Source organism: Schistocerca nitens, chromosome 2, assembly GCF_023898315.1.
Source record: "Schistocerca nitens isolate TAMUIC-IGC-003100 chromosome 2, iqSchNite1.1, whole genome shotgun sequence".
Taxonomy (NCBI): domain Eukaryota; kingdom Metazoa; phylum Arthropoda; class Insecta; order Orthoptera; family Acrididae; genus Schistocerca; species Schistocerca nitens.
This window is the reverse complement of record NC_064615.1, coordinates 156,214,626-156,358,804: the sequence shown is the minus strand read 5'-3', so window position 1 is coordinate 156,358,804 and position 144,179 is coordinate 156,214,626.

The following is a 144,179-nucleotide window of genomic DNA, read 5'->3' as shown; positions in this document are numbered from 1 at the left end:
CGCAGGCATGGTATCCGAGCTGATGGTCCATGCTACTGCAAGCGTCATCGAACTGTTCGTGCAGATGGTTGTTGTCTTGCAAACGTCCCCATCTGTTGACTCAGGGATCGAGACGTGGCTGCACGATCCCTTACAGCCATGCGGATAAGATGCCTGTCATCTCGTCTGCCAGTGATACGAGGCCGTTGGGATCCTGCACCCACCGATTCCATATTCTGCTAACAGTCATTGGATCTCGACCAACGCGAGCAGCAATATCGCAATACGATCAACCGCAATCGCGATAGGTTACAATCTGAACTTTATCAAAGTCGGAAACGTAATGGTACGCCTTTCTCCTCCTTACACGAGGCATCACAACAACGTTTCATCAGCTAACGTCGGTCAACTGCTGTTTGTGTATGAGAAATCGGTAGGAAACTTTCCTCATGTCAGCACGTTGTAGGTGTCGCCACCGGCGCCAACCTTGTGTGAATGCTCTGAAGAGCTAATACTTTGCATATCACAGTATCTTCTTCCTGTCGGTTAAATTTCGCATCTGTAGCACGTCATCTTCGTGGTGTAGCAATTTTAATGGCCAGTAGTGTATAGCGCTAGGATTTCATGGTGAATCTGTGTGCTATTTTGTCGTTTTGACCATAAGAATTGTTTTTTTCCCGCGTTCACTACTTTGGAGTACCTTTCCAGCTGCTGAGTCATTTCACTCCCATAATACGAAGCACCTGTATCCACAGCAGGACTATGTCTGCAGGATAGACGGGACATTTGCTGTCTTCTGAGAATGGGCCACTCTTGTTGCGAAACGCTCTTAGCGTGAGACGACATGTGTAAATTACTTTCCATTCGAAAGATAAAATGGAATACTGTAAAGCTGACAAATGAATAACATAGTTAGCCTTTTACAGCTGAACTGTGGTACAACACAAATAGCGTTGTGTGACGGAAAACTAAACTAGGGTTCCGAGACAGTGTGATGAACCACACCTACAGTCAAGCGCAGGATTAACAACTGTTATTCTGGTATACGTTGATGTCGGTTCCAGAAGTTTCCTATTATGGTTTCCGAAAATATCAACGTAGTTTATATTTATAGCCGGGATGCAATACACCAACAATTGAACACTCGGAATTGAGCCGTAGTTGGCGCCACGATAGTAGGAGGAGGTCGGTGGAACAGGCAACAATACTCAGGCGTCTTCCAGGCGTCAGTTAATGGACTGACAACGATGAAGTGTATTCGATAGACAATCAGGTATTGCTTCTACATCTACGTGTTCAATTCATAAATGGCGGAGGGTTCATCGAACCACACTTAAGCGACTTCTTTACCGTTCCGCTCTAGAAAGTGCGAGGATAAAACGAACGTTCAGATCTTTCCGTGCCACCTCCGATTTCTCTTATTCTGTTATGACGATCGTTTCCCCCAATGTAGGTGGGCGCCAACAAAACATTTTCCCACTCTAAGGAGAAACTTGGTGGTTCAAATGTCATGAAAAGTTCCTGCCACCATGAGGAACGCCTTTGTTTCAGTGACTGCCACCCAATTCGTGTAACATATCCGTGGCACTCTCTCCACTGTTTTGCGGTAATTCAAAACGAGCTGCCTTTCTTTGAACTTTTTCGATGTTCTCTGTCAATCCTATCTGATGCAGGTCCCACACTGTACGAAAATACTCCAGAAGAGGATGGGCAAGCGTAGTGTACGCAGTCTCTTTAATAACCCTGTTACACTTTCTAAGTTTTCTGTTAATAAATCGTAGTCTTTGGTTTGCTATTCACATAACATGATCTACGTGATCGTTTCAATTTAAGTTATTCGTAATTGTAAGTATATATTGAGTTTACAGCCTTTAGATTTGTGTGATTTATCGTGTAACTGAAGTTCCGTGGCTCCTTTTTAGTGCTCAAGTGGATGACTTTAGACTTTTCTTGATTCAAAGTCAGCTGCCACTTCTTGACTTTTGCATCTTTTATAAAACATTTTCATTACATTTTGATCATTTGACGACATTATATAACGCTAAATGACACCATCATCTGCAAACACTCTAAGACTGCTGAATTGTCTCTTAAACCGTTTATGTAGATCAGGAACAAAAGTGGCCCCATAACACTTACTTGAGGAACGCCAGATATTGCTTCTGTTTTACTCAATGACTTCCGGTGGTTACTATCAACTGTGACCGCTCTGACGGAAAATCACGATCCAGTCACACAACCGAGACGATACTCCACAGGGACGCAATTTAATTGGAAATCGCTTGTGAGAGACGCTGTCAAAAGCTTTCTGGAAATCTAAAACTATGGAATCATAAACGAATACATATATTTTGTTGTTGTTACATGTTTTTATATCTTGTCTAATTCTATATATGCAGATGGGGATTGATACTTTACCCAAAATAATGATGAAACCAGTGCACATGTGTACTGGAACCAGGTGAAAGTGACCATCGAAGTTCTTTCTCAGAATTAAGCTGCCGTTGTTAATGATTTTATAGACTATGTTACATAATTTTCAATATTCTTAAGAATTCTGAAATTACGTTATAAATAGTGATTTTATTAACATTGAGCTGTACTTTTATACAGTTTCTGGTTGTTAAGTATGGTATTTTAACAGTTGTTAAACTGTTTTTAAATTCTTAGGAGGCTGAGTAATATTTCCTGTGATATTTGTTTCTTAATCCGGTTAATGGGTTTGACCTTGTCTCTAAGCTGTTAGTTACGTGAGTTCAATCTAAATTTTGAGACTGAAACTGTGATTTGTTTTATATTGTAAAGCTCGTTATTTAAATAAAAGTATTACTTACTTTAATTTGTAACGCAACTCTGTTGCTCCCCTCCCTCCATCCTACTTTCCAGTACTGTACATTACTGAATGCGTTAACTTCCACAGCGAACTACATACAAGTGGAGGTCGTTTTCAGGATGGCAAAGTTCTTACTTAGCTTGAAAAGTGACAGCAGAGTGTTTTGACTTCGTCAGAAGCCGAAACCTGCCTGATGCCATAAAAAAAAAATGGTTCAAATGGCTCTGAGCACTATGTGACTTAACTGCTGAGATTATCAGTCTCCCAGAACTTAGAACTACTTAAACCTAAGTAACCTAAGGACATCACACACATCCATGCCAGAGGCAGGATTCGACCCTGCGACCGTAGCGGTCGCGCGGTACCAGACTGTAGCGCCTAGAACCGCTCGGACTGCTTCCATCGATGGAACATCCGTGAAAGGGAAGTCTTCAGAAGAGGATGTCCTAGACATACACAACGATAGTGCACTTAAAGTTCGCAGGTGATGATCAACAGTTACAATAAATATTCTTATACTGAAGATGCGCATCAATCAGGAGACGACCCATCAAATTTCTGGAACAATATCAAGGTTAGCAAGGATAGCGAGGGCAGATCAGAGCAAGAGATATCACACACTAGATTTATTGTCTCAAGCATCCATGCTGTTCACAAAAATTACATACTGAAGAGTGGAAAAGAAAACTGAGGACCAGGTAGGTTACGATCAGTTTGGTTCTGGGACATGTAAATGCATTAGAGTGACAGTTCTGATACTGCACTTGATAAGGTCTTCAACAGGGTAAAATGGTGCAACACATTCAAAATATATTCAGTATGTTCAGGGTGTAAGGATATCAATGACAAAATTTGCTCATGACTTGCTGTTCTCTGTGATAGTGAGGAAGAACTGCAGGACCTGTTAAATCGAAAGAAGAATCTAAGGAACGGGCACCATGGATGTGGAAGGAACCGAAAAAAGACGAAAATAATGTGGAGTAGCACAAATGAGATTAGTGATAAATTTCACATCGAAACTGGGGACCCTGAGGTAGAAGAAGTGTAGGAAGACTGCTGCTTTGGATACAAAACAGCGATTTATCGGCAATGCGAAGAGGACCTAAAGAGCAGATTAGCACTGGGACAAAAAATTCTACTAGTATCAAACATCGGCGTTACTAGGGTCTACATGGAAAAAGTTTCTGTGAATGTACGTCTGGAGTACAGCATTGTATGGAAACAGAACATGGTCTTGAAACGTTATAAACAGTAGGCCATCCGTACAAGGCATCAAAAGCAGCGGGTTTGGTTCAGCACAATGTTGCTGGCAGTTTGCCGTGAAGCATATGGGTCAAGTAGTCAGGTACGTAATGCGAACACTGGGCAGTGCCTCGAGTCGATGCAAGAAGCCACCAAAGAGGGAGGGGGGGCGTTGGGGTGTCAGCAGGCAGGTGGGTGGACGCAACTTGGGATTCCAATAAAGGTCTGCAAATTGTACCAGTGCGTGATCCTGACTACCGAACCATATGGTGAGGGTCTCACTGCGCTAAAACTAAAGGCTTCGAATGGTGACTGTCTTTGTTGTGATCTTCAGTCCAATGACTGGTTTGATGAAGCCCTCCATGCTACTCTGTCCTGTGCAAGCCTCTTCTTCTACGATTAACCTACATCCTTCTGAATCTGCTTAGTGTATTCATCTCTTGGTCTCCCTCTACGATTTTTACCCTTCACTCGTCCCTCCAATAATAAATTGGTGATCCCTTAATGCCTCAGAACGTGTCCTATCAACCGATCCCTTCTTCTAGTCAAGTGTTGTCACAAATTCCTCTTCTCCCCAATTCTATTCAATACCTCCTCATTAGTTATATGATCTACCCAATAACCTGCAGCATTCTTTTGTAGCACCACATTTCAAAAGCTTCTATTCTCTTCTTCTATAAACTGTTTATCGTCCATGTCTCACTTCCATACGTGGCTACACTCCATACAAACACTTTCAGAAAAGATTTCCTGACACTTAAATCTATACTCGATGTTAAAAAATTTCCCTTCTTCTGGAATGATTTTCTTTGCATCGCCAGTCTACATTTTTATCCACTGTACTTAGACCGTCATCAGTTATTTTGCTGCCCAAATAGCAAAACTCATCTACTACTTTAAATGTCTCATTTCCTAATCTGATTACCTCAGCATCACCCGATTTAATTAAACTGTATTCCATTATCCTTGTTTTGCTTTTGTTGATGTCCAACTTACATCCTCCTTTCAAGACACTGTCCAGAAGTTCAGCTGCTCTACCATGTCCTTTGCTGTCTCTGACAGAATTACAATACCATCAGCAAACCTCAATGTTTTTATTTCTTCTTCCTGAGTTTTAATTCCTACTCCAAATTTTTCTTTTGTTTCCTTTACTGCTTGCTTAATATTCGGATTGAATAACACAGGGATAGGCTACAAGCCTGTCTCATTCCCTTCCAAACCACTGCTTCCATTTCGTGCCCTTCTACTCTTATAACTGCCATCTGGTTTCTGTACTAATTTTAAACAGCCTTTCGCTTCCTGTATTTTACCCCTGCCACAATTACAATTTTAAAGAGAGTGTTACAGTCAACATTGCCAAAAGCTTTTATAAGTCTACAAATGCTATAAGTGTAGGTTTGTCTTTCCTTAACATCTCTTCTAAGATAAGTCGTAGGGTCAGTATTGCCTCTTGTGTCGTTACAGTTCTACGGAATCCAAACTGATCTTTCCCAGAGTCGTCTTCTACTAGTTTTTCTATTCGTCTGTACAGAATTCTTGGTAGTATTTTGCATGCGCGACTTATTAAAATGATAGTTCGGTAATTCTCACACCTCTCAGCACCTGCCTTCTTTGGAATTGGAACCAAAAACGCAAATGCCTCTTCCAGACATGCAGTAGAAAATCAATAGAAAATCTGAATCATTAGAAATAGCTAAAAGAGACGAATTCAATAAATTTATTGCCATATTTATACAATAAATATTAACAAAGTTATCAAAATTTGTGTATAAAGTCTTTTATAATAACAGTAATAAAATTAAAGACACACTACATACGCGTATGTAACGTCGCAGATATTTACACGGCTGCAGTTTTGCAGTAAGTTTTATTTCGTTAGGTGAAGCCGTATTGGAGACTGGCAATGAAGTCCCCAGCCCCGGCCGTTGTGTAGTCGGCTGCTGGCGTCATAATGCCATTTGTCACGGTGTGCGGACCGTGAGAACTGCGCTGTGTGGAGCGAACTAAGATCACTTATTCATCTCACCTAAGAAACTAAATAACTGTGATAAATATGATCTGTTTGCTTTCAAATTTTATAATTCGGTAGAACAGTGTGTCAAGTTTTCATGCGGATAACTTTAATAGTTTTGGAAATATAAAAAACCTATTAAAAAGGTACTATACTGACACTTAGTGAAGTAAATTCGGATAGGAATCATGACAGTTTAAGTTTCTTTGTTATTTGAAAACAATGACAGCACTCTCAGTGCACACAAGTTATGTTTAAGGAATTTTGATTCTAAACTTGTAATAATTTTGCTTTCGTAATGGAAATAATAGTTTAAGAGTTGATATTTATATTTTGTGTTAGGGTGGGAGTAGATGAGAGTGAATGTGAGTGTGTATGTTGACATACGTCAAATTTCAATTTTATAATGTATTTCACCATCGGTAACTAGCAAGTGTTACGTAACCAGAATGTCCTGAAAACGGTCAATCCGCCTAACTGGTGGATGACGTATGTCTAGGAGCGTTTGCTTTTGTAATATGGCAGCCAGAAAGATAGTAAGAGGATATTTAGTTTTAAAGTACATTTCAAACATAGTTTTCTTTTGATTTTCGTTTCATTTGGTTTTGTGGAACATCTTGTGAAAGATTGCAATATGAAATGACATAGATGCATCTGCGCATGCTGATTGGAGTAAAGCGGTTTGCGCGCGAAATTGATCATGAAAGGCTAATCTGATTGGATGATCATTTTGATCAACCAATGACAGAAAAGTCTTTCCCGCATAATTGTGTGAGTTACATGTCCTGTGACCGACAGCACTGAGTGAGTCGTGGAGTCGCTGAAGGACGAGAAGGTCATGTTAAATGTGTCCGAAAAAATTATCTGAAAGATAAAGAAATGACGGTTAAATCGCGCTCGGTTTATATCGCCGTGCTAGCAGAGGCAATTACGGACATTTCAGTGAAGTTTTGAGAGGTTTTGGAATGTTAGTTACAGAAAAAACCGCATGTGAAACTGTCGGCCTTTGTGTATAATTCTGCGTGGCGTGTTCCGTATGCATGTACAGTCGTGGACAAAACGAGCGAGACCCCTCGCCTTTTCGTTATGCTGATCCGCACGGCTTTAAAGTCTTCTACACAGCATAACAGGCAAGGCGACGAAGTGCTACCAACATACTATGCACAGGCGTGAAATTGAAAAACTATCTGAACTTTTTTAGGCTGTTTTCAATCATTTGTAAGACTATATTAATGCTGATTAGTGTGTTAAATACAACACGTAAATATAAGACAGAACTGAAAGAAGAAACGCTAATTGGTATGAACTGTACAAAACAAATGCATTTCAACTTATCGAGATAACATAACTGTTTTAGTAAGACAAAGAACCCCAGATCGTTACGAATTAGCAAAATATTATCCGCATTCGGCCGCGAAACGGTCTGTGTCAACGTTCAGACCAGTCATACTGGTTTACCGTTGCTGACCTACCATGGAACTGTGCAAATCTAGCAATGCGTGAAGATTCATAACGAAATTCAGTTAAAAATCATTAAGTGCCACAATTAAGTCAATTCCATTATTGACAGAAGCGGAAAAAGTAGGCAGTAACATGTATGAAATTTTACAAGAGTGTCATATTGACATCTACAGGGCGCCAGTACAGAATAAAGGTAGCGATAAAAGGTATTGGGGGCGCGAGACTTTCTTAAAATTGCTTTACTGATATTCTATATGCCTCCATCGAGATTAGAACCTGAAACAAACCAGACCTTCCTTCAACTACGCTAGCAGACAACCCAGGTAAACAGCGCTCTATTATTAACCCAGACATGAATAAGCCGGCAATTTCGCAAAGAAAATGGCAAAATCATCTGCAGTTTCTGTTGCATAGAGCTTTCTGGACTCAAAAAAATGAATTTTCTTCCTTTATGTCACCGCTTATGTGACAATCATTCGGGATGTTTTTCGAAATAACAAAATACTGTTATGAGAGAGTAAATTTAGTAGGATAATTCTGCACCACCCCAGGAAATAAACGGCTACATAGCTTCCAACGGTATTATACACTGTTTCGAATTCTCCACTAGACTCGCCACAGCCAGAAATCGTTGATTAGCCGAACTGTTTCATAAGTTAGCTAGCAATGGGAATGTTCGCACTTCTAAAACGCGGTGGCATTAATACTGGGATGTGAATTACCACGTGTATAGGCAAATGGATACTATTTGCATTCCTGTAAACGTGATTTGGATCGAAAGCGTAGCTACGATTAATATACTGATGTATCGACTGCAACTAGCACATTACGGATAAAGAGTAGGGGGTGTTATTTATGCGGCCTTCATCTTCAGTAGCTGTCGTAGCTCTTTTCGTTGATAGGATTTCGTCACCTAAACCGGTAAAAACGGAACCCTACTAGTTTCACTTTCTTGACCGTCTATCGGTTTAACCAACCCTTAAAACCCGTTTACCTCCAGAACGCGTAGACATAATAAGCGGAAATGTATCGCACTTATTGCGATACCCAGGCCCTTGGTGGTGTAAAAAAGTGAGTTTCTATGTCAACGCAATCTAAAGATACGGCCGTTTATGTAAAGAAAATTTACGTGAAAGGTCAAAAAATGGCTCCAAGAACTATGCGACCAAACTGCTTATATCATCAGCCCCTAGACCTCAAACTACTTAAACCAACCTAACCTAACACACATAGATGCCCGGGGAAGGATTCGAACGGACGGCGCAAGCAGCCCTGCGATCCGCGGTATGACGCCGTTGAAAGCACGGGCTAACCCGCGCCGGCAAGCTGTTAATATCATGTGATGTTGCTAACAAGTTATTTAATTCTGGTGAATGATTTTTTGCGCAGTTCATTTAAGATACAATAACTAAAACATATTTCATGTTACTGAAGATGAAGGAAGCCTAATTCATTTCCCTCTCTTTATTGATGGTCTAGTAGCCGGCACAGTAACTCAGCGTGTTCGGTCAGAGGGTTAGATACCCTCTGTAATAAAAAAATTGAGTTAATGGATCAACGACGAACTGAAACGGGTGTCTTGCGACGTCCGCACCGAGCAGATTCAACGAACAAAAACGAGACAAAAAAAAAAAGAAGTGGTAATCTTCGTGCATTCTAAACTTATGGTCGCCTGTTCGCGTCCAACTGTTTTCTTTTCTTTTTTTTAACCACATTTCGGTCTAAAGTTATGAGTCTGATTGAGCATCGAAGATAATTCGCTTAACATTCTACCCAGCAGCAATAACAAGTATTCCAAAAACAACTCCGCAGGACAGCTCGTGGCTGCGTCGCGATCATAACAGCTTACGTTCGAGCGTTTCCTCGCGCTGCAGCGGCTACCGGCCACCGGCCAGACGCCACCCGCCGCCTGAAATCCGGCGCCGCCCATGTGAACGCGGCGCCACGCTGTCAGCGTATGTATCAACTGTCATTTTCGAATTTGAAGTTCTAGTTATCATCTTGCAGCTAAGCACTGGATTTTGCATACTTGAAAATCATGAACTACAGTTAAGCATTGTAAAATTGAGTCGCAAGTGGAAAAAGGTGTAACATCTGCAACACAACGTTTACGTTTGGTATAACAGAGGGGTGAATGCAGAGGAGGCAGCTAGAAAGATTTGAATTGTGTTTGGAGCGAGTGCTTTTGGGAAAAATACGCCAGAAAAAGATATTCGTGTTTCAACAAAGATCGTTCTGCCATGAATGATTTTCCACATTAAGGAAGTTTCGCCTACTGATATATGTGATAGATTACCATTTTACCATCATGCGACATTTGCATCCAACAGGCAAAGTTCAGAAGTCTGGTGTAGGAGTACTGCATGCTCTAATTCGAAACAACAAAAATCAACGGAGTGACTATTATTGAACGTCATCAGGTCACTCATCGAGCATTCCTATGCAGTACTGTTACTGGTGACGCGTTATGATGCCTTTATCGTTAACTTCCTAAGAAGAAATGAAGTCTGATTCCCACCAAAAGTCGTAAACTCGAGGAAAGAGTAGTGTGAACATAATATTTTACATCTGATAAATGCAAAAGTGTGTTTTGGGCTACGAATTCTGCCCCCAGGGTGTGTGCAACACAGCTGGAATTTGTTGCCAACAACTAAGACACCTTTTGGTCGCAGTGTAAGGAAATCGAGCAACAAAACTACATCACCTGTGCTACTGCATGACAACGCACTATGTTGCTTTGAGAAACAAAACTATCCAGGAGATTGATAGGAAACCAAAATCCAGACACGTCTGAGTGAAAATCACCGCTACTCTGATCACCGTCTGTTAGCTCAATGAGCTTGGCTGAAAATATTTGCTTTCAATGGCTTCAACACTCTCTGGTCCTATCCGGTCCTGGTATCACCCAAGCAAAACCAATGAAACACAAGCAAACATGACCTATGCAAGCAAAGTCAACTTTACTCCAGGTGGTACACAACCCGGCTGTCGACAGGCGGCAGTTGGATTTTCGGATTCTGGGGAGTCCAGGTTAGCACGGCAGAGAATATCGAAGATCTCTGGTAAATTTCCCTACAAGCAATTAACATGCATTTAAAAGTAAACATCAATACATTGATCCAAACACGAAAACTAAATAATCCCACAAAAGAAATCGACCGGCAAAAAATTCTCATCCTTGCTCTTCAAGAACCACGACTAACTGACAATGAAATCTTGCATTAGGGAAACCATTGCATCTTCAAGGGTAAAATACAACAAAAGGTAGCGAAAGGCGTACCAATCTTCGGCATTGCATTTCTCGAACACAGATGTATCATCAACTCTGTCAAAGAAATCACACCCATCAACAATCAAAAGGTTCAAATGGCTCTGAGCACTATGGGACTTAACAGCGGAGGTCATCAGTCCCCTAGGACTTAGAACTACTTAAACCTAACTAACGTAAGGACATCGCACACATCCATGCCCCAGGCTGGATTCGAACCTGCGACCGTAGCAGTCACGAGGTTTCGGCTGAAGCGCCTAGAACCGCTCGGCCACCACGGCCGGCCCATCAACAAGCGACTTATGACTATGCTCATTCAGAGCCCCAGTAAAAAATATACACTCATCAATGCACGTGTCCCCACCAACATCAAAAATAACAAAAACACCGAAAACGTCGAAAAATTCTGGAACACACTCGAAAATACTAAGAGGAAAACTCACCAAGATGACGTGAAAATACTAATCGGAGACTTCAACTCTCTATTTGGGACAGAAAAAGCCTGTAGAAAAATCATTCGTACAAATTCAACACACCGAAACGCTTAGACCAAAGGCACGCGTCTGACTGACATTTGCCAACAATTCAACCACAAAAGGATGTCTTCCCACTTTAGGAAAAAACCAGTTCCTAGGTAACATGCTTAGCTACCAGGTGCAAGCTGCTTTCGTTCGCTTTTCGAGACTCGCTGAAAGCCAGATTTTTAATTCTTTTGTAGCACAGCTACAAGCAGGCAGATAAAAACTCAATAAGGGAATCGTAAGACAACGCTCGAGCAAAATTCGTCTTGCTACTTTCAGTAACCCTTAGTGTCAGAGCGAAAACCTTACGGTACATTCCCAAATCATGATGCCACTTTTGTTTTCTGCCGACATATTTTTTGTTGTTATGAATACATGATTTTATCTATGAAATGTCACATTTTCATAATACTTACGGATGGAACAGGAAATGAAATAAATACAGATCTTTTCGAAGTCAAAAGTCGGTAATATACTACTAATTCGTGTTAAAATAGGCTCAATCGTCTCACAGACACTTAATGCTTTATTAAGATAGACTGCCGTCGTGATGTTTCTGTAGTATGCTGAATTTAATTTATATTAGTACAGTGAATATTTTAATTGAAATTTCCATTAGTTTACTAAACGCAACAGTAATTATCGAAGAGAAATTAATCATCAGCAGAATTTTCTTTCACGATATCTAAAACGATCTGACAATGCTAAAGTTATTTACAAATTCTACGCCTGTTGAAACCTACTGGTTCCAACGATGTCATTTAACCAGAGTAGTTTTAAAAGCATTTTCGTCTAGAAATGAATTGCCTTGACGGTTGATCGATCAAGAGCGGGAAAGGTAAAATTTTACAAATATATGACGAGAGGGACAAGTGCTTGAGTGAGAGAGGTCTTCCCTATCAATACAATTGCCTGAGAGACGACTTTCCTGTCAATCTCCTGGATAGTTTTGTTTCTCAAAGCAACATAGTGCGTTGTCATGCAGTAGCACAGGTGATGTAGTTTTGTTGCTCGATTTCCTTACACTGCGACCAAAAGGTGTCTTAGTTGTTGGCAACAAATTCCAGCTGTGTTGCACACACCCTGGGGGCAGAATTCGTAGCCCAAAACACACTTTTGCATTTATCAGATGTAAAATATTATGTTCACACTACTCTTTCCTCGAGTTTACGACTTTTGGTGGGAATCAGACTTCATTTCTTCTTAGGAAGTTAACGATAAAGGCATCATAACGCGTCACCAGTAACAGTACTGCATAGGAATGCTCGATGAGTGACCTGATGACGTTCAATAATAGTCACTCCGTTGATTTTTGTTGTTTCGAATTAGAGCATGCAGTACTCCTACACCAGACTTCTGAACTTTGCCTGTTGGATGCAAATGTCGCATGATGGTAAAATGGATTTCAGGCGGCGGGTGGCGTCCGGCCGGTGGCCGGTAGCCGCTGCAGCGCGAGGAAACGCTCGAACGTAAGCTGTTATGATCGCGACGCAGCCACGAGCTGTCCTGCGGAGTTATTTCTGGAATACTTGTTATTGCTGCTGGGTAGAAAGTTAAGCGAATTATCTTCGATGCTCAATCAGTCTCATAAATTTAGACCGAAATGTGGTTAAAAAAAAAAGAAAAGAAAACAGTTGAACGCGAACAGGCGACCATAAGTTTAGAATGCACGAAGATTACCACTTCTTTTTTTTTTGTCACGTTTTTGTTCGTTGAATCTGCTCGGTGCGGACGTCGCAAGACACCCGTTTCAGTTCGTCGTTGATCCATTAACTCAATTTTTTTTATTACAGAGGGTATCTAACCCTCTGACCGAACACGCTGAGTTACCATGCCGGCTACTAGACCACAGGCTCACGCAATCCGAGAACATCTCGGAAGTGGACAACACTTCCTCCTAACACTTCCGCATATAACAGTGTTGCCAGATTGTGCAGATGGCCGGGGCGGTCAGTTTTATTGGCCACGTTAAGTGAATGACTAGGACTTAGTCTCTGTGGCGGCCGGCCGGCGGGCAGTTTTTATGTCTAAGACCGTACACTTGAGATATTTCGTTTCCCATGAAATGATGGCAGACGATGCTGTGGCGTCTTCGAATCACGAGCTTTGTCAGTGCAAGATATCTCAGCACAGCTGAGCGAACGTTTTCTTCCTGCTGCCTGTCTAATGGACAATGGCAATACTGTAGAATACTTTTGACAACAATGTGACCATCGATTTATCTTCGTGAGTGGTTCATAATTATGTTAGTAAATTCACTCGATATTTTTATGTCCTTTAAATTACATTTGCTGCATGATTCGCATTGAAGACGTAGGGAATGTATGTTATTTGGTCCAGGAAACACGTTCCAACAGAAATTGATGCTTATATTGACATTTATGTTTCGAATTAGTCGTCTTATCCATCACATGGATAACTAGGATGCTCCGTTTTGCTACAGTTGTTTCATAGCTAATAAGGGAACCTCCCCATCGCACCCTCCTCAGATTTATTTATAAGTTGGCACAGTGGATAGGCCTTAAAAAACTGAACACAGATCAATCGAGAAAACAGGAAGAAGTTGTGTTGAACTATGAAAAAAATAAGCAAAATATACAAACTGAGTAGTCCATGCACAAGATAAGCAACATCAAAGAGGGTGTGAGCTCGGGGGCGCCGTGGTCGCCTGGTTAGCGTGAGCAGCTGCCGTACTAGAGGTCATTGTTTCAAATCTTCCCTCGAGTGAGTCGTTAAATTTTTTATTTTCAGACAATCATCACCACACGTACTGTTTATCAACAAATGTAGGAAGTAATCATACAAATGTTCGACAATCGTTCGATCCCTTAAGGAACTTTCCGATGCCTTACAGCTCGGAAAATATTCATTGACATTGTTATTGAAGTCGCGAGCTATAGTTGCTGGATTCATACTGCCCACGGAATGCATCTCACGTATTTAATGCGCTCTCGTCCAAAGTATCGAACAGTCAACTGCCAGCCAGGGAGCCTCGTTAGCAGGAATACTCTCTCTTCCGTGCGCTGTAGTCGACTGCCGTCATGTGTTTCGATGTTTGTTTAGGTGTAGCGTCATCATACTATAGCGCAGTTACCTCGCATCGAACGGACGGACGGACAGATAATAATTGCCTGAAAATAAAAAATTAAACTTTTCACTCGAGGGAAGACTTGAACTAAGGACCTCTCGTTCCGCAGCTGCTCACGCTAACCACGGGATCACGGCGCTCCTGAGCTCACTTTATCCTTGTGTTGCCTGTCTTGCGCATGGACTAATCAGTTTGTATATTTTGCTTATTGTTTTCATAGTTCCACACAACTTCTTCCTGTTTTCTCGACTGATCTGTGTTCGGATTTTCAAGGCCTATCCACTGTGCCAACTTATATCTAAATCTGAGGGGGGTGCGATGTGAATGTTCCCTTGTTAGTGGTACTGTGTGTTGGTGGCGTTGCCAGTTTACATACTGTGCGTGTAACACACAATAAATGCGTTGGATGCCTCCTGTGATCAGTTTACTTGAAAAACGTTTGTTGTCATCGTAATTTATTTAACTGGCTCTCCGACTTCCAATTTGACAATTTGTGGAAAAATGGTTTACCTACACTCCTGGAAATTGAAATAAGAACACCGTGAATTCATTGTCCCAGGAAGGGGAAACTTTATTGACACATTCCTGGGGTCAGATACATCACATGATCACACTGACAGAACCACAGACACATAGACACAGGCAACAGAGCATGCACAATGTCGGCACTAGTACAGTGTATATCCACCTTTCGCAGCAATGCAGGCTGCTATTCTCCCATGGAGACGATCGTAGAGATGCTGGATGTAGTCCTGTGGAACGGCTTGCCATGCCATTTCCACCTGGCGCCTCAGTTGGACCAGCGTTCGTGCTGGACGTGCAGACCTCGTGAGACGACGCTTCATCCAGTCCCAAACATGCTCAATGGGGGACAGATCCGGAGATCTTGCTGGCCAGGGTAGTTGACTTACACCTTCTAGAGCACGTTGGGTGGCACGGGATACATGCGGACGTGCATTGTCCTGTTGGAACAGCAAGTTCCCTTGCCGGTCTAGGAATGGTAGAACGATGGGTTCGATGACGGTTTGGATGTACCGTGCACTATTCAGTGTCCCCTCGACGATCACCAGTGGTGTACGGCCAGTGTAGGAGATCGCTCCCCACACCATGATGCCGGGTGTTGGCCCTGTGTGCCTCGGTCGTATGCAGTCCTGATTGTGGCGCTCACCTGCACGGCGCCAAACACGCATACGACCATCATTGGCACCAAGGCAGAAGCGACTCTCATCGCTGACGACGACACGTCTCCATTCGTCCCTCCATTCACGCCTGTCGCGACACCACTGGAGGCGGGCTGCACGATGTTGGGGCGTGAGCGGAAGACGGCCTAACGGTGTGCGGGACCGTAGCCCAGCTTCATGGAGACGGTTGCGAATGGTCCTCGCCGATACCCCAGGAGCAACAGTGTCCCTAATTTGCTGGGAAGTGGCAGTGCGGTCCCCTACGGCACTGCGTAGGATCCTGCGGTCTTGGCGTGCATCCGTGCGTCGCTGCGGTCCGGTCCCAGGTCGACGGGCACGTGCACCTTCCGCCGACCACTGGCGACAACATCGATGTACTGTGGAGACCTCACGCCCCACGTGTTGAGCAATTCGGCGGTACGTCCACCCGGCCTCCCGCATGCCCACTATACGCCCTCGCTCAAAGTCCGTCAACTGCACATACGGTTCACGTCCACGCTGTCGCGGTATGCTACCAGTGTTAAAGACTGCGATGGAGCTCCGTATGCCACGGCAAACTGGCTGACACTGACGGCGGCGGTGCACAAATGCTGCGCAGCTAGCGCCATTCGACGGCCAACACCGCGGTTCCTGGTGTGTCCGCTGTGCCGTGCGTGTGATCATTGCTTTTACAGCCCTCTCGCAGTGTCCGGAGCAAGTATGGTGGGTCCGACACACCGGTGTCAATGTGTTCTTTTTTCCATTTCCAGGAGTGTAGTTTCAAACATTGTCTGACAGAAAACGTAGGCATGAAGGAGTCAGTAAAAGCAATTTCTCGCTATTAAAGCAAACTTTTGAATGCACTGGATACTTGAATTCTCTGTATTGATTCTGAGAGTTTTGTTATTTCTCTTGTTATTTACTGTCTCAATGTCATCCGCGAGAATAAAATTAAAGGCAGTTGGATTAGGTTCCTGATCTATAAATTATGATTTAATATTCTGCGCTGCTAAATAAATTTTCAAGGTTATATTCTTTACGTAAAATAGAGTATCGGTTTCAGTCCTAGGATTGACGATAAACTTCAAAAATACAATTACAGAATAGTGGCATATCGATTATGGCTCCTCACAATCAACAATAGTTGTTACCCATAGTTTCGTATTTGCTATTTTACCGTCGTTACCCTTTAGAGACCAACCTGATCTTTCCACAATGCCATTTTTGACTTGCTTCTTAATATGTCCTATAACTACAGATTTGTTGAAATTATTAACTGTTAAATAAGCTATTCCACAAATTAAAAACTTCCAGTTATTCTTCATATCTTGAAACTTACTACCGTTGACTTTCACCGAAGAAAAGATACATAATAATAAAATGAAATCAAAGATTACAATGTCAAAGCATAGTGTGAATGGTTAATGTGGTGTCACCGCCAGACACCACACTTGCTAGGTGGTAGCTTAAATCGGCCGCGGTCCATTAGTACATGTCGGACCCGCGTGTCGCCACTGTGTGATCGTAGACCGAGCGCCACCACACGGCAGGTCTAGAGAGACGTACTAGCACTCGCCCAGTTGTACGACGACTTTGCTAGCGACTACACTGACGAAGCCTTTCTCTCATTTGCCGAGAGACAGTTAGAATAGCCTTCAGCTAAGTTAATGGCTACGACCTAGCAAGGCGCCATTTGTACCATTGCATGTATCTCAAGATACCCTCACTTGTATCATCAAGAATGCTGTATACCAAAGGACGATATAAAAGTTAAGTGTTCTAGTAGCTACGTTCTTTTCTTTATCACATTCATTACGAATCCTGTTCCAGACTTCGCGCCAGTCGGCGTGTGTGTACGTGTGCCCTTTCGGCTACCCGTCTCTGTGGACTGGCTGCCTTGTCAGTCCACTACAGTTAAAATGAAATGAACTAAAAGTCATCTTCTTGTCTAAAACACGTTACTCTTCCAGAGAGCTTCGGCACCTCTCAAAATTTTTTACACCTCTGATGTTTAGCCACATGTGGACAAATAGTGGGGCTCATGATGCAGCACTGTTTAGCCGTCACAAAATAAAGCCTCAAAAATCAGTGAATAAAAGTATTCTTCTACTGTTGCTCCGAATCGCATATACCAAGCGCCCTCTGCTGCGACAACGACTCACAGTCTATTGGGTATTTGATTTTTCTCTGCTTTTTCGGGCCTCCTTACCTCTCCTTCTAGCCCAACCTTTGTTCTCCAATTACACCTTCATCGGCGAGCTTCTCCTCAATATTTTTCATTTGTGCTGAATTGTTTTGTACCCTTCTTGCATATACACGTGTGTCATGTATTTTTTAAAGACTGCATGAATATATAAGGTGAGTATTTCTTCTCTTATCAAATTAAATATTAAATATCTTGCTGTGAATTAATTTGTTTGTCCACATTCCACTTACTGCGTTTCCTTGAAATTATATAAAATACACGTCTGAAAAAAAAAAAACTTGAAACAGCTGTTGCAGCTGACTGGTGAAGAGCTGAAAAAAAAAAAAAAACACCTCCGCTGATGCTGCTGAACTCGCCAGGTGTCATAGGCTGATTGTCCGGAAACTTTGCTCAGTGAAGGAGAGGACAAAATAAGAGAACATGTGTTTCGACTTATCTGCAGACACTCGACCGTTTCCGAGAAAACGACGGTCAAAGTTATCAACGCGCTGTTGCTGTAGTGTAGATACCTTCTGCAGCCGAGAACGCAATTGAAGCGGTGGCTCAGTGGCTACCGTCGTTCCTGCTTAACTTTGATTCCCGTGTTCGAGACCATGTTGGGTATTTTTATTATTGTTTTTTCCTGCCTCTCTATCAGAATTATCTACGAATGTTTTTTTTTCTAATTTATGTTGAAATAATGTTGTCATTATTCGCCAATTAACTTTATGTGTAATTAATGAATTAAAAACATAATAAACGAATGAGACAAGCTGATCTAAAATCATCTGGTCTGCCTCATGTATTGTTATATCCAAATGGTTTATAAATGTTAATCTCCATTCAGATCCGATGATGGCATACGTTGAAACCGGTTATCCAGTAAACAGTATTTAAGCGATCTTGGCTTCTGAATTATTTGTACAACAGAGTGATCGCCCCACTACGCACTAAGTGTTCCCTTTTTTAACTTATTTCTGTACACAGTAAATTGACTGACGAATAACGACAACATTGTTTCAACATAAATTGGAATAGACATTCGTAGGTAATTCAGAGAGTGAGAGGGGGGGGGGGGGGGGAAGAAAAAACCTGGTTTCAAACTCGCAGCGCAAAGTTCCGAAGTCGCTATGGTAGCCGCAGAGCCACGGCTTCAGTTGAATCCTTACCCGCTAAGAGGTATCTACACTGTAGCAACAGCACATTGAAAACTTTGACCGTCGTTTTCTCAGAAGCGGTAGAGTGTAAGCAGATAAGCCGAGACACGTGTTCGCTTATTTTGTCCCCTCTTTCACTGAGCGACGTTTCAGCAAGATCGGGGTATGACACTTGGCGTGTCCCCTCGTAAGTGGCGTGCGTTGGGATTCAGTAGACAGAATGTGTTCACTTTCCTCGACTACTCATTGACATGTTGGGAAACTTTCTTTCTTGCAGTGGCACATTGCATTATGAGGGCTGGTTTTCCTGATAACGATTTACTAATGGATTTTGCTCCTAATTTACGTTACTGTGTAGTAGATCTACTGCAACTACTTAAACCGGAAATGTTTGTTTATTTGGATACTCCGCTTCTTAGTTGCTACATTTCGCTGTAATATTTTCCTTTGTTTCAAAACGGCAAGTAAAGATGACCACTGCAACTTGGTAACATCAGTAACAATTTAATACTTTGAAACAGTTATATGTGGTGTACGAAGAGTGTATTCTGTTGAATGAGGAATACATTAAACGCGAAAGCTGCGTCCAATAACAATAATTAACTTTCGGTTACATGACAAAACACAAGTCGAAGCACTGTCAGTTCATCTCAGTACCCAGTAAAACTTAAACTGGAACGATAGAAAACATACTTTTGTGGGGAAGGCAAACGAATGACTGCGTTTTATTAGCCGCACACTAAGAATACGCAACATGCCAACTGAAAACACTGCCTACACTACGTTTGTCCGTCCACTGCTATAATATCCTTGACAGACGGGATTGACTGTGCACGCAAAAACGTCCAAGGAACGGTAGCACGATTTGTAATTTCACGAAATAGGGGAGAGAGGGTCCCAGATTTAATAATCGAGTTGGGGTAACATTCATGAAAACAAAAGCGTTTTTCGTTGCCACGAGATCTTTATACGAAATTTCAATCACCAACATCTGTTCTGAATGCCAAAACATTATTTCCTCGGGACCTTACGCAGGAAGAAACCATAGTAATAATGTAATTCAAGGCTCACAAGAAAAGATTTAAGTGGTCCTTTTTCCCGCACACTGTTAATGAGTGGGACGGTAGAGAAATAGTCCGAACCTACTGCCAAGCACGGCCGTGCGCTTGTAGACGCTACAGTCTGGACCCGAGCAACCGCTACGGTCACAGGTTCGAATCCTGCCTCGGGCATGGATGTGTGTGATGTTCTTAGGTTAGTTAGGTTTAATTAGTTCTAAGTTCTAGGCGACTGATGACCTCATAAGTTAAGTCGCATAGTGCTCAGAGCCAGTTTTGAACCAACCACGTAAGTCTGGATTGCAAAGAAGTCCTGTTGATGTAGTCATGTAGATGTAACAACGAAATTATGTTATCTCATTCTGGAAACGAAATTATGTTGTAATTGCGACATGTGACTTTCATTTGATTTGAACATCGAAGTTGTTTGCTGTTTATTTACTTTTTGTTCATTAGTTTCAGCCATATACGAACATCAATTGATATTGAAATAAAGTGTCATGCATGGACCAATAACAATAAATTCTTGCCTACTTGTTATGGTACTGCAGTATCTGCCAGCGTCTTCAGAAGTGGATATCGCATACGACGTTCCTAGGGTGTTTATAAATGGATGTTGCAGACGATTTAGAACAAAGTTTGAATGTAGCTTCGTAAATGTTCCGTGATCAAACGATCTGAGTTGCTGGCGAATACAGTTTATCCTCACTAGACAATATATATTATCATTACACATGAGATGAATAGGGTTTCGCCGGGTGCGGTGGCCGAGCGGTTCCAGGCGCTTCGGTCACGAACCGCACGGCTGCTTCAGTCGCAGGTTGGAATCCTACCTCGGGCATGGATGTCTGTGATGTCCTTAGGCTAGCTAGGTTTAAATAATTCTAGGTCTAGGGGCTGATGACATAAGTAGTTTGGTTGCATAGTTCTTGAAGCCATTTTTTAACCTTTCGAGTAAATTTTCTTTACATAAACGGCCGTATCTTTAGATTGCGTTGACATAGAAGCTCACTTTTTTACACCACCAAGGGACCGGGTACCGCAAGAAGTGCGATACATTTCCGCTTATTATGTCTACCCGTTCTGGAGGTAAACGGGTTTTAAGGGTTGGGTAGACCGATAGACGGTCAAGAAAGTGAAACTAGTAGGGTTCCGTTTTTATCGGTTTAGGTGACGAAACTCTAACAACGAAAACAGCTACGACAGCTACTGAAGATGAAGGCCGCATAAATAACACCCCCTACTCTTTATCCGAAATGTGCTAGTTGCAGTCGATACATCAGCATATTAATCGTAGCTACGCTTTCGATCCAAATCACGTTTACAGGAATGCAAATAGAATCCATTTGCCTATACATGTGGTAATTCACGTCCCAGTATTAATGCCACCGCGTTTTAGAAGTGCGAACATTCCCATTGCTAGCTAGCTTAAGAAACACTTCGGCTAATGAACGTTTTCTGGCTGTGGCGAGTCTAGTGGAGAATTCGAAACTGTGTATAATACCGTTGGCAGCTATGTAGCCGTTTATTTCCTGGGGTGGTGCAGAATTATCCTACTAAATTTACTCTCTCATAACATTGCAAAATTTGCACAGTATCATGGTAGGTCAGCAACGGTAATCCAGTATGACTGGTCTGAACGTTGACACAGACCGTTTCGCGGCCGAATGCGGATAATATTTTGCTAATTCGTAACGATCTTGGGTTCTTTGTCTTACTAAAACAGTTATGTTATCTCGATAAGTTGAAATGCATTTTTTTTGGTACAGTTCATACCAATTAGCGTTTCTTCTTTCAGTTCTGTCTTATATTTACGTGTTGTATTTAACACACTAATCAGCATTAATATACTTACAAATGATTGAAAACAGCCTAAAAAAGTTCAGATAGTTTGTCAGTTTCACGCCTGTGCATAGTATGTTGGTAACACTTCGTCGCCTTGCCTGTTATGCTGTGTAGAAGACTTTAAAGCCGTGCGGATCAGCATAACGAAAAGGCGAGGGGTCTCGCTCGTTTTGTCCACGACTGTACATAACATTTTGGCGAACATCTTCATACGAAGAATCCACGGAAAAGGATCGAATGTGAACTCGTTTTGTAACAGCGTGTTGCCTGTGTGCATCTCGTAATATTTCGGGTTGGACTTAGCACATTTCTGGCTGTCTTACGTGTCATAAACAAGCTGCACGATTAGTAATAGATGTACTACCAACGTAAATGTGGCTTGGTGACACCATAAATGAAAAGGACCGTCATAATACATCAGTATCTACAAACAAACACTTTCAATGAAGGGAAGAAGCACCCACTTTGCCCGTTATTAAATAGAGATTTACAGGTTTGTCTTGTTACTTGAGTTACGCGGACTTTGTAATCGTAATTATGGACGGTGGTTTTCTTCAGCGCTGCTTTTCTCATCATCTACATAGTACCCACGAATGCAGAGCAACGGGTGGTGAATGGACGCTATACTGAGGTAGGTGAACATCAATAATTAAATCGCAACACAGCGCACCAACCCCGCCCCGCCGCACGTGAAACACAACATTGGACAGTCTTGAAGTTAGCTTTAAGTTGACCATATTTATTTTATTGGTGAAGAGATATACTAATTGTTGTAGGTAATTTAATATCTGCAAAAATAGTGCCAAAACAAAAAAAAATTCTTCGCACATACATTTTCATCGTCGGCATGAATGATTTGTCCTACTATATCAGTTCGTTAATGCTTGTTTGGTAAGAATTTTGACAGATTAATGTTTGTAAGATGGTTGACGATCGCAGCAGACAGCGGCAAACGGTAGTAAAGATAGGAGTTCGACTAGCTCTTGCCATTATTCTGCTTTACCGTGTATGAAAAATGTAAATCATAGTTGATTATTCTGTGATGTTTAACTTTTAATAAAACAATATCTGCCTTCAAATTATTTAAAGATGTATATTAAATATGTGTGAAATATATAAAGCGTGTCAAATTGTATTCATCAGAACGGTGGTCTATCCCGAGAGGCTCACTTGACTGTAGTGATTGGCCACGTTCGGGAGTTCTTAAATAAGTGACCACAACAGGGTTCATGATGCCTTGACATTCATGTCACTGCAAGTAGCGTTCTTTGGCAAGCCAAGTTTCATTTTTAATCGAATCACAGTATTACTTCGATGTGCACCTATTTGGGGCTTAAGAGTTTTCCTGTGTAATAGTTTTGATAGCGAACGCTCTACTTGCTTCGCTTGATCAGTTATTTCATCTGTTGTTGCTTCACCGTGCTTAAAAATTTGCCGGTGCAAGGGTACGACTCGAAGCAACTTTGTGGCAGATCTGAATAAATTGGTAGTGATTTAACCTGAGGGGTCATTCCTTTCTTATATACTTTAATTAATTCGTATTTACTTATGTAAAATTTTTCACTAATTGTTTACTAAGTATGTCGTATGAATCGTCTATGCTTCTAAAAGCCCTTGAAGTAACAGTGCATCACCGAACCCCTATTTTGCACGCGAGTCATGTACATACTGAGGTCGTGTACTGGCCCTAAGGTAGTTACAAATTGATCGCGACTGGCGATTAATTTCGCAATCCTTATCAGTTATCAAAACCCCCAGCGAAATTGCAGACAGTGGGAGAAACCGGAAAGGAAGAGAATCGAAGCGTTTCAGATATGGTGCAGTATGTTGAAAATTAAGTAGACAGGTAAGATAACGAATAAGGACGTTCTCCGACTAATCAACGAGGAGCGGCACATGTGGAAATCATAGCCAAGATCAAGGGGCAGGATGACAGGAAATGTATTAAGACAGCAGGGAGTAACTTCCGTGGTACTAGAGGGAGCTGTACGGGGTAAAAATCGTAGAGGAAGACAGAGAATGGAATGCGTCCAGCAAATAATTGAGGATGTAGGATGCAAGTGCTACTCTGGAGTGAAAAGTTTAGAGCAAGAGACGAATTCATGGCAGGCACCATCAAACCAATGAAAAGGCTGAGGGCACTGTAAATATTCATTCAGCTGTAACGCAAGCCTTTGTATTATATTACAACCATTTACTGTGTTACTCGATTATCTTTTGATTTCTGTTCACACATAAGCAGTATTTGGTTATGTAAAAACGATCTCGACGAACTTTGTTGAAAAAATGGTTCAAATGCCTCTGAGCACTATGGGACTTAACATCTGTGGTCATCAGTCCCCTAGAACTTAGAACTACTTAAACCTAACTAACCTAAGGACATCACACACATCCATGCCCGAGGCAGGATTCGAACCTGCGACCGCAGTAGTCGCGCGGTTTCGGACTGAGCGCCTGAACCGCTAGACCACCGCGGCCGGCGAACTTTGATGAGTTGTTGGGTACATTGACGAACATATTGTGGACGGAAATTCATGCCGGTATACGTCACCTAAGAACACCACAGAGTGCCAATGCCGGCTGCTAGGCCACGCCTTCAGCAGTAGAAATGATATTCCGGAAACGCATCTTATCTTCCTTGGCATCGAATGCGTCCACTCGTGTCAAAAAAAATGCTGCAGAGACCGCTTACCGCAATAGCGGCAGAGATATCAATCTCTGCTGTATCGTCAGTGCTGTGTAGCGTCGCTGGATGACGTTTCTCGACAGAAGTTCCTGTTCTCAATTTATTCCTCAACACGCCTTTCACAAGACTCCGAAATTTGTCAGTGTCGTTTCGTCACACTTTGTATACTTACACTGTACATGCCCTAAACTATCAATATTTCCAGTTATTACACAGATCTCGGATACTGCCCAGATTATAAGTCTGAAACGCAAGTGAGTTATTTTTTATCACAAAATTCAAAACATTTCCCTCGCTTTGTGTGGCTTTCTTTTGTTTTGTTTCTGTTACTGAAGGATAGTATTCACTGCTACTGTGACACGAAAAATTTGGTACAAGACAGAAATTCGTGGCAACCCACAGGCCACGTCGAACTGTTCAGAGCCGGCCTCTGTGACCAAGCGGTTCTAGGAGATTCAGTCCAGAACCGCGCTGTTGCTACGGTCGCAGGTTAGACGCCTGCCTCGGACATGGTTGTTTGTGATGTCCTTAGGTTAGTTAGGTTTAAGTAGTTCTACGTCTAGGGGACTGATGACCTCAGCTGTTAAGTCCCATAGTGCTTAGAGCCATTTGAACCATTTTTTGAACTATTCAGAGTGCTGACGAAGATAAAGGCAAGAAAATCACGCTTACTCTTTGTGTAATTTTGTTTATGCACTGAAGGAAAACGCTAATGAAAATGATACAGACACACAAATTATGTCATCCCTTAAAGAATAATAACCAGTTGTAAGTAGGCTGTTTATGTTTTCTTATTGGCAACGTTACGTAGCGCTCTGTTTCTTTTTATTCTTTTTTTTAAAAAAAAAGGATAAAAAGAAATAGAGCGCTACGTAACGTTGCCAATAAGAAAACATAAACCGCCTACTTACACAGTATATAAAGATGGTATCCTACACACTAAAATTTAATTTCAGTCCTATGCTAAAGAAGAAAGTTTTGCTCCTTATATTCAGATGCCCTAAAATGACGTTGCTTCAAGACGATGATGCCACTGGGCTGCTAACTCGATAAATTTTGTCACCATTTTTATATTCTTTACCTGTTGGTTATCAAAAGGAATAAATAGTCTCTATCAACAATACCACAGCTTTAAGCATCCTTACTTCGTTTTGTTCCTTATTCTTGCTTTACCCATTTATTTATCTTAAACTTCAGATGTGGTTACTTCCGTACTGCTACCATGCCTTTCTGATAATACACTGCCAGCCATTAAAATAGCAACACCATGAAGCGGCATGGAATGAGAAGTATGTTGGCATGACGTTTGCTTGGATACGCAAATGGTAAGCACTTCATCGCAACCAAATGAAGTAGGGTGGAGTAGCATCATGTACTTTCTGTATACGTATAAGGAAAAATCACGCAGCGAGTTTCTCATTCAGAAACCGCTTTTTGTGATATCATTTTACGCCTCATAAAGAGCGATTTCAATGCGGTGCCCGTAGCAACATAAGTCGCGTGACATTATCTGTGTGCCTGTCCAGTAACGCCCATTTAATAAGTTAAAAACTGCTGTCTGTTCTCCACGATTGGGTTGGTGAACTGGCGATTTTTTAGCAAATTTAAAGAATGCTTATACAATAGTCAAGTATGTAAGAGGCACACATTTAGCATTATTTCAAACCACATACTTTATAGATCAGTAAATACGGTTGCTTTGATGTATGTTCGCAGCAGTACTGGTGTATTAGCGTAGCATAGAAACAAGAAGCCCCCTAGTCTGGTTAAGTTTTATATTCCCTCACAAAGACTTCAAGTACTAAAAAAAAATATTCAAAAATAACTTTACAAGTGCATATTTATTACTTATTCTATGACAAAAAAGGTTGCATGTAATTTATGTATAATTTACTTACAAATGATGGTCTTGAATACATTATGGTACACATAGTCCAACACTGCAGTCTTCGTACCACCATCTGCTATCCGTACTTATCTGTTTGCTAGTCTCTTCCTGTCAGAGCCAACTTTACGCTAACACTTGGCTTTACTTTGTTGACAGTGGGTGGTATGTTTTCTGGAAAACTGCAACCGAAACTTCTGTCTAGGCTAGTGGATGATGTTGGTTCCAATGATAGATTGTCTCCTCTGCCAGCTACCATCTCTATGGGAAGTTTTTTTTCTAATTTTGAAGGAGAGATACCTTTTGCTTGTGGCATCCTTGTCCAGAATAAAACCACCCGCTGGAGACACTAGGAGAACGTGAAAGAAAAGTTTTTCCCACAATTTCACCGTTATGCTTGTGAATGGGTAGTAGCTGTAAACCTGATCGAAATGTTCTACGCCAATCTTGTTCTTGGTATAATCTATGAAAATGTTTGGCTTTATTGTTCTTGTAAAACCTCCTTTGAAACACACAGAAAGCTCTTTTGTGATTGCCTCATGTTATGTGGAGACGCAGTATATGCCATGTTTACTTTTTTATTTGAACAAAAAAAAATCATTTCGCTTCAGCTTCCTTGTTGGTCGGCCGTTTCTGTTCTCCATGACAGTTCTGACAGCTAGTGTGTGATGTTCCTGTGGTATCACGTATCGGTGCCACACCACAGCACATCGAGGTTGGCAATGGAATTGCAACGCCAATCGTGATCTTGCAGGATCCAGCAGACCCAATGGAGCACACCTGCTGAGCTACGCCTGCAGCAGCTCTGGATTACGAGCACCCTCTGCCACTATGATATATGATATGATGCTTCAGTACAGAGAGACTGTTCCCTGCTGACATTCCGATAGTTTGTTTCTTGCTGCATTATTTGTAATTAGTTTTCGCTCGCTTGACGAAGTACACGTAAAGTAAATCTTCTGTTTTCTGTGTTAACTTGTTCGCTAATGATTTCTGATCCTGTCTAGCTACCCTACGATGACAGTTGCCGCACCTCTCCGAAGCACGCCTCTCCTTACCATTGGGTATGAAGGCGTATACAACAGTTCGTACAACATGTTGAGAAAACACACACGTGTAAATAGACTGCTGATGCATCCAATGGACACAATATGGACTGGTATGGCTGTTCTAACGCTGGTAGTCGTGTAGTATGCGCGAAAATACATTTTGGCGGATGGAAAATCTGCAACCATGCAGGATACGAGGGTCGTCCAAACCGCCGATACATGTGCACCCGTGTGGCTTAAGGGCATCGTGCCAAATGTGTTAACATAACAAAATGTTACATGGCTTTCCAGTGCTGTGTCTGTAGTCGCAAGCCGCCTTGGTATCTACAGCCGCACAACTACAGACGCGCCATTGGAAAGGCATATAAGAGTTAAGTTACACGACAGGCACATTGATAATGCCATGTGCCACGTGTCATTACAGCTTCGGGATCACAATGGAAGGAGAAAACAGAAAGAGAGAAAATTGACAGCGACACCCGAATTGAGACTGTGGCTTTTAGTTTCGCGATATACATGCTTGCGTTCGTCGGCACCACAGAAGTATCATGCGACTACGGAATGGATGGATTCAGGAAGGCTGTATTCAACGTTCTGCAGTATTTGAAGAGCCGTATGCGACCAGCGTCCTATGGGTCGGACATACTGTTGCCTCGACAGTGCAGGATTGTATAGTCACGTCACGCATCTCCAGTTGGAAAATGGATTTGTTTGCACAAAGATACGAGGACGATGGACAAAACCACGAAAACACCAAAAATATAACCCATTACCATGTCTACTTTGGTGTAGGAAAACTGTTGGTGTTCAAAACAGCTTCCAGCCGTCTCGAAACGAATAAATAGAGGTCCTGTACGGTTTTCAAGGGAATCGTATACCATTATTCCTGCAAAATAGTGGCACTTTCGGACCAGAGTAGACCAGTAAGGCACAATAACATTGGTAATTGAGGTGCTCAGGGGAGAGGCGAAAGTTCATCCTTGTACTCACAAAGCCAGTTACGGACGATGCGAGCTGGATGACCAGTGGCCCTGTCTTCTTGGAACACAGCGTCACCATTATGGGACGAACATTGTACGAAGAGATGGACCTGATCAGACAAAACGGTCACATAATGCTTGGCAATATGCGACCTTGTAGAGTAACCGTGGGACCAATGAAATACTACGATGTGGTTGCCTGAATCATCACCGAACCATAGCCATGTTTCATTTTCGCGAGTTAGACACGGCCAGAAGCTGGAAATAGTATGAAATGAGACTCATCCGACCAAAAGACTTTCCTCCAATTTCTTCATAGCCAAGGTGTTATGGCTTCGGCAAAACGTTCTTCTTTTTTCTAGCTTGTGTATCACTGATGGCTGGTTTTGGGATACCAGCCTGCCGTGCAATTCCCTGTTTATGGGGCCCCCTTGGTGTTGTTTTGATGCTGACAGGGATCTAGAGTGTGACATTCAGTTTTGCATTGACTTTTGTAACTACCGTCCTCTTAAAAAAATAGTTCAAATGGCTCTGAGCACTATGGGACTTAACATCTGAGGTCATCAGTCCCCTAGAACTTAGAACTACTTAAACCTAACTAACATAAGGACATCACACACATCCATGCCCGAGGCAGCATTCGAACCTGCGACCGTAGCGGTCGCGCGGTTCCAGACTGAAGCGCCTAGAACCACTCGGCCACCGTGGCCGGCTATCGTCCTCTTATTTTCGTCACAACGCTCTTCAGTAAACGTTTGCTACGATCATTCAACGCACACAAGGACGAGTGAGGCAATTCTGACGTTACGGCTAATAATGGAAGCAAGGCTAAAGAAAAATCAAGACACTTTCATAGGATTTGTCGACCTGGAAAAAGCGTTCGACAATATAAAATGGTGCAAGCTATTCGAGATTCTGAAAAAAGTAGGGGTAAGCTATAGGGAGAGACGGGGCATATACAATATGTACAACAACCAGGAGGGAATTATAACAGTGGACGATCAAGAACGAAGTGCTCGTATTAAGAAGGGTGTAAGACAAGGCTGTAGCCTTTCGCCCCTACTCTTCAATCTGTACATCGAGGAAGCAATGATGGAAATAAAAGAAAGGTTCTGCTACATAGGCAGTAAAATAACCAATGACGGACGGAGCAAGGAGGACATCAAAAGCAGACTCGCTATGGCAAAAAAGGCATTTCTGGCCAAGAGGAGTCTACTAATATCAAATACCGGCCTTACTTTGAGGAAGAAATTTCTGAGGATGTACGTCTGGAATACAGCATTGTACGGTAGTGAAACATGAACCGTGGGAAAACCGGAAGAGAATAGAATCGAAGCTTTTGAGATGTGGTGCTATAGACGAATGTTGAAAATTAGATGGACTGATAAGGTAAGGAATGAGGAGGTTCTACGCAGAATCGGAGAGGAAAGGAATATGTGGAAAACACTGATAAGGAGAAGGGACAAGATGATAGGACATCTGCTAAGACATGAGGGAATGACTTCCATGGTACTAGAGGGAGCTATAGAGGGCAAAAACTGTAGAGGAAGACAGAGATTGGAATACGTCAAGCAAATAGTTGAGGACGTAGGTTGCAAGTGCTACTCTGAGATGAAGAGGTTAGCACAGGAAAGGAATTCGTGGCGGGCCGCATCAAACCAGTCAGTAGACTGATGAAAAAAAAAAAAAAGCTTACAGAGTGCATAAAAGACATATGTCAGACTCTTTAGGGATTTATTTTTGACCTCAAAACATTGAGAAAGTTCGTATGTACATGGGCCCAAATATTTTTCATCAGGGACATATGAAAGCAATCGTCTATAGTGACTTCTTGTTGTTTAATCTGTTCTATATATTTAAACCACAGTTTACGTATGTGTATATGCCTGGGATCTCCTCTGAAACGCCTTGGTCCTACTGGATTTCAACCAAATTTTTCACAGAAACACATGGCCCCTCGTGTATCATCACTCTAAGGTTTGTAACGTCCTAGCTCCAATAAGGGCGGAGATACGGACAAAAAAGGGTTTTTTCCAGCTCCTATCATATAGGATGCCCTGCATGTTGTGAAGGAATAGTATGGGCCTGCTTCTTCACACTGTATTGGAGGGCTACATGTGACCATGAGTTGGATGCAGATGGGTTGAGATCGATAGAAGAGGGATAGACCGAGCGAGGGGGAAGTTGAAATGGAAATAGAGAGGTGGAAGACGGCATATTCAGAGGAAGGGTGGGGGAAGATATGGTAAGAGAGACAGGGTAGAGGAAATCGACAAAGGGAAGAGAGCAGGAGATGAAAAGACAGAGTGGATGAGATACAGGTGGGCGGGGTGGACAGACGAGGGAGGAGGAGATGAACACAGAGAGGGGGAGGAGGAGGTGAGGTCAATACATGTGTCTAACACATATATGGAGAGGCTGCGGGGGATAGGCTAGTTTACCTCAAATGCGCCGTTTTACTCGCTTTCTTGTTTACTTTTGGCAAGGCTTTTGTTCTGTCTGATTGTCGTTTGTTCTGTTTTAGATTAACTTCTATTACAACAAATCTAAGCAATGTATTCGGTGTGTGAAACGATGTGTATGCACTATATGTACTGCTAGCAGATAGGAATGAGGATGCAGCATGTTAACAGTACAATGAACGTTACCCTGGGAGGCAGTTATCTTATGCACGAGCATTTGTGTGACTATACCACCGCTTGCTCATTTGAGAAGACAGTTGGTGGGAAACCACATGATCTAATGCCTGAGCTTTAAGGACGGTTCTTCTTATTGTGGATAGAACTCCATCGACTAGTATAAGGAGGACTGCGAGAAGGGAAAGCGCTAATCACATGACAATCTGGAACATTCTGCATGATATTCTTATGTAACCATACCACCTTCAATGGGAGCAGGGACTGAGTGAGGCACAGCATGTACCTCATTACCTGATGAGGATGGCTTTTCACGTGATGGGATCATTTTTCCTAACAATCACTTCTGGGCTTATGAAACCTCTTATTAAATGAGACCAGGTAGACATCAACAGATATTCAGCCTCGATATATGAGATGGAATCATTCAGAATCGTCTCTTTGGCCCCTACTTCTTTCTGCAACGTCTCAATGAAGTAATGTATATACAGTTTCACTGAGAGGAGTTGTTTGATGTACCTTTAGAAGTCATCCAACACGATAGTGCTTCACCACACTTTACGTGACTAGTTCGCCAGTCTCGATAACCAGTTTCCAAACATGGATAGGTTGACGGAGAGCCAAGCTACAACCTGCCGGATTGCCAGATTTGAATCCAGTCCATTTTTTTTTTTCCTTTGGTGTCATTGAAAATCCGTGGTATATTCATCTCCAGTGCCCAGTGTCGATAAAGTAAGCGAATGCGTCCAAAGCGGATTTCACCAAATACGGAACACACCAGGAGTTTTACATAACGTTTATGTAAGTGTTAAATGCAGTCTCAGGGGATGTACGTAAACAGTAAGTCATTTCGAGCAATTATTGTAAATGTAAATGTGTTAGGTAAATGTGCCGTTTTTGTGACAGGAATAATGAATCCTTTAAGAGCCTATACATATAAATGCATGTGGTAAATTTATCATTTTTATGTTGTGAATTATAAATTTTTCATGCCTTCCTAGCGAAGGATTTTCGAATCCATGTTCGTATGAACTTTTGTAATTTTTTGACGTTCACAGCAGGCCTAAGTCACAGTTTATAAGTCAGTTGCATACACCTGGCATATGAGCAACAATTGAATTTCGCTACATACCATTTTTCCTGGTGTTGCAATTTTAATGGCCAAGTCACATCAGCAGAAATATCCTTAAGATTGTGTTAATAAGACTCGTATCATTTTATTATCAATGTTCAGCACTGCATTTAAGACGTGCAGCTAACGTAATTTGCACATTGCAATATGAACGGAATGCAACGTCTCTAAAGATACATTTTGGATGTTAGAGAGAGATTCAGAGTCTTAATCTAACGAGATAACACAAGCACTCCATCTTCAGGCCTCAAGTGGCTCATCGGGACCATCCGACCGCCGTATCTTCCTCAGCTGAAGATGCGGATAGGAGGGGTGTGTGGTCAGCACGCCACTCTCCCGGTCGTTATGATGGTTTCCTTTGACCGGAGCCGCTACTATTCGGTCGAGTAGCTCCTCAATTGGCATCACGAGGCTGAGTGAACCCCGAAAAATGCCAACAGCGCATGGTGGCCCAGATGGTCACCCATCCAAGTGCCGGCCACGCCCGACAGAGCTTAACTTCGGTGATTTGACGGTAACCGATGTATCCACTACGGCAAGGCCGTTGCCTGAGGTAACACAAACGTATAAATAAATAAATTTGTTTGCATCTATTTCGAAATAAAAGGTGGAAATTTTTACAGACTAGTATTCACATTTAAACTAGCAGATCTTGAATATGTTACAGTAGTTTGGTGAGACGGAGGATCGCGACAGCTCAACACAAAGTCAGTGTCATATTTCAGTCATCTCCGAATTAGCTGAGTTCCTAGAGCGAGGGAGAAGACAGGACTGATGTTGAAGGGATGGCACGGGGTGTCAGGGGAATCACACTGTGAGGACTGTCAGTGCTCATCAGCGGAGGCTTCTCCATTACCGAGATTAAATGCCGAGGCTGGGTGTCGCCGGAACACAGTGCTGTTACGAGAACACAGCGAAGAGGTGGGCGGCGGGAACCGTCGCTTACACATGCGTCAGCCGGTAGGAAGCAAGGCAGCTACGTTCAGATGTGTTGTTAAATACGTGGACCACATCAGTGAGACCGGATTATTTTTTAATTTCATGGCATCTGAGAGGAAACTCTTGCAGCTCATTTTATGCATTACGCCACGAGAAATTGCACTCGAAGGGAAAAAAAAATGAGAGACGCACCACACAGGAATTGTTCGAATGGGACGGAAAGCGGTAGATTTATTGCGCATGTAAAGAAAATTAAATTATTACAGTTACAGAAAAATTGAATGATTTATCCAAGAGAAAGAGCTTCTTAAATTGAACAAGTCAGTAACACGTTGGTCCAGCTCTGCCCCTTATGCAAGCAGTTACGCAACTTGATACTTATTAACACAGCTCTTGGATGTAATTGCGAGGGGTATCGTGCCAAATTCTATCCAACTGGCGCATTATATCATCAAAATCCCCAGCTGATTCGATGGCCTTGTCCCAAATGCTCGAAACGTTCTCAATTGGTGAGAGATTCGGTGATCTGGCAGGCTTAGAACAAGCAACAAATCTCCTAAGGAGACTGCTCAAACAACACTTCTCTGTTCCCTTCTAGTCAATTTCTGCGCACTATCGATCCTTACCAGCTAAATTTTACATGTAACATTTAACATGTCCGAACAAGTTCAGCTCGTTTTACATTATCCTGAAATACGGGAGAGAGTGCTACATTTGTGAGTCCCTAGCTGATGTGGTAATCATTACACTGATGTGAGACAGGTCATGCGATACCTCCTAATACTATGTCGGACATCATTTTGGCCGGTGTAATTCAGGAAATCGACATGGCGTGGACTCAACAAGTAATTGGAAGCCCCCTGCAGAAATACTGAGCCGTGTTGCCTCTTTAGCCGTCCACAATTGCACAAGTGTTGCTGGTGCAGAATACTGTGTACGAATTGACCTCTCGATTGTGTACTAGAAATATTGGACGGGATTCATGTAGGGCGATCTGTGTGGCCAAATCATTCGCTTGAATTTGCCAAAACGCTCTTTAAACCAATCCGAACAATTGGGGCATGGTGACATGTCGCATTGTCATCCATAAGAATGCCATAGTTGTTTGGGAGCATGAAGTCCACTAAAGCCTACAAATACTCTCCAAGTAGCCAGACATAACCATTTCCACTCAATGATCGATTCAATCGCATGTAAACACAGCCCACACCATTACGGATCCACCATCAGCTTGCACAGTGCTTTAACGTGCGTCCATGGCTTCATGGTATCTGCACCACACATGCATTCTTCATCAGCTCATCTGACCAGGCCACGGTTTTCCAGTTGTCAGGACTAACCGAAACGGTCACGAATCCAGGCGAGGCGCTGCAGGCAATATGCTGTTAGCAAAGGTACTCGCGTCCGTCACCCGCTGCCATAATACACTGAAGCGAAATTTCGCCGCACTGTCCCGACATGCGTACGTCGTACGTCTCACATGATATCTGCCGTTATTTCACGCACTCTTGCTTGTCTTTTAGCACCGACAACTCTATGCAAAAGCCGCTGCTCTCGATCTTTAAGTGAAGGTCATCGCCACTCTGTGGTGAGCGGTAATGCCTGAAATTCTCGGAACACTATTGACAACCTGAATCTCAGAATATATGCACGTCGGAAACGTCACATAAATCACCCGAGAGCAAATGCAGCTGCGCCAAAGCACTGTCCCTTTTATACCTTGTGTACGCGATACTACCGCCATCTGCACACGTGCATATCGATATTCTATGACTTTTGTTACCTCAGTATAAAACAAAGGTGGTTAGCGTTGCGGCGAGATCTTTTTATAAAATTTCAATAATGAACTTCCTCCTCCGAATTCAAAAATATTGTGTTGACTCTCACCTACGTAGAGAGAAATGACCGTAGTAATAAAAGAAAAATAACAGTCCAAAATTGGTTCTGTGAGCCCTCTGCCAAACACCGGGATGTGAACTGCACATTAGTCATGAAGATGTCTTGTGAGGCATGGCCGTCTAACACCTGTCGCCTACTCGCGGTTTCGCCGTCCTTCAACCACTTACCATAAACGCCCACAACCGTAGCACGCAAACAGCCGACCACCTTCACCATTTCTGATATGCACGTTCCCAGGCGTTGGGTACCAACAACCCCCCCCTTTTTTCAAAGTCGCATATGCCAGTGTATTTCTCCATCTGCGGCCCTTATCATTGCAAGAATGACTCCTCATTCGTCTCTGCTGTGCTCATATACTTCCCTTAACGCGTCACGTGCGTTCATCGGTACCAGGCGCCATTCACTCCCACAGTGGTTTGTAGTCGTAATGTTGGAGGACATCAAAGTATAGAAAACGAGGTGGACACCTTAGACGGGGGCTGGAGAGGCCGACGGCATTAGACGGCATGCACGGGAGATCCACGAAGCTACTCAACATTTTTAACGACTTCTGCAGAAGTTGGGAAATTTGTTCGCCACCTGGCTGTTCACTCCCACCCAGTACCATACTGAGTCACCAACGACCACAGAACATCTCAGGCACATATCACGAAAGTGAATATTTAACAGCTGCATATAACTTGGTTACTTCCTAAGAGCTTGGAAGCATACCCATACCAGAGTGATACCCATATAAATGCCAGAAAAAGACTTGAGCCAACCATCCAACTACTGGCCCATTAGACTCTTATCTTCAACGTCGTAAATTTTTGAACGACTTATTCTATGCAGAATTCGGCCACTCATCTTTGATCAGGACGTGATAAGTCCATACCAGTTTGCCTTCCAGCTCAGACTTTCATCGGAGCACAAACTATTACGAATATCTGAATATATAGCATGTAACATCAATGTTTGCAACCATACATCCTCCATATTTCTGGACATAAGACGGCATATGACTGCGTCTGGTGAGACGAGTTAATTACCAAACTTCAAAAACTTAATGTCCTCCCAGACAATATGATACATGAACAATTCCTCTCTTTAATAACGAGACGACTATTAAAAAAAAATATCCTTAAAGATGATATACATCATTTGTAAAGTTCAAAAAATGGCTCTAAGCACTATTGGACTTAACATCTGAGGTCATCAGTCCCCTAGGCTTACAACTACGTTAACCTAACTAACCTAAGGACATCAACATATCCATGCCCGAGGCAGGATTCGAACCTGCGACCGTAGCAGCCGCGTGGTTCCAGACTGAAGCGCCTAGAACCACTCGGCCACCGTGGCCGGCTTGTAAGGTTCAATTTATATATATATATATATATATATATATATATATATATATATATATACAGATCATCAAACCGAAGAAAGACAATTTACTTTTAGAATTAAAAATCTAGAGTACTGGGACCATAATCTAGGGGCCATAAGCTTAAAATATCCACATTCTTACAAATAAAGGTCAAGCAATATTCATGCATATGACAAAGTGAAATTCTGATGGAACTTGATTACGTGAAAACGGGAGAAACCAGCCCAGAGTGAATATAATGCGAACGGCAGTCGCCCTCACGTACCTAACATAAAATACACATTCACAACACCAGGTTTTCTAAAACAGAGAACATAACCTATAACGCCACAGCACAGCAACTTTTTTCAAAGACCTTAAATAAAACCTAGTACGGTGCTTGCGCCAGTACTGTTAATTGATATTAAATTTTCTTGAAAAAGGAAAAGGATAAAGGGTTCAACCCTTACAAGAGACCTGAAATAATTTAAAAGAATGTACCTAAAATTATACAAGAAGGGTTGCAGGAACGTAGTTTAAAGCTTTATAGGAACTATGGTGCAATAGAAACCAACTTACGTAGGATCACAAAGTCTTTGAAACTGATGTAAGTAGTGAGAATCTGTTTCAAAAACTAGACATTAAACAGAAAATCAAACATTTAATATAATAGTTATTACAGGAAAGAAACTTTTAAACAAAATTAATCACGCTGGACTTAACACAGTTTTTTCAGATTATTAAAAAATAAGTAAAAAAATAAAATGAAAAAGACAATTACCACGAGAGACGCCGCTGATATGTTCCTGGAACGGGTAAGCATCACACCTTTAGTTCTATGACATTTCAATGGCAGATGCTCACCATGAATAATTGAGCCACGAAGTCTAGCTTAAATGACTTCAGAAAATTGGTTCTCTACGTCAAGAAGCCATGGCGACATCAAAAGACAGGATCAGTCTCCCCTGTGCCACATCTATGTGCAGGCTGACACAGATACACAACAGCACGACGACAAAGCTGATGTAGCTCGACAGAATAGAATGCTTACTTCCCCACAGCACCACGAGCTCAGCCATGCACTCAAAACCGGCAGGCGATCACGCTTCTCACTGTGAAGATCACACTGCAGCACGTCAGTGCAAGTTCCCTAGCAGAACAGATAACATATTTCATGACATAGGACTTGTCCACAGTGTCTCTTGTTAGCACCAAGCAATCTGCCGGCAAAGCTCCATCAGACGCCCGTCCGAACACCGAATGCCACGAGACGGTCCACGTCTCCTATCTTCAAGCGTGCGCGCGCTATCCCGGCCACCTAACGGCGCGGCAGACACAGCTCGCAAGCAGTAAACTCGCTGAAATCGACGCTGATCGTTTCACTACTCAACTTTCTCCACGACAGAAAGGTAATGGTGGAGAGTGATGGCCAACATGCAAGCATGACACACCTAACAGAAGGCATTCCAAAGGGGTCGGTCGCGTCGCCACTGTTATTTTTCATATATGTCAATGACCTCTCTTTCCTTCCGCAGGTCGTACTAGCCCAATTTGCCGACGATACGGCATAAGCATCACCACCGTCGTAGGATGCATCCCAGTGACAATAAAGATACAGTAACCACTATCGTTGTATGGACTAAGGACCACTGAGCACAAAGCCCAACTCAAGAGCAAATAAAGACGACACTAACGGAACGCTGGGTAGCACAAAACTGCATTACACTAAACGCCGAAAATACGAAAGCAGTAATGTTCAGCCGCTGGCGCCCCTATCTCCGAGACAGATTGATTTCTCAACAAGCGACCTTAAACTGTGCCCATCTTGTTAAATACCTCGGAGTTAATAGAGACGAAACTACTCTTCAAACAACATGTCGGGGAGACGCGGGCGGAACTACTGCAACTCTTGCGCCAATTATATCCAGCGCTCACCAGCACGCAACCAATCTACGATACTGCAGCGGTCCTAGCCGGACTACTACATGTATGCTCAACGTGAGGCACTGTCGACACCTCAGATGCGAAACCTTTCCAGAGCAGGTGCTTTCGCGTCATTCTCTATGCACGGCAGAGTCCTAGACCTTCACAGGAAACTCGACATACCAACCATAACGGTACAGATCCAAGCGTCAAACAGAAGACTTCTCGACAAAGTTGAAGCATTTCGCCCCACATCAAGGCAGTTTGAATACGGTGGCTCTGTGGCACCAGCAAGGCGACACAGGATAATGGTGCGTCGTGCTGTTGTGGAGCACCGTCAATAACTGACAATAAAGGCAAAGTAAGGTCTAAGGATCACTGAGCCCAAGGCCCTACTCAAGAGCAAATAAAGATGACCCTGCTTCGTTCCCTTTCACACCCCAAAAGGGCATACAGTCGGTAGAGCTTTGGACATAGCATACACAACCACTACGAAATAAAGTGCATAACAAATCACTGATCCTGGGGGAACGTAGATAAATTAAAAACTGAAATACACAGTACTGATGTTATACAAGAATATTTACCTTACATTTTGTTGTGAACGGCTCTCTAAGCCAACGTCAGGGAACTAAGAGTGAATAGAGTGTCTATGCTACATCAGCGATAACTTCCAGCTCCCCAAAAACTGTCATATTCAAATACATGGGACATTTAAACATTACGCACATATACGAAAAATACAACACTGAGGTGCTTCAGTTTGACATGGAACAAAACAAGAATATTTTGTTATGACATGCTGGATATTTTATACATGCACAAAATTAAAATATTAGTAAAGTAAAAAAATGGCTGACCTAAACGTATTATACTGCACTGAACTGCATACTAGTTATAATCCATGTAGATAAACTGATTTTGAAATGCGAAGACGTTATGTACCAATAAACGTAATATTGCATTACACTGCACTCAAAGATTTAAAGTATATTAGTATAAAGAGCCAAACAGTACAACAAGTGAGTACTGGCACAGGTTACAAGGTACAGACGAACGGCGGTTAGTGGATGTGAAGATCTGGGAGAGACGAGGACAGAGGGGAGGAAGGAAACAATGAAATGAGGTAATTTAGAAAGTGGGGATTTAGACACACTTACAGAATCCAGGATAAGCACGTCATCTTAAGGTGAGAACAATAGTAGTTGGCTGCACCTAAGTGACATATCCTTGGAAGCACGAGGTGAGTTTAGTAAGTAATGCAACACATTTTGTTCTTCTACCAATTTCGGTTGAAAAAATGCGGATTTTGCTGCGCGACGTAAGGAGCATTTCCGCTGCAGCCCTTATAGTTTCATCAAGTTAGATGGCGTCTGTAATGAAGGTGAGTCCCAAGCAAAGGGCTGCCGTAGAGCTTCTTTTGGTGGAAAACAAAAGCGTCGCTGATATTCATATGCGGATGTAGAATGTCTACGGAGACCGGGAATGAACAAAAGCTCGGTGAGTCGGTAGGCAAGGCGTCTGTCTTTATCGCAACAAGGTCGCACAGACCTGTCCGATCCCCCGTGTGTCGGCTGGCCCGCACAAAGCTGTGATTCCTGCATTGTTAGAAGGTGCGGACACTCTCACTTGAGGTGTTCGATTGGTAAAATCAAACATCTCGCTGCACATCTTGACATCTCTGTTGCTAACGCTGACACACTCGGCCACCAGTTGTGGTACTCGAAGGTGCTTGTCTGCTGGGTTCCTCACTGCGTAACAGAAGACAATAAAAATCAACGAAAGACCATCTGTGAGGAATTCCTTGAGCTTTACGTGGCTCAGCGTGACGATTTTTTGTTTAAATTGTCACAGGCGATGAAACATGAATTCAGCACTTCGAACCGGAAAAGAAACGCCAATCCATGGACTGGAGTCACACCACTTCTCCTCCAAGGAAAAAGTTCAAAGCCGAAAGCTCAGCCAGTAAATCCATGGCGAAGTTCTTGGACTCTGAAGGAGTTCTGCTGTTTGATGTCCTCCCTCACTGTGCAACCATCAACTCTGAAATGGATTGTGCTACCCTGAAGAAACTGAAGAAGCCATCGCGTTCGTCACCACAAAAGTGTAAACCAACTTCTCCTTCTCCACGACAACGCAAAGCCTCACACAATTCTAAGCATCCGAGAGGCACTCACAAAACTTCATTGGACTGTTCTTCCTCATCCACCCTGCGGCCCGGACGTCGCACCCTCCGACTTAACATCTGTTTGGGCCAATGAAGGATTCACTCTGCGGGTAGCAGTACGTAGATGATCAGGAGGTTAGTGATGCAGAAAGACGTTGCCTCCGAAGTCGATTAGTAGAGTGGTACCATGCGTGCATACATAGGTCCTCCCACTAAGGCGACGTAAAGCCACCGCAGTGAACGGTGATTATGTTGAAAAGTAGTGTTTGTAGCCAAAAGAGTGAGGAGTAATATGGTGCAATGGAATCTGCAATAAAACCAACCTGCTTTCAGAAAAAAAGTGTTGCATTACTTATTGAACTCCCCTCGTTTTAGTCCTTCTGCATCTAGAAGCTCTCGCTGGTGTAGTGTGGACTGTCTATTCAGTTTTAAGTTGTCGGGTGATGGCGTAGAAACCCGAAAACCGATTTATAGCTAAATGTTAAATGTTACGGTGGAACATCAAGATTATACATTTCTGTCTGTAAGCCGTCCGCATTTTTCGGACCTTACATGAGCTTCATAATTACGATACAGAATAAAATCCCCGGAAAATGGTATTGTTAGCAGGAAGCAATTGCAATAATCTCTTGTGCCGAATAACAAAACAATATCTACCCTTATAACGACAGGGGCACGCGTAAATGAGATAAAGTGAACGTAGTTTGAAGGCGGACTGTGCACTTGGCTAATGGCATTGGGAAACCGCAATTAACATTAACAAAAGAAGGCCCAGCTGCAGAGCAGAAAGAAATAAAGCCGGCCGGGGTGGCCGAGTGGTTCTGGGCGTTACAGTCTGGAAGCGCGCGACCGCTACGGTCGCAGGTTCGAATCCTGCCTCGGGCATGGATGTGTGTGATGTCCTTAGGTTAGTTATGTTTAAGTAGTTCTAAGTTCTAGGGGACATGATGACCTCAGAAGTTAAGTCCTATGGTGCTCAGAGCCATTTGAACCATTTGAAAGAAAGAAGGGGAGAATAATATAACATCTTTTAAATAAACAAATCTGAGACCGTGGGTAAGTGGCTAGACAGCATTAACAAGGTGAGAACTAAATTAACAGAGCTCTCTCGTCTCGCAGCGGGACACACCTATGAGTGGAAAAATAGCGAAGACGTTGAGACCTTTACATCTGCGAAGTGAGCGCGTTATGCTTCACGTATCGTGGCGACGGATGTAAAGCGTTAGTTCATATTCCTGCTGGAATTTTTGGAGGCATAGCATTGTGCACGTCGCTCCATCCTTTAGCGAGTGTGCAATAGCCACTATTTCGACTAGAGAAAATTTAACGTTCTACGGAACGCAGGAAAGTTGAGACTGGGTGATTGAGTCAAGGCCAGAGTGGTGAATTAGCGTTTCAGATCCAGCATGGAGACAACGGCGCAGCAGTTCCCGATTGGTAATGTACCAATTAGGCGACATTAAATGTTGAGTCGAGAGTTTGCTCACTCCAACCAGCGTATGCTTTGAATACAGAATTTCAACAGTTGAATACTGACATACCCTCCACGGAGTACATGAGAGTTTGATTAGTTTAAAAGATAAAATTTCATTCTCCACCAACTTAGTCCATTGAACAGCTACGACAACGTAGATGTAAATTTCACTGATGAAGATTTAATTGTTTTGCTAGTTATAACATTCTCATATATGGAGATAAAGACTTAATAATCACATATTCAATGTCTAAATGTTAATTATTTTGTTGAGAGTTGAAAGTAATTGAACTTGCTTATTATGTATCACTTGAACCCTGAAAACAGTGATAAATGTAGAATGAAAAAGGGAGAGGTTGTGTTCTCTTTCTCTAAAAAAGTCCCAAAATCTCATTTATATCAATTTGTGCATTCTTATTATGTCACAGCAGAATTTCTAATTAATTTGAGATGATCCGCACCTAAGATTAGCGGTACTCTAGGGCCAAAATTAACAGCTATGTAGAATGTCTGTTTACCAACCTGGGCTCGAGAAGACATTAAGATACTTTCTCAACTTGCGTGCAATCACAAAATAGCTTTACCCACCAGCACTTCACGCAAAATGACAACGCATTGCAAGTTTTGAAAAAATGAATACATGCCAGAATGAGATTTTCACTCTGCAGTGGAGTGTGCGTAGTTATGAAACTTCCTGGCAGATTAAAACTGTGTGCCGGACCGAGACTCGAACTGGGGACTTTTGCCCTTCGCAAAAGGGCTACCCTAGCACGACCCGCTGCCTGTCCCCACAGCTTTACTTCTGTCAGTAACCCGTCTCCTACCTTCCAAACTTTACAGAAGCTCTCCTGCGAACCTTGCATAACTAGCACTCCTGAAAGAAAGGATATTTCGGAGACATGGCTTAGCCACAGCCTATGGGATGTTTCCAGAATGAGATTTTCACTCTGCAGCGGAGTGTGCTCTGATATGAAACTTTCTGGCAGATTAAAACTGTGTGCCGGACCGAGACTCGAACTCGGGACCTTTGCCTTTCGTGGGCACTGGCAGAAGTTGAAACGTCCCCTTTTAACAATTTTACAAGACTGTGCTTTAACCTGACACACAATATTTTTTAGCGTAACGCAATCTGACTTTCAACACACAATATTTTGTTAGCGCAACGCAATCTGACTTTCAAAATCTCTAGAAGAGAATGGCCCTGACTAACATTAAACTATCTCTTTCACAAATCACTTACCTCACAAAAATCTTCGCTGCTCAAGCTACTGCAATACAGCGAGCGCCACTACTGCCAGCTAAATAAAAGATTCAAACTATGGAAGGCACTAACTACTGATAGGGATAGTTAGCAAATGAAAGATATTAATAGAGAACAAACAATGTATTTACCTTGATATCATGACAAATTACAAAACTGCGCCATCTCTCTCCCCACATCCACCACTGCTGGCGGCACACCTCCAACTGCCCAACGCTACGCGCTGTTCACAGCCAGCTGCCTAACACTACAATGGTTGAGTATTACAACAATGCAAAGCAGCCACAGACTGCACACGGCACAGCCGGTGACTTTCATACAGAGGTGGCGTTACTAATAAAAAAACCTAAACAGCCTACTTACATAGCCCCCATGCTCCCCACAAAAAATTTTACAAATTTTGTTGGGCACTGGCCAATACATATTTGTTAAAATTTTTTTTCACAATTACAATAACAAAGAAATCAAATGCACACACTTATTGATACAATGTTGGTCAAAAGCTAAAATTTTCTCACAGTCCATAAAGACAGTCCTGATCATTCATCACATTGCAGTGTTTTTCTCAAAGTCTGAGCAGTAAAAGAAAATGCACACGGAAGTAGTGGATTTCCATGCAGTCTTGAAGAAGTATCGTTGTCCTTCCAACGGAAAGACAGTGCTGACTCTCGACATGCTGACAGGTAATGGGCCACAAGAGAGCAAACCCACAGCAGAGTCAGTCGAAGTTTTGAAGAGTATTGGTGGGTAGGTCATCACAGAGCAGACCCACTGTAGTCCTGGTAGAGATTACGGTACTGGTGGGCCACCAGAGGTGCAGACCCACTGCAGTCCTTGTAGAAATAATGGTATTGGTGAGTCATCAAAGGTGCAGACCCACTGCAGTCCTTGTAGAGATAATGGTACTGGTGAGTCAGCAAAGACGCAGACCCACTGTAGTCCTTGTAGAGACGGCCAGCAGCCATCTGTTGCGACTGTGCAGGTGCACAATCACCATCGAAGAGTCTTGCGGATAATGTAGCAAGTCCATAACCACCACTTGTGCACTCACAAAGTTTTTGGAATTGTCCTCAGAACCAGCAATGCTGTTATCCAGTCCCTTGCTGAATTATTAACACACGTGCAAACACTAACAGTCCCTACTTCTCACATATTGTCCATATACTATGACCAATAGAAACGTGTGCAGTGAAATGTAACTTACAAGTTACTTAATTTGATGACCTGGTGTCAATTACAATTTTATAACATAAGAACACAATAACAAAGGTACAAAACACATCATTCAAGAACATAACAATACAAATAACAGTTGCGGTAATAGGGGCTTTACAAAAGAATAGAAATAAACATATACATCAGTGTTACAGGAATTATGACATAATTTCATACATAAAAGATCAGAATAACTTTTGAAACATCAACTTCACACCTAAGCATTAACACAGAACAGATAAATGTCTAATCATCTTTACAAAGTAAATAACATATTATCAATGCAAATTTTATTTGAGGATCACAGTATTCCTCATCATAGTGAATGTAGCTTAGTATTAGAAGAAGAAAAAATTCTATGAAACTACACAAAGACAGGAAGAAAACAAATACACAAGGGTACACAAACACATAGTGGGATAACACAATGGAAAGGACAGGGTTCGTTTTCAGTGTAACTTTTGGTACTGCAGTCCAACCCAAAACTTCATTCCATAGATCTTTCGTCTTATTTCCACATTTGTTTCCACCAAAAAAATCCTATTCAAGCATGCTTTCTGTATATATATATATGTTCACATATTTCTTACCTCATTATTTATTTTCCATTATCTTACTTCATCATTTATTTCCAAGAAAATCCTACCTAAACCTGTTGTCCCTAAACCCTACTTTTTTTTGGTTCATATCCCATTTCAAAATACTGTTTTGGCCAAACCATTTTCTTATAGATTTTCAATGTATTTCTTCCAATTCATCATAGTTAGTTTCTTATATAGTCTACCCCCTCTTAAGCTAACTTAAATCTACTGAGCTCAGATATATATACCAAGGGACGAGGCAATGCAGCATCACATAAAACAATTAATATAAACAGCAATGAAAAAAAAACGCAGATTTGCGAAGCAAGCAGTATTAAGAAATTAGCAAAGCAATTGTAATATTACAACTAATCTAAGGCAATGTGCAGCAAACAATAAAAATATAAAAATAAATCATTAGTAAAACTGGCTTAACAGAATAATACAAAATCAAATTCAATAACACTATGCCTGGCAAACAGCAGCAACTTATACCTAAATATGACATAGCTCAAGCAGAAAAAATAGTACACTAAAGATAACAATGCAGATAAGGGAAATGTATAATCACATCTTAATGTCTAAGTAATTAAAGTGGTGCACCACAAAAACTAATTCTACAAAAAATTACTCAGTAGTTGAAAAGAAAATTATGTATGCAGTTCCTGGTACTAGTCCCTTCTTATTGTTCGTTCCATTCCAAGAGCTCCTTTTTCGAAGAATGTGGATTACAAAATTATTATTTAATAGATCTGCAGACAGAAAATATTTATATTAGTACATCTATAAAATTTTATTTTAACCAGTGCTGCAGTGCAGCTAGAAACTAGATATTAAACAAAATGGGCAAAGCAAGGCGTGAAACGTCATTCACTAGCCATATGGCATTTCTCTCAATTAGCACGACAATAGCCGTGAAATGTTGCGATGCTTTCTACAAAGGAACGTCAATAGCGATTATAATGGCCTCTTTTTTCTTCTACCTGTGCCGCTGGAAGGCTAATGGTTTTTTTTTGTTCGGGCGGCTGTCGCCCAGGTGTCTGACACAGCTGTGTGCCCACGACGTATTACGTATTACGTGCAGGTGGTCACTTAACTTTCGTATGGAAATATTTACGACAGCAGTTTCCGCTACAATGGCAGTCTTAAATAAAAATATTTCACAGGTCAAGAATTAGCGTTGCAAACCTGTAAAAACAAAATCCCATGAATATAACAGTGTCCAAAAAATTTTCGTCGGCATTGTGATACATTCACGCATTTACACACATTTCATAATTCTAAAAGTACGATTCTCGGTTTCCAACATACGTCTTCACAAGGCAGAGTTCCTAACCACTACTCATTACTCCTTACCTTATTACACATATACAAATTCGTCGACGCTTCTTCAATACTTCATCATTAGATACATAGCATAATCAAATTCTTCATATAACATTAGCTTACTAATCATAAACATACCTCAACAACATAATACACATCGTCGTCGTAAAAAAATAACATCATAACACCTCAGTCAAATCTCAAAATCGTCGTAGCTTCCTCCAATAGTTTCAAAACCTAAAAAAAATTCTCTGCTCATTTCAAAAGTGTCATCTGCCTCAAACGTACTTTAAAATCATGATTCCATACCAAACACATCATTCAAAGCTCACATTGTATCACAATGGTTCCGAAAAAATATGAACAGTTTACAAAGTACAGACAAAATACAATTTCATACGTATGAAGTTATTCAACTGTGTAATTACGTAAACATCTGTCACTGACGTAGTAAAAAAAATGTTTGTCTCTCTCAGTTAAATGATCTGATAGCTGTGTAATACTGTGTTGGAGAAATATGGTACCGATGTGTAAAGTTGTATAAGCAAATACCATATTAGCTAGGGTTCCTTGTGGTTGCCACACACATGGTACACAAAGTAAGCGTGTACCCCCCTGAGGATTAATGTAATTATACCCTCAGGTGTTACAGATTACAGCAATGGAATGAAATGTATCACGGAAAACCTTCTTTGTAATTAAAAAATCTTTAAAAGTAAGTGTTTTAAGTATAAGATTAATCACTCAAATGCGTGTACTGTAGCGCTAAACTGTGCGTCTTGTCGCAACATAATCTCTGTGGAAGTGTCGTAGTTATCGTCCTCCGAAAGCTAAGTTCTGCAGAAGTCAATGTACTTACCTCATGCTAAACAAAAGTGAAATGCTTTGCGTATAAATATCTTAGTTATTACGCTTATTGTTGTGATGAAGAAAGTACTGTACTGTAACGTATTGTTGTGCCACGAAAAAGGCTGTCTCATTGTTGCCATACCACAAAAGTTACTACTAAAACATGTTTTAATTTCTTGAATAATGCCGAAAAACTGTGCAGATATAAAACAGATACACCGCAAAAGCAACATTGTAAATTGTCACTCATTAGTAACGTCGAGATAAAATCCTGTAGCTGTCACATAAACTAACCACTGTGTCATCTAGTATCTCTCAGAAAGCACTTTAAATCCAGAATGTATTTTCAAATAAACCAAAATGTTGCATTAAAATCTCAAGTTAAAAAATCACATTATCTCTCAATAAACGGTGTTACATGTGAAATGTGGTGTAAACCTTTGCTCTTCCTAGTACGCAGAGTTTCAACTTTAACGCAATTATCAAGTGGTATACGTCGGTAACGAATACTGGAATTTTTCTCAAGGTTAGCGTCTGTGTTATTTTTCTCGGAGCCAGCGGGCGCACGCGGCTGCCTGCTGTGCGAGTCATTGTCTGTTTCTTTGCTGGCGCGCGTCGTTATTCGGATTAGGAGACCGAACTTCTACAAATTCGCCTTGCCGAGAGGGCCCAGATCTGTTTGAGTCCCGCCAGTTCTGATGCAATTCAGATCTGTCGTTACGATCACATCGTCTGTCGTCATGTCGGTAGTTTCTGTGGTTTCTTTCTTGTCGGTTAAGTGGTGGAGAATTTCTCCCTGAATCGTAACTGCGCGCTGGACCGTTGCGTCTAAAGTTATTCTGTCCCTCGTAATAATAATTGTTTTGGTTCCCATATTGTCTGTTTCTCTGATTGTCTCTGTGATAGTCATTACCGCGGAGAGGTGATCTTTCCCTGTAATTATTACTACTCTGCCAACTGTTGTTATACGGGTGGTGTCTGTTTCGGTCACGATTTGTGTTGTGAGAATAGCCTTGTCGCGTCCAGTTATTATTTCTTTCATCGCGGAATTGCGACGGATGTGATCTGTAATTGTTGTGCTCGTGCGTTCCGCGATTGTCAGTGTCAATTTCCAGTTCTTGTAAGAGTCCTTGAAATGCTTCAATGTCGTCTTTGCAACGTCCTTCCAAAATAATGTGTCGCAAATGTTCAGGCAGTTTGATTAAGCAAATGCGGATGAGTTCTGAGGGGCTGTATGGGTTTGACAGGTACTGATTCTTGTGCAACATGTCTTCAAAATATTTCACAAGACTGGAGAATTCAGATTGTTCGAAATGTTTCATCATTATGATGCCATGTTTTACTCGGTCTTGTGTGGTTTGAGACCAATATGCTGAGAGGAAGGCATGGTAAAATTCTCCTTCACTATGACAATCGTGAATGACCGAACGCATTCTTACAGCTGGTTCATTCTCTAAATAGCCACACATAAATTCTAATCTGTGTTCTAATGACCAGTTGGGGGGAAAACAATGAGAGAATTGATCGAGCCACGCTTGTGGATGAATGTCGTTGGCAGAATTCTTAAACGTTTTGAATTTACGTGTAGTAATGAACAGCTTATAGTCAAAGTCATCATGTCGCCGAGTCGCATATCGCTCATTGTTAGGTCGTGTCGGCCGTTCCATCTCAAAATTCGGTGCGCATTGCCAGTTTCTTTCATAACTTCCGAAATGCCCTGTGTTATTATTTTGTGGCTGTTCCGTATTTCTAAGTCCCTCTTCCCGTGTTGGGGCGCGAGTGTCCTCTGAAATACGTAATTCTTGTATTACCTGTGTCAGCTGATCTTGTACTTCGCGGATTTCTCTTTTGTACTGTGTATTGATTTGATTTTGATTTTGTTTGAATTTTCTAATTTGTTCATACTCTTCTGTGTCAGTGAAGGCTACAGGTCTTGTGCCATTCAGATCATCATCTACCTTTGTAGATAAGTTAGTGACCTGATCCGAAAGTTCGCCTACTTTCTCCGATAGTGAACACATTTCCTCAGTGTGTTTTTCTGAACCAAGTTTCAGAGTGTCCATTTGTGTTGAAATCGAATCTACTGTGTCCTTCAAGTTTTCCTGAGTTTTTGCAAGTTGCATAACCGAATCGGTAGATACAACTGAGTCAAATTTAGCTTGCAAGGTCTCATGATTTTCATGAACAGTAGTTTGCAGTTCTTTTATGGCTGCTTCGTGATTCTGTAGTGCATTTTCATGACGCGAAAAAATAGGTTGGAAATGCTCACAAATTTGTGTTTTTACGTCATTACAGACTTTTTGACATTTCGATTCAATGTGATGTAACTCATTAGTTAAATCCTCACGTGTTTGTTCAAGTGTGGTGTCTAACTTTTTGAGATTTTGTTCCACTGTGTCTAACTTTCGAAGATTTTGTTCCATTGTGTCTAACTTTTGAAGCTTTTGTTGTGTTTGTCCCATTTGTTGTATTAATTGTAATAACAATGCACTGGTGTCTGGAACATGTTCCTCAGTGCTTTTCGGCAGTGAATTTGCACCGGAAACATTCACATTTTGACAAGCAGAAAATGTGTCTTGACTTATTTGAGAAAACGGTGAGGATCCAAAACCTGAATCTACAGTATTTGCGAGATCGTGTCGCGTCATTTCGGATTCCTGAGCCGAGCTATTGCCGACCGATCGATCGATAATGCTTCCCTCTTCACTAATTGTTTCACTGTCCACGCCATTGTTTGAAACCCGCTCCATTTCCCTATGCGCAATTACCAAATTACTACTATTAACATTAGTTAATTCATTATTCTGCGGCGCTAACATATTGCTTTCGTCTTCACTGTCATTTCTCAATTTACTTTGGAGCCTAGTGTTACGTTTTTCACACGCCATTATTGTCACAGTATTTCACACGACAACACAGAAAAACTCAATTTGAAGAGCAAAAATAAGAGAACACATTAACATAACACTGAAAATAATATCTAGTTAATTGCAGCTGCGAAATACTTGGTGCAAATCTACATGCATACCACAACTGTTTTACTGTACAACAATGAAAAACTACAACTACAATGGAAATTCTCTCTACAATTACGCGCTAGCAATAAACAAAAGCTACACTAATTACACAAACTACAAGAAAAAAATCAGAAGATTCCAGTGAGGTATCCTGGCTAAGGGTCGACATATGAAACGTCCCCTTTTAACAATTTTTTACAACTGTGCTTAACCTGACACACAATATTTTTTAACGTAACGCAATCTGACTTTCAACACACAATATTTTGTTAGCGCAACGCAATCTGACTTTCAAAATCTCTAGAAGATAATGGCCCTGACTAACATTAAACTATCTCTTTCACAAATCACTTACCTCACAAAAATCTTCGCTGCTCAAGCTACTGCAATACAGCGAGCGCCACTACTGCCAGCTAAATAAAAGATTCAAACTATGGAAGGCACTAACTACTGATAGGGATAGTTAGCAAATGAAAGATATTAATAGAGAACAAACAATGTATTTACCTTGATATCATGACAAATTACAAAACTGCGCCATCTCTCTCCCCACATCCACCACTGCTGGCGGCACACCTCCAACTGCCCAACGCTACGCGCTGTTCACAGCCAGCTGCCTAACACTACAATGGTTGAGTATTACAACAATGCAAAGCAGCCACAGACTGCACACGGCACAGCCGGTGACTTTCATACAGAGGTGGCGTTACTAATAAAAAAACCTAAACAGCCTACTTACAAAGTAAAGCTGTGAGGACGGGGCGTCAGTCGTGCTTGGGTAGCTCAGTTGGTAGAGCACTTGCCCGCAAAAGGCAAAGGTCCCGAGTTCGAGTCTCGGTCTGGCACAGAGTTTTAAACTGCCAGCAAGTTCCAATGACTGCATGATTTGTCTCCTTTAGAACCACAGAAACGGCGTAAATAACCTGAACATACAGCCCTTCACGTGTGCATTTTCTACCGGAACTGCGATATGAGTTTAACGCTGAAATCGTTACACTGTCATAACCGTATTCACCCTTGACCTGCCTCACCGTACAGTACACAGCAGCAGCCTAGCTAGAAGCAGACGTCCCTGACGCCCGGCTCGCTGCCGTGCACAGGCGAGTCTCTGTGGGCGGCTGGTTTCTTATTTTCTTTCCGTAGCAGCGCCGGCGGTCTCTCAGGGCACAAGACGACCAGCCATACCAGTCCAGGCTAGGCGGCGCGCGGGGCGCTAATTTGAAGAAGTGCTCCGCGGGGACCTACTTAAATTAATTTCCATCCCGCTAGTGCACAGCGTAGATATTTCTCGCAATATATTTTTCTCTTCAGCTGAGTGCATCCCCAAGAGTAAGTAATTAAGGGATTAGTCAGAGCAAGTCTGGAAAGCATTTTTGTTTTCCCGTGCCCCGTTTCTGCCCGTCCTTTTCCCTCGGCTCTCTACGGCACCGCAGCTGTAACGTAATTAACCCTAGTGGTAGGCCGTAATTTTTTCTTGCGCCTTCATTAGCAATACTGAGGGAGGTGGCTGACATAGCGACACCAGCAAGAAGCAAGCAGCAAGAATTCGGTGGCAGTTCGTGGCAGCAAGATGTTCAGTGCCTGAACAGCACACTGAGGTTCTATCATCATCAACTGAGCTTGTGCTGTCGTTCATTTTCTTTATGTATTCGCGAGTCACGGAAAAAAATACGAAAATAATGTGAAAAAAGGCTTAATTTGAAGGAAACAAAAAGTTTGAGGGTAAGCTAGAAGACCAACGTGGCGATCGATCATTGAGGAAGTCGATAGATAAATGTTTTTAAGATCAACAATAACGAAAATCAGATTTTGCACTGACGAAATAAGAAGAAGGGTACATGCTAGGCCGCGCGGGATTAGTCGAGCGGTCTAAGGCGCTGCAGTCATGGAATGTGCGGATGGTCCCGGCGGAAGTTCGAGTCCTCCCTCGGACATTGTTTGTCCTTAGGATAATTTAGGTAAGCTTAGGGACTGATGACCTTAGTAGTTATGTCCCATAAGATTTCTCACACATTTGAACATTTGGTACATGCTAGGAAAAACAGTACAATAAAATTAAGCAAGTTGCCAAATTCAAGGAAACTGTCACTACTGACCAAAATACAGATGCCTGAACGTTGATCTTTCCCTTAATTTTAAATCATGGACAATGAACATTATTTTGGAATATGAATTTGGTGAAGGATTCTGAGGATTTGATGGAACAGAGTAAAACCTAAAAAAGTCCGGAAAAATATAAAATCTAAAATATCTTTGGACGCCAAAAGAGTGCAGATGGAATTAAGTACATTCGGAAGCGGAAGACTCACTAAAAAAAAAGATCGGTAGTACTCGGAAGAACAGGTGAAATAAATGGAGGATAATCAGGGTGAAAGTGGATAGACATAAAAGAAGACACTTGAGTAACTGAATGAACCTGGAAGAAGAAAAGATCGAAGCCATACCTAGGAATGCATGAAGGCACATCGTTTAGCTTGTCACCAGCAGTCAAAGACTACTTGAAGCGTCATAACAATAATAGAGGCGAAACAACAGCTACATACAAATCAAAACTTGCAAAATAATGCTGAGGCTTCGATCATAGATCTACATCAAGTGACTGCAGGCAGCTCTTTCTTTCAGTATGCCAGCATATTTCATATGAGAGCATTCACTGATCAGATCTTCTGGGATCCGTTTACGAGCTTTGCAATCACAGGCTCGAGAACTGTAGTGTCAAAGATTTGCTTTTGGAGAGTGTGCGCCTTGAGAAAAAAAACCTTTCTTATTTTTCTTTTTATTCCCCACCCATGTTTGCTGAAATTTCCGTATCATCAATGGGTTTTATGTTATTGTCTATGAAACAGGAACAAATAATGTTTTCCTCCAGGCGGACACTCTCTAAAATCAAATCTATTTGTAAGCAAACACGGACAGAAGAGCTTCAACCTCAAGATTATGCAGTGTCATCATGTGTACATTACGGTATTGCATGTGACATAACCTGTCCTTAATCAGTTGATTAACGTACACACACTTTCAATGAATTCGATCCCTGTACTTTGAGGGGGCGGCGAGATTTTAATTACTAATTGTGGGTCCACTCCTCATCTACAATTAGTTCCTCTCCTGTTGAAGCTGTAGTTCGCGTCTTACCATTCCGCCACCTGACCAAACATATTCTCTTTTTTCTTCAACTATAAAATTAACAAAATAGTCAATACTGAACAATAGAGGTCCCTATGTCTTTAGGAACATGGAAGAATCAAAATATTGGTATGTGAACTTGTACCGAAGTGCATAAATCTTACGAAGTGATAAATCTTACGGATTTATTGAGGTGGATTTTTTCTTAGTATGACAGATGCATTGTCAGACTGAGGGATAATATTGGCCTTGGATACACGTCTCCTCATGAGGCAATCGCTATTTTTTTCATAATAGTTTTGTGTGTGGCTAGTTTCTCGCTTGTGTGTTACAAATAATTTTTCCTGAATTAGTGAGCGATCGATAGCTATATCAATGTATTTTAGTACCAAAAAACTGTCTTGTTATGTGTATAAATTTTAATACCTGGCACATTTTTCTTTATACCATTAGTAAATTGTGTACTCGTGGGAGTGTTTTACCATTTGCAATGAATATATGAAACCTTTGCCTTAGACCATCTGTATTTTGAAAAAAGAGCTAAAGGAGCCTGAAATGAAGTACCAGAAGTATCCTCCAATCCTTCTGGCCAACCTGTGTGTGTATTCTGCAGGAACATGAAGAACAATATTACTCTCTTACGTGAGAAGCACGCAGAACAATACAGTTTCAAACAGAATTTAATGGGGAGATTACGCTACAAATGAACTACCACAATGATAAGTAGAATATATATACCATCTAAAACATAAAACAACTAAATACATACATACTAGGTGAAAAGTTCTAAAACTGCTTGACTAGATACAGATAAAACTGGTATCGTAAATATACACAGCAAACAAATCCCCGAGTTAGGAACCGCATGCATATTACTAAATTAAAGACCACCGCTGCGTTTTGCTGTCTGTATGTGAAAGCTAAACTCAGGAACTGCGGTAGCAGTTTTGGTACCATTTTCACTAATAGACTGATTAGAGGAAGGTTTATTACTGCTAATTAAGGAAGTCTATAATATATAATTTTATATCTGTCCCATATGTAATTGGTGTTTGGAGTGACATCTCTGCTACAGACAGTTTTCATACAGTTTATTTATACATCTGTCAATAAGCACTTGCATGTCTCAGACAACACGTAGTCTTTCTTCCGTCTGATAGAGTAGCTTTATCTTTGGTTGGAAACCACAAGACGTAAACTTTGACATTAGCTAGGCCCCGCATGCCTGGTGGACAAAGGGCACCCTCCATTTCTGCTAGCTGCCGAGAACACGCTCTGATTTCCCGCCTGGACGTGCCGAACAGTTTAATACTTGTCTCTAGATATTGAAATCAGCACAATGAAATAATATCATCTTGGACCATAGTGAAATATTTGCTAACTTGGGCGGGCTTAGCGTAACTAAATGTTACATTGTTGTGCACATTAATTCGCGTGAGGAACTCTGCAGTCAGGTTTCATGTGAGCAATGGTCGTTAGCTTGTTTTGTTTTACAGGTTGAGTAGAACACGTGGGAGTGAATATCCATTTTTTGTTCGTTCATCCGGGTCTTCAAGTTGTATATCCCCTTGCTTTTCCACGCATTAAATAGGACACTGTTCGAAATAATTGGGGGAACGGCTAGAGATTTTTTCTTTGAATGTAGGCAACAATTAAATAGTCCACCATCTATTGGCTGTGCTAAGATTTACTGTCAAGTGACTGTTAAGAAAGTTGTGAATACCGGTGTCCCAGTGTTTTCTAGTGAGATACGCAGATGGGAGTTGTCATTTGCGGACGTTATATCCAACCAAGAACATTCAATGCCACATGTTAATGCAGTGCAAGTTGCAAGGGCGGTCTGTTTGATCCACAGAGGATGCACTTCCGGTCGTGTTGCTGCATATGCCAATGTTTCTTCTTGTGTCATCCACAGGTTGTAGACACGCTACCTGGAGACGAATCAGTACACAAGGTGAGATGGAAAACGTAGCCGACGCATTACAAATCCATGTGAAGACTGATGACTGACCATGTCTGCGTTGCAACGTTGTACGGAAACCTCAAGAGCACTGCAAGACGATCTCAGAAGGGCGAATGCGGCCACTGTTTACGATCAGACTGTGATGAACAGGTTACGTGAAATGACCTTACGACTCAGATGGTCCTGATACAATACCCCACTTGAAGCGACAACATCTTGCAATTCGCCTTCAGTTCAGCTGTTCCCATGTTAGCTAGCAACTTCGTCATTGTCGAAACGTGTTGTTCACAGACGAGTCCAGATATCCCCTGGCCGTGTTCGTGAGCGGAGAGTTGAATGCTACCTGCCAAATAGTGTCCAGGCTAGCGACGTATTTCCAACATTCTGTGATATTGTGACGAGGCATCAGTGTCGGCAATCATACGGATCTTGTCGTTGTCCACGATTGCCTTACCGCCAGCTGATACATCGAAAAGATCCTGTTGGACCATGTGGTGGCCACTGAATTCCTTCTAATGCTATGGCGTATGTAGCGGGCGTCAGCAGGGAAGTCTTGCGGAAGAGTGGACACTGAAGTAATGGTGTGGCTGGCGGCGAGTCCGGACTTAAACCTCATCGTGAGACATGCTTGACAGATGAGTTCTTGCTCGTGCAGACCAACCACAGTCTCTCCAAGAACTCTCATGGGCTCTCATTGCAGAATGGGAACAGGTACCACAGGGTGACCTCCGCAAACTTATAACGAGCGTGCCACGTCGACGTCAAGGAGTTATGAAAGCTCACGGAGGACATACAACTTACTGAAGCTCCCATGTCCAGTGAAAAGCACCCAGGGGGAAGGGATGAATGTTTGTTTCCACTTCGTTTTCGACACTTGTTGGATATTTCAGTTCTTTTTATGTTCACCATCAAGGATGTAATGATGTTTCGTTGTGTACTTAATTTTTGAGAGATAGAGGTACAAACTGGTAACATACCCAGTCCTCAAATATTGCTCAGTCATCTTCCCCTTATTGTTTTGCGCAATGTATTATGGGCGTTAATGTGAATACATGATTATTTTCTGCCTTTTATAAACATGTGGTCATGTACGTCACCTGGTCTTTTGTAGAGAACTGGTGTGTAAATTGAGTCTTTGTATTCATTTTCAGCCAAACATACATGATGTGCAGATGCTTCCATTGACGACTAGGAACAGTGTATTGAACAACATCACGTCAGTGTTTACTCGATTTGCAGGCTAATAATTACAGCTATTACGACTAGTATGTTTTTAGGTCCGTTAGTACCTCCAGGTACGCGTGGTAGAAGCTAGTCATTAACGTCGATTTTATCCTGGGCAGCAGGTCAGATGTGGAGGCGTGGACGCAAAACAGATAATCTATACTGTAACGTGTAGTCCACTTCGTGGCACAGTTACGACCATTTACGAAACATCAGGTACTAAATTACGTGGTGTGCTTGAGGGAAGATTGTTAGAGGTAGAGGAAAAACAACTAAGCCACTGACGTGGTTGCATGTTTTCCGGGTGTTAGTGGTGTAGATACAGATTTCGTGTTCACTGGCGCATTGATATGTACCCACTTCAGTGTGTAAGTCGTTTTTCCTTTATGTCTAACATTCTTCCAACAATATACGCAACTCTGAAGAGTAATTTACCACTCATCTAATCTATATTGAAATCTCCACTTGGGACTACTTCAGAAGGTGGTTCACGAGAAAATTACATTCGGTTTCATTACACTAAAAAAAAAAAAAAAGAAAAAAAGGGAGAGAGAGAGTATTACTAAACGCTGTTTTCAGCTGCCAAGTTCAGTGCCTGCTACAGTGGGACGTGAAGCCACATGTTTGCATATTTAGCCACCACATTAGCTCATTTCAGTTTGTTAGAAGCTGTCGTGTAATGTAAAAGTCCATTAGCACTGCACGCCCTACTCCTACAAGGAGTGATTCTTTTAACAGATAGTTACGTTATTTGTTGCAACGCTAGTGGTATGAAGTTGGTTTAGCATATGTTAAATCCCCTTTGCGTTAGTGTGTTCCACTATGTGAACGTTCCCGGTCACGGCAGTATACAAGGCAAAAGTTAGTTATATCGTGTTGTTGTTCGCTTATGGACCAGTTTACATTTAAAGAGGAATGTTTCAGGACATTAAATCCAGCTCACAGTATTCATCTTCATCTAGACAATTATTCTGCACTTCCCAAATAAGCGCCTAGCAGAGGGTTCATCGAACCACCTTCATGCCATTTCTCTACCATTCCACTCACGAACTACGGCCGAGGGAAAAACGAGCACGTATATCTTTCTGTACCAGTTGTGATTACTCTTATTTTATTATGATGATAATTTCTCCCTATGTAAGTGGGTGCCAACAAAATATTTTCACAATCGGAGGAGAAAATCCGTGATAGCAGTTTCAAGAGAAGGTCCTACCGCATTGAAAAACGCGTTTGGTTTAATGATTGCCACCCCAATTCAGGTACTCTGTGCGAAGGACTCTCTCCCCTTTTCGTGATAATACAAAACCCTGCCTTTCTTTGAACTTTTTCGTTGATCTCGTTCAGTCTCATCTGATGCGCATCCCACACCGTACAGCAATACTCCAGAAGAGGGCGACAAGCGTGGAGTATGCAGGATCTTAATAAGAATTGTTTCACGTCATAACTATGCAGTTTCTAAGTTTCAGGTACTTACCGGTTTCAACCACAGACCGGATTTTAAATAATGTGATTGAGATGCTATCGAAAAGTGAACGTCTTTGCCTGCTGCACGTTAATTTTTTTATTTATATTGTACACCCAGACACTTCTCGCCTTAGTCACAAGACATTTTCAGTGGGTGCCCTGAAATATTGCAAGACTGCTTCGTTTACACACATTTACTCTTTCTCTCTCTCTCTCTCTCTCTCTCTCTCTCTCTCTCTCTCTCTCACACACACACACACACACACACACACACACACACACACACACACACACCGAGCGAGGTGGCGCAGTGGTTAGCACACTGGACTGGCATTCGGGAGGACGATGGTTCAATCCCGTCTCCAACCATCCTGATTTAGGTTTTCCGTGATTTCCCTAAATCGTTTCAGGCAAATGCCGGGTTGGTTCCTTTGAAAGGGCACGGCCGATTTCCTTCCCACTCCTTCCCTAACCCGAGCTTGCGCTGTCTCTAATGACCTCGTTGTCGACGGGACGTTAAACACACACACACACACACACACACACACACACACATAATTTTAAGACACGCCTTGAAGATGCCTTGTAACGAAGGCGAAACGCCTGTGAGTATACAAGATAAATAAAAGAACTTAACGTGCAGCATGCAAAAGATTTCTTTCTTTTGAACTGCTGTGATTTACGTAGTGCTACTGGGAAGATGACCAGCACAAGAAACTTGCTTTTCATTAATATTTGGTAATATGATTTGACCACACATGAGTTGCCCTAGACAGGGTCTGATTGTATGAGCTAGAGAGAGTCTGGTAATAGAAAAGTTTAGATGAATTAATAAGATTACAGTGGTTGTATGCGCTGATTTTATTACTTTTTTACAACATTAATTAATTAAATCTGGTACTGGCGAATTCAAATGATTTCTGGGTGAACCCGGGGACAGAGAAGCGCTTCACAGGTGTGGCACGCTGAAACAGCCCCGTGTGGGGCGAGAGAATTCGACCTTCGCAGAACTGGTAGAAAGGGATGGACACATAGAAGCTGCCCTCATATTGTGGTGGGGAAAGTCGCCTAAGGCACCTGGCCTATTGTGAAGTTTATCGCAGATATCCTCTGATAATGGTGAGCAGAAAATATTTGTTATGGGTGACGGAATTCTGCTGGCAGTTGGCAGGCATCTGGGCGATGGCAGTGCATTCAGCTGAGAAACATCTCCCGGCTGGCCAAAAAACATCGAAAAACAGCTTAGACTTATTACAGGCTCAGAAGAAACCGAAAAGTTGGCGACTAGCCTCGAGTACTATTTTCAGCTTTTCCTGGGGGCTGTGGTGCGAGGGAAGTTGCTGCTTGAGATGGCATCGACTGATGGAATTGATGTGACGTCAGGAGTATGTAACATGTAGCGTGACGTCAGTTTTTTAGAAAATTTGGGAGGAAATCGAGATTATTAGTTTTTTAAAGTTTCACATCTGCTGCAGAGAGGTTTTTAATTAAAGAAACAACTACTCCATTGGCGGACGAGAGTAAGTTACAGAGGATTGGTTGTCGAGAAGGGTGCAGTCAGTTTCTTACTGACTAGAAATTAGGACTTCGTCGGTGAACTTGGCACCGAACGCACTGGTACTCTGCAGACTTCACTTTCAACTTCAAAAGCAGACTTTTTTTGACTATCAGAATAGGTGCAATGTTCGAGTCCTCGGCAGAGCGGTTCTAGTGATGTACGTAATAGCAGCCAAACATGATGTCACCGATCTGCTCATACTGCACCGTCGATAATGGTGAGCATAACAAGCAGCTTCGGCATATTAGAGCGTTCGTGAACTAGAATTCCTGAGTCATGTTCGGATTCACTTCGCCAGGTTCGGCAGCGGATTCTCGGTTGGATCTTCGTTTCTCAAGTCAGAAAAACAATCAATGTTAACTGATGTGCAAGTCGAATCAAATTTCAAAACTCACATATATGACTATGAGCTAGTTCCGAACCCCAACGAGTAACTTTGCCTAACAGTAGTTCATTGATCAACTTCTCATAGTTAAATTCGTATTTCTCGTGATTTCATGACTTATTTAGATACTTGTTAATTTTCACGCCTTTTTGTCAAAAACTAAAGAGTTCATTTACATCATGCCTTTGATTAGAGTAAATGTTGTCTCCCTGACTTTTCAATAATCTCAGTCCTAAAATCTCTCAAAAATACACTTTGCTCTTTTCTGAAACGATTCTGTTCCGAGAACTGGATCCTTTCCAGAGTTTTATCTTGCTCGCCGCCTGACTTATTGAAAAATGCCCTGAGGAGTCCTTTCCTGAACTCTGTTCTGTATCACTCAGATGCCGGCCGGAGTGGCCGTACGGTTCTAGGCGCTACAGTCTGGAGCCGAGCGACCGCTACGGTCGCAGGTTCGAATCCTGCGTCGGGCATGGATGTGTGTGATGTCCTTAGGTTATTTAGGTTTAATTAGTTCTAAGTTCTAGGCGACTGATGACCTCAGAAGTTAAGTCGCATAGTGCTCAGAGTCATTTGAACAGAACATACAAGGTACACGACAGTTTGACATCTGTGTCGTTGTGACGCAAGTGCGTGTTAGGTAGCTACCTGTGTATTATATTCCACGGACCCTGATAGTGGCCAACAGAATAATCCTTTTCGCTCTTAACGCAAAACTTGACAGACATAATCATACGCTGGGCACGTACTACAAAATGTTGTAAAATAAATCTGTGTCGCTGGGTAGTAATTAATGCCATTCCCGTCCGGTATTAGTGACATAATTATAATCAGAAAGCATTGTAACCAGAATCACGGTAATGTTCCTAGAACAAAAAGGAAACTATCATCAAAAATTGAGCTTAGTCTTCTTTTTCTTCAGATACAATGTTGATTGATAAGATAGATGCGATTACAGAGAATTCGTTATAATACAACCGTATGTTTGCCTCATTGATTAAATGTCTAAGAACAACGAAACGACTTCCAGAGATAAGATATGTGCAAACAACAGTGGAATAAGGAACTGTTTGTCCGCAGCAGAAAAGAGAATGGATTTAAGGTATACAGTGCAGGAAAATTGAGGAGAAGAAATCAGAGTAATCTACATTGAGGTGATACAGAAAAAATTTTAAGGTAGATGGTCAGATAACACGCGAAATTAGAAGCACTAAGATTTGGCGAACGGTTTTTGTGAAAAATCCTTATTAAAATGGAGTTCTACTTTGCAGGTTATACGCTTACTTGTCTCTGAAATTAGCAGGAATGAAACTTTTGTGATAATACGTGAAAATGGGAGGGGATCATGGCACGAAACCAGCCACTTCAATGATGCTTTTATGAGAGTGATACGATGCTTTATGAACTGGAACGTATATTGAACACCGAGTCAACAGCGTGAGTGAAAAACGTTGATATACTAAGGCGCACAAAGAATTCAAAATGCGTTTGGAAAACTTTTCAAGTGGATCTCTTGGGAGAGACCTAACATATTAAGAGGATTGCTATTGATTAAAGTTTCGGTTTATTATGTACGAGAGTATTACGAAGACAAGAAGTTAAAACAGGATTCGGTGGAAAAGTTGTTATGGTCATCTCACGAAGTCTTTGAGAAGGAAGGAAGGGAAAAATGGAATTCTAGAGCTTTGCAACTCACTAACATGGAAACGCAAACGAAGTCCCATGCATTTTGACAGAGCAGAGGGGAACGAAGCGGGAGACCCGCACCGCCGAACTAGGCAAGGGCCTAATGGAGGTGGTTTGCCATTGCCTTCCTCCGACCATAATGGGGATGAATGATTATGATGAAAACAACACCCAGTCATCTTGGGGCAGGTGAAAATCCCAGACTCCGATGGGAATCGAACCAGAGACCCCGTGCTTGGAAGGCCAGAACGCTACCGCGAGACCATGAGCTGCGGACTTACATTTTAGTAAAGGAAGTACTAGACTGGACTGCGCAAATATGGGTAAAGGAATAGGCAGTGGTCCTACTGAAATATCCCGTCATGTACCTTCGGTAACACAGAGGCAGCAAGGGTTATTCGATTAGTTTAGACGCCCTACGGTCTCCATTGTCTGTAAAAGAATTAAGCCCGTTGGGAAAAAATAAAAGAAAAAGAAAACATTTTCATAGAAAGAACATTTTAATAGAAATGCCTGTTTATTTTGATAATACAGGGACAAGAACCATGGTAAATTACTGTTTTCTTACATTCACGAAAGTGGCTTAAGCATTTTAATTTTCAAGGAAATGCTATTTTTTAATGTACAGTACCTAAAAAATTATGTCCCCTTCCGAGGAAGTTTCAATGGTTATCAGCAATTTTAGGATTTTTACCATTTGGTTTTGGATAGATAAATGCAGAATGCAAAAAGCTGACATAGATTAATAATTGTTGGGTGACATTAAGTGCCACACACTTATAATGAACACTGCTATTTTTCTTTAACAGTAACAATCAGCACAATAATAAATACAGTAATTAATAAGTCTAAAGTAAATAAACGTTTTCCCTTGATCTCCTTACTTTCTTGTTAATAAACATCAAGCACAATATGGCACAATAATCGCCAAAAGTACTGGTTTTTTTTTCAGTATTGTTAGACTGTATATAGGTGTCATTAGTCAATACCGACAAGTCACTTATACTACATATTTTAAGACCTACAAGGACACAAAGCTCTCTCTCTCTCTCTCTCTCTCTCTCTCTCTCTCTCTCTCTCCCTCTCTCTCTCTCTCGCACACACACACTACGAGAATGCCCATTAAATGGTATTTGGCTTCAGCAGTCGGTGAGAATCTCATAATAATCCTTCTGAGTGTACAGTGGCGTCATCTTACAAAATAATAAAGAGTCCGACGTTTCAGGTTGTTGTTGCAGTCTCGTTCAAGACGTAGAGAAAGGATTAATCTACACCCTGACGGAGGACAACAACCCCGAAACGTCGGAGATAGTATTTTGACATTTCCGTATTTTATAAGGTGCTGCAGTACATCCAGAAGGAATTTTTTTGAGGTTATATTCGGAGACATACAAGAGTCGTGGCTTGACAGGTGAATGGAAGAGGGACAGAGTGGGAACGAAAATAGGCTCTCTCCGCCACGCACTATATTTCGGATGAAACTGCTGCGTGGCGAAGGGTTGTGTCGTTGTTGTTGTGGTCTTCAGTCCTGAGACTGGTTTGATGCAGCTCTCCATGCTACTCTATGCTGTGCAAGCTTCTTCATCTCCCAGTACCTACTGCAGCCTACATCCTTCTGAATCTGCTTAGTGTATTCATCTCTTGGTCTCCCTCTACGATTTTTACCCTCCACGCTGCCCTCCAGTACTAAATTGGTGATCCCTTGATGCCTCAGAACATGTCCTACCAACCGATCCCTTCTTCTAGTCAAGTTGCGCCACAAACTTCTCTTCTCCCCAATCCTATCAATACCTCATCAGTTACGTGATCTACCCATCTAATCTTCAGCATTCTTCTGAAGCACCACATTTCGAAAGCTTCTATTCTCTTCTTGCCCAAACTATTTATCGTCCATGTTTCACTTCCACACATACTACACTCCATACGAATACTTTCAGAAACGACTTCCTGACACTTAAATCAATACTCGATGTTAACAAATTTCTCTTCTTCAGAAACGCTTTCCTTGCCATTGCCAGTCTACATTTTATATCCTCTCTACTTCGACCATCATCAGTTATTTTGCTCCCCAAATAGCAAAACTCCTTTACTACGTTAAGTGTCTCATTTCCTAATCTAATTCCCGCAGCATCCATCACCCGACTTAATTCGACTACATTCCATTATCCTCTTTTTGCTTTTGTTGATGTTCATCTTATACCCTCCTTTCAAGACGCTGTCCATTCCGTTCAACTGCTCTTCCAAGTCCTTTGCTGTCTCTGACAGAATTACAATGTCATCGGCGAACTTCAAAGTTTTTATTTCTTCTCCATGGATTTTAATACCTACTCCGAACTTTTCTTCCATTTCCTTTACTGCTTGCTCAATATACAGATTGAATGGCATCGGGAAGAGGCTACAACCCTGTCTCACTCCCTTCCCAACCACTGCTTCCCTTTCATGTGCCTCGACTCTTATAACTGCAATCTGCTTTTTGTACAAATTGTAAATAGCCTTTCGCACCCTGTATTTTACGCCTGCCACCTTCAGAATTTGAAAGAGAGTATAGTCAACATTGTCAAAAGCTTTCTCTAAGTCTACAAATGCTAGAAACGTAGGTTTGCATTTCCTTAATCGTTCTTCTAAGATAAGTCGTAGGGTCAGTATTGCCTCACGTGTTCCAACATTTCTACGGAATCCAAACTGACCTTCCCCGAGGTCGGCTTCTACCAGTTTTTCCATTCGTCTGCAAAGAATTAGCGTTAGTATTTTGCAGCTGTGACGAAATGGTCTTGCTGATACAGAAGCGGGTGCGCCATTCGTACGTGTCGCGCCTGAGGGCATCCGCCACAGGATGGCACGACGCGGGCAGACAGGCAGGCGCACACATCGATGAGTGAAGACGGCGCCGCGGGAGCAGCAGGGAAGCCCCCGACTGTTTGCAGCCACGTCAAGCTGTCAGCGGGCGCCGCTGACACACGCGCCGCAACACGACGCGGACAAATAGGAGCCCGGGGACTCCCTCCGGTCTGCTCCGGGGCAGGATATGGGCGGTAGGGGGCTCTGCCTTAGCCGGTATCAGGTACAGCTAAGCAGAACACTCAGTGTTAGCAAGAAGCTAACGTGCCACTAGTCCTAATGAATAACAGTTCCCTGTCTGCTTACTTCACCTCAGAAAGGCGAGACGTAACCGTGAAACTTCCCTTCAGTGCAGTAAAACTTTCCAAAGAAAGACGGCGGCGGAGACTTCGGTTGTACAAGTCTGTATTTTGACATTTCCGAAAACACTCCTCCTCGAAAATCACCTGTTTGTCGTTCTGGAAATGTTAGCAACAGATGTTTTCCGTCCTCACACTGGGAAAGGGGAAAACGTCATTTGGTGCTAAGTCTCGATAATACCGTCTGGGAAAGTGGGGAGCGGGGGGGGGGGGAGGGGGGTTGGGAAGCGGGTAATTTCATAGTCCAAAGGCCGCCCGCAACGATTCGTCTTGAAAGTAACGTTGAGGAGACTTTGGCAGTATCCTGTGACTGTTGGCTCTTAGGAGCAGAATCGTTAGTACTAAGAGCTGCGTTGTACCGGAACAATTGTTCGGTAGTTTTGATACACAACATAAATGACGTTGCAAGGAAAAGAACTTACATGAATGTGTAAGAGAAAATCTGTGAGGCAACGATTTCTCTTGTTTGTTTGTTTTGCGCATAATTAGAGCCGCACATCATTCAGTCATAGTCCAGTCTCTATTATGTATCCTTACAGAACATAAATTGCATTCTTTAAGCAACAAAAATTCGTTGATCACGTAACTTCTTCGCTTTTATGCAACCAAAGCAATTATTTTTGATGCAACTACATTTTACATGCACTCACACATTATATATAAGAGAACGTCGTTGTTTTCTGCTCAACAGAACGCCCTTCAAAAAAATGGTTCAAATGGATCTGAGCACTATGGGACTTAATTTCTAAGGTCATCAGTCCCCTATAACTTCGAACTACTTGAACCTAACTAACCTAAGGACATCACACGTATCCATGCCCGAGGTGGGATTCGAACCTGCGACCGTAGCGGTCGTGTGGTTACAGACTGTAGCGCCTAGAACCGCTCGGCCACGCCGGCCGGCAGAACACTCTTCATCAGAACCAAAGACAAGAGTTACCTGTTATCATTGATAAAAGCGAATGTGGTCTGTGAATAATAGAAACATGTTTCATGTAAACCCGAATGTAAACCCGAAGAAGAACTGAAACTTTTTTTTTTTTTTTTTTTTTTTTTTTTTTTGTCATCAGTCTACTGACTGGTTTGATGCGGCCCGCCACGAATTCCTTTCCGGTGCTAACCTCTTCATCTCAGAGTAGCACTTGCAACATACGTCCTCAATTATTTGATTGACGTATTCCAATCTCTGTCTTCCTCTGCAGTTTTTGCCCTCTACAGCTCCCTCTAGTACCATGGAAGTCATTCCCTCATGTCTTAGCAGATGTCCTATCATCCTGTCCCTTCTCCTTATCAGTGTTTTCCACATATTCCTTTCCTCTCCGATTCTGCGTAGAAGCTCCTCATTCCTTACCTTATCAGTCCACCTAATTTTCAACATTCGTCTATAGCACCACATCTCAAATAAATGCTTTGATTCTCTTCTGTTCCGGTTTTCCCACAGTCCATGTTTCACTACCATACAATGCTGTACTCCAGACGTACATCCTCAGAAATTTCTTCCTCAAATTAAGGCCGGTACTTGATATTAGTAGACTTCTTTTGGCAAGAAATGCCTTTTTTGCCATAGCAGGTCTGCTTTTGATGTCCTCCTTGCTCCGTCCGTCATTGGTTATTTTACTGCCAAGGTAGCAGAATTCCTTAACTTCATTGACTTCGTGACCATCAATCCTGATGTTAAGTTTCTCGCTCTTCTCATTTCTACTACTTCTCATTACCTTCGTCTTTCTCCGATTTACTCTCAAACCATACTGTGCACTCATTAGACTATTCATTCCGTTCAGCAGATCATTTAATTCTTCTTCACTTTCACTCAGGATAGCAATGTCATCAGCGAATCGTATCATTGATATCCTTTCACCTTGTATTTTAATTCCACTCCTGAACCTTTCTTGCTTCCTCGATGTACAGGTTGAAGAGTAGGGGCGAAAGGCTACAGCCTTGTCTTACACCCTTCTTAATACGAGCACTTCGTTCTTGATCTTCCACTCTGATTATTCTCTCTTGGTTGTTGTACATATTGTATATGACCCGTCTCTCCCTATAGCTTACCCCTACTTTTTTAAGAATCTAGAACAGCTTGCACCATTTTATATTGTCGAACGCTTTTTCCAGGTCAAAAAATCCTATGTACCTGTCTTGATTTTTCTTTAGCCTTGCTTCCATTATTAGCCGTAACGTCAGAATTGCCTCTGTCGTCCCTTTACCTTTCCTAAAGCCAAACTGATCGTCACCTAGGGCATTCTCAATTTTCTTTTCCATTCTTCTGTATATTATTCTTGTAAACAGCTTCGATGCATGAGCTGTTAAGCTGATTGTGCGATAATTCTCGCACTTGTCAGCTCTTGCCGTCTTCGGAATTGTGTGGATGACGCTTTTCCGAAAGTCAGATGGTATGTCGCCAGACTCATATATTCTACACACCAACGTGAATAGTCGTTTTGTTGCCACTTCCCCCAATGATTTTAGAAATTCTGATGGAATGTTATCCATCCCTTCTGCCTTATTTGACCGTAAGTCCTCCAAAGCTCCTTTAAATTCCGATTCTAATACTGGATCCCCTATCTCTTCTAAATATACTCCTGTTTCTTCTTCTATCACATCAGACAAATCTTCACGCTCATAGAGGCTTTCAATGTATTCTTTCCACCTATCTGCTCTCTCCTCTGCATTTAACAGTGGAATTCCCGTTGCACTCTTAATGTTACCACCGTTGCTTTTAATGTCACCAAAGGTTGTTTTTACTTTCCTGTATGCTGAGTCTGTCCTTCCGACAATCATATCTTTTCGATGTCTTCACATTTTTCCTGCAGCCATTTCGTCTTAGCTTCCCTGCACTTCCTATTTATTTCATTCCTCACCGACTTGTATTTTTGTATTCTTGATTTTCCCGGAACATGTTTGTACTTCCTCCTTTCATCAATCAACTGAAGTATTTCTTCTGTTACCCATGGTTTCTTCGCAGCTACCTTCTTCGTACCTATGTTTTCCTTCCCAACTTCTGTGATGGCCCTTTTTAGAGTTGTCCATTCCTCTTCAACTGTACTGCCTACTGCGCTATTCCTTATTGCTGTATCTATAGCGTTAAAGAACTTCAAACGTATCTCGTCATTCCTTAGTACTTCCGTATCCCACTTCTTTGCGTATTGATTCTTCCTGACTAATGTCTTGAACTTCAGCCTACTCTTCATTACTACTATATTGTGATCCGAGTCTATATCTGCTCCTGGGTACGCCTTACAATCGAGTATCTGTTTTCGGAATCTCTGTCTGACCATGATGTAATCTAATTGAAATCTTCCCGTATCTCCCGGCCTTTTCCAAGTATACCTCCTCCTCTTGTGATTCTTGAACAGGGTATTCGCTATTACTAGCTGAAACTTGTTACAGAACTCAATTAGTCTTTCTCCTCTTTCATTCCTTGTTCCAAGCCCATATATTTTATATATTTTTGTTTTGCAATTTATTTTTATTTTATCACTTTGTTGAATAAATTGCATTTTCTAGCACTATATGATAAATATATATTGTTTTCTTTTTTTTTACTACAACATCTCTCTGTTTCAGTTGCCAAACAACAATTTTCGAATAAAACTTTAATTAAACATTCACAAGTTCAATTTTTGCTATAAATGCTGTTTATTTTTAAGTAACAGACAGAAGGATAACTATGTAGAACGAAAATGTTCCGTAGATCATGCGACCCTCTTTTCCTGCACGGTTCACCGCTTCCGGATTTAGGGGAATTCAGCAAGAAGTTGACCGCATGCGTCAAGAAAGTGATCGTTATGTGCAACACACCTAACATACACGTAATGTGAGTGCGATATTAACTGACCAAAGATACTAGGAAGACTACCGTAGTCTATGCATACTTACGGTAGTCTACGGTACCTGTAGGAGTCCTTTTTTGTTTGTCGGTATATTTTCAGATGCTAGGATCATTCGCTCAGTGTGATCTGTCGTCGTGTAACATATATTGTCTCCATCTTCATGATTTAATATCATTATTAGTCTAAGTGCTACCTGCAATATTTCTCTATATTCTAGTCTACTAAGTTGCACGTTAGTTTCTATTTTACTGAATATATTGTTTTTTAGGTTGTCCGTTACATTTTTGTCCGTTCCTCTTAGTTTTGTGTGTTTTTTTTGTGTTGTCTTATTTTCTGTGGTGATTTGTTTTGATGAGGAGAGTTGTGCATTTTCTGCCGGTACTGTCATAGTTTTGTGTTCTAGGATTGTATTTGTGTCTGCAAGCGCTCGTTCTTTAACATTTACATGTTCATTGTCTTCTTTGTCAGTAAAATTCCATCCCTGTTCTCTCCATACGTGAAACGTATAGGTTTCATATATTTTTCACATTTGGCTGTGTTGTATTCCTGTTTAGTTGTGGTCGTTATCTTGACACAATTGGCTTTGTTATCTTCAGTTGATGGATTTTGTTTATGCTGTTCTACGTTCTTTGAGTACTGTGCCGTTTCTTGTGTATTCGTTTTATGGGCGCTTGAAAGACTATGTTTGTGATCAGTGTTCTCTGTGGTGTATTGTATGTTTTTCATTTCTTGCTCGTATCAAATTACTTTCTCTTCTAGCTCTTCTACTCTTAAACACGGCTGTTTGAGACGTTGCTCATTTAAAAATTCCATGTTTTAGGTGCCTTGCTATAGCATAATCCATGACACCTTGCAGACATGCATCATCTATGAAATCAGTAATATTTAATTATTTACTCTTAATAAACTCACATGTAAGAAGGCGTGGTAATTTCGTGTCGTTTTCTAGTAGCCCTAGCTGTTTTCTCCACGCCACTGCTAGCCGCCAGGCTCTTGTTCGCGTAGATGGAGATGTGTGCTTGTGTGTTGTTCTTACTTCTGGTTTGTACTCTAGGTAATTGCAGTTGATACTAAGATGGTATCTGTTCTTTCGGAAATGTCCGAAAGAACAGATACCATCGGTGACCATGCAGCTGGCTAGAACGAAATTACAATGAAGTGCACACCCTTAGCTGCTTACAGGAGTTGACATACGTCAACGGGGACATATGAAAATGTGTGCCCCGACCGGGACTCGAATGGGGATCGATAGAGCGTCTGCCATGTAAGCAGGAGATCCCGGGTTCGAGTCCCGGTCGGGGCACACATTTTCATCTGTCCCCGTTGACGTATGTCAACGCTTGTAAGCAGCTAAGGGTCTGCATTTCATTGTAATTGCAGTTGATGTTTGTAGGGGATGAGTGGGTTTCCTATCGTTGCTGCACTGCTTGGCAGACATTATTGGAGACATCATATTCAGTACGTTCTATCTGACTTTTATATAGTTCTTTATAGGTCGGACGCTCTGGACCCCTGGCCTTATCGCAAGTTGTATTTTTGTATTTGCTAGGGGTGCAGCCCACAGCTTTTTCCTCACGACGTTCGTATTTCCTGTGGCCTGGTTTAGTAGATCTTCCGCAAACTGGCTCTCTGTCACAACGTTTGTTCGGGTGACTATATCCCAAACATTTAAAACTCTTTGAACTGACACAAATTCCGTGACGCGTAATGACTCAAATTGTATGTACGCTCTGTCGTAAAAGGAAAAATCCCACCCTTGGTGTAACCTCAAGTGTATTGTTCACAGTTCTTTTGCCTCTAGACCTTGTCTTGAATCTGATTTGACTTCTTCCGGAAATTCAGCTCTTGTAATATGCTCACTGAGGTTTATTTCATGAAGATCGTCAGTTAGAGATGCAGGAACCTGTTTTATTGTTATTAGTGACCTTGGGTTTCGTGGCTCATTGTATCGAAAGTGTTTTAATTGCGCAGTTTTGGCACTAATCTTCTTTCTGTCTGCCAAAGTTTCTGTTTCCACAATCACTTTGCTTCCTGTTGTTCTGATCGCCTTCATCTTTATCTTGTCCTGCCTCGGATTTATAGTTTTGTAATAGTATCTTGGTATCTCGTAATATGTTGGTATGCCTGCGAGGAACATTAATTTCAGGCGTAATGAACTCATGTGGCCACTGAAGTGTCAATGTACCCACTTCAGATACACGCTTGGATGGAGTGTACTGGTACTGATGCCCATGCAGCTTCAACACGATACCACAGTTCATCAAGAGTGGTGACTGGCGTATTGTTACGAGCCAGTTGCGCGGCCACCATTGACCAGACGTTTTCAGTTGGTGAGAGATCCGGAGAATGTGATGGCCACGGCAGCAGTCGAACATTTTATCTATCCAGAAAGGCCAGTACAGGACCTGCAACATGCGGTCGTGCATTATCCTGCTGAAATGTAGGGTTTCGCAGCGATCGAATGAAGGGTAGAGCCACGGGTAGTAACACATCTGAAATGTAACGTCCATTGATCAAAGTGCCGTCAATGCGAACAGGAGGTGATCGAGACGTGTAACCAATAGCACCCCATACCATCACGCCGTGTGATATGGCAGCATGGTGATGACGAATACATGCTTCCAGTGTGTGTTCACCGCGATGTCGCCAAACACGGATGCGACCATCAAGATGCTGTACACAGAACCTGGATACATCCGAAAAAAGGACATCTTGTCATTTGTGCACCCAGGTTCGTCGTTCAGTACACCATCGCAGGCGCTCCTGTCCGTGATGCAGCGTCAAGGGTAACGGCAGCCATGGTCTCCGAGCTGATAGTCCATGCTGCTGCAAACGTTTGTGCAGATGGTTGTTGTCTTGCAAACGTCCCCATCTGTTGACTCAGGGATCGAGACGTGGCTGCACGATCCGTTACAGACATGCTGATAAGATGCCTGTCATCTCGAGTGCTAGTGATACGAGGCCGTTGCGATCCAGCACGGCGTTCCGTATCACCCTCCTGAACCCACCGATTCCATATTCTGCTAACAGTCATTGGATCTCGACCAACGCGAGCAGCAGTGTCGCGATACGATAAACCGCAATCGCGATAGGCTACAATCCGACCGTTATCAAAGTCGGAAACGTGATGGTACGCATTTCTCTTCCTTACACGAGGCATCAAAACAACGTTTCACCAAGCAACGGCGGTCAACCGCTGTTTGTGTATGAGAAATCGGTTGGAAACTTTCCTCGTGTCAGCACGTTGTAGGTGTCGCCACCGGCGCCAACCTTGTGTGAATGCTCTGAAAAGCTAATCCTTCGCATATCACAGCATCTTCTTCCTGTTCGTTAAATTCCGCGTCTGTAGCACGTCATCTTCGTGGTGTAGCAATTTTAATGGCCAGTAGTGCATAAAAAAATACCACCCATACACCCAGACACCCAGACACTTCGACCGACCTCGCCGCCCACCAACCCACCCACAGCTACACACACACACACACACACGCACACACACACATCGACTATCCCTCTCCACCCGCACATCCTGCTATTTTGTACATCTCCCATAATTCTTCAGTCAACGCTGCAGCAGTGTCTAGCACAGTATACATCAACCAATACTGTGTCTACTGAAACTGCGACGTACAATTAATTGAAAATTTGTACTGTTTTGATCTGTTGCTTACATAGGAGTCAATTAACAGACTTAAAGAACAGATATAAGAAAGTAGGACATAAATCACTGTCCTACAATTGTAAATAGCAGATAACCTAAATCGGCTACCAAGAAATGTTACGAGTCTCATACAGTGACCAAAACAGTCAGGCATCTACATAACATAGTCGTATGTCAATGTTACTTCGTAAGGACACACCATGTGCAGGTATGTAATGTTTAGAGTTATATTTCTCTGTGCTAGGTAGCATGGCCACCTAAGTGAATTAGTGTTGTCTGACATACTTGATGTTGCTACCAGGTCTGCTAGTGTTCCTAAGCGGCGTGAGAGTGTCAGATGTGGGAAGATGACTTTGAAGGACACTGAGAGGTCTGGTAGGGCATGTAAGAGGCGTGCACAGTCTCAGATATGGGAAGATCACTGGGAAGGACGTGGAGATACCTTGTACACGTGTCAAACAGCGCTGTCAGAACCTGACTGAGTTAGAAAGAGACCTTACTGTTGATCTCAATTTCACTGGCTGGAAGAATCACCTAATATCCACAACAGCGCGGTATTCGCATGTGACAGTGGCTCCAAGTTGACTGCATGGGAACGTGGGTGCAGGCATACTCATCGTTTATTTATCCCGACCTGATCTGATCGAATAGCAGCCCAATAATTATTATTAATATGACCGTGTACCTAATGGGGCTGACAATCGGAATTGACTGCTGCGGAAGTTGTTACTTTCCAGTTCGTCCTTCTCAATACTGTAATAATGAAATGTCTGGTAACAAGAAAAACCCCAACACAGTTTCACTAATTACGAATCTATATTCGTCTCAAAAAACACAAAAAGGAGGAGACAGCCACAGCCTTCGTCATACATATCTAAATACGGCTAATCTCAGCACAGGCTTCTTCATTTTCCATTATCATCACACGCTAATCCATCACTGCATCCAATACTGCAATCCAACACTGCAATCCAAGGTGATGCCGGCGCGGTAGACGCGAAACCAAAATATCGGCACTAGAAATGTCACTGACTACTTCCGTAACTATACTTCTTCACTTTCCCGGTATTATTTCTAGTACAAAGGGGTATAACCACGGCGATGGTGACTCCCTTCTCCGTTAAAGCCTTCCATTACAACAACTGGCCTCCACACGCCTCTACCCGCAACATGGCACTGGCTCCACACTCGCTCTCGCAACACGACACAATCGATTGTTCGCCCTATCGACCTGTGCCGAGTGCAAATTTATAGTAAGGGCCTACAGACCCCTTACAAGGTTCCGGTCGATCACTTCAGACCACAAGGGAGGATCGCCATACTGTGCACCAAACATGTTGTAACACCTTCGCATCTGCACCTAACATGGGAAACATACTATACCATCCCTCAACGTAAGTGGGAACTAGCAGCAGCCGAGCTATGGAATTGCCACATCATACATCGGCTGCTGTTAACATAACAAAGAAGTAGTAGCGTTTGGAGTTGTGCTGTGACCAGGAAGCAAGGACTGTTGATGTATGGCATAGAATTGTGTTCAGCGATGTGTTCCGCACTACCCTGAATGACTGTCGTCGGTGAGTATGGCGACGACCTGGGGGTGAGGTCTCATTCTTCCAGTGTTTTGGAGAGGCACAGCAGTTACTCCTGACGTTATGGCGTGGGAAATCATCGGGTATGACTTCAGGTCACAACTGGTAGTGATTGAGGGAACTCTGACGGCACAACGGTACGTCAGAGGCATCCTGCGTCCTCATGTGTTACCTCTCGTACGACAATATTGCGATCCCATTTTTCACCAGCAAGATACCCAAATACGTCCCCAGTAAGAAAATGAGTAGAATCAGGTAGGGCCGTTAGCTGGTGTCAGTGACAACGCTCAATATCAAGGAAATGTTGCAACAGTTGTGGGCCAACCGAATCAGTGCATACATCCAAGCCAGAGGAGGTGCAACGATATACTGGTAGGTAGGCTCACTATGCCAAGCTTTTTTTTTTCTTTTTAATTTGAGGTGATTTTGTAATCACTGCAGTGACACTACGTACCCTCTGAATGCGTGAAGGCCGGCCGCAGTGGCCGAGCGGTTCTAGGCGCTACAGTCTGGAACCGCGTGACCGCTACGGTCGCAGGTTCGAATCCTGCCTCAGGCATGGATGTGTGTGATGTCCTTAGGTTAGTTAGGTTTAAGTAGTTCTAAGTTCTAGGGGACTGATGACCTTAGAAGTTAAGTCCCATAGTGCTCAGAGCCATTTGAACCATTTGAACTAATCCGTGAAGTTTTATTTCCTCAAACCACTCCGGGTGCTTCACTTCCTTGTGAGACAATGTATTGCTAAATAGCTTTTCTAGTTATACTGTTCCCCTGCTGTTCATCGCTTTTAGGAATCACATGACAAGGAATATGTCGTTGTGCCCTTTGGCTGTTACGCTGCGTAATGCTACAGCGGTACATTAATGCTCGCCTGACGTTCAACCCAGTGGAGGGAAGGTTAGTGCAACGCTGCAGCACAAACTTGCCGTAATAATCGTGCCCTGTACGTTCGCGATTGTACTAGATATTGCGTAATTTACCTTCTCCGGAAAGGAGAGTGCTGTGAAGTAGCTACAGACGCGGAGGAATAAATAGCGCAGTGTTTACTTCCGTGTTAAACATACGATGAACAGGGTATGGTTGCAGCACTCTGCAGATTGGCGCGGCGGAGAAATGTTTCACAGCTTCTCGCCGCCATAAAACTTTCGCGTTTCTTTGAAGACATCTTTGAAAGGAGTTCATACTACCAAGTTCTGTGAATACTTAGCTTGATTTTTGTAATCTCTTAGACATCAAGATACGTGAGCAAGCAGTTTGGTATTGGGCAAAAAAAGGGAATGGGGCGAAAATAATAGACATTATGGGTGTGAGAGTAGGGGATAAGAGGGAAATAAGAAACAGAGGGGAAGAACTGTGGCAGAGGGATTGGGAGGAAGATGAAACGGGGAGAAGAACATTCCAGTTCTTACCTGACGTTAAAGAACGCGGGGCCATGAAATATTTTGAACCTACACGAGGACTCATCCACTTTCTCACTGGTCATGGACCCTATCCGACATACTTATGTCGGTTTGGGAAAAGGGCAACCCCCGAGTGTGACTGTGGCGCGGCGGAAGGAACTCCCGAACATGTGGTTTTCGAGTGCCCTCTTTTCAACGACGTTGCGACAACAATCCGAGACAGACTTCCAAATAACGAGACATACAATCTCCTAAGACAAGAAGACACTTTCCATACTATGAATGCTCTGGCAGATGAGGTATCGCGAAAAGTGTTACTAGAATACTTGAGGGACCAAGAATAGACACCAAATTAATAAACCAACCGATTAAGACCTGATCCCATTCCCATACCGCCTGTGTGCGGAATGGCCGACTTCCATCAGTTGGAAACCGCCACGCACGGGATTAGGGGGGTTGGGGTCAATCACACCGATTGCGACTAAAGCGCCAATTATGACGTAGGTTAAGTTAGTAGTAGTAGTAGTAGTAGCAGGACTTAGTTTAGAACACTAACATAGGAAACTGCAGCGAATACTAACCATGGCCGGCCCAGTGCCAGGGGCATGCTCCCCGGGGTTAGCTCGAGGAGCCTGGCCGCCCTAAGTAGGTTTGTATTTTACTGGCACACCTGTGACGCTGCAGTTAGTAGTCATTCTAGGTTAAAAGTAGCTAAAACAAAACTGCCCATTGTTGTTGTAGGAATCTAACCATACTTTAGTAACTTAAACTGTAGCTCACTAACGTAATTGTAACATTAAGCTGCAATAACTTAGTAGGCTAAAGTAGGGCTAAATATGTATGATTAATATTGTTGTGATAATATTTTTTTTTAAATAATTTCTGACAGAACGTCACATACCTTTTCAACATGTAAAATTTCATTTCGTTTCTTTCTCTCCATCTGAGATCTTCGATTATTTTGTCAAGTAGTGTGTGTATGTGTGTGTGTGTGTGTGTGTGTGTGTGTGTGTGTGTGTGTATGGGGGGGGGGTGTGGAAACATAGAAATACGAGTATATAGAGAGTAAGAGAGAGAGTGTACTTACACAATTATTATTTATTTTATACACCACTGACGATGCCTAATGCGAATAGGTGAAGCATTTTTCGTTGGAAATATATATATATATATATATATATATATATATATATATATATATATATATATATATAAAATTTTTTTTGACGACACAGCTTTACCCACCCCATAGTTTTATAGTTTTGATGGACCAATACTCTCCTTCCGATGTGACGCGTGTTCCTGCCAGTCTGCAAAGATATGCTGCAAACAAATCTTTCAAATATCCGTCAGAATCGCTTCCGTAGTCTTCACTACTGCTTCGAAATGATAGAGAGTGGCTACAACGAAGGTGCTTATTGAGGTTAGGTTAGGAGATAGAAAAAGTCACACGGTGCTAAATCTGCACTGTAGGAAGGATTAGGGATTCACTTCACATTGATTTTTGAGGGATATTGAGTAACAACATTTGCAGTATGCGACCGTGCATAATCATGTTGGAGTCTCCAGTCTGTTTCACGGATGGTCGGCCCTTTGCGCCTGATATGGGCTCGCAAAGTTTTCAGGAGATCCCTGTGATATTGTCCAGTTGTTGATGTATGTGCAGATACAACCTCCCAATAAAATAGTTTGTTAATATCAGAAAATGATGGTTCAAATGGTTCAAATGGCTCTGAGTACTATGGGACTTAACTTCTGAGGTCATCAGTCCCCTAGAACTTAGAACTACTTAAACCTAACTAACCTAACGACATCACACACATCCATGCCCGAGGCAAGATTCGAACCTTCGACCGTAGCGCTCGCGCGGTTCCAGACTATAGCGCCTAGAACCCCTGTCACCGCGGCCGGCTCAGAAAATGAGATCAAAAGCAACTTTTTCCAGCAGACGCAAAAATTTTCGCTTTTTAGGGTGCTGGCGATGAAGGATATTTCCAAACTGAGCCTTTTTGTTTGCTCTCAGGATCTAAACGATGCAGGCAAGTTTCATCAGCAGTGATTACCTTTGAAAGAAGCTCGAGGTCTTCTTCTAACATCAACTACAGCTGCATGCAGACCTGCACCCGAACGTCTCTTTGTTCGGGGTATCATTAGTCATGCAAACCACCACGCACAAATACATGTCATGTGTAAATTTTCTGTCATCTTACATTCAGGAAGCACCAAATAAAATTTTCAATACTTCAGAAAATGCTCTTATGGTTCTTCGCCGAACCTCTCTCACAATGGCAGCAGCGGTGTCGATGTTATCATACGTAAGATCAGTAACTGGAGCGCCGGGTCCACCTTCCTTTGAAATTTTATGACCTCCACTTTAAATGATTTAAATCATTTTCGAGTTACGCTTTTGCGAAGAACAGACTCTCAGTAGGCCTTCCGTAACACTGCGTAAGCCTCAGCTGAAAATTTGTTGAGACGAAAGCAGGATTTCAAAACATTAGTGTGTCCATTGCGCGGTAGGTGTCGCAGGTTCCTCGCGAATCACAGGCATGAATCAGTAGTACCAACAATGAAACTAGCACGGAATGTTTTTGTTACACATTAAGCTAACATAATTCCCCTAGGCTAAATTGTAGAGTGAGAAATTATGACTGAAAAAAATTACGATCATTCTTTAAATATCCCTCGTATTTGGTCTTATCTATTGGGTTGGTGCATAATTTCGTTGTGTTTCTCTATAGCTTTCATAAAGACAACAGGTACACATAACAGATCTTGGGTATTCATCTTTGGTATTAACAACCGTTCCAGCTGAATTTAGTCCTTTATTACTGGATCGCTACCGTTTTGGCGGCACTAAAAGCCACATCTTCAGGTGAACATATGATTAAAGCATTAGATCGGAAAAGTTAAGAATCTTTTTATTCAACACTCGTTGACCGTCAAAACAAAACACCACGAAAAGACGATGCGTCATAGGTTAAAAACTGCTAATTTCTAATATAGTGGATGGGTCCGAAACAAATCTTACCACAGTGATCACGTCTCCGATCTATACGGAACCGCTACAGTGGACACGGCCGCGTCCTCTCTAACTGATGGCAAGAAAATAAACAGCTTGGCTGTGGACGCCTCACGCATGCGCTGATGATGCGCGGGCCCGACCGAATCCAGACATAAAGAGACTTTAATCGTCAATCATCTATTCTTCTTCACTGTTTACAATAGTCTGCCAACGCTGAGGTAACTTTTCGATTCCACTACTGACGAAATTAAGTGGTTTTGAGACGAAGAACTGTTCGAGCCATGTTCGGTGTTTATTTTCATACGGAAAGGAAGTTGAGTCTTGTCGACAACGTATACCTCGAAAGGCTTACCAACAGCAATCTCATCGGTCGTGAAAGCCTTCATTCATTTCCTTGGAGGTTGTTCGATAGGCAGAGGAAGAGCTGAAAATCTGACGGTGCAGGTGGGAGCGAAATGACTTCCCAACTAGTGAGTAGTGTTTTTTGTCAGTCTAGCAGGATGCGGGGGGGGGGGGGGGGGGCGTTGTCGTGGAGTAGCATCACTTTACACCGTCATCCATGTCGCTGTTCTTGTATTGCGTTTGCAAGACGTCTCAGTTGTCGACAATAAATGTCAGCACGGACGGTTATACTCGTTATTCGGCCAGATGCATAACATTAACTTCTGTTAATTCCTCGAAGAAAACGATTTATTGACACGTTGTCAGCATGGATTCAGAAAATATCGTTCTTGCGAAACACAATTAGCTCTTTATACTCATGAAGTAATGAAGCTATCGATAGGGGATGTTAGATAGATTCCATATTTTTAGATTTCCAGAAGGCTTTCGACACCGTTCCACTCAAGCGCCTTCTAGCCAAATTGCGTGCCTATGGAATATCGTCTCAGTTGTGCGACTGGACTCGTGATTTCCTGTCAGAAAGGTCACAGTTCGTATTAATAGACGGAAAGTCATCGAGTGAAACAGAAGTAATATCCGGTGTTCCCCAAGGAAGTGTTATAGGCCTTCTATTGTTCCTTATCTATATTAACGACATAGGACACAATCTGAGAAGTCGTCTTAGACTGTTTGCAGAGGGTCTTGTAAAGTCATCAGATGACCAAAACTAATTGCAAAATGATTTAGATAAGATATCTGTATGGTACGAAAAGTGGCAATTGACCTTGAATAAAGAAAAGTGAAAGTCATTCACATGAGTACTAAAAGAAATCCGCTAAATTTCGATTACGAGATAAGTCACACAAATATGAAGACTGTAAATTCAGCTAAATACTTAGGGATTAAAATTACAAATAACCTAAATTGGAACGATCACATAGATAATATTGTGGGTAAAGCCTGCGATTCATTGGCAGAACACTGAGAAGGTGCAACAGGTCTACTAAAGAGACTGCTTACACTACGCTTGTCCGTCCTATTCTGGAGTATTGCTGTGCGGTGTGGGATGCGCATCAGATAGGACTGACGGATGACATCGAAAAGTACAAAGAAGGGCACCTCGTTTTGTATTATCGCTAAATAGGGGAGGTAGTGCCACAGACATGATACGTGAATTGGAGTGGCAATCATTAAAACAAATGCGTTTTTCGTTGCTACGGGATCTTTTCATGAAATTGCGATCACCAGTTTTCTCCTCCGATTGCGAAAATATTCTGTTGGCACCCACCTGCATAGGGAGAAATGATCATCACGAAAAAAGAAAAAGAGAAATCAGGGCTCGCACAGAAAAATTTAAGTTATATTTTTCCCGGCGCCCCGTTCGAGAGGGGAACAGTAGAGAGACAACTTGAAGGTGGTTCATTGAACCCTCTGGCGGGCACTTTATTGTGGATAGCAGAGTAATCACGTAGATGTAGATGTCTGTTTATGAACTGAGGTCTTTTTACGGGGCGTTGCTGGTTTATTTTCTTTATTTCCTTTTTTTTCTCTTTTGGCTCTAACATTCCTTTCTTTTCCTTATATTTGTGTAAAGTCAGCATTCTCGTCACTAGTAGCGATAAATGATAGGAATGGTAGTAGTTTTTCACTAAGCTATTCATAACGAGCAAACAGAGATGCGCTTGTAGCCACGAGCTGATTTTTGTGACTAAGGCTTAGAGCATGCGGTACCCATGCACCTAATTTTTTAACCTTAACCATTGCATGCAAATGTTTCACGAAGGTGGGGTGATAACAGTTCATCACATTTGCCAGTTCTCAAGTGTAGTGCCGTTGATCGTTGTGTATTCATGCGTTTAAATAATCTTCATCAAACCCCGTACGTCTTCCAGAATGTGATAAGTCATAACATCGAAATGATTCTTCTTAGAACGAGGAAACCATTTTCTTGCAGTGCTCTGTCCAGTGACATTATCCCCACACACAGTGCAAATGTTTCTGGCTGCTTCTCCTGCTGTCGCCCCTGTGTTTAAATCAAACAGGAGAATATGTCGGAATGTGCCGATTTCTCCAATTGTTGTTGTGGCCTTCAGCCCAGAGACTGATTTGATGCAGCTCTCCATGCTACTCTATCCTGTGCAAGCTTCTGCATCTCCCAGTACCTACTGCAACCTACATCCTTCTGAATCTGTTTAGTGTATTCAGCTCTTGGTCTCCCTCTACGATTTTTACCCTCCACGCTGCCCGCCAATACCAAACTGGTGATCTCTTGATGCCTCAGAATGTGCTCTATCAACCGATCCCCTCTTCTAGTCAAGTTGTGCCAATTCTATTCAATACCTCCTCATTAGTTATATGATGTACTCATCTGATCTTCAGCATTGTTCTGTAGCAGCACATTTCGAAAGTTTCTATTCTCTTCTTGTCTAAACTATTTATCGTCCACGTTTCACTTCCATTCATGGCTACACTCTATACAAATACATTCAGAAACGACTTCCTGACACTTAAATCCATACTCGATGTTAACAAATTTCTCTTCTTCAGAAACGCTTTCCTTGCCAGTCTACATTTTATATCAGTATCAATTATTTTGCTCCCCAAATAGCAAAACTGATTTACTACTTTAAGCGTCCCATTTCTCCACTTAGCACACCATTTTCTAGCGTCCACGGCTCCACTTACTATCTGCAAATAACAAAACAGCAATATGTAAACTGAAATACAAACAGATAAAGAAATGACAAACGATAAATGAAACAATCGATAAATGAACCCACAGAAACAAGAATACCAACATAAGAAACGCAAGCGTTGCGAACGTACCCACCAACCCAGATTTCGGGAGGGTGCGTTTCTGGATGAGGTATCGAATATATTGCTATCCCCTACTTATACCTCCCGAGGAGATCACGAACGTAAAATTTGAGAGATTCGAGGGCACACGGAGGCTTTCCGGCAGTCGTTCTTCCCGCGAACCATACGCGACTGGAACAGAAAAGGGAGGTAATGACAGTGGCACGTAAAGTACCCTCCGCCACACACTGTTGGGTGGCTTGCGGAGTATAAATGTAGATGTAGATGTAGGCGTTAAAGTAACCTCTGGCGTGCCACAGGAGAGTGTTATGGGACTATTTCTTTTCACAATATATATAAATGACCTAGTAGATAGTTTCGGAAGTTCCGTGCGGCTTTTCGCGGATGATGCGGTAGTATACAGAGACGTTACAGCATTAGAAAATTGCAGCGAAATGCAGGAAGATGTGCAGCGGATAGGCACTTGGTGCAGGGCGTGGCAACTGACCCTTAACATAGACAAATATAATGTATTGCGAATACATAGAAAGAAGGATCCTTTATTGTATGATTATATGATAGCGGAACAAACACTGGTAGCATTTACTTCTGTAAAATATGTGGGCGTATGCGTACGGAACGATTTGAAGTGGAATGATCATATAAAATTAATTGTTGGTAAGGCGGGTGCCAGGTTAAGATTCATCGAGAGAGTCCTTAGAAAATGTAGTCCATCAACAAAGGAGGTGGCTTACAAAACACTCGTTCGACCTATACTTGAGTATTGCTCGTCAGTGTGGGATCCGTACCAGGTCGGGTTGACAGAGGATATAGAGAAGATCCAAAGAAGAGCGGCGGGTTTCGTCACGGGGTTATTTGCTACGCGTGATAGCGTTTCGGAGATGTTTAGCAAACTCAAGTGGCAGACTCTGCAAGAGAGACGCTCTGTATCGCGGTGTAGCTTGCTGCCCAGGTTTCAAGAGGGTGCGTTTCTGGATGAGGTATCGAATATATTGCTTCCCCCTACTTATACCTCCCGAGGAGATCATGAATGTAAAATTAGAGAGATTCGAGCACTCACAGAGGCTTTCCAGCAGTCGTTCTTCCCGCGAACCACACGCGACTGGAACAGGAAAGGGAGGTAGTGACGGTGGCATGTAAAGTGCACTCCGCCACACACCGTTGGGAGGTTTACGGAGTATAAATATAGATGTAGATGAAATTTGAGTGTACAATTTCGTGTGTGCGAGCGCGTACTCGAATCCTTGTTCCTGCTTATCTCGCGATGCAGTGCCGAAAAAACAGCGGAAGGGGCGACGCACCTCTGGCCCCTGGCGCCCGCAGAGGCCGTCTTTGCAGAGGCCGGTCGCCAGCCGTGGAATCCGTCCGGGCTGCCGAGGCGGCGTGCGCGCGGGGCCTGATTGAAATCTGCGGTCTGCGCGCCGTCGGGCCGCTGACACTTGACAAACGATTCACAAGGATGCTCACTTTTCCCGGCCGCCCCTCCCCCCCCCACCCCCACAGGCCACACCGCCCCCGCGGCCCATCTTTCCCGCGCCCTCCCCCGACCGCCTGCATGTTTCATTGTGTGCCCCGTGATGAAAGCCTCTGCCATTCTTCGCTTCTCATTGTTCTTGGGCGCTCCCTCCGCGGCCGACATGCAAAGCACATGCCTTAACATCCGAGGCGAACCCTCCGCTCCCTCGACCGGAACTCGCCAACCTCACAGACGCACAGACACAACGCGCGGCAGCGCGGCATTCGTACAATAGTACTGTTCCCTTCCCACTTCTCCGACAGGCTGGGGTTTAAAAAAAAAAAGAAAGAAAGAAAGGAAACGAGAAGTAACGGGGCGGGCGGTGGGGGGAAGGATGAGGGGGGCAACGAGAACTTTGGCGTAGAACAAAGAACATCAAAAAGTCTCCTTTTACGAGTTGTTTCTTTATGTTAAGACGCGCGGGAAATGTAATAGGGCCGGGGTTCACCGCCGCGCCGCGCGGAAACAAATGAAAGGCGCAACGGCCTGCTTGCGGCGGTAATGCTGTTTACGTGCTGCCGATCCGGGCCGGCCGGTGGTTTGCTCGCGTTGTTTCACGACACTTGCTGCGTCTCGCTCATGCCTGGCGTTGTTTCTTTATGTTGTCAGCTTATAGATATCTTTTATTATAGACGAATGAGGGTGTTTAGAAGACTGTTCAACTCGCGGATAAACATGAGTTTCTTTCATAGAGCAGTGAAAATTTGCTGAAGAGTATTTCGAGGTATTCCCCCCACCCCACCCCACCCACCCACCCTCTGGAGGACTGCTGCTCTATAGGAATGTTAAATGGGATTTAGGTTCCCCAAATCGCTTAAGATGATGACTGTGATGGTTCCTTCAAAAGGACATTGTTGATTTCTTCCTCCACCCTTCTTCAGTCTAAGATCCTGCCCCGCTTCTAATAACCTCCTTGAAAGGTAGCCGGTTAGCTTTAATGATATGAAGATGGCAGCTGTTCTTTCGGGACTGGGTGGAATATCTGCCTCGAGTAATGGGTATAATGACAGGGGCACTACGAATGTAGTGTGTGGATTATAAGTTGAGAATGTGAGTCTCACGGGGAGCGTGCCGTCGATAAATACCTATAGTAGCACTGTCCTCTGTACCCTCGGTGGCTCAGTTAGCCGGTAACGTAGCTCAGCGTGTAATAAAAAAACTGAGTAAAGGGATCAATGATCAGCTTGAACGGATGTCCTGTGGCGTCCGCCCAAACGAAACGCAACGAACAATACTGAACAAAATGAAACGAAAAAAAATTAAAAAAATGGATAGAGCGTCTGCCTTGTAAGCAGGAGATCCCGGGTTCGAGTCCCGGTAGGGGGACAAATTTTCAACTGTCCCCGTTGATGTATATCAACGCCAGTCAGCAGCTAATGGTATTGATTTAATCGTAATTTTATCTTTGAAAGGTGGCAGTATGTCCTTCTTCTATACTAACTTGTGCAATTTGTGCTTTACTTCTCGTTTTCATATTTTTCCCCTTTTCTTGGTAAAGTTATTCGCCCAGCCTCAGGTAAGAAAGGATGAGGTCGCATGTACTTGTTTAATTCTCCCTGATGCAGCTCGCTCGCGTACCTTTTCTCACCAATGTGTTTTTGCATACGTGCGCGCTCGCGCGCGCTTATGTGCGTGTGCATGTGTGTAACTGGGAGGGTAGAAATGTTTCAGACTCGCTCCTTTGTAGACAAAGACTGTCCTGGGGTTGTACCACCTTCGCCGTCCTGTGTGGCCGTGCGGTTCTAGGCGCTTCAGTCTGGAACCGTGTGACGGCTACGGTCGCAGGTTCGAATCCTGCCTCGGGCATGGATTTGTGTAATGTCTTTAGGTTAGTTATGTTTAGGTAGTTCTAAGTTCTAGGGGACTGATGACCACAGATGTTAAGTGCCATAGTGCTCAGAGCCATTTGAGCCATTTTGTACCACCTTCGCTAGAGTTGCGCTGTACCAAACTTAACGGTTCGGTAGTATTGGTACATTACATAGTTGACGTAGTAAATTGTAGGATTACGTGTATTAAGCCACAAAGCTTTGTTATAGTAGGGGGTCATATCATGTATTACACCAACAATATAATCAAACCTATTTTAAATTTAATTACATTGTCGAACCCTTTACGGCATTCCCTTATCCCCTAGAACTATAGTACCCTTACGAAAGAACAGTATTAATTTTGGGCTCTAAATAAACGAAGGAGTAACCGTTCACTTTAGGAATACTTTTCAGTACTCACGGAGGAATTTTCCAAGTGTGTCCCCTGTCGTAAGTTATCTTCCAAGTGCGTCCTCTGTCGTGTTTTTGGTCAGATTTAAAGTCGTTATTTGTTTGCGGCAAAGAGATTCCGATTTAAACCTTTATTGCCTTATTCTGGCCAATTAATGCTGCCATATATTCAATAAGGTGGCATACAAGGTATTGAAGTGCGCTTGCGTGAGTTATATCAGGGTAAGGTAACAGATCTGCATTTTAGAGCCCATATTTCCTGTATTTTGGTCTGTACTATCATCTCTGAAAGTTTGTCGGTAGAGTGCTCTCAAGGAAAAACTTGAAAACCATATTGGTCAACAGATTGGCAGGAAGCTAGCTGGCTACAAATGGTGTTCTAATCTAGGCACGGTTCCGCTTAGGGAGAGGATGAGAATGTTAAGACAATTCACCCCAAAGAACGTTTTACTACAGGTGTTTGTTTCAACGTATATCAATTACCAGGTTTCTCTGCTAACTTTTGGAGAATACAGTAGCACAGAAAGTAAGGGACTCAACAACGGCAAGAAATTCTAGGAAACTGCAGCTATGTATAACACAGATTGATTTCAGTAGATGGGCTTACTGCTTGATAGGCAGCATAAAGGATTCAAATCAGTTGATGACTGATATCTACTTTCCCCTCGATAAATTCGATAGAATTTCAGTTTTTGAATGAATTTACGCCATGACAGCTGCTATCAGAATCTATCAACCGTATGTCCTGAGATACCTTATACGATGGCGACGTAGCATTGCTACCTTCGACTGATTAAAAAAAAATTAACTATAAATAGTAGCCTTTCTTTACCTTTGGTTGAGAAAACTTTAATTTTCGACCACTACTTACAAATACGTTGATACATCCCTCTGTCAATATAAGTTATGAAAGATTTAATCCATCACTCTTTTTTTTTGGGTCGTCAACATTCCTTATCAGTCCACCGAATTTTTGTCATCCTTCTGAAGAACTATTTCTCAGACGCTTCAATTTTCTTCTGTTGCCGTTTTCCCACAGTGCATGCTCCACTATCATATAGTGTTGTGCTCCAAAAGTACATTCTCACAAATTTCTTGCTCAAGTTAAGACCTCTCTTTGATATCAGTACACTTCTTTTGGAAGCAATAGTCTCTTTGCCTGTGATAGTCTGCCGTTACGTCCTTCTTGCTTCGGACATCAACCTTGCTTCGAAGACAACAGAATTCCTTCATTTGTTTGTTTATCGCTTATCTCACTTCTGCTGCTCCTCATTACGTTCATCTTTTTTCGGTTCACTCTCAATACTTATTGTACGCTCAGTAAACTCTGCGCTGCTTATATATTCCTGACATTGTCAGTCGAGGCCATCTGCAGTGTATGATAACTGAAGAAAACTTCGGAAACCAAGATCGCTAAAAAACCATTTTCAGTTCAGCCTGGGCTATGCTGTTGTCTTCGTATCTTATGCTTTAAAATATTTGCAACATCTTGTCAATCAGTGCTGCAAACGTATATTCTCAGAAATTTCTTGCTCAAATTAAGAGCGATGTTTAATGACAGCATAGCTCTGTCGAAGCCAGTCATCCAATAAAATGGATTTTTAGTGAGTGGTTCGACGGGCAATTTGTTGTAAAAATTTTAAAGTATCAGATCTTATGACAACTGCATAGCTCTGTGGAAACCAATCATCTAATAAAATGCTTTTTTAGTGATCTTGGCTCGTGAAGTTTTCTTCAGTTATCTCTGTTCACTACATTCAGCAGGTCCTGTAATTCTTCCCCGCTTTCGCCCAGGTTAGCAATGTCGTCGATATATAGACTGGAGAGTAGCGGCGAAAGATTGTATCCACATCTGACACCCATTTCAATAGGAGCACTTCGTTCTTGGTCTGACATTCTTATTGCTCCCCTTAGGTTCTAGTACATCTTGTGCGTTTGTGTAGCCATAAAACATATTTTAACTAGTGTGGGAGTTATTTTGTAAACTTTCTGGCCTTTGCGGTTTATTATACTTTAGGACACTGCAGAATGGAAGTCAGCGTTTCACATTAAGCGAGTATGTAGCAGATTTATGTGTGTTTCAATTAAATATCAACCATAAGTATAGGAGAAAATGTTTCACGGTGAATCTGAATATTTCTGTGGAGACGCCGTACCGGAACTTGAGTACAGAAAAAGCAAAGGAAGAATACTAATGCCGCAACAGCTCTTACCAATAAGCTACTTTACCAAGAAACACTTCCTCTCACTTGTAGTAACTTGCGGGTGTACTTTAATAGATGCGAAGTTTATCCAGGAGAGCGTTCTCAAGTTCTGCGCCGATTTTCGCGGAACAGTTTCGGCGAAAACTTTGGTAACAAGATTGGTGACGCTGTTGAGTGAGTTAGTCCTCGTTCTCTTAAAGATAAGCAGTTATGAAGGGTTATCGCACAAAATATCAACAGAAGCCTCCCTCTGACGATAACTAAACGCCAGATTTCGTAGGTTTCAAGCAAATTAACCGACAAGTACAATGCAGCCCCGTATCCTCCATCATAACGATAGAGGAAATAGAGCGAATTCTGCAAATTTCAGGAAATTTTACCTCTTGGGATGATTGTTTTAATCATTCTCGTAGCGCGACAGAACTACATGTACACGTACGTACAAACTCCGGAAGCCGCCGTATGGTGTGTGGCAGAGAATAGGCTGTAACACTACCAGTCATTTCCTTTCCAGTTCCACTCGCAAATAGAGCTGGCGAAAAGCGACTGTCTATATGCGTCCGTAAGAATTCTAATTTCTCTTATCTTATGTTCGTGGTCCTTAAGCGAAATCTTATAGCTACAGCAAATGAAAACCACTCGATAACTAATGAGCAAACAACAGTCATTCTAGACATCTAGAATTGTATTAGTGTAGACTAACAATTTCAGATGGCGTGCTTGAGGAAATGTTGGCCTGTAACGTTTGAATTGTTTTTGATTATAATTGAATTCACATATCTTCCAAAATTGCATATATAAATATTTTGCTTGATTTTATCTGTGTTGTTATTGTGGTCGCCATGACTATTGCTTTCGTAAATAAGGAAACAGACCGTATTCAGTCACTAATCGCGAATTTTATTTCAATACACGATGAAATTTACATCATTCTTCTTGGAAACAGTTTACTCCTGGTGTATTATCCGTATTTGTTATATTGCTTTTCGGTATAGCGTATGCAAACATATTTACATGCGTGTAAACACTTTAAGTTTCACAAGCTGTGACATTCATCGTCGAAGGACATAATATTGTGATTAAAGACTGGACTTTTATTTTCACAGTACATTTGCTCTGCAAAAGAGACAGGCTATCTCACTCCAAATGCCCTCTTACTGAGAACTTATTAAAACGCAATGAATGTTCCCTCACAATAAAATGGGAACACAGAAACAATCGGCAAACCTATAACTAAGTAATATACAACTGTAAAGAAGAACAAAAAGATTGCTACGTCCTGAGTCAGGAATACTACTTCTAAACTAAAGTAACAAATACATAGAAATCCCACAATTACGTCTGTTTTCCAATTTTAACACAGCAACAATAATTAATCATGCAAGGCAAAGGTCCCGATTTCGAGTCTCGGTCCGACACACAGTTTTACTCTGCCAGGAAGTTTCGTATCAGCGCACACTCCGCTGCAGAGAGAAAATCTCATTCTGGATAATTAATCATGTGTTGCAGAGAAGGGTCGCAGGTTGTTTGACAACAAAAAGAATTCAACAGCTTCATAAACACAAGATCACAGACTAACTATTAATCATCAAACCACCCAACACAAACTTAGCAATGATGTAGCGTCCGGCAAAAATACCTCTCGTGTTTCCAAAGGTAGTTACAAATAAACAAACAAATAAAGATAAGGAGAAAATACTTGTATTTGTGGTATTACGCCATTATACATTAGCTGGTTTTAAAAATTGTGTCCAGAAAATGGATCCTCCTTTCTTGACAGACTAATGAAACCTTTCAAACAATTTCTCTGTATGTCTTGGTGTCTTTTCCGCTTGAATGGCAGCCACTTCATGGGCAATTGCCTCCTTACGTCCTTGTAGGTTTATCGGAGATCTTTGCACACTTGGGCCTTTAAATGTCCGTTAAGAAAAAATCACAACGTGATATATCGGGTGAGCTCAAGGGCCAGGCGAGGTCTCTTCGCGAAAAGAGAAGACGAGACGTTGAAACAACTCTCACAGAAGATCTAGACAACGTCGAGAAGTGTGAGCTGTGCCGCGGTCTTGTTGGCACCGGACTTCTCCCCCTTCATGGTCCCCAAACTGGTTTAACTTAAGTCTCTATCGTCTGACAGCAGCAGTTAGAATTAATCCTTACCGTTGTGCCATCTTCTCCGAAAAAATATGCCAAATTCAACAACTGGGAACAAAAATGTCACATAGTGGCTGTGAAATGGTCGTTGGTGAAGTTTCTGAGGGTTTTATCCTGCCCAGTGACGGAAACTTTGTTAATTTACTGTACCTGACAAGTGGAAACGGGCCTCATCAGAAGAAACTAAAAGAGCGTCAGGGAGAATGTCCTGAAGGACATCCCCATACACAGTTCTGCGAGTTTCAAAATTTCTCTCACTCAATTCTTGTGTATCCATCATTCTGTAGGAGCGCATGTTAAGGTCTCTGTGCATTGGAAATCCCAGGGAAGCTGCATATTTAAGTGCTCAGCGCTTTGGAGATTGCAGGAAGGACGCTCTCAATCGCGCCACATTTTCCGACGTTGTCACAGTCCAAGGTCGGACGGTAGGTCATCTTTTTAGTGCAAGACATGATGCTATAAAGTTTGATACAGAAACTTAACAGTTTTTCTTTGAGGAACAAACTCGTATCGGTCAAGTTCGAAACGGACGCGAAATGCTCACTGAGTAGTAATCACAGAACATTACGAATATACCGGGTGATCAAAAAGTCAGTATAAATTTGAAAACTGAATAAATCACGGAATAGTGTAGATAGAGAGGTACAAATTGACACACATGCTTGGAATGACATGGGGCTTCATTAGAACCAAAAAAATGCAGAAGTTCAAAAAATGTCAAACAGATGCCGCTTCATCTGATCAGAATAGCAATAATTAGCATAACAAAGTAAGACAAAGCAAAGATGATGTTCTTTACAGGAAATGCTCAATATGTCCACCATTATTCCTCAACAATAGCTGTAGTCGAGGAATAATATTGTGAACAGCACTGTAAAGCGTGTCCGGAGTTATGGTGAGGCACTGGCGTCGGATGTTGTCTTTCAGCATCCCTAGAGATTTCGGTCGATCACGATACACTTGCGACTTCGGGTAACCCCAAAGCCAATAATCGCACGGACTGAGGTCTGGGGACCTGGGAGGCCAAGCATGACGAAAGTGACGGCAGAGCACACGATCATCACCAAACGACGCGCGCAAGAGATCTAGCAATATGGGGCGGAGCGCCATCCTGCATTAACATTGTACGTTCCAGTACGTGTTTATCAGTCAGGCTGGGGATGATGCGATTCTGTAACATATCGGCGTACCTCTCACCCGTCACGGTAGCAGTTACAAAACCAGAACCACGCATTTAGTCGAAGAAAAAAAGGCCCGATAACGGTAGATGTGGTAAATCCAACCAATACCGTGACTTTCTCGTCGTGCAATGGAGTTTCCACGACAGTTCTAGGGTTTTCGGTAGTCCAGTTCTGCAGTTGTGGGCGTTGACAGACCCTCGGAGGGTAAAATGAACTTCGTCGGTCCACAACACGTTACTCAACGAATCGTCATCTTCCACCATCTTTTGAAACGCCCACACTGCAAATGCCCTCCGCTTACCTAATCGCCAGATAGCAGTTCATGATGCCGATGGATTTTGTACGGATAACATTGGAGGGTACGCATCAGTGCCAACCAAACAGTAGTGTATGGAATGCCGGTGCGACGTGCGACTGCACGAGCGCTGACTTCCCCGTGCATAGACGAACCCGTTACAGTTTCCATTTCTTCCTGAACTGTCTCAGCAGCATTACGCCTTGTGCTCGGTCGGTCACTACGGGGTTTATCGTCGAAACAACCCGTGGCTTCGCACTTCGAAACATTTCTCGCCACAGCTGCATTTGTCAACGGACCTTTACCCGTTCGAATCCCCTTCCTATGGCGATAGGATCTTAACGTTGAACTAGCACATTCCCCATTCGGATAATACAGCTTCACTAAAAGCGCCTTTTCAGGTAACGTCGACGTGCTGCGACTGCTGGCGCTTCTGATTCTCTCTCTTATTACAGCTCCTTTTATACACGGTTGTCATGCGCAGTCACTGACGTTTTGCTGTCCAGCGCCATCTGTCGGACATTTTGTGAACTTTTTTTGTTCTAATAAAGCAGCATGTCATTCCAAGCATGTGTGTCAATTTTTACCTCTCTATCTACATTATTACGTGGTTTATTAAGTTTTCAAATTTATACTCACTTTTTGATCACCCGATATTCTCCACAATAAACGCAAGATGCCCACCTAGCCAAGCCATTACACCTGTTAAAAATGGCACATGTACCACGGTCCATCGATATTTCCTTCACATCAACAACACCACTACAACTCACACAGCGGTCTTTCCCAATAGGAAGGTCTTTTTGCTGGATCTTGTATAATGACACTCGCAACGGGGCTACTTGACGCAGAACACCACAGTACGGAAGTGTATTCGAAGGTATCTCAACTTGCAAGGCACTGCTCCTAAACCAATCGTATACAGAACAGCACTGAACAGTACACTTGCTGAGACGTATTAAGGAGAACCACAACCAATGTCTCCATGGAACACCACTGGGACCTCTCTCTCTTTCTCAGTGGGCGCCGTCCAGTGACCCGCCCACGAGTAGAAGTGTCTTGTGCAGAGTTAGTCCCGATCTCACAGGAACCACGACGCCAAGCAGTGTCCCCCCCCGCCCCCCCGCCCCCCACCCTCGGATCAGGAAAGGCTAACTGTCTGTGGTAGCACGTTGCCGCTAGCCATCAGTTAAGGCCTGGTCTTCACACTGTCTCGCTGCCAGCTAAGCAACTTGCAGCTCAGCTGCTCTTTGCAAGCGCCGTATCCACTTTCTCTGCTCGCTTCCTTGCTCCATGGCTCTCCACCAACTCTTTGGTCCGCAGGCAGATACCACACTGTATATTCGGCCTTGCTCCGGGACTAAGGGGCCAGGAACATCTCTAGCCGTCCCTTGCTACCACCGGAATGAAATCAATCGCACGCCGACCCTCGTCGTCCAAGTCCCGATTGACTCGTCCGTCTCTACTGCTGGTCTAACCAAGACTCACCTGGTTCGTGTGCTGGTCAGCCCAAGCCTCCTTACGCCAACGAAACCCTCTCACATCTCAGCCAAATGTGACGCTGTTCGGAGGCCGTGGTGCTCGGACCAGGTCTTCTAGGCGGGCGCGGCAGCGCTTATCATTCGATACGCCCATCAGGTGGGCGGTAATTTAAACGTGCGATGGTTCACGCCACATAAGCTAGCACAAAAAAATAATTTTATGTGGCTATTTACAATTTATTCTGAAATTTACGTTAATAATCCATTCAGTTCTTTATTTAACATTTCTCATAACTGTCACATTTTTGAATTCATAATAAATGGCCGACGGAGTGGCCGAGCGGTTCTAGGCGCTACAGTCTGGAGCCGCGCGACTGCTACGGTCACAAAATGGTTCAAATGGCTCTGAGCACTATGGGACTCAACTGCTGAGGTCATTAGTCCCCTAGAACTTAGAACTACTTAAACCTAACTAACCTAAGGACATCACACACATCCATGCCCGAGGCAGGATTCGAACCTGCGACCGTAGCGGTCTCGCGGTTCCAGACTGCAGCGCCTTTAACCGCACGGCCACTTCGGCCGGCGCTACGGTCACAGGTTCGAATCCTGCATCGGGCATGGATGTGTGTGATGTCCTTAGGTTTAAGTAGTTCTACGTTCTAGAGGACTGATGACCTCAGAAGTTAAGTCCTATAGTGCTCAGAGCCATTTGAACCATAATAAATGCTTTCAGTTTGCGGATGAACAATCCATTTATAGCTTACAAAGAAGGCAAATTACTATTACACATTACAGTAGACTAATTTGTAAGAGGAATACTGTGCAAGTACAACTACAAATTTACGCATTAACGCTAAAAGCCGTCAGTAGTGGCATACATATTTGGTTGAGCATAAAGCCAAACATATATTTTCCCTTTTTCTTCATAAGGTGGACCCTAAAGCTTGAAGATATACGAGGAAACGTAGGAATCTAGAAATGCATTTCTGAAGAAAAAATTCTGGAGTAACAGGAAAACGATCACAGATAGACTTGAAACCACCTGGAGATTAATACTACGTGCCGAAGTGGGACACGAACCTGAAACCTCGACTTTTGCTGGTAATGTTTTCAGCTGTTGAACTATCCAGGTCCTCACAGCGGCAGTTCCGCCAGTATCTCGTACTTTTCAGACTGCACAGGTGTTCTCCTGCGTACCTTACTTTGACAGGATACCTCAGTCAGTATGAGGGCAATGTTCCGGGTGCTAGTTATGATACGTCACACAGCTTTCATTTGGCAGGAAGTTTCAAGGCTGTTCACTCTCTGCTGGAGAGTCAAAGATTGGATCTGGAGAGACAGACATGTCTGGAAACAGGACACACCTGAATGCTGTATATGCCACTAGAAAGGAAGCGAACGAATAATTTTGTCGCAAATTTACGCTCTGCTTTCGCTCAGGGGAGAAGGCAGACACAACTCTCTCGTGAACCCGAAATAATTCTCTCATTACGGTTTCACCTGATTACTTCCATGATAACAGGCAGATGATGCTTGTTACCCCACCGTAAGAAAATTTGCGTACCTCATCGATGCAACCACTGGTTACTGTCTTTAGCTCGTCTCTGCGTCATAAGGGATTGTGGTAGCACTGGTTTCAGTGTCAAATAAAATTTAAATCAACTATTGCTAGTACGTATAGTTAGATAAAACGTCTATTGGGTTTGATAAACTGTTGGTGCATTTAAATGAGGTTACTCAACAACGAGATTAGTTTTTAAAAATATTTACTATTTAGACAATAATTCCACATATTAAATACTGGACGGATGAAGACTTAACTACTGTGCTTATTATATCTAAATGTGACTTGAGCTCTAATGTAATGATTTGAAAATCACAACAGGTTTAAATAATTTTCAAAAAACAGCAAAATTATTCCAAGTGCAAGTATCACAGGCGCGTAATTTTCGACGTAAGCACTTTTCTGCCAGAGTCAAAGTCCAGACTCAAGGCTAAATAATAAAAGTACAGAGAGGCTCTACTTACGGAAACACTCATGGCGAAATTTGTCTAAGTCCATGTATCTACAGACTTGAAACCTAAGGTCGAAAGATTGAGCGGCTAAATCAGCACCCAGAGCGATATAGGTCTGACTTCTTCAAGTACGAGTAGACAACTGACCAAAAACCTAGATGTCGGTTGCCTTTCATTACAGTGGTCAGGACATTCCAGAAAATTGTAAGTAGTAACATACAGAAATCCACAAGGTATCTTTTTATTCTTTAGTGGTACGTTAAAACTAGAGGCACCATAAGATGTGCGCTGAGGCAACGACTAAAATGTCGTATTTTAATAAATTTTTGGATAAATAGTTCACTCGCAATTTTAATTAGAGTGATTGCAAATTTCATATAATGAGAACAATATTTAGTTTCTGTTAACTGTGCCTCGAACATTTACAGTACATAAACAAGTCGCTATAAGTTTTATAAGAAATGAGCTGCTCTGTAAAGTTGGTGCCTTAAGTTGTTCTGAATGCGGTGCTGATATTCAAGATAATAAAAACGGGTTAAAAGCTGTGAGCTATCTGGGGAAGTTATCCTTGCATTACTGAGCAACTGTTTCACCAGGTATCCAGTCTAGTTTACCAATTTGCCAACCAGACTAACATTAATTATAATCTTTTAATAGTCATCTTACGACAACCGGTTTTATATATATATATATATAAAGAAAATTTAAATAAAAACAAGTTAATCAGTTTATATTTGGACATTTATTTTAACATTGATCTTTGTTTCGTTAAATTTTCAGCATATTAAACTTGATTCATAACTAAACTGATGCCTTATTTAGGACTGTGAAAATGTGAGTATGTAATCTTACGGAACACATCAAATATGGAGCCAAGATTGGGAGACTGCATACAACACTGCCTTCATAAAATAACACACGAAGAACATTGAAACATATGCAAGAAGAAATTAACCACAACCAACCGATTCAATTTTCACCCAAAGAAGTTACGGTCGTAGCGCAATCCTGTCCGTCATGAAATTACCACATACTGGTATACTAAATTCATACTAATTGTCTGTGAAATCTTCTCGGAAAGAATAGCTGAGGGCTACTTTGATGATTACACCACATGCTTCAGATGGTCAACTTGGTTTAAACAAAGAGTGTAGCTCCACAATAATCTTGATGATTAAAATAAATTACATCGAAACGCAATTTACAAAAGAAAAACCTCGAACTGGTTACTATCATCATACTATTAACCTGATGGGTCAAACAATTATGTAAGCACGTGGTACTGGTCTCACAAAGTACACCCCACGTGGGTTGAACATAAAGAAAAGTTGCTATATTGAAAAATATTGTCAAGACGAGACGTTACAATCTCACGCACATTCGCATTTAATATTGATGATCTTAGTTAGAGCTACGGATCATCAACACGTGGTTCCACTTTGCTCACAAAGTAGTGACAAAGCAACTACTGGAAGATATTCTGAACTTCACACTCGAATTACACTGCGTTGCAATTTAAGATAACGTAAGATATTTTAAATCTAAACCTGAAACAAAGGTGATTAAATTTTCAGTTAGGCTGAACTTAAGAAATCCATTGTCCTACGGACTTAGCAGAGACGCGATTACCACTGCAGACGCTCGCTGCGGACAGACTGGCATGGGCCCCTACCAAGGGTGCCTCACAGATACAATCAGAAGTGACCAGAGAGGCAGCTTCCTACACCAATATGACAAGGGATGGACAGGACCATACCAAGAGTAGATACCTCTTTGCTTTTAGAAAGCGTAGCTACCTGTTCAGACGTTGGTCCTAATGTTCTCTAGCAGACAGGCTTGTCTGCTACCATCAAGCATTCAATTATAAACACATTTGCTCATTGATCCTCTCACACAGAAGGGAAGGGGGATGACATTATCTTATCATATACACTATATAAAAGAAAGCAGATGTACGTTCCATATGAGACTATGTGACATGAATTACATGTAAACTGTGTTTTAAAGTGTATTAGTGTGACAGATGGTTCTTGTTTATGTGTAAAAGTAACACGTTCCACTGCTCAGTCTCCTCCCAGATAGAGTCAGAAACACCACAGTAAATTTAGAAGTAGAATGTATGCCGTAAATGACAACAGATTTAAGAAATTAACATGAAAGGAATCCAACTGAGACCTCGCAGCTCTTTCCACGGGCATCATCCAAATTTACATAGCTTTAGTAAAATTTGAAAAATGGGCGAAACTATCGATAACTAGAAAGAGAAAATTTAAGATCTAAATGTTGTTCATGATGTGAGCTTACGTTACCCAACACATGCTGCGTTTTGTTTGTGCAGCTCTCTTATACAATTTGATATGCTGATTGTAATTAGTTACTTGCTTTAGTCGCCTGTCATTGGATAAATAGGTACATAAATAGACATTGAAACAGCTCTTTCGATTCATTTCGATGAGCCCTTTCATATGAAGGGCTTATTTCAACAGTGGTACTAGTACATTTTTGTTCATATTGAGATATAGAGTCCTAAAGTTAAATGAGCGCTGAAAAATCTTCAGTTGAGGTACTAGAAATATTCAAGCCTATGGCTTCTTGCTAGAGATGAACCTTCCTTTCCGTTTGTTTGGCTCATTAATCTCAAAAGCATTATAGACAGAAAAGTGGAGGTAATGGACTTGTACCACTATTGAAATAAGCCCTTATATAATAGATCGATCTCTTTTGTTATCAGTACAAATGTTATTAAATTTATATAAAAAGTCATTATATATTCCTTCTTCACTCAATAACTAATTAAATACATCACTTCTATAATCAGTCTATATATAAAAAAATCGCCTCGCTGAGCTCTCTAACGTGGTGTATCAATCTCTGCCGTACTCTTTTAAGTTCACTGGCTTAGCTCTAAACAGCGGCTATTCTTTGTGCGCTCTGTAACAACCCTCGTGATCTTACATCGGGGAGCTAGTGAAGTTTCACAGTAGCGGATGGACCCAGCCGCTGCCACTTAACTTGCGCTCCACACCTGCCCAACCTGCTTGAAACCTCAGCGCGGCGTGCAAACGTGTCGTGCTCAAACCAAAAGAAAACACCTCACACCTCTTCTCTATCGGTTGTGTCGCATTCTGAGGGGTATTTACTTAGATTTCTAAGACTTTTGGCGTTTCAATGTCGCTATTTTGATATACTGATTAACAAATATCTGATGGGTCAGTTATCAATCGATAAGAAATATCTTCAAAATCTGAGGCTATTCCACGTATTTCAACTAATTCTCTATAGGTGAACTTGAAAACGTTACGACAGCATACTTCAAGTTGCTTGGCGCAGAATTTCGGTTTAGAATAGAGCTATGTCGAGAAAGTCTTCTCGTTAAAGCCACCCGAAGCTGCTGAAGTCGTAAAAACTGCTAACGAATTGTTAATGTCAGACATTTTACCTTGTGTGTCTCTGAGAGCGGCGCATTTATGAATTGCAGGGATTTAGGGTGAGAGTGTTGCTTACTGGTTTCGCACTCAAAGTGCAGCGAGAGACATTCTTCTCACTATACAAACAACGAACGACTTCTCTAAAAGACGAGAGTATGTAATATACAGACTTTGAACTGCAAGTGAATCGTGAATCGCGTACAGATAAGTAATATGAAAGGTTTTTATTATTGCTATTTATTTTTAAGCTTCTGAACACGCCTGCGCTTCAGCAACTGTATGCAAGAGCTTCAGTAGCTTCGGAATAACAGCCAACCAGTTAGAAAATACTAGTTTATTAAAATTTTATTAAATGTTAACCATGGTTTTAAAACTTTTAAGACAAACTTCTACAGTAGCTACTTTTAAATCATGAATTTTAAATGGTGTTTAAGAGGATGACACGAACATGTGCTAGACAGGGTCAATGACTCCCACATTGGATGCAGATACTGTGATTCTACGTACAGCACTTTCTGAAGAAGACAATTTTAAAACTGTCGAAACCAGGTCAAGGCTTAATAAACCTGTGTTATTCCCAATTCACTGAAGATATAATATGAAAGGTGTTTCTAACAGACGGCTTTCTACGTAAACGCCTTATCTTTGAGCTTACAACGTAAGCAGAACAAGACCACCAGTGACAGAGCAGAGCTACAGAGAGATACCACAAAATGAATTAGAATATAAATAGATTAAGCAGGCATGCTACTGCATCTCAGGGCAATTTTCATAAGACACGTTTCAGAGTATAGCTTCGATTCGTTAAGGATTTTAAGGCTGTTAGGGCTTGTACAGCTTCGTATAACGTTTATCTTACTGTCATTCGGAGTGGTTCAAGTGAAAAGTTACGTTCAATTTATATTTAAGTCTGATTCTTCAGTTTCTCCCGGCGTATTTGTTGCTCGAACAGTCCACGTGTATACTGACGGTTCATAGTGTCCAACGGGCACAATATTTCGGCGATCAGACATGTCGCCATCGTCAGGTGCGCTGACGACCTGAGCTCCTGAGGGCGGGCGGCAGATTTAAATCCCCTCCCCCGAGGGCCGCTCTCTTCACCGACCGCTCCCGCGCGAATACGTGGGCGTCGGAATCTGTCGTAGCGTCGATGTGCTTGCTACGTCCGCCCCGGTCGCCAGTTCGTACTTCTGGCTGAGAGTCTTCTTAATTACATTCAGTGCCGGGTCCCGAGCCTTGCTGAGATTGTAGCAGCAATCTCGGTTGATAAGATCTTCCCTGGTGCGAATTTCGATAGCCTCCCTTATAACGCTGTCCCAATATTTAGAGGTGTGAGCCAGGATCTTGGTACGCTCAAAATCCATCTCGTGTTTATCTTGTTCTGCTTACCTTGTAAGCTCAAAGATAAGGCGTTTACGTAGAAAGCCGTCTGTTAGAAACACCTTTCATATTATATCTTCAATGAATTGGGAATAACATAGGTTTATTAAGCCTTGACCTTGGTTTCGACAGTTTTAAAACTTTCTTCTTCAGAAAGTATTGTCTGCTACCGCCGACTTATTTGGATATTTCAGTCGAGTGCGCCTTTGATGTTCTCGGCAACGATCTTCGATGATGCGTACTGTTTGTCCGATATAAGTCGTCCCACACTCATAGGGAATTTGGTATATGCCGGCCTTCCTCAAACCGAGGTCATCATTCACACTTCCCAGTAATGCCCGTGTTATATTATATTTAAGTCAATCGAGCTACATTCTATCCCTCAAGTTACTTTCAAGACAAACAATTAAAACGCGATTACTCACAGAATAAAGTTCATCGGATTCTTAGACAACTGGCGCACACGATTTCCCTCCCTTACGTTAACTTACGACTGTGGCCAATAAACGACATTCGGCGATAACGCTAATTAGAGTAAATTTGCCAAATTATAAAAACAGCGGATCCTATACACGCGATAAACTGTAGCTAAGAGAGACGGGGAGGGCGAGATTTAAGTTCACCCGTCGTGAAGCGCCACGATTCCCCGCGACGCCTAGTCGCAGATCAACCCCCTGCGCTGCAGTCCGTCATAGCATTTTTTTATTGTTAAAGACGCCACCGCGCCCTCGCCACCCCCGGTCCGCGATTTTAAAAAACAGCTTCTTCCGCAGCGCGCCCCCTCGGCGCTGCTTGTCTTCGGGTGCGAGAAACGGATACTGCGAGCGGCGAATAAAAAATTGAAGGCGGGAGGGAAACTAATGTATCTTTCGCCGGCTGGCGCTCACCCTTCAGCTCCCTCTGTATGAAAATGAAGTTTCCGAGAGAGGCGCGCGGCTGGGATCCGTGAGGCCGGCCTTCCTGGGGGAGGTGGGAGGCGGGAGGCGGGCTATTTATTACGACAGAGAGCGAGCGAGAGGCAGGGGGCGGCAGCTGAGGGGGTGGCCGCTTCCGCGGTATTCGACCTAGGCGGGAAGCCACCGAAATGTGTGCCACGGCGCGCTGCTGGGGGCGACTCGCACCGCGACGGGGAATTAAGCTTCCTGCTTGCAGAGACCTCGCAGACTCGCAGGTCGCTCCGTACTTATTTGTTGGAATACAGCAGCAGCTTCAAAGGATTGTGTAGGTGCTCCACAGTGCTGTCTGCGGCTGTGTGATACGGTTAAGTCTGCGGATGCTTGATACGATGTTATGAGATCCCTCTGATTTCAGACACCATTTATATGACATTCTCCACAGTATACTTGGTGGTTACAATTAAAGTACAGCTACTCATAAAAGTCCAGTGTGGGCTGTAATTATCGTGTGGCAGCGAAACTTGGTAGATATTCTACGAGGGTGAGCCAAGTGAAAACCTTAAATATTTTTTAAAATATTATTTATTGTGCAGAAGTGGTACAAAGCTGTGTCTCTTTTCAACATGCTCAATGCAAGTCCTCCGGCGCTTACAAAGTTAATAAATTCCTTTAGAAAAAATTCTTTTGTTAGTCCGCGCAACCACACATGCACTGCGTGGCGTACCTCTTCGTCAGAACGGAACTTCTTTCCTCCCATTGCGTCTTTGAGTGGTCCAAACATATGGAAATCACTTGGGGCAAGGTCTGGTGAGTATAGTGGATGAGGAAGACACTCGTTTGCGGTTGGTGGAAGTGAACCCAGGTTTCGTCCCCAGTAACGATTCTTGCAAGGAAGCGATCACCTTCTCGTTCAAAGCGCCGAAGAAGTTCTTCACAAGCATCAACACGTCGTTCTCTCATTTCAGGGCCGGCCGGTGTGGCCGATCGGTTCTAGGTGCTTCAATGCCGAACCGCGCTGCTGCTACGGTCGCAGGTTCGAATCCTGCCTTGGGCATGGATGTGTGTGATGTCCTTAGGTTAGTTAGGTTAGAGTAGTTCTAAGTCTAGGGGACTGATGACCTCACATGTTAAGTCCCATGGTGCTTAGTGCCATTTCATTTCTCATTGCAGGAGTCAGTTGCCGTGGCACCCATCTTGCAGACACTTTGTAAAACTGGAGCACATCATGGACAATTTGGTGTGCTGACCCATAACTAATTTGTAAACATGTTGCAATGTCATCCAATGTCACTCGGCTGTTTTCCTTCAGTATGGCTTCAACTGCTGCAATGTTCTGTGCAGTCACAACTCGTTGTGCCTGACCTGGAGCAGGAGCATCTTCCACTGAAGTCACACCATTTGCGAACTTCCTACTCCGTTCGTAGACTTGATGCTGTGACAAACATGCATCACCGTACTGAACCTTCATTCGTCGATGAATTCCAATAGGTTTCACACCTTCACTAAACAAAAACCGAATAACAGAACGCTGTTCTTCCCTAGTTCAAGGCGCAAGTGGGGCGGCCATCTTTATGCTGATACTGCGACAGTATGTGTGAATATGCACTATGATGCCACCTACAGGCCATTCGGTACGCTGTTTGTAGCACGCTTACCAACTTACAGGATAACGGCGCGAAATTTCTATTTGTTATTACAAATTTAATGTTTTCATTTGACTCACCCTCGTAATTCGTTAATGCGGAACCGATTTACGCTGGAAAAAAAAAATTAGTTCCAACTTTGGCCACCAGGTGAAAATCTGGCGCAGCCGTTGCAAGAAAGACGTATAGGAATTTTTCCACATGTACTAGATTAGGAAAGGGATGTGGGCAGAGAAGGTCAACCAAGTGAGAAAGGCATAATGTTGATTTTGTTATTGGACTCTACTTACACAGTTTTGTTCAATATGAGCACTTGCATTATCAACGAAATGCTTTACAGCTTCGGATTTACACCTGTTGGTCAAATTTGGAACTAATTTGTTTCCAGCGTAAATCGGTTCCGCATTAGTTCCGTTACTATATCTGCCAAGTTTCGCTGCCATGCGATAGTTACAGCCAACATTGGATCTCCGTGAGTAGCTGCACTTCAATTATAACCACCTGGTATTTGAATACAACGTCCTAACCCGTTATAGCAACGTCTCTGCCTATCGATGTCAGAGAACGCTTGCTGTGGGTAGGGTGTGGTTGGTGGTGTCTGTGGCGAAAGAGGAAGTCGAGGCAGCGTCTGCTGCGGCACAGTATTGGCAAGTATCTGCATGGGGATGAGGAAGTGGACAGACTGGAGTGGGTCGGGAGACAGCCAGACTGTAATGCAACCGCGGAAGAGCGACCCCTGATAGATGAGACCAGTGCTGCTACAGGCGACAAGTGGTGACGGTCTGCCTGTTCCCCTTCCTTCCTGCCATGTACGGGACCCGGCGCCGTGTTGGTTGCTATGCTTGTCGCATTCCTGGAGAGATGGATGCAGCAGAAGTCGCAGAATTACGCATGGGTAGTTCTCAGCTCTGTTTGCGATGCGTAAATAGCTGCCACGCTAGTGTTCGCCGGAATAGAGGGTGTTGTCAGTTTGCCGTCCTTCATCATGTGTTCTGTTCCTTTATTGCTGTCGGATGGTACAGCTTTGGGACAGGCAAGTAAACTGTTGTTCATCAGTATTCGAGGGACAATGGGGTTGATCAGTGTATGAGCGACGTATTTTAAGCTGCAATTGTGGGACATTATGCATTATCATTTATAATGGCTTCCATCATGATTGTGTCGTGGATTGGACCGGGTTAATGACAAAATTCGAATTATATATTAAAACCTTTAACTGCTGTCGGGCGTTGATATACATCAACGGGTACAGGTGAAAATGTGTTCCCCGACTGGGACTCGAAACCGGAATCTCCTGCTTACATGGCAGACGCTCTATCCATCTGAACTATCGAGGGCACAGAGGATAGTGCGACTACAGGGACTATCTCGTGCACGCCTTCCGCGAGACCCACATTCTCACCTTATATTTCCACACACTACAGTCGTAATGCCCTACCCAACACACTCTTTACACGTGGAAGACATTCTTACCAAGTCCCTTAAGAGTTCGGGTAATACGTGTCCATCCGCACAGAAGAAGAGTCCCGTTCGGGGCACACATTTTCACCTGTCCCCGGTGATATATCTCAACGCCCGTCAGCAGCTGAAGGTATTAATATACAGGGTGCGTCAAAAAAATGTATACACACTTTGAAGCGTCATAGAAAATTTATTTCCCTTTCTACAATGTTAAATTTCTGGAAATGGAAAGCTTAAATGTACTTTGCAAATGTGATTAACGTTGAAACTGGTGGCCTTCAGCATCAATACATTTCTGAGTACGAGTCACCAGTGTTTCTGTACATCGTACCAAAGTGTCCAATGAGATTTCTGCGCAGACCGCCTGAATCTCATTCTAAAGTGTGTCCAGCTTACGTGGTTTACGTTTGTACACCTCATCTTTTACTGTGCCCCATAAGAAGAAATCCAGCGGCGTGAGGTCTGGAGAGCGTGCAGGAAACTCGATTGATCCCCTGCGTCCTATCCAATGGCCTGGAACATTGTGATCCAGGTATGCTCGTACGTCCCTATGATAGTGCGGCGAGGCGCCATCTTGTTGGAAATAAAACTCATCATTACCGTATAATGCACGAATGGCAGGGAACATGGAGTCAGCAAGCATTGTTGGGTACGTTTCTCTCGTAACAGTACCTTCAAAGCTGAAAGGCCCAATGAGTCCCCTTACAGACAAACCACACCACACATTTACACCAGACAAATTCACAGCCTTTTCAACTGTTATGTGAGCATTATCTTCAGCCCAGTGCACACAATTGTGCCTGTTGACAGTTCCATTGAGTTTGAATTGGGCTTCATCTAATCAAATTATGCTACCCATAAATCCCGGTTCACGTCTCATCATCTCCTGAACCCATTCACAAAATTTAACCTTCGATCTGGATCGTCGTCACTTAGCTGTTGCACCAGCCTTGGAATGTACACACGAAACTTGCCTTTCTTCAGAATGCGTAGCACACTACTAGTACTTAGATTACTCTCACGTGCCGCTTGCCTTGAAGATTTTCGAAGCGAACGCTGAAACAGTTCCAAGACCGCAGTTGTGGAATCATCACTTGTAGCTGTACGAGGTCGCCCTGATTGACCTTTATGCACATTTGTCTAGTAGACGTGTAATTCTTAACCTTGAAGGTGGTTCTGTACCATGCTCACTTGTCCACTGTCTTCGAACTGCAGCTACATTCTCAAACTTCCAGTACCACTTAATTATCTGCTTCCGCGCTTCAAAGCTCAAACGCACGTCCGCCACGTTGAAGTTACTTCCTTGCCACTGCTGCCACCTGTTGAAGAAACATATCATTACTTTCTCACAGATATTTAACCTTGTAGAACGGGAAATACATTGTCTATGACAGTTCAAAGTGTGTATACATTTTTTTTGACGCACCCTGTATAATTCTAATTTCGTACTAGACAGTTGCAGGTCATCAATGGTGTCTTTTCTTTCGGATATGTCAGAAAGAACAGACACCATATCCAGATAAGGATTCATGCTACGTCAGAGCGTGAGTTCGAGTTTTATTAAAGTGACTAAGATTATGTATTTGTGTTTAATATAAGTGAGGCTCTTGTAATGGATACCAAGATTTTATCTTATTTATCTCCTGTTGTAAAGGAGTATTATGTCCAGATTATCTTATTTATTACAAATATTGTACCCTTGTGTCTTTAAGTGATGTAAAGGAATGGGCGTTTGAAAGTTGCCGCCCTTTATATGATTTTAAATACAGAAATTGTATAAAAAGTAGTGGAATATATGTAGGGGCTACTCATACACCATTTAACTGCCTTACAGTCTAGTGCGCTAGTTGCCTTAAGGCTACGTGAAGATTTGAATGTATACGACGCCAACTGATATATGTTTGCTATATATTTTTGTAGAGTGCATAACACAGAGATGTTTCAAGAGGAATCGGGTACTGACATGTAAGAAATGACTCAAAAGGGGACGTATTTGTTTCCTCTATTGGCAGATGTGATGTATGCAGGTGGCTATTAAACTGTTACAACTGACTGTTGTGAAATTTCTCTTGCGTAGTAGAGTATTATGGCGGCTGTGTGTTCATCAGTAAATGATGAATTATGTCCAGTGAGACCACCAACACGCCCCACTTCCCAGTCCTACGCATCACACCGGAACGGGTACTTGTAAGCTGGATAAATTGATATCGAGGGTGATTACACAGATCACTAGTGGGAAGCATATAAGGGCGATTCCTACTGTCCAATAAGCAGGCAGCGAATATGGTCATGCCACACGTCACTGTAGGCACACTGGTGAGAAACAACTTTTTTTGTATGAAACACATGATAGGGGAGACGCTTCCTGACAAAATATTCCGATGTCGCATGACGTTTGCTCGTGAATCTTGTCGGGCATCAGGTAAGCCAGTCGGCATTAGGATGTACTCGTGGTATGAACGCAATGTCAGTTTTCCGTAAAATGACAGACTCATATCCTTAATATCGTTATGCTGCAGCATTTTTGAACATATTCTAAGTTGGAATATAATACATTTCCTTGAGACAGAAAGTCTTCTATCAAGAAACCAGCACGAATTTAGAAAGCATCGCTCTGCGAAACTCAACTTGCTCTTTTCGCGCACGATATCGTGAGAAACGTTGATGTAGGTCAACAGGCAGATTCCATATTTCTAGATTCCCAGCAAGCGGTTAACACTGTGTCCCGCTGCAGAATATTAACGAAGGTGCCAGTTTACGGAATAGGTTCCCTGTAGCTCGAACTAGTATGTTGTCCACCATTGAGAGTGTTCGTCAGAGATAAGGGTACCATCAGGAGTGCTTCAGGGTAGTGTGATAGTACCGTTGTTTTGCTCTATACATGTAAGCGATTTTAAAGACAGAATGAGCAGCAACTTGCGAATATTTGCTGGTCACCCTGTGGTACACGGGAAAGTAAGTGACGGTACGAAGATACAGGATGACTTAGAACGAATTTTCATTGGTGGGATGAGTGGCAGCTTGCTCTAAATGTAGAAAAATTTAATGTAGAAGAGTAGGAGAAATATTTCTGTAATTTTCGAATTTCTCATCGGTAGTGTGCTACTTGAGAATGTCACTTCGATTAACTCTGACAGGACACCCGTGGAGGAAGAAGACGTTTTTTTTTCCGCGTAATGCCTTTTCAGAAAGTTTAGAGACCCGACATTTACGATAGACTACAGAGAGATTCTATTGCAATCACCTCGTGTAATGACTGCGAAGACAAGATAAGATAAATCAGGATCTTACTGAAGATTATAGACAGTCCTCTTTCCTTGCTCCATTTGCATGTGGAACAGGAAAGGGAATTAGTAGCAGTACTACGATATATCTTCGACCATGCAGTGCTTGGTGACTTGTGGAATATGTATGTACATGTATGTTACGGTGTGATTGTGTGGCGTGTGGATGTACTGGATCCCGAAATATAGAACTCACATTGTTAGAAACGAAAAAATTCTTCATAAATTCTCTACAGAGCGAGGTACTAGCCGCAGGTCTGGATTTGAGTCTTTCATAATTATTACATTATGGCGTTGACATAAGATAATTCCAGTATCTGGCTGTTCCCAACTGCTTATTATAAGAAAAGTTCATCGTACACCTCTACTGAAAGCACTCGTACTTACATATACTGCCCCAAATACGAGCGGCGTTCAATAAGTAATACAACACATTACTTCTCGGCCAATATCTGTTGAAGAAAACACGGAATTTGTTGTGAGACGTTGTGAAATCTTTCTGCTTCTTCACTTATAGTTTCCCGAAGTTCCTATAGGTAGCGGAACAATATATAGCCTTCAAAATGGCGTCTGAAACGGACGTACGTTCCAAGCAGAGAGCTGTCGTTGAGTTTCTTTTGGCGGAAAACTTGAGCATCGCAAATATTCAAAGGCGCTTCCAGAATTTTTACGGAGACCTGACAGTGAAGAAAAGCACAGTGAGCCGTCGGGCGAAGAGTCGCAACAAGGTCGAGAAAGCCTGTCCTACGACACACGTGATGGCAGGCCGCACATAGCTGGACTCGAGATAATGGATGGAACACAATCGCACACCGCTCTGCACAAAAAATGGCTCTGAGCACTATGGGACTTAACATCTGAGGTCATCAGTCCCCTAGAACTCAGAACTACTTAAACGCAACTAACCTAAGGACATTACACAAATCCATGCCCGAGGCAGGATTCGAACCTGCGACCGTAGCGGTCGCGTGGTTCCAGACTGAAGCGCCTAGAACCGTTCGGTCACACCGGCCGGCCCAGCTCTGCACAACTGATCGTCTCTGTTGGTAGCGCTGACACACTCGTCCACTATTTGGGGTTCTCAAACGTGTGTGCTCTAACAACCCTACCACAACAAAGGTCAGAAATTAATTGTGATTGTAGTGTTGCTCAGGCTGCTAAATACTGCATTTTCGGGCAACAACAAAGTTATATTATGTGGCAGGTGTCATTAGAGCACAGTTAATAAAGTCATTTCTTGAAATAATGGATAAACTAGGCACTCATCTTTTCGTGTTTCCCACGCTGGTCTCGTTGTGAACTCATGGCTCAATCGTCGAAAATCTAGGTAGTGATGATTCCAAGCTCGGATGCAAAGAAGCCTAGGTGTTATTCTGCAATATTCAAAAGTTTTATAGATGTTTTTCTTAAACCGTTCTTGAAGATTAAACTTTTGCAAGTTAGGACAATGGTGATGTAAAATAGTAATCAGCACTCCGAATTTAGGTTACACTTCTTTTTTATTACTTTTGTTGCAATATAACTTCACAATATAAAACATACTTGAAAATATCTTCCTCACTGTTAAAGTTCACATTTCATAAACTGACTACAATTTGCGTCTTTTCAACATGACGACCAAGACTTGAATCTCTAATGACCACTTACGCGCCCAAAAATCAGAGTAACAAGTACGTCAAGGATCATAGTGAAAAAAGAAAGAATACACATAAGAATAATATCATTGCAATATAAACATATCCATGCATCAAAGTACCTCCACATTAATGAAATCAAATCTGAATGTTTTCACAGAAATATGTTAACTGTTTTACAGAAACACAGTAGAATATTGTTGTTGTTGTTGTTTTAGGGAAGGAGACCAGACAGCGTGGTCATCGGTCTCATCGGATTAGGGAAGGATGGGGAAGGAAGTCGGCAGTAGAATATTGCTGGTATCGAGAGGCTGATGTGAGGTGCCGTAATGGTTACGTAATTGAAGTACCATTACAGTGCCCACTGAGTTCCTCGCCGCCTAACAGAAGAAAGAGGAACGAAAGACCATCTCTGTGGAATTGCTTGCTCGTTACGAGTCTCATATGACAATTTTGTACTAAACAAAATTAAAGGCAATGAAACATAGCTTCATCACTTGGAACCGGAAACAAGAGAGCAATCCATGGAGTGGCGCCATATCGTCCCTCCTCCGAGGATATGTTTAAAGTCGGACTCTGGCGGTGAAGTCATGGAGACTGTCTTCTGGGACTCTAAGGCTTGTTATGTTTTGTGCTCTGTCTCATGGTGCCTGCTAAAGCGTATTTTGCTACCCTCAGGAAACTGAAGAAATGACTTCAGCGGATTCGTCACTACAAAAATGCAAACGAACTTCTCCATGATAACGCAAGCGTCACACAAGTCTGCGCTACCGAGAGGGGCTCACAAAACTTAACCGGGCTGTTCTTCCCCATCCACAGCACGGATCTCTCAAGATCCGGGTTCCACCTCTTTGGCCCAAGAAGGAGCACTTCTCGGAAACCACTGAGTGGATAATAGGGAGGGTACTGACGCAACGCGACTTTGGCTCAGGTGTCGACCACTAGAGTGTGTAAGTAGGCTGTTTAGGTTTTTATGTTGGTAACGCCATGTAGCGTTCTATATGAAAATCACTGACTGTGCTGTGTGCAGTCTGTGGCTGTGGCATTGTTGGAATTTGCTATTGTAGTGTTGAGCAGTTGGCTGTTAACAGCGCGTAGCGTTGCGCAGTTGGAGGCATTGTTGCCAATTTAGCGACTTTGTCGCTAGAAATGGCGACTTTTGCCTACGCCTTAGCGACAAAAAAAAAATTAGCGACAAAAATTATTTAGCGACTTATTTGGTGACTTTTGGAGTACTGACGACTTTTGAAGTACAAATCAAAACTATTTTGGGCCAGTATTTTCATTAACAAAACTAATATTTTAACTATAGAATGGGTACTACACTGACTTTATTCTAGATTTACTAAGTTAAATTAAGTTCTTAACAGATCATGTAGCATTGTTCAGCGTTTAGTACATTTGTGACGACTCAAATCATCTTTACATGTTTTACCTTAAACATGCTTTAAAAGACGTACAAATAGCAATAAAAGCTTTTGAAGGAGAGGACAATGACACCACTAAATTACTGGATACACTTCTATTTCTCATGCAGTCACTCGGACAAAACATAGTTTTTCCAACTGTTGATTTGTTAACAACACCAGTTCCAAGCGAATGTATGTACGCAAATTCTAACCTTGGCTTCACGTTTGAACAGAAATTGTCCGAGTCAAGTTTGTCTGAAGAAAATAAAGTTTATTTGAAGAAGAGATGCATTCAGTTTAGTCTGAAACTCATAAAAGAAATTCAACAAAGACTGCCAAGTAACGTTACTATCCTGAAAAAAAGTCAATGCTGGATGTTGAAGAAACACTACAAGTGAATAAAAATAATGCTGTGGCGGATGTAGCCAAAGAATTGGGTTTTAGTGGCGATTTCATAGACGTTATGCTGCAAGAATGGCATAATATCAACTTCATTGGGTGGAATAACACTACTAACACTGTTCGATTTTGGAGTGAGGTTTTGCAGTATAGAAAATGCCGCAGGGGAGAATCCTCTTTCTTTGATTTTACTGCTAGCAATCACTGTTCTATGCCTACCGCATTCAAATGCAGAAGTGGAAAGAATATTCAGTTCCATGAACATTATAAAAACTAAACAACGTAACAGATTATCGTTAAGGACAATTAATGCTTTGATCATATTGAGAGAACAGCTGAAGAAACAAAATAAAGATTGTGCATCTTTTGACATACCGTCAGACGTATTGGAGCTTATTGGTACGAAGAAAAGTTACTGTTTTGCGACAAAACCAGGCGAACTGCAACATCATCTTTTGAGCGACGTTTAACACACTACATCAACTACAGTTCTGTCAGAGCATGAAACAGAAGAGTTATTCGATATTCTGAGTGACAACGATGAATAGCTCACATACTGGTATGTGTATATTTTGTAACCTAATTTGAGTTCTTGCTTTCTTTTGTTACAAATATAGTTGTATATTTCTAGTATATTTGACTACTGTGATTGAAACAACAATTTATGTGTTGCGTCAATTATGATAACATGTTTAATTAAACGTTAGCGTATTTTATATGTATGTTGTTGCAAGCGATGCGTCATTTAATTAAGACAATATAGCAATTACGTTTGAGACAATTTTTATTTTATTAACTCCCGCACCTCCCCCCCCCCCTCCCCCACTGGCTTACTGCGCCATTCACAGCACGAAATTTTCAGTACACCCATAGTAAAATCAGTTTTAGCGACTTTCTAGCGACTTTTGATATTGAATCTAGCGACTCGGGATTTTTCGAGTTGGCAACACTAGTTGGAGGTGAGCCGGCAGCAGTGGTGGATGTGGGGAGAGAGATGGTGGTGTTTTGTGAGCGGATGATCTGGACGTGTGTCCATCAGAGACAGTAAATTTGTAAGACTGGATGTCATGAACTGATATATATATATATATATATATATATATATATATATATATATATATATATTATGAGTTTTGAACACTATTAAGGTAAATACATTGTTTGTTCTTTATCAAAATCTTCCATTTGCGAACTATGCCTATCAGTATTTAGTGACTTCAGTAGTTAGAATCTTTTATTTTGCTGGCAGTATTGGCGCTCGCTGTATTGCAGAAGTTTGAGTAACGAAGATTTTTGTGAGGTAAGTAATTCGTCAAAGGTATAGGTTATTGTTAGTCAGGGCCATTCTTTTGTCGAGATTATTGAAAGTCAGATTGCGTTCCGCAAAAAATATTGTGTATCAGTTTGGAGTTGATCAGAATAGGTAAAGAGCGAAATGTCTGAGTACGTTCAGTCCTGATCACCTGTTTGAAAATCAAATAATGTAAGCGGTTTATCAGCACAGTCATTCATTAATTTTTCTAAGGGGGCGTTTCAAGTGGTACCTTGTGGCCATAAAGGCCCTCCCAGTACGGTGGCGTGAGGCTCTTGTATTAAGCGAATTTTATGTTGATAGAAAGGTTTTTGTAGCGAAAAGAGTGGGGAATAATACGGTGTATTGGAATCCTGAATAAAACCAACCAGATTAAAAAAAGTGTTGCATTACTTATTGGCCGCCCATCGTATCGTACGTTATTATGGGGTGCACAGTGTCCACCTCTGCGATTTGGATTTGCGCTCTCTTTATCCTCGCTACGGTGCCACGGGGTGGTTACTCGGCTTCCGGCGCCGCCACTGTGCGTCCGCCCCTGGCTCTGGATCCCCGGCTGGCATCGCGCCCGCCCCCCGTTAGCAGCGGCGTGGCTCATTGCCATGCGGGGAGCGCTGCCAGATGTGAATCACCGGGCGTCGCGCCGCGCCGACGAAGAAACGGCCAGAAAACCAAATGAAGCTGTTATCGGGCGCGCACACTTTGATTCACACGCCGGCGCCTCTCCAGATTAACACTTTCATTGCCCGGCGGACTCCGCGCCATTAGCATCTCGGAGCAGCGGGGAAAAGGCGGAAATTCTTTATATCTTAATGGCTCTCCAGATGTGGCTCCGCCCGAAAACTGTTGATCCCCAGTTCTTCGACGTCTCCTTTAAACTCCTCTCGTCTCCTGCACTGTTCCCTACCTGCTAGCCAATTTTCTGTAGTTTGTTGTTGAGAACAAAGGGTGTCCTATTAGTATATTTGTTCCAGCATTTTGACGAGGGCTCGCTCCACAGCCTTAGTGTAAATAGTGAAATAAGCCATTCCACATATGGCTGTTAAAAATAAACGTTTTTAACAATCATATGCGGAATGACTTCATTCAATATCTTTGTTCATCTCAGCTGTATATATTTTATCGTAACCTTTTTGCAATCGATTTCGAACCAACTGAAGCTTCATCTTCTGGCACTTCAGCACTGATTTAAATTGTGTGACGGGCCGAGACTCGAATGCGGGACCTTTGCTTTCGCAGGCAGTTCCTCTACCATCTGAGCTACCCAAGCACGTCTCACGACTTTTTTCTCACAGATTTAATTCCGCCAGTACCTCGACTTCTTCCTTAGCGAAGTTCTGGCGGAATTGGCCAGCAGGGGTGGCCGAGCGGTTCTAGGCGCTTCAGTTCGAACCGCGCGACCGCTACTGTCACAGGTTCGAATCCTGCCTCGGGCATGGATGTGTGTAATTTCCTTAGGTTAGTTAGGTTTAATTAGTTCTAAGTTCTAGGCGACTGGTGACCTCAGATGTTAAGTCGCATAGTGCTCAGAGCCATTTGAACCATGTTTTTTGTTAAGTCCCATAGTGCTCAGAGCCATTTTCCTGGCGAAATTAAAGCTGTGAGGACACAATTCCGAAGAGTCGTCCTTGGGTAGCTCACATGGTAGAGCACTTGCCCGCGAAAAGCAAAGGTCCATAGTTCGAGTCTCTGTCCGTCATACAATTTTAATCTGCCAGGAAGTTTCATATCATCGCACATTCCGCAGCAGACAGAAAATTTCAGTTTGGAATTTGGCACTATTTGGAATGTAATACACCACTGGAAGTAAAAGGAGCTGCTGGGAGTTACGTAATTATTTTTTCTTGCTTGAGGTACATTTCTGCTGTCGTGGTTCACACTGAAATCCCAGCGCTGAATTACCGCGTCATGCTGCTACAGAAGGCAAATCGAAGAACGTGCAGCCTATTGATGAGGTGAAGACAAGCTGCGCATTTTACTGTGGCTTCTCTAACGAACTACTGAAGTTGGTGTGTGGAGTATATGAGACCAGCGGACTCTCGCATGTTTTGTGGACCTAGAAGAAAGCGTTCGACAGTGTCAAATGAAGTAAGATGTTCGAAATTCTCAGAACAATAGGAGTAAGCTACAGGGAAAGATGGATGAGGTAAAATACGCATAAGAGCTCAGAGGGAACAATAAACCTGGAACACCAAGAACGAAGTTTTATATGTTTATTTATTTGGTTCTTTCTTTTAGTCTGTTATCAGTATAAAAGGACAAAGGACAAAGTGAATGTTGCGCACGAATATTTTGACATCATTTCAAATGTGTAATAACCTAAGTATTATGCTGTTTAACGAGGAAAATTCCACAAGAAAAATAATAATTGGAATAATAAAAATTGGATTGCTGGAAAGTATCGTAAGGAGAGCAGAAGTGGAACAGATGATAACGCGTCTGGCAGAATGCTTTCTGAAAAAGCTTACGCAATTTATAGAACAATAAGGTATCAACAGAAGTGAGGGGTGACTCACTGATTTGGTAAAAAGACGTCTTGTGGCAAAATACGAGCGCTGATAGTACAGTTTCTTCAGTTTGGGAAATTTCATATATATATCTTTGGAAATCTGTATGTGTCTTTAGTTTCAGATGTTACAGTATGTAAAAATTTCGCTTTCTTTCAATTTTTAGGTTTATTTGTTATGTATGCTTACCTTTGTAGGGAAATATGTTTGCTTCTGAGCATGAATGTTATGTCTTATAGTCTTCTTTCGTCTTTTTCTCTGATTATACCTTGATCAGACAGACTTTCGTTAAATCAGACTATCAGTTATTTATACTTTTGTTAAGTCTCTTGAATTCTGAAACCTCGAGAGTCACGATAGTCAGCTGTAATTGAAGCCATGGCTTCGTAAAATTTGTCATAATTTTTTCTTCGTAAATTGTGGCATTATTCTAACTGGACCTTATATCTCGTGACCAGTATTTAAACGCGCAATTCTGTTTAAAGTTAGCTGTCGCACTTGAATCTGAATGAATATACGCTTTAAACTGGATTATTTTCTGGAACTTAACAAGTATGGATAAAGGGATGTAAGGTGAAAGATTAGAGGCTATGTACCATCATGTGTCATTTCCTGTTACTATCTCTTTGACATAAATACCTCCGAAAAGGGTAGGCCTTTGGCAATCACAATTTTACTAACTACAAGACAGACTGAGTAATAAACCAGATCTCAATAACAGGGCAACAAAAATAGGTAGCCCTTGAATAATAAGAGTTTCAGCCAACTCAAATTATGAAATAGCTCTTAATTTAATTAAAAGGGAACAGACAGGCCTTCAATAATAACTGCTTCAGTTAAGTAAAATTACCAAATAGAAAACTGGCAGGCCTTCTCTAATAAAAGCTTCAATTAAGTAAAATTATCAAATATCAAGATGCAGGCCTTCAAAAATGGCAGCTTCAGTTACGTAAAATTACCAAAATAGAAAACAGGCAGACCTTCTTTACCAACAGTTCAGCTAAGTAAAAATGCCAAATAGAAAACAGGGAGGCCTTCAGTGATAACAGCTTCAGTTTAGTGGAATTACAAAAGAGAAAACAGGCAGGATTTCTTTAATAACAGCTTCAATTAAATGAAATCACCAAATAGAAAACAGGCAGGCCTTCTCTAATAAAAGCTTCACTCAAGTAAAATTATAAAGAGAAAACAGGTAGAACTTCATTAATAACTGCTTCAGGTAAGTAACAAAGAGTTTGAATTCCCTTCTCACAAGGGGTGCACTAGAAGGCTTATACGTAAGGAGCACAAGTCTACACCAAATAGGAGCGCCAAGAATGGTTACAGCGAGAGGACCGGCCTTTCAAGACCCTTTTCGCTGGGTACCGGCCAGCAAAAGAAGTATTAACACAGCAAGGTTAATTACGAGAAAGAAACAATAAATGGCCAAACAATATACCCGCGTCGTTACAAGATACCGCCTCTACAACGGCGGCGAAACACCCGAAAGAAACTACGCAGCCAAACCCAATTACATTGCCTCAGCAATTGCAAATTTTGAGACGGAGGCACCTCCGAAGCCAATATAATTAACAGAGCGGTGACGTCTGCAATTCCACAAGGTATCTCGAAACCAGCATCCGGCCGTATTTCAAGAGAAAGTTACTTACCTGGTGTTCGAAGACGTTTCCAGGGAGGTCGGCTAAAGCCCTGCGTTACGATGGGGAATCCGGCCATAGCACAGAAGAAACACCTTGTCGCTCCGGCTCGGGAAATACCACAGGCTCACACAGTTTAAGATATCCCGTTAACAAACAAACAAGGCCAGTATCGACTCACGAAAAGAAAACAACAGTCACAATTCATGGAACAAACTGGTGGCGAAACAGGTCAGCTAAGAAATCACAATGATCGCAACAGACCTTTAGGTATCAGTAAGAAAATAACAGTCCAGATTTCAAAATCTAAAACTTAACTAAAGTTCACGTATCGACGCTGAACCTTGCTGGTTCCAAATGGGGCCCAGAACTTAGCACAGCTAAACTGGCTTCGACTCTCTTATCAATGTGCCACGTTCTAGAGCTGGCTGGCCAGGTTACGCACGAAGAACGCGCTCGAAATCAGTCACGGATTCAAATCGGCTGCAAAAATGCCCAGCAACCAATCGCCATAATCCGTGCCCAAGACGATTGCTTAAGTGCGCACCTTTGTTACCGGGCGGACCTCCCACACTGTCCTCCGTGCTCTGTTACCACTTTCCAACTCGCCACGCCACAACACTTCCAGTTCCCCATCAAAAACTTCGAGCAAAATCTTAGTGGCCTCAAACCAGAGGGACATCACATGACAGATCGAGCTAGTGGCGCCAAGAGTTCAAAAGGTGTCGCCAGCAACTCCGATACAGCTCATTTTCCGTTATCGTCAGGCATGTAACGTCCGCCTACGCAGCTGAGTGTTCAGCTTCACTGACGCCACGCGGAGATCCTGTTTCGATTCGCGGTACTACCAAGGAATTTTCCTTAGCGGGAGGACTGGTGCGGGGTGCATTCTGCCTGGGGACCTATTCGACTAATTAGTAGCGGTTCCGAGGCCAAAAAACCCGACAACGACCTGGAGAGCGGTGACCACATACCCCTCCATAACTCTCACGATTACGACTTTGGCAGGGGTTGACACGGCGCTCGGACGGTCCTGATTTGCCCAGCTAGGGCCAGAACACGTACCTTTTCTACACGTAACACATACAGGTCATTTAAACGCCATGGCGTTAGGTTTGTTGAAAAAATAAGTTTGTGTTTGATGGCTATAAAGCAAAGACTCTGTGAAGGGATTCTTCATTGTCAGTGATAAGTATCAAGTCGTCAGCAGATAAAGCATTTAGTGGTATATATTTTGAGTGCGTAGTTCCCAACGTTCTTTTTCCTTCACTGAGTGTTTACAAATAGAAACTGCTAGTGGCCAACTGCACATTTGTCGGTGGCCTGTACACTGAGGTGATAAAAATTCGTGAGTTACATTCTGATATCGTGTCGGGGGTCCTTTTACCTGGCTTAGTGCGGCAGCTCGATGTAGCACGGACTCAACACATCGACGGAAGTCCCCTGCAGAAATATTGGGCCATGCTGCCCTTATAGCTGTCCATAATTGCGAAAGTGTTGCCGGTGCAGGATTTTGTGCACGAAATGATCTCTCGATGCTGTCAAATAAACTTTCAATGGGATCCATGTCGGGTGATCTGGGTGGCCAAATTATTCACTCGAATTGTCCAGAATGTTCTTAACACCAAATGTGAACAATTGTGTCCCCGTGATATGGCCCACTGTCACCCATAAAAATTCCATCGTTGTTTGGGATCATGAAGTCCATAAATGGCTGCAAATGGTCTCCAAGTAACCGAACGTAACCATTTCTAATCAGTGGTCGGTTTAGAGGGACCCAGTCCATTCCATGCAAACACTGCTCACCGTTCTGGAAGCACCAACACAGTGCCTTATTGACAACCTTAGTGGGGTGGGTTCCGTACCCTACCATCAGCTGTTTCCAACTGAAATTGGGAATCATTTGACCAGGCCACTGTTTTCCACTTGACTAGTGTCCAATAGATGAGGTCACGAATCCAGGAGGGACGCCGAAGGTGATGTCGTGCATTTACCAAAGGCGCTCGCGTAGGTCGGCGGCTCTCATAGCCCAATAAGCCAAATTTCGCCGCACTGTACTAATGGATACGTTCATAGTGCGTCCCAAACTGATTTATGAGTTTATTTCATACAGTGTTGCTTGTCTTTTAGCACTGACAACCCTAAGCGAACTCCGCTGCTCTCGATCGTTAATTGAAGGCCGCCGGCCACTGCGTTGTGCGTGGTGAGCGGCGATGCCTGGTATTTAGTATTCTCGGCACCCTGTTGACACTATGGATCTTGGAATGTGTCCAACTCCAATTATCATTCCGTATTCAGAGTCTGTTAATTCTCGCCGTGCGATCATGATCACGCTGGCAACTTTTTCACATGAATCACCTGATGTAAATGACAGCTTCGTCGATGCACTGGCCTTTTATTCCTTGTGTACGCGATACTACAGCCACCTGTATACGTGAATATCGCTGTCCTATGACTTTTGTCGCCTCAGTGTATTTTTTCTTTCCAAAATCTACATTTCCAGCAGTGAACATTAGTGAATCTCTGTACGAGATTTTTTAAATTCTTATTAATTGGTTTACTGCAGTTTATCTTTTATTTTTTTGTTGTTGATGAACTACATTTTCTTTGCCAACTTTATTTTACTTGTAACGCCTCAACAAAGATATTCCGTAACCTCCCTACAGAAAAAATATGATTATTTGTATCATTCACATTCTGCGTAGACAGATAAATGAATTCCGTAACCTACAAATAATACAATGTGGCTAATCTCTCAATAAAAAATTGTGGCTCACTTATGCCGGCCGAAGTGGCCGTGCGGTTAAAGGCGCTGCAGTCTGGAACCGCAAGACCGCTACGGTCGCAGGTTCGAATCCTGCCTCGGGCATGGTTGTTTGTGATGTCCTTAGGTTAGTTAGGTTTAACTAGTTCTAAGTTCTAGGGGACTAATGACCTCAGCAGTTGAGTCCCATAGTGCTCAGAGCCATTTGAACCATTTTGTGGCTCACTTATAACCTTTCAATAACTGACTGTGACTTTAAACTGGTTAATTTTGGACGTCAGCAGTGCTGCGACATGGCCCTGAAAGATCATTCTGAATAAATTGAAAATTCTTACCTCAATAAGGTCGCCGGATAACGCATATATATATCTGCTCCTATAAGAATTTTTTTTTGGCACAGCGCAGTGCAATGCTGGTCGATAGATTTCTCATGTATAAAAAGAAACAACTGATTTTTCTTTACAATAATCGGGATGACCATGGATTGGAGAAATTAGTAAATTCTTTAAATTGAGGTGAATAATTATCAAAAGTTAATTTTTTTATGAGAAAAATTATTATTAAGAGATTTTTTAAAACATTTACAAGGGACTTGATATAACAATACTACATACGCGCGAGGCTGCTTTTACCTTATACTACAACGCTCAGGCTCCGCCATCGCTCCCCACGACCGGCCCAGCCAACTCGATACACACGACTGCTCGCTAGCAACAACTTTTACAACTGCTACACAGTTCCTACTGCAGTCAACACTGCTCTTTGGTCTCAGATTCTCTTATAGCTTGCTTATCGCAGGCAGCACGTGAGCAATCCATCGAAATTACATCTACTCGAGTGCGCTAGCAACAAATTCCTTAATCATGGAGCTCTTAAATACTTTATTTTTTAAGGAAAAATAATAAATATGTTACTCGCATATGATCTTACTTTACAAAATGTAGTTCGCTGTCACAGTATGCTATATTCTGCTAAGACGAAATATTGTATGCAGAAAAGGAACGCAATAATGATCACGCGTCACAGGAAGTATATCAAGGAAATTCCAAGGAACTGGAATTGGCAGACGCTTGCCGGCAGTCGCTAATATCCCGCAAAATCCTACTTACGAAGTTTCAAGAACCAATACTGAGTGAATTTAGCCTGCTTCTATAGCTCCCGTTGGACCCTCGAAGACAAGATTACACTAACTAAGGTGCAAACTGAGTCATTAATTAGGCAGTCAATTTTACGAACACTCCATGAAGTTGAGCTTTCTGATTAGAAAATACCAGCTCCAAAGCGTGAAATATCAACTATCGTGTAATTTTAATCGGTCTTCAGAGGCATGGTTTCCAATCTTTTGAGTTCGTGGCTCCCCTGCCCAACTATGTTGTTCCCGTGGTTCCAGTGTAGGTTACATTGTAAACACTGAAATAACTAACTAAAAAAAGTTACGAATAAAATACTAGTCACCTCAATGCGACATTTCAGTTTGGTCTTGTTACACAACCTGTCGAATTTTGGCAGTAGTTTGGATAAAGCTATCCTCATTTGCTTCTGCACACCAAGTCTCGATCTGCACTTGGTTACAACGACAGCCACTACCAAAAACCCACTCACGCAGAGATAGAAGGCTGCAAAAAGAATGAAAAACTTCAGTACCTTCTTGCTTAAGCTTGGGAACTCTTTTCTTACAGAATACCAAAGTGTTGGCAATGTCATTGCTGTAAAGCTTACTTTTAGTGTTGAATCTGGTGAAAGTTCTGTCAACTGTTCCTCTTCTGCGGCACGGTACTGAATTCAGAAGTGGAATCAGTACCGAAGGGATTTTGTAATCACTGACACCTAACACAGTTTCGAAGTTCAGATAAATGTCCTTCAGTAAAATTTCTCACTCTCTTTTATAAAATCCTGCAAACAATGTAAGTAGTCCATTTCTCCTCCATCATTCATTTTTCTCTTTCAAACAACAATCTTCTTTTTGAAGACAGAAACTTCGTCAAAAACCCAAGTGAAATGAGTTTCACATCCTAGCAGAGTGCATAAGTATGCGACGTAGGCAGTGTTTATAAAGCACTTAAACGTGGCGAAGCAAGTGCGTCTCTGTGATAATACAATGGGTCCAATATCAGGAGTTTTGCCGCGGTTAAGAACCTGTAGACATTTGTAACACCCTGACATAGAGTTGATCACCATCAGTACACACATGGAGGGCAGTTAATTCGATTTTCTGTCATGAGGTTGCCCACTATTTCGAACAAATGTTTACTTGTCATACCGGCATTTATTTTCCTACAAGAAAGAAGATTTTTCATAATTTCGCTATTCTTTTCATCATCAATTCGCACATAGCAAATTCAGTGAGCATCTTTATTGCTATCAATAGTTTCATGAAGCTGCAAAACAAAATCCATATTTCTGATATCTTGCCGGCCGTTGTGGCCGAGCGTTTCTAGGCGCTTCAGTCCGGAACCGCGCTGCTGCTACGGCCGCAGTTTCGAATCCTGCCTCGGGCATGGCTGTTTGTGATGTCCTTAGGTTAGTGAGGTTTAAGTAGTTCTAAGTCTAGGGGACTGATGATCTCAGATGTTAAGTCCCATAGTGCTTAGACCATTTGAATCATTTTTTTCTGATATCTTCTATAATTTGTTTACGAAGATCCCAACCTAAGTCTTGAATTCGGTGACTAATTGTATTGTTAGACAAAGAATGGGTAAAAGCTGTTTTGACACAGACACCATGTCAATAGCACGCTGTAGAAACAGTTTTTGTGCAATCGTACGGGCTTTCTTATAATGCACTACTTGATAAGCTAAGTTGTGGAACGCTAGAAGTGCTTTAGTCGAGATTTCCGCCTGGTTAAAGAATAATGGCTTTGTCCTTCCATTTGACTCAGTTTCTAGAAAAATATACCCTTGGTCTGATCAAGTCACCCTTATGAACACTCTCTAAGTGACGCTTATTTTCTAGGTAGTATACATTCAACAAAAAGTACTTTCGAAAGCAAAACACCCTATGGACGCTCTTCATTGTTTACAACAGTGCACGTGTAACCAAAATCCAATTAGCTATCGCTGTATACTTGCGTTCTCTGTCTTCATTTCCACTTTCTTTGTTGTCTTTAGCAAGTTATCGATTTTTACTTCCACTTGCAGATTTAAGAAGTTTCTCATAGGTAATCGACTTTATCAATATTATAACAAAGTTCCAGTATAAGCGCAGCGCACTGTGGTTCAGTTTATATGTTACGATAGTTTAAGAAGGCTGGCCAACATCTAAAGTGGATTTCCTACGAGGCCGCACAGGTTTATACCAGCAAATAAATTTGCCACACCTGAGTCCTTTCCCACTAACTACGCAGCAAACTCACGGAACCCCAGGTAGTCATTCATGGCGCACCAGTGCTGGGTTCACGTATGTTCAATACCACTGAACTAGAAGCAGAATCTTTTACTTTGGATAAAATTACCAAGCAATGCTTCAAACGTCTACTTTCTTTGATATTTCTGGAAGACTTGATCTCGTATATCTAAAAAAACATAAGCGTTAAAGAAAAGAAAGAAAATAAAAAAGAGCAAGATGGTCGACTGTGAGTTGTCATATGCTGTGAGCGCACTGTGTGGGACGACGTATGTAATTTTCGAAGCAGCGTTCCAGAGATTGTGTGTAGCCTGCAAGACGATAAAAGTGGAGCTGCCTTCTTTGCGAGTAGAACCATCTTAAAAGGTTTCCATCCCACACAGTTTCTTCCCTTTGCATCCGTCGGACGCGCTTCGCTCCGTTTACCTAATAACGCGTTTTTCTTGCAGCCAACCCTCCTAATACGTGCTGTGCCCTCCTCTCCATTAAGTTTATCATCATTTATAATTCACGATACCGAAGAGAGAAACCAGAAGCTGGCCATTTCCCTCCGAATGATGGAGTGCGAGGGAAAAAAGGAATAGAAGGAAACGCGGTACAAAAAAATAAACGCTTGCTTGGAAAAAGGCGGCTCCGAAGGGTCCGGAGAATTACGCGAGTGGTATTGCTGTAACCCTTCCCGCGACCCCACAGCCCCGCACGCGCAGCCAATGAATGCGGCTCCCTCAGCACAGTAGGTAAGAAATTAAACTTATTTCCACCGCGGTCCCCTTGCACTCCCCGGCTTTACCTCCCACTAAACACTGACTTTTATTTCCGTTTCTTCCGTTGAAAATAATTTCGCCTCTTGCTTCCCTCCCTCCAAGAAAATAAGTTTCAGCAGAACCCCTTCGTACTGTAAAATATTCAAGTACCGGAGACTGTTCGTCATTCGTTACGTTAACGACCGGCCACCCCTGTTAACGGTTGCGTAATTTCATTGAGCATTCGATAATAAACAAAGAAGGGGTACAGTAGTGTTGCTAGGAGCTCAGAGCTTGCATACATAGCTCGTTTATTCCAGTCGTACAACGTACTCGTCACCCTTATAAGTTACTCCTCATGACGCTTCTCGGTGAGTCGTGGAAGATCGTGTTGTAGCCAGGAGACACAGTCTTTGAATGAACGAACTCCACGTCACTGATCCAAGTTGATCAGTGATTCTTGTAATGGTGCGATATACAGGGTGAGTCACGTAAGACACCTCTTATTTCTAGAACGGTTCCATATATCGGAACGAGGTTTCCAGCAAATTATAGTACTCTAAGGAACACATAATTTTGATATGTGGTACAGAGTCTTAGCTCTTGTATCGAGCGAGATCTTGAAACAAGTATAATTGTTTAAACGGAATGACATACTTGTTTTAAAGGGAGACAGCGCCCGCAAAGGCGAGAACATTGATATAATGCATGCTAATTTTGACGTTGAAACTCTTCGCAAAATAATCTGAAAAGTATTCTAAAATTAAAAGGCAAGTCGACCAGAATTGACTATCGTGCTGTAAACACGTTCATGCCAGGCTGCGTCGTTGTATCAAGCTTTTCGACTGTTTACTTGTTTGCAATGCAGAAATAAGAGGGACTGTGTCGTCTATCAGTAGATCATATCTGCTTCAACATTCCTTGCGTGCAGTCAAATACACCAATGAGGAGGAGTTAGTCGTAGCACTTTCATACAGCGAATGTCAAAGAAATGCTGCCTAAACAGTACGGCGGCATAGAGGTGTCTATCCTGAGCCGTCACCGTCGGTCGCGCCAGACCCCTACACGAATTACTAGGTCACTATGTGAACAGGCAGCGTCAACGTCAGGGGACGAGTACTACGACTGCAACTGACTGAGCACATGAAGAAGCTGTCCTGGCTAAGACGCTTATTAATCCACATGGCGCCATGAGACGTATTGTTAAGGAATGTGGGTCAGCCAGACGAGTGTCGTTCGCATCTTGCTTGCATCGACAAAAGCTCCGCCCTTATCACCTGTCACTTCGTCGCGTACTCGGAGAACGTGATTTCGAATGTCCAATAGAATTTTGTTGGTTTGCTCTGCAGCACCTGGGAGATGGCACTACGTTTTCCTGACGTGGGCACTTTACCGGCAAAGCATCATCTATGAACCACAGTAATGTAAATATAGCTAAGATGCATTACTGGGTGGCTGAAAATTCACGCTGGCTTCATCAGGTATAACACCAACGACCGTGGAGAGTAAACGTATAGTCCGGCATCATACAAAATTCATTGTGGGATCTTATTTCATCCCATGGGTGTAAACGAAAATACGTATGCCTATTTTCTTACGAACATCTTCATGTTTTTCTAGTAGAGGTACCACTGTGTAAGCAGCAGCGTACGTGGTTCCAACATGGCGGGTGCCCAGCTCTCACTTACTGTGTCGCAACGCAAATACCCAATGAAAAGTTCCCTGGCCGTTAGACAAGACAGAATAGTGCAGTACAATTGTCGTCCAAGTTCTCTGATTTGACGCCTCTTTATTTCCTTCTGTGTGGAGCACTGGTAGATGCATACTATCATCAGGCCCCAACTATCCCAGACGAATCGCTACAGTACTGAACGGTATAATATCCAATGTACTTTCATCTGTCCATCTGTCTCTTCAACGGCGACTGCAGATGTGACTCGCAGCTGTTAGTAAACAACGGAGAAAATGTTTGCAAACAACTATGTTTCATTAACTAAAGTTTCTATTTTGCGGTTGACACATTGCCTGTCATTCTGAATAAAACGTTTATTTTATTTCAAGTGTATTCCGTCTAGTTACAATTTCGATTTGTATCTATTGACACACGTGTGCGACTGCAGGTGTTTTGCATTCAAGAAGAATTCAGGCGTCTCTAGGCAGAGACACATCAGGTATTTATTTTTTTTAATCTAACGAACTTAATACAGCAGTTCCTTTTTTCCGTGATTAGGGCTGTTTATCGTTATGAAACACCAATGACCGACCATTTTGTTTCGGCTTCGACAAGTGAGTAACAACAAGAAGGATTTAAATGGAAATCTGTGTGACGAAACTGTAGTTGTTTCTCCAGAGACCTGGGAACGTGCACACATTTGAAAGTTATTTTCTAAATGTTTCTCGTATATCATAAGCTACCATATACCGTTGTTTCATATATAAAAATCGTGGCTCAACGTGTATCTATGTCATATAGGAAATTACGTTTCATCTTAGTAGCGTAGGCCTTTCTTGCTGCACGTAATGACACAGCTCGGCAAGAGAACTCTGCTTGACTGTAACCGACTCTCTCTAAAGTGCTTTGAAAATTTTAGCACATTTCTCGGACTTTTTTTTTTTTACTTAACTTCGTCTTCTTTCACATCACAAATTTTGATGTTAAGCTTCTCGCTGCTCTCGTTTCTGTTATTTCTCTTTATGGTGATTTAGCAGTTGCAAATGTAGTGCGGTAGCGTGTCTGTGTGATCCTCAGTCTAGGAACGTTTGCGTATAACACTGTAAACACGGCTGCTGTCATCTTAGGAGGCGGCGGCGTCCATAGTACATTCGCCATGAAGATGTAGAAGAAAATTCAACATTTTATCACCAATAATGTTGAAATAAACGCCCTTGTCCGTGGAAATCTGAATGAGTGAGCTCAGATCGTGCACAAGAAACTCCCCCAACACATCATAGAATCATCTCCGGCCTTAACTACTGCATGCATAAAGCAGGTGTAAGGTTTCACAGAGCCGTCAGTCACTTTGTATAATTTGAATAGAGACAAAAACGTAAGTCTATCAGTTTCGGCATTCCATTACGTCGTTTACTTTATTTTTACTACCTGTTTCGGCGTTCCATTATGCCATTTTCAAGCTCCATATGCATCCCTCAAAAATAAACCATATTGGCATACTGAGCCATATGTTACAGGAAATTGTGAATTCTGAACCGTATCGCGAGTGCTTCCTTCGAAGACTTGATTGCAATCAGTTTATTTTTGGGAGGTGCATATGGGGCCTGAAGATGGCATAGTGGGATGCCGAAACTGGTAGTAAAAATAAAATAAAAAACATCTAAACTCACCGCTGTTGGCGAATTTCGTTGTTAAATACTTGACCAGCAGCTGTCCCGGGTCCGCAGTGGTCCAACAGAGACAAAACATGCCTCGTCGGATGACAGTATACTCCTTGACAGCTACTTTCAAACTTTTGGAAAAAATGCCATTTCTTTTTCTTTTAAAAACCGTGATCAGTTTCGGCCCCCAATATCTTTATGCACTGGCATGAGTCGAGAATCGAGAGAATGCAGAAGGCTGTATGTTTTCTCAGGACGACCCACTTATAATTCGGCATAAAGGTTTTTCGTAGTTTTTGAAACAAAAATAAAATTGCAACTGGTGCCGGGATTTTATTCCAATCAATACTGGAGTTGCGCAACCTGTATCAACAAGCTCCATGTGCTGAACAAGTAATCTCCAAGTTTCTGTATTGTTTATCGCATTGATGACGTGCAGTGTTCGTATCACTGTGAACAATCACCTTTTGCGATTTGGACTTGAATACATGCACTTCCCTTTGCATACGGGTTGAAGTGGTCTTACATTCACTGTCAACAGCGATTCCTTTTACCTTTCAGACTTATCGACGACTGTTTTTACTCCATTCTACTTGGCTACGAATGGTGCACAGTTCCTTGTTTACGCGCTGGACGACTCATGTCAATACTTCTAACAAAAAGCGCAGTTCTATTCACGGTTTGGTAATGGGAACGACCGCGTAAGCCGATAGCTGCTGAAATTGTCCAGCGTAGTGGACTAGCAATTAAACTTAGTACCTATGTTTTTCGCGGGAAAAGGCGGTTAAGCCGTTTCTCCGCAGTTTAATTTTTCATTGGAGCGGAAACCTCTCAGGGCATGCAAGAGAACGTATGTAATATTTGGAAGGTACAAAACAGGTCCAGGCGAAAGTAATAACTGAAAGTCGCCCGTGAATCGTGCTTACAAGGACACGGCACGACCGTGGGGTCGGGGATTAGTCCGCAGTAAGTGTGGTGAAAGAGGACCCCTAACACCTAACGTGGTTAAAATATTAGGACGCACTACTCGGAAAATCACGAGAAAAATCGATCCAAAATTTCTTACGTGCTTTATAAGCATAAAATGTTAGTCTAACGTTGCCGCGCCGTCTGGCTTACATGGTTAGCACTCGGTCCCTTATGCCAGAGATCTCGGGTTCGATTCGTCCTCCGGCACTTTTTTTTTCTTCTTCTTCTGTTGCTTGCAAAATTGCAGCGCATTGTTACAGGAGAATCGTGAAATTAATTCCCGGCAATATTGTATAAAAATTCATTTTATAATTCACCATCAATTATCGTCACCAATATTCCGAGACATGATTTAATATGCCTGTTTTGCCTCAAAATTGTCAGAAACTCGAAACATTTTCGTAAATGTTAATGGGGCATGTTTTTGTACAGATTTATTGCAAACGCCCTGTGATTGTAAAAAATCCGCTTTTATATGTTGCGCAAAATGCCGCAAAAATTATTGCTTTGTTTGTTTTTGCGATAATTACCACTGCGGTTCTTGTTAATAATTATTATATGAATAAAAATTGAATGTTTCCCAATCGACTTTGTTGTTTTGATTAAAAAGGCAATGTTTCTCATCATATACTTTACAATGAAAAATGGAAAACCCACAGCCATGAATTGTGTTGTTGGACAAAAAGAAAATAATTTTTATTCAATAATGTAACTAATGTGTTAAAGATAATTTAGGTTTGGGAAACTTTCTGAATAATTGGTGGAATAACCAAAGAAAATGAAATAGAAGAAAAAAAAGTGCCAGAGGAGGAATCGAACACGAGACCTCTGGCGTAATAATCCGAGCCCTAAACACCAAGGCCACACGGCGGCTTGGCACTGTACTAACATTTTAAACTCATGAGGCACCTAAGAAACTTTGGATCGATTTTTCCCGGAATTTTCCGGGTAGTGCGTCCTAATATTTTAACCACGTGAGGTGTTAGGGGTCCTCTTTCACCACACAAAATTGCGGACAAATCCCCGACCCCACGGTCGTGCCGTCTCCTTGTTAGATACCTCAGTGGGCACAGCATTTGCCCGCGAAAGGGTAAATTTGCCTGTTGATTCCGATTCGATACACTGTTTTAAATTGCCAGGAAGTTTCAAATCAGCGCACCCTTTGCTACACAGTGATAATGCATTCTGGACACTATAGTTTCTTCCTGTCATTTTGTTACTGCCTCGATTACGTTCACACCATTTTACTGTGAATGCCTCGTAGCAGTCTTACAGTCCAGTATTTATTATTTATCGTAAATTTAAAGACCTGTTACATGATATTTCAAAACAGGTCGTCGATATTAGTTTCGTTTTGCATCTTTTTCGCAACTTTCTGATTTGTCACGGAATAAATACTTTTTTAAAGTGACAAATAATTTGAGGCTGAAATAGAAAAAAAAGTTGGTATTTTAAGAAGTACGAAAAGTTTAATAGAACAGATTTGTTAGTGCCATCACCGACTGTGACTGGCGGTGAACAGCTCGGAATGGTTTCTTCGACCTGTTGAGCTCCAGTCACAACGAAGTTGTTTATAGTCAGTAGTAGAGAAATGGTATTGCTAATCCTTAGGTATTCATCCATGTACAACACTAAGTGCTTTCATGGCTAGATTACCAACACTAGTATCCTCTTTTAAGGGCATGACGGCTACTTGATCCGGTAAACTTGCTTCAGAACGACTGGGGTTGAATTCGCTGTTCTCAAATATCGGCCTAAGCCACCACCCATCGTCGTCACCATCGATACCAAACATCGGTGTAGTGCCCTAATTTCCTCATATCATCTTGCCTGTGAAGATCTAACGTGATATTATTGTTATGGGGAAGATATTACCAGAAATCCGAAGTGATATAAGGATGTGCCACGGCACATTCACGGTTGTACTTGTCCCGCTGTTCTTGCCAGCTCTTCTGACCTCGCAGCACGTACGTCGACGGCTACTGTCCGAACGGCCTCCGCTGGCGACCTCCTCTCGGCTACTCCGGATCGGCCGGAGCGGCTGCTTTGTCGCAGGTGGGCGGCAGACCGCACGCGGCGGGACCCACTTGCCACAGGCGTCCGCGTGTACCGCGCGCACCGCTCGCAGATCCGCCAATTCACCCCAATTGTGTTGCGAAATTTCTGCACATTGTGTTAGGATAATGACTACACAAGTGTCGCATATATTTCACAAATTGCGTCGGCCCTCGCGGGGCGCCTGGGGCGACTGGCTCGCCACCGGGCGTGCCCTCCCCTCCCCTCCGCTCCGACCGGCCCCTTCCTCTGTTCTTCACAGCCTCTGATAATGGTAGCCTCCACCCGTACGTAATTCGAACAAATGACGCCCGGCGAGCGCACCCAAATTAGATTCCCTTCCAATAAGGGTCGGACTCGAGCCTCCAAGCATCCAACTTGTAATTCAATAACTGCCCTCATTTTAGGAGTTGGTAACACGTGTGTGTGTGTGTGTGTGTGCGTGTGTGGGTGGGAGGTCGGGGGTCTTTTTGGACTATTGATCCGGGGGTGTTCTGAGGAAAGCTAAGAGGGACGCGGGGGAGGTGGTCTGCAGAGGCGAGGGGAGGTGTGGCGAGGAAGGCCGAGGAGCGCGCCTGGGGGTGGGGGGTAGGCTGGTCGCCTCCTCCGCCTCCTCCTCCGCCACCACCGCTACCGCCACCGCCGCCGCCACCGCCATCGCCGCCGCCGCCGCCGCCTCCCTCTCATTTCCTTTCGCAATTCCGCGGCGGTCTTCCCGCGGGCCGGGCCGGTCCGGTGGCGACATCTCGCGGCCGGCCGCGCAACCAGCGCGGGTACGGTCCGGCCAGAGGGCGGTGGTGCCGTCCCGCCACCGCGCCGCCCCTCCCACCCCGCCGCCCCGCCGCCCTCGCCGCCCCCGCCGCCCACTGACGCGGCCGCAACAGCCGCCGCTGCGCCCGGCTTGCTTTACGGCGCCCGCCACTCCGATTTACTGCCAGCACGCCTTCCGCGCGTTTAAATAAAACTGCGGTCGCCCTGCCGAATCCCTGAACGTTGTTCCGTTCGGTTCGGATTAGCCTAAATTTCACTAACCTGCTGTCATCCGAGACCGTGAAAAAGCAACTTCCGACAAGTACATGCTGACTAGAATGAGAGAAACTTCCTGGCAGATTAAAACTGTGTGCCGGACTGAGACTCGAATTCGGGACCTTTGCCTTTTCGCGGGCAAGTGCTCTACCAACTGAGCTACCCAAGCACGACTCACGCCCCGTCCTCACAGGTTTACTTCTGCCAGTCTGCGTGAGTCGTGCTTGGGTAGCTCAGTTGGTAGAGCACTTGCCCGCGAAGGGCAAATGTCCCGAGTTCGAGTCTCGGTCCGGCACACAGTTTTAATCTGCCAGAAAGTTTCATATCAGCGCACCCTCCGCTGCCGAGTGAAAATCTCATTCTGGAAACATCCTCCAGGCTGTGGCTAAGCCGTGTCTCCGGAATATCCTTTCTTTCAGCAGTGCTAGTTCTGCAGGGTTCGCAGGAGAGCTTCTGTAAAGTTTGGAAGGTAGGGGACGAGATACTGGCAGAAGTAAAGCTGTGAGGACCGGGCGTGAGTCGTGCTTGGGTAGCTCAGTTGGTAGAGCACTTGCCCGCGAAAGGCAAATGTCACGAGTTCGAGTCTCGGTCCAGCACACAGTTTTAATCTGCCAGGATGTTCATATCAGCGCACACTCCGCTGCAGAGTGAAAATCTAGAATGAGAGAGTCGCAACAACAAGAAGGAGTTGTGCGAAAGAAAGCTGGTAGTTCTGTTTGTAATCTGAAAATGATGTCTCTTCAGATGCCGCACCAGTCGCGTAAGAGTGGCGCTATTGAAGTCAGTATGAGGACAGAAATCACATTTGCCTTACATACACGCTGTAGTGGACGTGAGGGGTAGTTACCTTTGCGATTGGACGTAGTGAGTTCGTACCAGTCACGAACGCGTTTAAGGCTACAAAGACACCATCACAGTTTGAAAGTGATCGTGTATTAGAGCTACGAGTTGCCGAATGTTCCTTCTGCGATACTGCAGAAAGAGTTAGCAGGAATATAGCCACCGTGCATTACTACCGGCAGCGGTGGTCACGACAATATACGGTCAGCCACGGGGCACCACCGACAAGTAAAACCATCGTGTTCGTACACCTCTGGCGCATTGTACTGCATCTGCAGCTGCTATTTGAGCAGCACCTGGCACCACAGTTACAAAGCGAACTGTTACAAATCTGTTACTCCGGGGACAGCTCCGAGCCAGACGCCTTGTACAGTGCATTCCACTGACCCCAGACCACCACCATTTGGGACTTCAGCAGCGTCAAGCGAGACCTCATTGGAAGGCAGGGTAGTGATCTGTTGTTTTTTCTGGCGAAAGGTGACTGTGCATCGGTGACAGTGATTGTCGTGTTTTGGTTAGAAGGAAGCCAGTTGAGGGCGTGCAACCAGCCTGTCTGCATGCCAGGCCTACACCCGGAACCATGGTCTGGGGTGCGATTTCGTACGACAGCAGGAGCACATTCGTGGTTATCCCACGCAGCCTGACTGCAGCTTTGGACGTCATTCAGGTGACTCGACTTGCTACGCTGCCATTACAGAAAAGCATTTCAGGTGGTGCTCTACAACAGGATTACGATCGCCCACATACCGCTGTTGCAGTCCACCATACTCTAGGAAGTGTTGACATGTTGCCTTGGCCTTGTCTATCAACAGATCTGTCTCTAAGAGAGCCCATTTTTGATATCATCGGACGACAACTCCGGCGTCATCCACAGACGGATTTAAACGTCCCTACTGAGCTACCAAGTGGCATGCACATCTGCATGCTGGCTTTAAACTTTCTGGCGGTTACACTGGTTATTCACGTACCAGCATTTCCTATTTGTAGTGGCTTATCTAACACTTACGTTAACTTTTGATTTTGAAATGTTAATTACTCATATGCATTACGGAGACAAAAGTATTCTAGTAATTTCAATACTGTGCATTACATATTTTTTGGTGTTACTAATTTTTCCGTCAATGTACTGGAAACGCGCGACCGCTACGGTCGCATGTTCGAATCCTGCCTCGGGCATGAATGTGTGTGATGTCCTTAAGTTAGCTAGAGGCAGATTCGCAGCGAGATGCCAGCGGGGCCGAGTAGGCCCATAGCAGCCGATACAGCTGATAAAGACTTCAAGAATGAGAAGACGGTCACAAACTCTGGTGGACACTGAGGAACTGCAGGTCAAGTAGGATTTTTAGAGTTTCATTGGAATAGTGTTGAACAGAGGCTGTCAGTCTTTGTCTCAATTACTTAGAGAGATTTCAGTGCTAACCAAGAACAAGTGATTTCTTTGTACTTGTTTCTTATATGTACCGGCAATTAGCTTTGAAGTAGCAAGTCCGAATAAATAGACTGAATCTTACAACGGGGTTTATGGTCCAACAACTCTCATAAGTATATGTGAGAATAAACTTGATAGAAACTAACCAATGTTTTCTGCCTATTGCAAATCTGTAACCTATTTTCAGGAAACTTATTTGCTTCAAGCCAAGGAGATTCTCTCTCTCTCTCTTTCCCGGAACATGTTTGTACTTCCTCCTTTCATCAATCAACTGAACTATTTCTTCTGTTACCCATGGTTTCTTCGCAGCTACCTTCTTTGTACCTATGTTTTCCTTCCCAACTTCTGTGATGGCCCTTTTCAGAGATGTCCATTCCTCTTCAACTTTACTGCCTGCTGCACTATTCCTTATTGCTGTATCTATAGCGTTAGAGAACTTCAAACGTATCTCGTCATTCCTTAGTACTTCCGTATCCCACTTCTTTGCGTATTGATTCTTCCTGACTAATGTCTTGAACTTCAGCCTACTCTTCATCACTACTATATTGTGATCTGAGTCTATATCTGCTCCTGGGTACGCCTTACAATCCAGTATCTGATTTCGGAATCTCTGTCTGACCATGATGTAATCTAATTGAAATCTTCCCGTATCTCCCGGCCTTTTTCAAGTATATCTCCTCCTCTTGTGATTCTTGAACAGGGTATTCCGTATTACCAGCTGAAACTTGTTACAGAACTCAATTAGTCTTTCTCCTCTTTCATTCCTTGTCCCAAGCCCATATTCTCCTGTAACCTTTTCTTCTACTCCTTCCCCTACAACTGCATTCCAGTCGCCCATGACTATTAGATTTTCGTCCCCCTTTACATACTGCATTACCCTTTCAATATTCTCGTACACTTTCTCTATCTGTTCATCTTCAGCTTGCGACGTCGGCATGTATACCTGAACTATCGTTGTCGGCGTTGGTCTGCTGTCGATTCTGATTAGAACAACCCGGATACTGAACTGTTCACAGTAACACACCCTCTGCCCTACCTTCCTATTCATAACGAATCCTACACCTGTTATACCATTTTCTGCTGCTGTTGATATTACCCGACACTCATCTGACCAGAAATCCTTGTCTTCCTTCCACTTCACTTCACTGACCCGTACTATATCTAGATTGAGCCTTTGCATTTCCCTTTTCAGATTTTCTAGTTTCCCTAGCACGTTCAAGCTTCTGACATTCCACGCCCCGACTAGTACAACGTTATCCTTTCGTTGATGATTCAATCTTTTTCTCATGGTAACCTCCCCCTTGGCAGTCCCCTCCCGGAGATCTGAATGGGGGACTATTCCGGAATCTTTTGCCAATGGAGAGATCATCATGATACTTCTTCAATTACAGGCCACATGTCCTGTGGATACACGTTACGTGTCTTTAATGCAGTGGTTTCCATTACCTTCTGCATCCTCGTGCCGTTGATCACTGCTGATTCTTCCGAATTTAGGGGCAATTTCCCACCCCTAGGACAAGAGAGTGCCCTGAACCTCTATCCGCTCCTCCGCCCTCTTTGACAAGGCCGTTGGCAGAATGAGGCTGACTTCTTATGCCGGAAGTCTTCGGCCGCCAATGCTGATTATTTATCAAAATTTAGGCAGTGGCGAGGATCAAACCCGGGACCGAAGACGTTTTGATCAACACTGTGCAACACCACCTACCGGTAGAATGTGCCTGCGGCTCTCGTTGTTGCTATAAACCGAAGGTAATGGATCAGGCTGACTTGAGCAGACGTACAGAATGACTCGCGGACGTATGCGCGAACCGTAGCGTCGAATCAGTAAGTTTGAAACAGGGCGCAATATTGGCATGAGCCTCTCCGGGGGACACCACTTTGACGAAGCACTGTCCGTGCGTGTGCAGAGGCTTGCGTATCCGTGGGAAGCTGAGGGCTATGCCAAAGGTAGAGAACCTACTGCCGGAAAGGCCTCAGCCGATGGATCAGACTAAGAGTGTCCCACAACGTCCCCTCTTCCCTATCCACTCCTAGTCCTACCCTATTCCCTGACCCAACCCAATGTGTGATGCGATCCGTGCTGAGGGGTGAGTGGCAAACGGAGCCTCAGGGATAACGGGCGACCTCCCTGAGTAATTCGCCTTACACCGCGCGGGGTATTCGTGGTGTGGACCTTCTAGATTCCCAAATCTCGTGGGACCAACATGGACACGATTACAGAAAAAGAAAAAGAAATTGAGGGGCAAATTGAGACCTCAGATATCCAAGCATCGGGGACTGAACCGATGGAAGGGACTTCCACTACTGAATCAGGGCCTAGACCTGAGCCAGAAGTGGGAACTGTATCCGAGAAGCTAGACCACATTACGATCAAAGGCTTGTCCGGAGCCCAAAGGAGGAAGCTACTCAGGGAACAGAGGGTAATGGAACGAAAATAATGGCTCTCTAAACACAAATGGAGGGAAGTAAAGGGACTAGAACCCAAGACCCCAAGAAGAAAACTCACTTTGAGGGGGACACGCAGACCCCCACAACGTCAAAGACAGGTAGTAAGCGGATAAGGGAGGAATCAAAGACTCCCTCCTCCCTGTATAAGCGAGTCCAGAAAAAACCGAGGCGAGAAATAGGGAAACAGACTTATAGTACTGCAGTCTCGGTTTTTAGGATGGCAGTTATCCAGGAAGGTTATCCACTGGTGGCCATTACCTCGCAGCAGGAGGAACTAGTACAGATGGCCCTCTTTGAAAAGATTGGGGGGGGGGGGCGCTGGCCCAGGTCCCAACTTCAGGAGGGTCTATCTAGACCGTGGTGCCCTCATTTTTGTCTGTGAGGGGGTGCACACAGTAGAATGGCTTAAGGACAAGGTGCCCATGATATCCCCGTGGGAAGATGCGAAGCTGCTGGTCAAGACGGCAGCGGATCTTCTTAAGACCGCATAGATATCATTATGGGTACCCAAGACCCTTAAGGAAGTCCCTCCCAAGACTCTGTTCGGGAAAATGGGGGCCCAGAACCCAAAAGTCCCGACAGAAGACTGGAGAGTGATTAACCAGAACGTTGCTCCGTGAGGACGAACCCTGGTGGTGGAGGTTGGTGAAAAGTCCCTGAAGGCGATGCGGGAGCAGGATCTGAAACTGTTTTTAGGGTTCTCACAGGTCACCATCAGGATTCTCAAAGACCTCAAAGGTGGCAGTAAGACGGAGCCTGGAGGTGCTGCAGACTAATCTGCAGCACAGTAAAGGGGCCTCTGCTGCCCTGAGCGGCTGCCTGGGGAGACAGGAAGTGGACATGGCCCTGATACAAGACCCCTGTTTATACAAAGGGAGTGTATCGGGCCTCGGAGGCACTGGAGGTAAACTGATATATGCTAGAAATCTAAGAAGCTCCAGAACATGCATCTATGTTAGAAACGGCATTTCGTTCATGCCGGTGATGGATTTCTTCTCTAGGGACTTCATCAAAATGCAGCAATGTGAGGAATGTATCACGAGGGAAATTGTCTTGGCCTCAGCATACCTTCCTTATGAAGACAGTTCTCCCCCTCCCTTGGAGGTGAGGAGACTGGCAGAGACTTGCCATCGGCAAGGTGACCAACTGCTGGTGGGCTGCGACGCCAATGCCCACAACCTAGTGTGGGGCAGCAAGGACACCAACAGTAGAGGTGAGTACCTTCTTGAATTCCTCTTAGCTAACAACTTAGAGGTTCTGAATAGGGACAATGAACCTACATTCAAGAATAGCAGAAGGGAAGAAGTATTTGACATAACATTTGGTTCCATGACGATGGGTATCTATGTCAAACAATGGCATGTGGTGTTGGAGCCATCCTCATCGGACCACATGTACATTAAATGGAAGGTTGAAATTGGAATCAGACAGACCATGACATTAGAAATCCCAGGAAAACAGACTGGGAGACATATAGGAGGGACCTTGACTTAGGCTTATCAGAAATTAAAACCATGATAAGGAAGCCAGTAGAATTTGAGGAAGTAGCAGAGGTTGTCACCTCTGCCATAGTGACCGCATATCAAGACAACTGCACAATCACCAGGAAGTGCACAAATTCCTTGGTGGAATAACAAATTGGAAACGCAAAGAAAACAGGTACGGAGACTGTTTAATATTGCGAGACGCAAAGGACAATGGGCTAAATATCGTGAGGCCCTTGTCAGTTACAATCTTGCAATAAGACAAGCAAAGGAGGCATCCTGGAAGGCATTCTGTGAGGAAGTGGAAGGCATGGCTGCACAATCCAGGCTTCACAAGATTCTCACTAGAGTACCAACTAATCCAGGAGGTACGTTAAGGAAGGATGATGCGGAAGATACAAAGACAGCACATGAGACGCTGGAATTTCTCCTCGAAACTCACTTTCCTCAATATGCTCTGCCGGATAACACAGACCAGTATGTGACCCAAGAGAGACAACGGTTCTCAGACACTCGAAGAGAGGACTGGGAATCGGCCGAGGAGTGCGTGAACTTCAACAAAGTCCAGTAGGCGGTGGGAACATTCCAGCCGTTCAAGTCACCTGGCCCAGGCGGAATTTTTCCAGCTCTTCTGCAACAGGCAGGAGGAAAGCTTATAACAATCATATTCAGGCTATTTAGGGTTAGCTTAGCAGTAGGAATCATTCCCAATGTTTGGAGGGCAGTGAAGGTTGCCTTCATTCCAAAGCCAGGGAGAATTGATCATACCAAGGCCAAGGATATGAGACAAATCAGTTTGTCCTCCTTCATTCTCAAAACACCGGAAAAACTGGTTAATGTATACGTTGGGGAGTGGAGGCTATGTAGGGTCCCTCTACACCTGAACCAACACGCATACCAACCAGGTAAATCATGTGAAACAGCTCTCCACCAACTCGTCGGGAAAGTGGACAAAGCACTTCAGTTCCAAGAAATAGCCCTCTGCATCTTGCTGGATATCGAGGGGGCCTTTAGTAACATGATCTTCGATTCCATGGTAAGGGCAGCAGAGGTGCATGACCTAGGGACCACTATATGTAGGTGGACTAGAGCCATGCTTAGTGGAAGAATGGTAGAGGCTACCATGAATGAAAAGACGGTAATTAAGACGTCTAGAAGCTGCCCACAAGGAGGAGTTTTGTCTCCTCTGTTGTGGAATGTAGTGGTGAATGAACTCATTGAGGAACTAAATTCCAGACAATGCTTCTGCCAAGGAGACGCAGATGACCTTGTCGTAGTAATACTTGGCAAACTCACTGACACAGTCAGGAATATGGCACAAGGAGGGTTGGACATTGTGCAAAAATGGTGCATTGAACAGGATCTGAGAGTTAATCCTAAGAAGACTGTTGTGGTGCCATTTATGAAGAGACATATTCAGCATATGGGGTAACGCAGGAGTAGGTTTAATAATGAATAAAAAAATAGGAGTGCGGATTAGCTACTACAAACAGCATAGTGAACGCATTATTGTGGCCAAGATAGACACAAAGCCCATGCCTACTAAAGTAGTACAAGTTTATATGCCAACTAGCTCTGCAGATGATGAAGAAATTGATGAAATGTATGACGAGATAAAAGAATTTATTCAGGTAGTGAACGAAGACGAAAATTTAATAGTCATGGGTGACTGGAATTCGTCAGTAGGAAAAGGGAGAGAAGGAAACATAGTAGGTGAATATGGATTGGGGGGAAGAAATGAAAGAGGAAGCCGCCTTGTAGAATTTTGCACAGAGCATAACTTAATCATAGCTAACACTTGGTTCAAGAATCATAAAAGAAGGTTGTATACCTGGAAGAATCCTGGAGATACTAAAAGGTATCAGATAGATTATATAATGGTAAGACAGAGATTTAGGAACCAGGTTTTAAATTGCAAGACATTCCCAGGGGCAGATGTGGATTCTGACCACAATCTATTGGTTATGAACTGCAGATTGAAACTGAAGAAACCGCAAAAAGGTGGGAATTTAAGGAGATGGGACCTGGATAAACTGAAAGAACCAGAGGTTGTAGAGAGTTTCAGGGAGAGCATAAGGGAACAATTGACAGGACGGGGGAAAGAAATACAGTAGAAGAAGAATGGGTAGCTCTGAGGGATGAAGTAGTGAAGGCAGCAGAGGATCAAGTAGGTAAAAAGACGAGGGCTAATAGAAATCCTTGGGTAACAGAAGAAATATTGAATTTAATTGATGAAAGGAGAAAATATAAAAATGCAGTAAATGAAGCAGGCAAAAAGGAATACAAACGTCTCAAAAATGAGATCGACAGGAAGTGCAAAATGGCTAAGCAGGAATGGCTAGAGGACAAATGTAAGGATGTAGAGGCTTGTCTCACTAGGGGTAAGATAGATACTGCCTACAGGAAAATTAAAGAGACCTTTGGAGAGAAGAGAACCACTTGTATGAATATCAAGAGCTCAGATGGAAACCCAGTTCTAAGCAAAGAAGGGAAGGCAGAAAGGTGGAAGGAGTATATAGAGGGTTTATACAAGGGCGATGTACTTGAGGACAATATTACGGAAATGGAAGAGGATATAGATGAAGATGAAATGGGAGATAAGATATTGCGTGAAGAGTTTGACAGAGCACTGAATGACCTGAGTCGAAACAAGGCCCCAGGAGTAGACAACATTCCATTAGAACTACTGATGGCCTTGCGAGAGCCAGTCATGACAAAACTCTACCATCTGGTGAGCAAGATGTATGAGACAGGCGAAATAGCCACAGACTTCAAGAAGAATATAATAATTCCAATCCCAAAGATAGCAGGTGTTGACAGTTGTGAAAATTACCGAACTATCAGTTTAATAAGTCACAGCTGCAAAATACTAACGCGAATTCTTTACAGACGAATGGAAAAACTGGTAGAAGCCGACCTCGGGGAAGATCAGTTTGGATTCCGTAGAAATGTTGGAACACGTGAGGTAATACTAACCTTACGCATTATCTTAGAAGAAAGATTAAGAAAAGGCAAACCTACGTTTCTAGCATTTGCAGACTTAGAGAAAGCTTTTGACAACGTTAACTGGAATACTCTCTTTCAAATTCTGATGGTGGCAGGGGTAAAATACAGGGAGCGAAAGGCTATTTACAATTTGTACAGAAACCAGATGGCAGTTATAAGAGTCGAGGGGCATGAAAGGGAAGCAGTGGTTGGGAAAGGAGTGTGACAGGGTTGTAGCCTCTCCCCGATGTTATTCAATCTGTATATTGAGCAAGCAGTAAAGGAAACAAAAGAAAAATTCGGAGTAGGTATTAAAATTTATGGAGAAGAAGTAAAAACTTTGAGGTTCGCCGATGACATTGTAATTCTGTCAGAGACAGCAAAGGACTTGGAAGAGCAGTTGAACGGAATGGATGGTGTCTTGAAGGGAGGATATAAGATGAACATCAACAAAAGCAAAACGAGGATAATGGAATGTAGTCAAATTAAATCGGGTGATGCTGAGGGGATTAGATTAGGAAATGAGACACTTAAAGTAGTAAAGGAGTTTTGCTATTTAGGGAGTAAAATAACTGATGATGGTCGAAATAGAGAGAATATAAAATGTAGACTGGCAATGGCAAGGAAATCGTTTCTGAAGAAGAGAAATTTGTTAACATCGAGTATAGATTTAAGTGTCAGGAAGTCGTTTCTGAAAGTATTTGTATGGAGTGTAGCCATGTATGGAAGTGAAACAAAGACGATAACCAGTTTGGACAAGAAGAGAATAGAAGCTTTCGAAATTTGGTGCTACAGAAGAATGCTGAAGATAAGGTAGGTAGATCACGTAACTAATGAGGAGGTATTGAATAGGATTGGGGAGAAGAGAAGTTTGTGGCACAACTTGACTAGAAGAAGGGATCGGTTGGTAGGACATGTTTTGAGGCATCAAGGGATCACAAATTTAGCATTGGAGGGCAGCGTGGAGGGTAAAAATCGTTGAGGGAGACCAAGAGATCAATACACTAAGCAGATTCAGAAGGATGTAGGTTGCAGTAGGTACTGGGAGATGAAGAAGCTTGCACAGGATAGAGTAGCATGGAGAACTGCATCAAACCAGTCTCAGGACTGAAGACCACAACAACAACATATTCAGCATGCAAGTAGGAATCTAAAGGTCTTCGATGAAACTCTACAGTGAAATATCAGGGGGCAACTTTGGATTAGAAGTTAACTTGGACCCCTCACATTAAGAGTATCTGCTCCAAAGCAAAAAGCACTTTAGTGAGTACTAGGAGGGCTTGTGGCAAAAACTGGGGCCTATGCCCCAGGGGTATGCACTGGATATACACCACAGTGGTTAGACCTAGGATTTCCTATGGGGCCACAGTGTGGCGGAAGAAGGTAGAACAGCGGGTTGCTGCTAAAGAGCTTGCTAAGGTGCGGAGATTGGCCTGCTTAGCCATAACGGGCGGAATTAGCAGCACACCAACCGCTGGAATGGAAGCAAAGCTGAACATGCCTCCACTTCACCTTTGGGTTAAGATGGAGGCAGCAGCTGGGGCATACAGACTTAAAACTGGCCAAAACTGGGTCTCATTTAGATATCCAGAATGACACACTAACATAGTGAGTGAGGTAAATATAGGTATGGCTGGGGAAATGCCCGCTGACTATATAATAACTCCTAACTGCTTCGACAAGCCTTACAACATAATAACTGGAAGTAGGGAGCAGTGGGAGAAAACAGTTCGACACCATACAGGGGACATCGTTTGGTTCACTGATGGATCGAAAACAGATCAAGGTGTTGGGGCAGGGTTGTACGGGGTTCAGCCAAGACTGGAGAGCAGCATCTCTCTAGGGAAACTGGCCTCTGTATTCCAAGCCGAAATTACTACTATCAGGCCATGTGCGGAGGAGAATATGAGTAGGTGCTACAATGATCGTAGCATCTACATCTATTCAGACAGGCAGCCCTGAAATCATTGGGAGCTCCTGCAACAAGATCTAAGATTGTTGCAGATTACCACAGGGCTCTGGTGGAGCTATGGGGAAGCAATAGAGTGTACCTAGTGTGGGTCTCTGGTCACTCAGGAATATGTGGCAATGAACAAGCCGATAGATTGGTTAGGATGGGGGCAACAACTCCATTTATTGGACCGGAGCCTGTCTTGACAATCACCAAGGCTATGATCAAATTAGAACTACTGAACTGACTTAGGAAACAGCACGTAGGATATTGGACCAAGGTCCTAAAGAAAAACATGGTAAGGTGAAGATGCCCAAGCTATGTTTTAAAAGAAGCTCTGTAATCCTGAGATTGAACAGGAAAGATATTAGTCTCATGACTGGACTGGTGACCGGCCATGGGAACTTCAAAAAACACCTACACCCACTGGGTATAATGGAAGAGGACCCTAAATGTAAGATCTGTGATGAGGGTGAAGAAACTGCATCACACCTAATCTTTGAATGCATGGCATTGGAGAGTAAAAGATACAGAATCTTCGGGACAACTAGACCTGAAGAAATTGAAGAATACGAGTAGGTGCTACAATGATCGTACCATCTACATCTATTCAGAAATCATTGGGAGCTCCTGCAACAAGATCAAAGATTGTTGCATATTACCACAGGGCTCTGGTGGAGCTAGAGGGACTCCTTGCACTATTCAAGGGCTTTACTATATATACAGGGAGCGATACCGCACAATAAGGCTAGTTTCGGTGCGGGCAGTGGCGGGTTAGAACTAAGCTGTTTTAGCTCTCCTGTTAAAATCAAATGAAATCAAATCAATTGGCATGAGAGAAAGTAATGCATCCATCCGGGAAATAACTGCTCACGTGGGACAAAGTGTTTCGGCACTGCAGTGGGTGTGTGCAGAATGGGCCACGGAAGACCGTAGAACACGATGAGATAGGTCAGGTCGCACCACCCAGACCATCCCGAGAAAAGATCGACACCTCATCCGAATGTCACTGCAGGACAGATTTGAGTCCTCCTCGGCTCTGGCGAAACAATGGAACAGTGTAACACATCTTACACTCTCAGGGGTGACAGTCCGTCGCCGTTTATTATGAATGAGCAGAAACTTGCTAGACGGCAATGGCGTGTGGAATGATGTCACTGGGAACAGGCATGGCATCAGATAGTGTTTCCGGACAACCTCATGTTCTGTTTGTTAGAAAATGATGGCCACATTTTGGTTCGCCGCAGACAGAGGGAGCGGCATCACAGTGACTGCACTCGCACAAAACATACAGCACCAACTCAAGGTCTTAAAGTTGAAGGGTGATACTGGGTACAACCATAAATCACAACTGTTGCGTGTGCAGGGCACTGTTACCAGTGTGACCTAAGTAAATGACATCCTGCGACCCATAGCAATATCCTTCCTGCACAACATCACAGACACCATGTTTCAACAATACAATGCACGTCAACATGTTGCACGAACAACTGCCTTTTATCAAAGGATGTCAACCTTTTGCCCTCTCTCTCCAGACCACTAGGCTTGTCGCCAGTCGAAAACGTGTGGGATATGGTGAAACGACGGGTACAATGCTGTGACCCATTGCCAACCACAACAGATGAAGTTTGGAAACAGGTGAGTGCAGCAAGGATGGGTATACCACAGGACGCCATTCGCGCCTTATGCTCGTCGATGCCATCATGCATGGAACAAGTTACAAGGGCCAATGGAAGACCTTGTGCCTACTAGACAAAAGGACAAATGTTAATCATGTTGTTGTGGTCTTCAGTCCAGAGACTGGTTTGATGCAGCTCTCCATGCTACTCTATCCTGTGAAAGCTTCTTCATCTCGCAGTACCTACTGCAACCTACATCCGTCTGAATCTGTTTAGTGTATTCATCTCTTGGTCTCCCTCTACAATTGTTACCCTCCACGGTGCCCTCCAATGCTAAATTGGTGATCCCTTGATGCATCAGAATATGTCCTACCAACCGATCCCTTCTTCTAGTCAAGTTGTTCGACAAATTTCTCTTCTCCCCAATTCTATTCAATACCTCCTCATTAGCTATGTGATCTACCCATCTAATCTTCAGCATTCTTCTGATACAGGTTCCAAAAATGCTAATCATTTCTGCAGAACATACTAATGTACATTTTCTGTTAATATGAACGTCCTGTCTCTAGTCGGTAAAGGTGTCTCGTTTTTTTTTCTTTTTTTTTTTGCTTTCTTATTTCCGGTCCTTTTGTGATAAAATAGGCCAAGTCACACTAAAAACAGGCTTCCACACCAATAAAAATTTTCCTACACCTAACCATTGCACTGAATATGAGTTAAAAAAAAAAACGGGTGTTCATAAAATTAGTCGGTGTGATTGTATCGATTTAGAGAAAACACTTATAAGAACCATAGTGCCCTTGGGTTTCATCTTAAAAATGAAGGCCATGTACTTTCAGTCAGAACTGATAATACAGAAATGCTGCACATCGAACCTTCCGGGCGGAATCTGGACATCCTTGAAGAACTAAAACTCCATAACGTCCGTCTAAAAATACATCTAAAGTGGTTAAAGGGCAAACAAAAAAAAACTTAGATTTCTCTTGTCACACTAACTAGTCCTACCTATTTCGAATAAGTCTTGGTAGCTACACAGTTTCGTTGGGTCACCACCGCCGACCGGGATGGCCCAGCGATTCTAGGCGCTACAGTCTGGAACCGCGCGACCGCTACGGTCGCAGGTTCGATTCCTGCCTCGGGCATGGATGTGTGTGATGTCACTGGGTTAGTTAGGTCTAAGTAGTTCTAAGTTCTAGGGGACTGATGACCTCAGAAGTTAAGTACCATAGTGCTCAGAGCCATTTGAACCATTTTGGGTCACCTCCTGCAATTTCTGTAGTAAGTTTATTCTTAAAATTAATAGCCAGAACCTTTGTTTTAAAGTTCAAAATTGAAAGTTCACCAATGATTAATCACGTCTTTTAAGATCCTACCGGTGATGTACAGGCCACTTAGCACAGACGGTGTGGCAAAAAGCTGCTTCACACGGTATTAAGTACAAAATGTCACAGAACTGTTGTTAGTCACAAACACTTTTCAAATGATCCAATACTTATTTTGATTGTCTATTGCTCGTTATTATAAACAAGTTCTCTTATCCCTGTTTTACGGAATGGAGATGCAACTCAAAAGGTTTCCGAGGTTGGGCTAAATAACAGACTAGCTATGTCAGCCGAAAGCTACAAGCGAAATGGAGAGAACCGAAACTGGTGCG